This window comes from Dipteris shenzhenensis, chromosome 8, assembly GCF_047967505.1.
Source record: "Dipteris shenzhenensis isolate YYH24624 ecotype China chromosome 8, Dip_SZ_1.0, whole genome shotgun sequence".
Classification (NCBI taxonomy): domain Eukaryota; kingdom Viridiplantae; phylum Streptophyta; class Polypodiopsida; order Gleicheniales; family Dipteridaceae; genus Dipteris; species Dipteris shenzhenensis.
The window spans coordinates 47626078-47770256 of record NC_141603.1 but is presented as its reverse complement, the minus strand read 5'-3'; the positions used below and the strand labels follow the sequence as shown (position 1 = coordinate 47770256).

General features: G+C 42.4%; 1 protein-coding gene across 1 annotated transcript; it reads right to left on the bottom strand.

The window, feature by feature from the left end:
• Positions 1–54823: 54823 nt before the first annotated feature.
• LOC147899605 (uncharacterized) lies at positions 54824–128117 on the bottom strand. Its single transcript, XM_087378399.1, has 9 exons — positions 127937–128117; positions 110581–110735; positions 72615–72902; positions 72393–72522; positions 72095–72199; positions 71849–71951; positions 71613–71738; positions 55732–55919; positions 54824–55461 (listed from the first exon to the last, which is right to left on the bottom strand). The coding sequence occupies exons 1-9, from the start codon at positions 127999–128001 to the stop codon at positions 55386–55388; spliced, it is 1236 nt and encodes a 411-aa protein (XP_087234525.1). The 5' UTR covers positions 128002–128117; the 3' UTR covers positions 54824–55385.
• Positions 128118–144179: the final 16062 nt, after the last annotated feature.

The window sequence follows — 144179 nt, the reverse complement described above, 5'->3', positions numbered from 1 at the left end:
AAAGAGAAACAATATCCAGAAATTGATTTCTTAGAGTCAACATCTCCAGCCTAATCTGAGTCACAATGACCAGCCAAGGAAGTGCCCGTACCATAGGTGATGCCATAGTCAAGAGTGCCCTTCACATACCTGAGCAGCCACATCCCTATATTCCAATGATTCTCTCGGGGCTTATTGGAGAACCTGATCAAAATGCTAATAGCAAAACTAATGTCCAGTCTGGTGTTACACAAATAGATGAGACTGCTGACCAATTTCCTGTACCTCCTGATGTCTACTAGTGGTGAGGCATCCTCCATAGATAGCCTCGCATTTACCTCCATAGGTGTAGCTATCTCCTTTCACTCGGACATACCAAATGCCTTCAAGATCTCCCTTGCATATTTCTACTGAGAGATGAAGGTCTTGCCTGGCTCTTGCCAGACTTCAATCCCCAAATAGTAGTGCATCAAGCCTAAGTCTATCATCTCAAACTCTGTGCTCAACACCTTTCTAGTCTACTGGATCATGTCATAGTCACCTGTGCAAGAAACCAGAAGCAGAAACACAAAGGAGAGAGAGGGAGGGAGAAGAATATGAAGAGACACGAAGATGGGGCAACCAAAAGCTTAATGGACGGTGTCCAAATACAAAGGTTAGGAGCCTTTAAATAGGCTAGTCAGCCCATGCACAAAAAGGACAGGCTAGTCAGCCCATGCACAGAAAGGACCGACCCTCTACCCAAGAGACTAATCCCGTACTACATCCAATTGCCCCCCCCCTCGCAGGCACACAACCTACTCACACACCTTGGGCGAACACACCCACAACAAGGCCCTCTCTAGATGCACACATGAGATGCCCTATTCTAACACCCTCTCTGCAGCTCAGGTGTGCAGAAAAAACCATAGAAGAATGCTGATGAAGATGCAACCATGAACAGTCCAGCATCGCGAATACTGGATACACCTCGGAAAGAGCACCTATCTACCTTGCATCTCGGAATACACTATCACCACAAACAGAGGAGGATCTGCTTGCCCACTCTAGCTTCCCTGACATGGAACCTTGAGCTATGTACACAACATGCTCTATATCGTCCCCTATCAGTCGACATGAACACATCATGCCTCGAATGATGAGCTCGGAACATATCCCCTCCATATCCACTTCCGTACAATGCAATGACCTCGGAACTCATCCTATTCAAAAGCTGGTATCACACCAAAGTAATTTCAACACAAGCTACTGCTAGCCCATCCTCCCGTCCACAAGCCCTCTCTGGCCATGACAAGTGGGGGGAAACTCACTGCTCAAAAAAGTTCTAGGACATGACAATCCTGAGCAAGGTCTGCTCTCGGATTATCACCCTGTGCCTTTGTCGATGAAGTCAATTCACTCTTTTTACATTTACCCTTGTCTTTAGACCAACAATCTTTTGCCTGATGACCTTTCTTCCCGCATTCAAAGCACTTGCCCTGGAATTTCCTCTTCTCTATCAACATCGTGAGTGCCTGCTCATCATCGTGAGACCCCTTCAGCTTACCCTGGGACACAAGGACAGTTTCCTCCTCCATGAGAAGAGAGCAGAGATCTTCAAAATCCAAGTGATGGCTCGTGACCTAGCACTGCAAGGATCGAGCAACCATGTCATACTACTCTGAAAGCTTTGTGAGGATAAGTGTAGCCAACTGTCCAGATGACAAAGCAGCACCAATTGCCACTAGCTGATCATGAATGATCTTCACCTTGACCAAAAACTGCTGCATCAAGCCACTCTTGGAGAAATCAATATTGTAAAGCTGACCTTGCAATGTGATAGCTCGCATAGATGAATTTCATTCATAGAGATCTGCCAACTTGGACCATACTATAGCGGCACTATCCAATGTTTGCACCACCGGAGAGACCTCCAAATAGTCTGCACCAGTGCCAAGTGTGCCTTTGAGTCGTAGCTTCCCCAATCCTCCAATTCCTGAAGAAACTCGTCCTTCTAAACCTTGGTCCACTGTTTTGGATTCTCGGGTTGTGCCGGCTTCTTCTCATGGCCCTAAACGAGGTTCCACAGACCCTTGTGGATGAACCAAACTCGCATGTTTAGCTTCCAATGCGCGTAGTTCGTGCCATCGAGCTTGTCTTCCTTGCTGGTACACGGGGGAGCCATCGAATTCGAGAGCACCAAAGTCGTTTACAACATCCTTCCTGAACTGCCGTTGCTATCCACGGAGAAGCAGTCGTCCTGCCTTAGCAACTTCTTGCCAATCTTGCAGGATAAAAGCCACAGTGCTACTCTTCAGCTTCTCCAACTCATGGCCTACTGCCAAATCAGCTCTGTCTGTTGGGTCAAATTGCTAACGAGCCGCTCTTTCGTGCTTTTGTCTTTGTACCGCCAAGCTATTGTTGGCTGCTCCAAGCATGCCGCTAATCAACTTATCTCCCATTCAGAAATGATGGAGACCTGTTGCACTTGTTGAAGGTATGCTTGACGTTACACAGGCCACTTGCCATTGTCTAAGAAGATGCCGACAAGCTAGCCTAATCACGCACAGCCCAAATTTGCTGATGCTTTCGCTTGCCTTATCAGCCTTGTGCCCTGCGATTCCACAACCCGCCGATTTTGCAAGAGATAATTGCTTCAAATCCTTGGCACTCTTCAAGCCAATGAAATTATCTTCACCATTATGAACGTTTCCTTTGTCGACATCACGTCTCAATGGATTGCTCACGTTGAGCCACCCTCACAGCGTTACCATGTCAAACTACCCAAGAGCTACGTCAAACTGCTCACAGACATATATAAAATTGGTGAATCGATTTCCTGTACTCCTCTACCACACCGTTTGTACACTGCGCTGCTCATGGCTCCCACACAAAATGCATGTATTTGATGGCTTCGCCCATCGGTTTTGCTTCTATTGTGGCAAGCTGAGCTGCCATCATCTTTTTCGCCTACCCACCTACCTTCAAGCCATGCTCACAAGTTGCTGCTCGATGCTTTGCTTGCCGAAAGTTTTCTGAAGACGCTTAAAATTGCAAATGTTCCGTGCGCCTCCAATTCATCAGTCCATCATAGGAGGAATGGGAAGCGCAATGGAAGGAAGCTTCAGTTCTATGATCAATAGATTTGCGTCGCTTCAGTTTTATGATCCATAGATTAGCTTGGTCTCGACGAGACATCAATCAAAGCAAGTGCTCATAATGGCAAAAACAGCCGGTCTCTTTTATTTGCATTTGTTCCTCTTTGATGCACGATGCTTTGCTTCGACAGCTACTGTCTCGAGCTCATATACTGCTCAGAAATAAGTCGTCAATGATGGCCGAAATGCTTTCCTTCTGCCAATTTGATTTCAACCAACCTTCCCTCGAGGATCTCAGAACCAGTGCTCTGATACCATGTAAGAAACCAAAAGCGAAAACATGAAGGAGAGAGAGGGAGGGAGAAGAATACGAAGAGACACAAAGATGGGGCAACCAAAAGCTTAATGGGTGTCCAAATACAAAGGTTAGGAGCCTTTAAATAGGCTAGTCAGCAGAAAGGACCGACCCTCTACCCAAGAGACTAATCCCGTACTACACCCAATTGCCCCCCCCCTCGCAGGCACACAACCTACTCACACACCCTGGGCAGGCACACCCACAACAAGGCCCTCTCTAGACACACACATGAGATGCCCTATTCTAACAACCTGTAATAAGGAGATCATCCACATATAGAACAATAATAGCAGATTTTCCACCTTTCCTGTACACATACAAGTTAGCGTCTGAGGCACATCTTTTGAAATTTAATTTATGAAAGAATTTGTCTATCTGTTGGTACCATGCTCTTGGGGCCTATTTTAGCCCGTATAGAGCCTTCTTCAACTTACATACCTTATTCTCAAAATGGGGGGCATCAAACCCAGGTGGCTGAGCCATGTACACCTCCTCCTTGAGGTCACCATTCAAGAATGTTGATTTAACATCCATTTGATAAATTGGCCACTTTTTATGAGCAGCCACCGATAGTATTGTGCGAATAGTGGTCATTCTGGTAGTCAAAGCGAAAGATTCCTAAAAATCAAACCCTTCAACCTACAAAAATCCTTGTGCAACCAATCTGGCTTTGTACTTCTCCAAAGTCCCATCGGCCTTGTACTTTACCTTCCAAACCCACTTGGTGCCAATAACCTTTCTGTTAGGTGGTCGATCTACCAGCTCCCAAGTTTCATTCTTCATGATGCTGTCATATTTTACTTGCATAGCATTTTTCTAATCTCGGTTTGCAATTGCTTCCTCCAAACTTGCAAGCTCCTTTACTTCTGCATTATCTTAGCCATCAAGGCCATATTGGCTATGTGAGCAGAAGCCCTCCTTTGCTCCTCGATTCTCTAAGACTGCCTTGGTCCATCTGCATGCTGCTCAATAGACATAGGCATCTGGTTATCATGGTCTTAGAGCTACCTTACCCATCACAGTGGCAATGGCTTTTTCGATGATGTAACAACAGGTTGGTGACTAATACCTTCATCATCTGATATATCCTCCTCCTTTATAGCTCATGGGATAGGTCCATAGTGAATTACCTCTTTGCTTGATGATAAAGTGGAAGAGCTCTTCTCTGCCTCCACTGCATGTGGCTACTCCCTGAACACCACATCGCGGCTTGCTATGATCTTCTTTGCCTCTTGGTTATAGAACTTATAGGCTTTCTTCTCATCACAATAGCCTAAAAAGATACATTTGGTGCTTTTTGGTTGTAGCGTGTTTCTCTCTTTGTTTGGTACATGCGCATAGCATTCAACCCAAACATTCTGAAATGGGAGACAGATGGCTTCTTACCATTGTAAGTCTCATGTGGTGTTTTACCTTTGAGTGCCTTTGTATAGTTGTGATTAAGGATGTAAACCATAGTATTGACAGCCTCAGCCCAAAAGTGGTTTGGCAGTCCAACACCTTTCAACATACACCTCCCCATCTCCACGGTAATTTGCATTTGGCATTCAACAACCAAATTTTGCTGAGGCATATGTGATGTCGTTATTTGTCGCTTGATCCCTTTGCTCTTGTAAAAATCTCCAAACTCTGTAGAAACAAACTCACCACCACCATCCGATCTGATTTTCTTCACTTTTCTCCCTGTTTCATTTTCAACAAGCTGTAGCCATTCTTTCAATTTACCAAAAGCTTGAGCCTTTTTGTGAAGAAAGTACACCCACATCTTCCTACTATATCGTCAACAATCAATAAAGAATAGGAAGATCCCCCCAAGGCCTATGCAGGCATCTTACCGCACAAGTCAACATGCACCAACTCTAGAGGAGCATTTGCTCTATTCTTGCTTTCTTGTGGGAATGCCTTTCTCTGTTGCTTGCCCATCATGCAAGCTTCATACGGTTCTTTGATTTCTGCTACTTCAGGTAAGTGAGCAACCATACCTTGCTTCTGCATCTCCTTCAGCACTGCAAATCCGACGTGGCCGAATCTTTCGTGCCAAAGTCTGCTTGTGCCCACTCCAGCGGTGGCTGTAAGAGCACTTAGCTCATACAGGTTGTTCCTCCTTACTCGTATGCCAACAAGGTTGCATGCACTATCTAGAATTTTTGCTCTTGTCTTGTTGAACCTCATCTCATGGTCCACATTAGTTATGGATGCAACTGATAGAAAATTTCTCTTGATTTGTGGAACATATAGCACATTAGATAGTTTCTTAACATCTCCATTTATAGAAACAAATGAAACCGTATTTGTACCCTCAACAAGGCATTTTGCATTATTCCCAACTGTCACGATGATGGGTTCCTATAGAGGTTGCATGGAATAATATAGACCCTTCTTGCAGGTCATGTGATGGGAGGCACCACTATCCAACACCCATGAATTAGTGGTTGATGCTTCTTGAACTAAGGAACACTCTTCCTCAATGGCTAGAAATAAATCCAACTCTGCTTCTGCTATGTTAGCTGCCTCTTTCCCCTTATCTGTCTTCTTTAGGGTACCATTCTTTTCATCTTCTTTCTTAACGCAGCAATCTACAGTCACATGGCCCTTCTTCTTGCAGTAGAAGCATTCTCCCTGAAATTTCTTCTTGCCGCCCTTCTTCTTTTTGTCACCACTAGTAGAGGACTCACCTTTGGTGGAGGAACCACCTTTTCCTTTCACAGTTGCAAAGAATGCAGCATCCCCATTACTGCCTCCATCTCGAGCTTTAAGCCTCAATTCCTCCTCCATAAGTAAAGCACAGAACTCCTCAAATGACAATGGTTGGGGTCTCACCTGAGTGTTAAGTGCTGTTACCAATCTGTCAAACCTTGGTGGACATGGATTATGAACACCTCTGCTGTCTCTCCTTCATTAAACTTCTCAGTTGCGAGCTGATTCTCCAGGTTTTGGATCCTTGTCTGATTTGCATCTCATACTGACTCTTCAATATGTTCTAGGCCACAGTTGCCGTAGATGTATGCTGAATCAAGGTCAAAACACTATCAGTAGTACTTGTAACCAAGGCACACAGAGCATCTGCATTGCTGCGTTTCCAAGCTCATACAAGGTCAGCATTAGGAGGTATCGTACTCCCCAGATTTGCTAGGTTGGGGGTTCCTTGTGGTTTTGGGTTAGTCCCCACCATTAGTGTCTCCAGAAGCTCATATGAATCCAGAATAGTAGTAATTTTAAACTTCCATAGAGTGTAGTTCGTACCATCTAGCTTGCCTTCAGTGAAGGCTAGTGGGTGAATCCTCAATGCTTGGATTGTTGGTGCAACTTTGTAGCTTTTAAACGCGAGCAGCTTCCTATTGCCATCACTCCATATGCTGTTGAAGCCCTCGCCTCTCTTCTACTCTTTGATACTTAGAGCCGCTTGGGCTCCGATGCCATGTTAAATTACATGGCGCAGCGGAACAAAAACTGAACAAAGAATAGAGAGTACACAGCAAACTGGAGACGAATACAATTTTCCTTCAATACTGATGTAGTACAGATGATGGCTCCATCCACCCATGCGCTCCCATAGTGGAGCTTAGATGGCGATCTAGACAGATACTAGATGAAGAGCTACTAGTTAGAAGATTTGATATGATCTGAACTGATCTGATGCAATGGACTCAGGAGGTCACCTCTTTATAGCTATGAGGGCGGTAGTCGGATCAACGATTACTGTTTGTCATTCTCCAACATCAAGCTAGCCAAATGACCCAAATGTCTGAACTATTTCACTAGCTTGGCCAAGGAAGAATATGAAAGAGAATTGGACAAACAGATTGCAACCAAAATCGAAGACCAATTCTAGGCAATCGCCATAGAGATCAAGCCACTTTGGGTGCAGGTACATGAGAAGGAGTTAAAAGAAGTGCGCATGAACCAAGCTCTCCAAGCTCAAGAGAAGGCAGTGAGGGATGTGACCTCCAACCTCCACCAAAGTCAAACATAGCTGATAGTAGCAGTACAAGCAATAACAATCCTACAGACCTACTATAACTCCTTGACCTCCTCACATGCTCAGCAGATGGAGGTAGTGGCACAAGCTCGAGTCACTCTAATTCACAAAGAAGAAGAGCTTCAGGATCGAAAGACAAGCTTGAAGACATGAAACAATCCTTTGGCAGTACATGCCTTCACCATTGACGAGCTTACAAGAGAATGTAGAATCTTAAAGGACCAACTTGCTACCACTAAAGAGGCCATCACTTCACAAGCACAAGTCTTGTACCAATGGCCCAATACCACTAAAGACATTCCTCAAGAAGCGAAGGTCACCTTGCAAATTAAAAAGCTTAAGGAGGCATATATATCCATCTACAAGAAATACAAAGAAAAAATGGAGGAGATGAACTCCCAAAAGATAATCATCTCCAAGCTTGTTGAACTCCAATTGTTAGTGCATAATAATGAGGCAATGGAAGACAACACCAATGAAGCCCCACTACAATGCACAACGGTGGTGTACCAAGAGCTTGTGGCTGCTCTACAAGTGGAAGATCACCTCAATGCACGCATGCTTATCCAATGGAAGCAACTCCAAATTAGGATCATATCCACTCATCCAACAATCAAATGGGAACGTTCCATAGGGACCAAAACTCTGTGCATAATTTGCCAAAACTTGTTCGAAGATGAGATAAATATCTTCTGCCTGTCTACACATGCCGGGTTTATAGCAATCAGGACGGATGCTTTCATTGCATATGTATGCCTCATGGGTAGTCCTCCCCTCAAGGTTATTGCTGGTTTGTTGCCATTGCTACAAGAACCATCACTATTATTTGCAAGGCATGACATAACCGACATCCCACTGATGCAGCTGATGATCCCATTGCACCAGTAAAAAGAAGTGTTGGAAGATGGCAGGGCCTATCTTACATCTAACTTCCTATATCTAACCACTCTCTCTACCAACCTCATAACCTCACTTACCCTAGCTGCTACCACCCTCTTAACCTTCCCCGAGCTCCATCCTAAAATACATTCCCTCCATCGTCTCTTTGCTCATGCCTCTCACCATTTTCAACTAACCCAACAGTCATAAACTTACGAGCCTCTCACACCTAGCTTCTTCCCTTCCCTTGCTAATCCTACCCTCGAGGATTACCAAGTTGCTCAAACCATTTGCCCAATTCTTCCCCCCCTTCCCTTTGCTCCCCCTTCCATAACTAATACTCTTTTATTTCTCTCCCTTGTCCCGAGATTCTCTCCCTACCCCGGCATCACCTCTGACACTACTTGTGCTTCCATCAGCAGAAAGTAACACAGTGTTTGATTTTGAATATCAGGATCCAGATAATCCAATTCATACTCTGATGCCAAGTTCTAATGATGGGTATGATTTTGATGAGATACCACTTCTGAGTAACCCCTTCAAGGAGTTTTGGAGCAAATATCCCGATATGAAAACTCAAGGTAGATGGTAACTTCCCTACCAACCTTCATCAGCTTTAAATTAGTAAATATTGGATAAGCAGGTTGGATCCACAACCTAATTGGCACCGTCCCAAGCTCTTTGATGTAATCTTCTTGAAAGAGTGCACCTCTTTGTCTCAGAACCCATCCCAAGTTCAATGTAGTTCCACAGCGTAAAAAATGGAAAGCCAACATACACACTTTGGATGAAGGTCGCACCATTAATTGGCCAATGAGCGAACCATACTCTGGTGTAGAATGGAATATCCAAGGCAAAATGTTTCGAGCACTTCAACAGCATGAACAAATAATGCGCGGCAACATTGATCGCTTCCTTTGCCTAAGTGCTATCTTTTGCAAAACATTGGAATACATTCTGGAGGTCCCATGTTACCTCGATGGCCATTTGCCTCCACTCAGTTTCAATCCCAATGAACGGTTCCATTCTCAGATTACAAGAGGACTCTATCAAAGAGTGATGTTCTTAGAAGCACACCACATATGTCTCTTCGAACAAATCGTGGATACAAGCTACCTGGAAACTGAGCAAAAATTGTATGGTGCCAAGGCTTTACATCAGTATCGACTAGCATGACACAAGTTCCACAGCCACTAGACTAAAGGCATGGCAACCCAGCTACGTGCTCGCAATAAGCCATAACCCAAGGACGGGTAATAAAATGGATCTGTCAGTATAGTCTCTATGCAACATGGACTTAGGTAGTACAGAATGTGTGTATAGAGTAGCGCAAAGCTCCACTTGTACTTGCATAAGGCTAGGAATACTCTCTCTTAGGAATCCTCAACATGCTAGTTCTACTTGCGATTCCTACATGCGAGTTCTACATGCAAGTCCTACATGCAAGTCCTATATGCAATTCCTACATACATGTTCTACTTGCAACTTCTACTTGCAACTCCTACATGCAAGTCCTACATGCAATTCCTACATGCATGTTCTTGCAACTTCTACTTGCAACTCCTACATGCAAGTCCTACATGCAAGTCCTACATGCGATTCCTACATGCAAGTCCTACATCCAATTCCTACATGCAAGTCCTACATGCAATTCCTACATGCATGTTCTTGCAACTCCTATATGCAAGTCCTATATGCAAGTCCTACATGCAATTCCTACATGCAAGTCCTACATGCAATTCCTACATGCATGTTCTACATGCGAGTTCTACATGCAAGTCCTACATGCCACATGCAACATGTGAGTTCTACATGCAACTCCTACATGCGACATGCAAAATGCGAGTTCTACATGCAACTTGCAACTCCTACAGGCAACTTCTATATGCAAGTTCTACACGTAGAGAGAGAATGTCTTACAATTCCTACATGTAGAGAGAGAAGCTCTCCAACTTGTATAAATACCCCATAATGGAATGAAGCCCACACTCTTTGCGGCATTGTGTTGAGTTCTACTTTGGTATTCCAAGCAATTGTCTCAAGTGTCCATGCTTCCTTGCACTCCACGTCCAAAAGCATGTCCTAACCTTACAACTCCTCCTCCCCTCTCCTCCTCCCTCCTCCTCCTCCCTTCTCCTCCTCCTCCTCCTCCTCTTTCTCCCTCCTCCTCCATTCTCCTCCTCCCTCCTCCTCCTCCTCCTCCCTCCTCCTTCTTCCTCGTCTCTCTTCTTTTTCCCATGCTCTTACACCTTCTTCCTATGAAGAGAGTGGGAGAGAGGTAAGGAGTCTCACTTGTAGCTTTCTCACATACACTATGGGGTGTGAAGATAGTGGGAGAGAAGGAAGGAGTCTGACTTGCGGATTTCTCACATACACAATGGGGGAATACACACAAAGGTGGAGGCTAAAAACAATTTTCCTCTTCTTAGTTGTGAAAGCCAAAAGAACTCGAGTACAAAGAAATAGGAGAACCCTATATGTGGGTCTCAAACCAAACTCAACTAACTAAGGTGGCATACTAACTGAGCCATGAACTAGAGTACATAAGGATAGATGTCATCCAGCTATTATTCATGGGCGGTGTACCAACCGCATCTGCAGCTAACAAGTCGGTGACATAAATGCACAACGGTCACCCTGGCATATCATGAGTGGAGCTTGATATCTCAACACTCCCCCTCGAGCTCAATCCCAATTCCTGTACACCAAACAGGTCTCTAAACTTGCGCAGCTTCTCTACGCCCCATGCCTTCGTGAATATGTCAGCTACCTGATCCTCTGTGCTGACATAAACTAGATCAATAAGACCTAGTAAAACCTTCTCCCACACATAGTGATAATGCACCTCAATGTGCTTTGCTCTAGCATGATAGACTGGGTTATTTGCCAGGTGTATACAGCTCATGTTGTCACAATAAATGAAAACTGGCCCATCTGTAGACTGATGCATATCATAAAGTAGCTTATGCAACCAAGCTACCTCACATGCAGCCATTGCTGCACCCCTGTACTCAGCCTTTGTGCTCGATAAGGGAACTATAGGCTGTTTCTTGCTACTCCAAGTGACTACAGCACTCCCAAAAGAGAAAACATATCCACTGGTAGATCGTCTATCAGAAATACTACTAGCCCAATCAGCATCAGTGTATCCATGCAACTATATCTCAACCCCAACCCCAGCCTCATAAAATAGTCCATACTGCAATGTGGACTTCACATACTTGAGTATGCATCTAGCCGCATCCAAATGCGGTTTCCTTGGAGCCTGCATAAACTGACTTACCAATCCAACAGCATAGCTCAAATCTGGTTTGGTACTAGTCATATAAATCAAACTTCCTACTATGCGCCTGTACATAGAAGGGTCTTCCAGAAGCTCACCTGCATCTATGCTCAGCTTCACATTCTGCTCCAAAGGAACTGAAATAGGCTTACAACCTGTCATCCCATATTTGGATAGCCTGTCCCATCCATACTGCCTCTGCACGAGCCGTATCCCACTTGGTGATCTAATCACCTCAATGCCCAAGAAATAACGCAGCTCTCCCAAATCCTTCATCTCAAACTTCTGCTTCAATAGCATTTTCACATGAAGGATATCTTCATCACTATCACCTGTGATGATCAAATCATCAACATAAATGACAAGCAGCATAATACCTTTCTCTATTTTTCTCACATAGAGTGAGAAATCTGCCTTGGAAATCTGAAAGCCAATAGTGACAAGATACTGTCCTATCTTGTCAGACCATGCTCTAGGTGCTTGCTTCAAGCCATACAAGGCTTTCTTCAACCTGCAAACAAACTCAGGATGAACAACATGAACATAACCTGGTGGCTGCTCCATAAAGACCTCTTCTTGCAGATCACCATGCAAGAAGGCATTCTTTACATCCATCCAATGTAAAGACCATCCCTTTGATGCAGCCATAGCAATGACTGCTCTTACGATTGCCATCCTTGCAACCAAACTGAATGTTTCTTCATAATCAATGCCATATATCTGTGCATACCCCTTGACAAATAATCTTGTCTTGTATCTGTTCGCAGAACCATCTGCATTGTGCTTCACCTTATAAACCCACTTATAGCCAATTGCATTCTTGTCTTTAGGCAAAGGCACCAATTCCCATGTAGCATTTGCTTCCAAGGCATCCATTTCTTCATCCATGGCTTTCTCCCATTTTTCTTTTCCTGTGTCTTGCTCAAAAGAAGTGGGTTTTGGTTCCTGTATCACTTTGACCATATAAGCATAGTGAGTGGCTATAAATCCATCATATTTCAGCCTATCCACAGGATACCTAGCTCTGGTAGACGTGCGCAAAGTAGGCTCACTTCCAGGTGCTCTCAAAACATCCCTGGTCTTCTTTACTCCAAGTGTAACAATAGAAGGAATACCCAACTCATCATCAATGCTCTGTTCTGAGCCACTGGATTCACTATCCAGATAAGAGTGACATGCATTCACATCAAACATGGGCTGACCTACCTTCTCTTTTCCTTTTCATGATACCTGCATACCACTATCTGCATTGCTTTGAGGAGATTCTCCTGATCTCAATCTGCCTATCCATGGTAAAGTATGTGAACCACTACTAGAGGACACTGCAAGTCCACTAATATTTTGTGTTTGATGCTGTGAATTCTGTGCAGCATTACCATTTTGTGCATCTACATCATCAATCACATTTACTTGTTTATACCAGCTGCTCATCTCATGAAAAACATCTCTGCTCACTATAAACTTATAAGTAGAAGGGTTATAGCATCTATACCCTTTCTGTTGTAGAGAATAACCAATAAAGATACACTTCTCAGCTTTTGGATCCAACTTGGACCTCAACTCATCTGGGACATGAACATAGGCAATGCAACCAAAAACTTTCAAATGATAAATATCTGGTTTCCTACCAGTATACATCTCCTCTGGCGTCATGCCATGTATTGCTGCAGTGGGAGTCCTGTTCATTATGTAAACTCTTGTAGCAACTGCTTCAGCCCAATAATAATCTGGTAGGTCTTTTTCATTTAGCATGGCCCGAGATACCTCTCCAATATGCCTGTTTTTCCTTTCTGCAAGTCCATTTTGCTGTAGGGTATGACTACATGAATATTGCTACTTTATGCCATGCTCCTGCAGGAACCTTGCAAACTCATTTGAGAGGTACTCTCCCCCTCCATCTGACCTTAGGCATTTTATTTGCAGGCCTGTTTCTTTTTCAACCATAGCTTTAAAAGCCTTGAAATGCCCAAACACTTCACTTTTCTTTTTCATAAAATGCACCCAAACTTTTTTGCTGTAGTCATCAATAAAAGTGACAAAATAATGACAGCCTCCAATAGATGCAGCTTTAGTAGTCCACACATCAGAGTGGATTAATTCCAATGGCTTCTTACTCTCTTGAACATGTCTAGGAAATGGTTTCCTTGCCTGTTTTCCAAATTGACAGGCTTCACATACCTTACGCATTTTTGCAACCTTGAATTTAGGCAATTCTGCAACAATATTTTGGGCCTGCATTGATTTAAGTTGATGTACATTAACATGACCAATGCGTTTATGCGAGATATCAATATCTGCAACTACATCGGTCCCATGTGCAAACATTGCTGCACTCAATTCAGGCATGTCCGCATCCAACGTAAACATCCTGCCCTTCTTCTTTCCTTTTGCTATCAAGCGACCATTATTTTTCATATCCTCAACAAAGCATCCATGAGAATTAAATCTGACCTATAAGCCCTGCTCAACCATTTGACCAATAGAAACCAGGTTTTGGTGATATTCGAGACATGAAATACATCAGACAGGTATTTCTTTTTCCCATCCTACATAGACAAAGGAATTTTACCAATCTGCACAATAGGATGTGCGGTATCATCACCAGTCTCCACAAATCCTGGTCTTTCCATTTTCCTTGCATCCTGCATCCATTCTGCATGACCTGTCATGTGGTTTGACGCACCTTAGTCAACATACCACACATCATTACTTTCTTCTGCACTTGTCATAGAATTGGTCATGTGCTGCACCATAAACAAATGCTCATTTCTGTCATCACCCTGTCTACTAGAGGATGCATAATTGCCTTGCTGCAATTTTCCATTCATAATGTCATTCTGCTTTTTGTAGCAGTCTTTAGCCATATGGCCCATTTTACCACAATAGTAGCATTCAACATTGCTATTTGCATTTTGGCCTCTCTACCATCCACCATGACCTCTTTGGCTCCCCCTGCCTCTAGAGTTACCACATCCTCCTCCAAAGAAATGGTTTTCTTGAGTTTGCTGCATATTTTGATTTTTACCACGGCCTCCAGATCGGCCTCCTCTACCTTTGCCTCTACCTCTGCCAGCATTTGAGTAGAAGACAGTTTCTTTTGAAGTTCCTTCAGAAGAAGATGCACCACCATTTCTCTGCTCTTCAGAAATTAGAAGAGCAAACAACTCCTTAAAATCACAAAATTTTTCACGGACGGTAATGGATGTCCAGAACTATGGATAATCCTTTCCTAGACCATTCAAGGTCACAGAAACTAGATCATCATCTTCCACTGGCGACCCAATGGAAGCAAGTGCATCTGCAATTTTCTTCACCTTCGTGTGGTAGTCATTGATGCTCATATTTTCTCTCTACACATTGTGCAAAACTCCTGCTTGAGCTGCATTTTCTTGGCTTGCATATTTGTGCTGTACATTTTTGCCAAAGTATCCCATGCCTCCTTTGGTGTACTTGCATCTTGAATATGCACAATCATAGAATCTGAAATACTGATAGACAGCCAGTACATAACTTTTCTGGCTCTCTCATGCCATCCTTTAAATGCCTGCATTTCCTGTTGATTGGGAACATTAGGAAGAACTGGTTCTTCTTCATTTTCTGTAATGAACTCCCAATAGCCTTTTCCCATAAGGAAATTCGTCATTCTAAACTTCCATGCATGGAAGTTGTTCTTGTCAAGGTTTTCAGTGACAATCTGTGAAAGAGAATCAGATGCCATTACAGAACACTGCAAAATATTGTGTCACTGCAAAAAACACAGCTTCTACCTCATAAGGGCAAATCTGCAAAACTGACGAAAGTGGTATTTGACCACACAGTCACTTCCTAGTGATGATTTTGCATCAACAGGCAATAAGGATGATTCTGTAATCCCAATATCTCTGTGCACAGGCATACGATGCAATTTCTGTGGGAACTTTTCACCGACCTGCGGAGCAGTGGTCGCACAGCAAAAACATGGCCTTTTTCTCAGTGCTTGCGGAGAACTTCCACCTCCAAAACAGGGCCCGAAATGGCCTCGAATTAGAAAAATAAAGTCACCGTAGGCTTTGCCCTCGCCTGCAGCATATATTGCCCTCTTGCCACATCGCGAAGGGCGTCTCAATCTAAGACAATGCACTCTTGCACTTTTCGGCTGTGCTACCTGCAGAGATTTGCTCCCAAACTCGAAAAAGGAAAGCAACACTGGTTCTTACCAGGACACCGCGAACTTGGTTTGCTTTCTCGAGCTCCTTACCACGAACCAGGCTCTGATACCATATGAAGATAGTGGGAGAGAAGGAAGGAGTCTCAATGGCGGCTTTCTCACATACACAATGGGGAAATACACACAAAGGTGGAGGCTGAAAACAGTTTTCCTCTTCTTAGTTGTGAAAGCCAAAAGAACTCTAGTACAAAGAAATAGGAGAACCCTATATGTGGGTCTCAAACCAAACTCAGCTAACTAAGGTGGCATACTAACTGAGCCACGAACTAGAGTACATAAGGATAACTGTCATCCAGCTATTATTCATGGGCAGTGTACCAACCGCATCTGCAGCTAACAAGTCAGTGACATAAATGCACAACGGTCACCCTGGCATATCAGAAGTGGAGCTCGATATCTCAACATGGGGGAATACACACAAAGGTGGAGGCTGAAAACAATTTTCCTCTTCTTAGTTGTGAAAGCGCAAAAAACTCTCTCTTACAAAAAGGAACAGATGAACCCTATATGTGGGTCTCAAACCAAACTCAACTAACCTAGGTTGCATACTAACTGAGCCACTAACTAGAGTACATAAAGATAGCTATTATTCATGGGTGGTGTACCAACCGCATCTGCAGCTAACAAGTCGGTGACATAAATGCACAACGGTCACCCTAGCATATCACAAGTGGAGCTCGATATCTCAACACTCCCCCTCGAGCTAAATCCCAATTCCTGCACACCAAGCAGGTCTCTCAACTTGCGCAGCTTCTCTATGCCCAATACCTTTGTGAATATGTCAGCTACCTGATCCTCTATGCTGACATAAACTAGATCAATAAAACCTACTAGAACCTTCTCCTGCACATAGTGGTAATGTACCTCAATGTGCTTTGTTCTAGCATGATAGATTGGGTTATTTGCCAACTGTATACTGCTCATCAACCACAATAAATGACAACTGGCCCATCTATAGACTGATGCATATCATAAAGCAGCTTATGCAACCAAGCCGCCTCACATGCAGCCATTCCTGCACCCCTGTATTCAGCCTCTGTGCTCGACAAGGCAACTGTAGGCTGTTTCTTGCTGCTCCAAGTGACTGCAGCACTCCCAAAAGAAAACACATATCCACTGGTAGATCGTCTATCAGAAATACTACCAACCCAATCAGCATCAGTGTATCCATGCAACTATATATGAACCCTAGTCTCATAAAATAGTCCATACTGCAATGTGGACTTCACATACCTTAGTATGCGTCTAGCCACATCCAAATGCAGTTTCCTTAGAGCCTGCATAAACTGACTTACCAACCCAATAGCATAGCTCAAATCTAGCCTGGTAATAGTCATATAAATCAAACTTCCTACTATTTGTCTGTACATAGTAGGATCTTCCAGAAGCTCACCTGCATCTGCACTCAGCTTCACATTTTGCTCCAAAGGAACTGAAATAGGCTTACAACCTGTCATCCCATATTTGGACAGCATGTCCAATCCATACTACCTCTACAAGAGCCATATCCCACTTGTGGATCTAATCACCTCAATGCCCAAGTAACGCAGCTCTCCCAAATCCTTCATCTCAAACTTCTGCTTCAATAGTATTTTCACATGAAGGATATCTTCATCTTTATCACCTGTGATGATTAAATCATCAACATAAATGACAAGCAGCATAATACCTTTCTCTGTTTTTCTCACATAAAGTGAGAAATATGCCGTGGAAATCTGAAAGCCAATAGTGACAAGATACTATCCTATCTTGTCCTATCTTGTCAGACCATGCTCTGGGTGCTTGCTTCAAGCCATATAAGGCTTTCTTCAACCTGCAAACAAACTCAGGATGAACAGCATGCACATAACCTGGTGGCTACTCCATATAGACCTCTTCTTGCAAATCACCATGCAAGAATGCATTCTTTACATCCATCTGATGTAAAGACCATCCCTTCGATGCAGCCATAGCAATGATTGCTCTTACAGTTGCCATCCTTGCAACCAGACTGAATGTTTCTTCATAAGCAATGCCATCTGTCTGTGCATACCCCTTGACAACTAATCTTGCCTTGTATCAAATCACCATGCAAGAATGCATTCTTTACATCCATCTGATGTAAAGACCATCCCTTCGATGCAGCCATAGCAATGATTGCTCTTACAGTTGCCATCCTTGCAACCAGACTGAATGTTTCTTCATAAGCAATGCCATCTGCATTGTGCTTCACCTTATAGACCCACCTGCAGCCAATTGCATTCTTGTCTTTAGGCAAAGGCACCAATTCCCATGTAGCATTTTCTTCCAAGGCATCCATTTCTTCATCCATGGCTTTCTCCCATTTTTCTTTTCCCATGGCTTACTCAAAAGAAGTGGGTTCTGGTTCTTCTATCACTTTAACCATATAGGCATAGTGAATGGCTATAAATCCATCATATTTCAGCCTATCCACAGGATACTTGACTCTGGTAGACCTGTGCAAAATAGGCTCACTACCAGGTGCTCTCAAAACATCCGTGGTCTTCCTTACTCTAGGTGTAACAATAGAAGGAATACCAAACTCATCATCACTGCTATGTTCTGAGCCACTGGATTCACCATCCACATAAGAGTGACCTTCATTCACATCAACCATGGCCTGATCTACTTTCTCTTTTCCTCGTCGTGATACTTGCATACCACTATCTGCATTGCTTTGAGGAGATTCTCCTGATCTCAATCTGCCTATCCATGGTGAAGTATGTGAACCACTACTAGAGGACACTACAGGTCCACTAATATTTTGTGATTGCTACTTTGAATTCTGTGCAGCATTACCATTTTGTGCATCTACATCATCAATCACATTTACTAGTTTATACCACCTATTCATCTTATCAAAAACAACATCTCTGCTTACTGTAAACTTACGAGTAGAAGGGTTATAGCATCTATACCCTTTCTGCTACAGAGAATAACCAATAAAGATGCACTTCTCAGCTTTTGGATCCAACTTGGATCTCAACTCATCTGGATCATGAACATAGGCAATGCAACCAAAAACTTTCAAATGAGAAATATCTGGTTTCCTACCAGTATACCTCTCCTCTGGTGTCATGCCATGTATTGCTGCAGTGGGATTCCTGTTCATTATGTAGACTGCTGTAGCAACTGCTTCATCCCAATAAAAATCTGGCAGGTCTTTTTCGTCGTTGAGCATGGCATGAGATACCTCTCCAATATGCCTGGTTTTCCTTTCTGCAAGTCCATTTTGCTGTGGGGTATGACTGCATGAATATTGCTGCTTTATGCCATGCTCCTGCAGGAACCTTGCAAACTCATCTGAGAGGTACTCTCCCCCTCCATCTGACCTTAGGCATTTTATTTGCAAGCCTATTTCTTTTTCAACCATAAGCACTTCACTTTTCTTTTTCATAAAATACACCCAAACTTTTCTGCTGTAGTCATCAATAAAAGTGACAAAATAATGACAGCCTCCAATAGATGCAGCTTTAGTAGTACACACATCAGAGTGGATTAATTCCAATGGCTTCTTACTCTCTTGAACATGTCTAGGAAATGGTTTCCTTGCCTATTTTCCAAATTGACAGGCTTCATATACCTTACGCACTTCTGCAACCTTGAATTTAGGCAATCCTATAACAATATTTTGGGCCTGCATTGATTTAAGTCATTGTACATTAACATGACCAATGCGTTTATGCTAGATATCAATATCTGTAACTACACCGGTCCCATGTGCAAACATTGCTGCACTCAATTCAGGCATGTCCGCATCTAATATAAACATCTTGCCCTTCTTCTTTCCTTTTGCTATCAAGTGACCATTATTTTTCATATCCTCAACAAAGCATCCATGAGGATTAAATCTGACCTGCAAGCCCTACTCAACCATTTGACCAACAGAAACTAGGTTCTTGGTGATGTTTGGAACATGAAATACATCAGACAGGTATTTCTTTTTCCCATCCTACATAGACAAAGGAATTTTATCAATTTGCACAATAGGATGTGCAATATCATCACCAGTCTCCACAAATCCTGCTTTTTTCATTTTCCTTGCATCCTACATCCATTCTACATGACTTGTCATGTGGTTTGATGCACCTGAGTCAACATACCACACATCATTGCTTTCTTCTGCACTTGTCATAGAATTGGTCATGTGCTGTACCATAAATAAATGCTCATTTCTGTCATCACCCTGTCTACTAGAGGATGCATAATTGTCTTACTGCTGCAATTTTCCATTCATAATGTCATTCTACTTTTTGTAGCAGTCTTTAGCCATATGACCCATTTTACCACAATAGTAGCATTCAACATTGCTGTTTGCATTTTGGCCTCTCTTCCATCCACCACAACCTCTGTGGCTCCCCCTGCCTGTAAGGTTACCATGTCCTCCTCCATAGGACTGGTTTTCTTGAATTTGCTGCATATTCTGATTTCTTCCATGGCCTCCAGATCAGCCTACTCTACCTCTACCTCTACCTCTTCTAGCATTTGAGTAGAAGACAGTTTCTTTTGAAGTTCCTCCTGAAGAAGATGCACCACCATTTCTCTGCTCTTCAGAAATTAGAAGAGCAATCAACTCCTCAAAATCAGGAAATTTTTCACGGATGGCAATGGATGTTCGGAATTGTGCATAATCCTTTCCTAGACCATTCAAGGTCATAGAAACCAAATCATCATCTTCCACTGGCGACCTAATGGAAGCAAGTGCATCTGCAATCTTCTTCACCTTCATGTGGTAGTCATTGATGCTTATATTTTCTCTCTGCACATTGTGCAACTCCTGCTTGAGCTGCATTTTCCTGGCTTGTGCATTTGTGCTGCACATTTTTGCCAAAGTATCCCACGCCTCCTTTGGCATGCTTGCATCTTGAATATGCACAATCATAGAATCTGAAATACTGATAGACAGCCAGTACATAACTTTTCTGGCTCTCTCATGCTAGCCTTTAAATGCGTGCATTTCTTGTTGATTGGGAACATTAGGAAGAACTGGTTCTTCTTCATTTCCTGTAATGAACTCCCAATAGCCTTTTCCCATAAGGAAATTTGTCATTCTAAACTTCCATGCTTGGAAGTTGTTCTTGTCAAGCTTTTCAATGATAATCTGTGAAAGAGAGTCAGACGCCATTACAAAACACTACAAAATATTGTGTTACTACAAAAAACACAACTTCTGACTCACAAGGCAAATCTGCAAAACTGATGAAAGTGGTATTTGACCACACAGTCACTCCTAGTGACGATTTTGCATCAACAGGCAATAAGAATGATAATGTCACTCCCAATATCTTTATACATAGGCATACGATGCAATTTCAATGGCAACTTTTCACCGACCTGCAAAACAATGGTCGCACAGCCAAAACAGGCCACTTTTCTGAGTGCCTGTGAAAAAACTTCCACCACTAAAACGAGCCTCGAAATGGCCTCAAATCCTATGGCATATACTACCCTCTCGTTGCACTCTGCGAAGGGCGTCTCAATCTGAGATAGTGCACTCTTGCACTTTCCGGCTGTGCTACCTGCAGAGATTTGCTCCCAAACTCAAAAAAGGAAAGCAACACTGATCCTCTTACCAAGAGATTGCGAACGTGGTTTGCTTCCTTGAGCTCCTTACCATAAACCGAGCTCTGATACCATGTGAAGAGAGTGGGAGAGAGGTAATGAGTCTCACTTGCAGCTTTCTCACATACACAATGGGGGAAACCATAGAAAGGTGGAGGCTGAAAACAGTTTTCCTCTTCTTAGTTGTGAAAGCCAAAAAAACTCTCTCTTACAAAAAGGAATAGCTGAACCCTATATGTGGTTCTCAAACCAAACTCAACTAACCTAGGTGGCATACTAATTGAGCCACTAACTAGAGTACATAAAGATAGCTATCATCCAGCTATTATTCATGGGTGGTGTACCAACCGCATCTGCAGCTAACAAGTCGCTGACATAAATGCACAATGGTCACCTTGGCATTTCACGAGTGGAGCTCGATATCTCAACACTTCCTCTCCCAGTTGTACGCTCCCCCTAAACCCTTAGTTCCTCAACCCTTAATCTCCATGATCTATGAGGGAGACAAGTTTTCCACCATGTACTCTACCCTAAACCTTGGATCCTCCTTCTAACCCTTGAACCTCTTCTAAACTCTGGAACCTCCTTCTAAAGTCTAGAACCTCCATCTAAACCTCGAAATCTCCTTCTAAACCGTGAACCTCCCTCTAAACCTTGAACTACTCCTAAACCCTGCAACATCCAATGAAGGCAAAAGCCTTCATTACCTCAACCATGATGATACATGTTCCTTTTACACATGCATGCTCTATGTTTGCTTACCAAACTTAAGCCTACGTCTCTCATCGGAATACGACTTGAGGTCCTAAGCTACACATATACTACAAATGACAACCATGATATATCTATAGGTGACAAAAAGCCTCAGAACCCTGCATATTGATAAAACCCTGCTCTTCCTATGGAAGCCATGGGAAAGAGCCAACAACGAGTTAGGAAGGTAACATAGCTCAACCACAATGAATTGATTTAGGATTTTGTACTGAGAATGCAAGGTCTTATTAATCAACTTAGCATAACACCAGATGATAGGTCACTTTGTGCATGGTTGATCACAGGTTGCACTCAGATTGATTTTTAGTCTACAAAAATTGTCAACCTAGAAAACACACATGAAGAGTTGCTAAACCTCTGCTGGACAAAACTGTTGCATTGGAGTAAAGAGGGGCTGCTAAGAAGATGCCAAAGAAAAAGTTTGAAGGAAGTGTTGAGGAAGACGCTTCCACAAATCTAGAGAAATTGAATTCTATAATGAAGAAGTCTCTAAAAGAATATGAGTTTTGAAGAGAATCTTAGAATGAAAAATAGTGTAACAAGTGTTCTCAAAAGGGCACATAGAGAATGAATGCAAGACAAAATACTATGGTAGCTGTACCACATTGCGCCTGAATATTGGTATGCAAGATGTGTACAGTGAGACTAAAGTAAAGGATGGATGGCTACCGAGACACAAGCAGGGCAAAGGATAAGGTAAAAATAATAAGGGAAAGAATTAAGGCCCATCACATATTTGATGTTACCTTTCTGGAGAGAACCATACAAAGGTTGAGTGACCATATTCGCAAGAGCACCTTAAATTTCTCAAGAATAATATGGAAAGACAAGGTGATGATCCCATGTGCCAAGCTATACTAGTAGAACTCCTAGACTTGATGGATTCTCATGTGGTTACATGGTCACACGGCTTAGTGGACGGTGATAAAGATACTCCAATAACAATATGAGGCATCAATTGGAAGGCAAAGAAGCAATTGAATCTCGAACATCCTAAGAATTAAAGTGAAAAGCACCGAATTGTGACATACCTTTTGATTAAAATTATCGATATAAATTGATGACCCAACTAAAGCTTCTACAAGCAAATCATAGAATGATCTGAGTTTTGATAAAAGCACCGAATTCTGACATACCTTTTGATTCAAATTATTGACATAAATTGATGACCCAACTAAAGCTTCTACAAGCAAATCATAGAATGATCTGAATTTTGATGAATATGCAAGCCTAGAAATGGCTAAGGCATGGTAATTATTACAAAAAATGAATGTGAGCCTTACATTGGATGAATTGTTAAAGATTTCCCCATATTCATCCTACACCAGCTCTAAACCAAGAAGAAGCTAGTCAAAGAGGTGCATTCTCTGGTGGATGAAGAAGTTTTAGTAAAATCACCATGAACATAAAAAAGTAGAATATACTGAGTGTGATCATCAATGGTGTTCCTATAGTATATATAATCTTAGAATCTTCTATCAAGTAGTTAAAGCTCAAGAATTTGAAGCCTTCTCCATTTCTTGTTTGCATGGTGGATCAACAACCACTGGGTATGCTTTCAAATGTTGTTATTACCATTGGAAAAGTGCATTATACCATTAGTTTTCTCATAAGAGAATGTGTATATCCCATATTAGTAGGAAAAACTTGGTTGAAAAGTGCCAAGTTATTGCATGATTGGGGTTCTAAGTTGATGACCATCAAGATCAAAGAAGTAGAAGTTAAGATTCCAACTAATTCTAGTAAAGTCCCAACAAGTAGTTGCAAACCAAAAGACTTGGTACTCTGAGATCATTTTCCATAGCATGTGGAAACTCGGTTGAGAGAACTTCAAATTTGCCTATTGTTGGAGAGATTGACCTATTTCAGGTAGCTATTGAGCTCAAGCAGATGAAGGCTAGAAAAGTAGTAGAACAATAGAATCTCTATCCTAGTAATGTCACCAAACATTAGGGGAGAAATGGGGTCTCAAAAGGGCCTCATAAGGAATGGGTTAAGAAATGGATTAGGCCTAATGCAAGTCCTCTTGTGGGGTCCAAGGGAGTCCTAACCCCCCTACCTAGGTGGGTTAAGCGATCCCACCTCTTACACCTCTTACACCTAGGAGGGGGCCACCTCTTACACCAAGGAGGGGGCACTTTTCCCAAAGTCAAAAATTTGAATTTTGAATTTGAATTCCCTCTCTCTCCCTCCTCCCCCCATCCTCCAAAGTCAAACTTTTAAATTTTGAATTTTGAATTTGAATTCCCTCCTCCTCCCCCCATCCTCCTCCTTGTCTCCCTCCTTCCTCCTCCTCTTCCACATGTCCCATTCCTCCTCCTCCTCCTCCCTCCCATTGCCTCCCTCCTCCCTCCCCCCCTCCTCCTCCCTTTGTCCACATGCCTCCTCCTCCCTCCTCCCACATGCATCCTCCTCCTCCCCATGTTGCTTTTTCCTCCTCCTCCCTCTGCTGCTTTTTCCTCCTCCTCCCTCCTCCCACATGCGTCCTCCTCCTCCCCCCCTGCTGCCCTTTTTTCCTACTCCTCCTCCCTCATGCTCATCCATTCTCATCTTCCCTCATGCTCATGCCTACTCTTCCTTCCTCCTACTCATGCAAGCTCCTCTTGACTCCTCATTCTCATGCCTGCTCCTGTTGCTTCTACTCCTCCTACTCATGCATATTTGTCTACCTTCATCCTCACACCTAGTCCTCCGCTTGCTTCTCCTCCCTCATAATCATTCATGGTCTTTCTCATCCCTCCTCAAACATCACCTACCTTTTATCATGGCCTATCACAGTCTCTATAAACTCTGCGACTATTGATGGTACCATTTGAGGAGATCTCCCATGTTACCATGTGACCGTACAATTGCAGGATCAATATGTGATCCATGATTGTTTTTTTCAAGAAAAGAAGCATCTTGAACCTCAGTAGGTGCTCTAAAGAGGAGAATATGAGATAAAATGTTAATTTCATAGTGTTTCAGTGTAATTTCTTACTTTGGATTTTGCTAAGGTTCCCTTAGTTGTTCTTTCAGGACCTTCATGGAGGATGATATGAGAATGGTGGGCATGGATGATATGGACTGTTCATATCGAAAGACACAAAGTCATGCATGAGCAAGTTGTTTTGGAGGTGATGCAGGACTTGAAGGGAATGGTGATGCAAACGAGATGCCTGGAGCTTGTGATGATGCTACTATACGTCTTGAAGTCCAAAAGTTTATTGAAGAAAAAGAATTCACATGATGCATTACATCTATTTAAATTTAAATTTCTAAAATGATGTTTCTTCATGTGTGTAGTAGCAAGTAGGAATGGAGAATCTATACATTTGGATCAAGAAGGCATGGAGAATTCACAGTATTGACCCAAGGCAACCTACATGATCCATTCCAATGTGTTGTACATGAGATTATAAGAACTTACGAGTTGAATGTGAGATTCCAAATAGCATAGCAGTCTTTCTAAGGACTTAGTCGAGGATTCAAAGACCCTATTATTGGTGTATTAGAGTTGAAGAAGAAGAGAAATAGGCTATGAAGGCTCCTTGTAATACAATTTGAAATACAAACACCTATTTCTAATAATATTCTTCTATCTAAAGCAAAAAAAAATCATGTATCTATGGCCAAATGGTGAATATTTTGTTATGTCTATTTTAATTATCTATTGTTTTTAATATTGCATCTTTTTTTATAGCAGCTTGCACACAAAAGTTATATCACATTTTGATGTAACTTACAAGTCAATAAAATGTTGTTTGCCAAGTTTGGCCATTCCAATACATATATAGAAGGGATTTGACCATGGCACCACATTGATTAGATGGAGTGTTTAAAAACCTTGCACACAAAATTTATATCACATTTTGATGTAACTTACAAGTCAATAAATTGTTGTTTGCCAAGTTTGGCCATTCCAATACATATATAGAAGGGATTTGACCATGGCACCACATTAATTAGATGGAGTATTTAAAAACAAAAATTTGAGATTTTCCTACATCACCTTGTAAAGGATTGATGCATTTCATGATTTTCTATGAAGAAATATAGACTTTGAAGGGGTAGACGAAGAAATTTGACAACTTTGGCCATTTCAATGTCAATTTTTGGCAAATGTAGGAGGAATTTGACCGTGGCGGAGAAGACAAAGTTGGTCGGGATGTCATGGGGTGTCCAAAAATGCAAAAACCCACCACGGTGTGAATTTGTTTGGACACCGTGGTGGGTTTTTGCATTTTTGGACACCCCATGACATCCCGACCAACTTTGTCTTCAGTGCCATGGTCAAATTCCTTTAAAATTTGCCAAAACTGAACATTGGAATGGCCCAAATTGTCAAATTCCTTCATCTACCTAATTGAAATCCATGTGTCTTTATAGATGCATCAACTTCAACATAGATCAACATGGAAAATAAAATATTTACAAAGTAACTTAGCAAATGACGGTTGGTCAATATGACAACTTATATGCCTTGTAGCACAGCTCTGGTAAGACCCTTAGGCAATATATTCTCTATATAATTTCTTGCACTTTGGAGAAACCTTGTAGGTTGGCTATGTCAATGTAATTTTTAATTTAATCCAGAGGACTTTGATCTTCCACTACATCACCTTGTAAATTTTCATTTTCTTTGTTTATCCTGCCTTTGGAGCCACCTTTTAGGTTAGCTATGTCAATGAAATATTTGATTTCATATCAATAAATCACCTTGAAATAATTTGATGCATTACATGAAAAAATATATATTTTGAAGAGGAATCTAAAAATTTCATTTTCTATGTTTTCTTAGTCATGGAGGTTGGCTATGTCCATGTATCTTTTATTTTAAGGTAGATGAAGGAGTTTGAAAATTTTGGCCATTTTGATGTCCATTTTTGGCAAATAAAGGAAGAATTTAACCACAGCGCAGTTCAAGACAAAGTTGGTCAGGACATCATGGGGTGTCAAAAATGTACAAACCCACCATGGCACAAATTTGGCCATCTAGTCACCCTCTAGATGGCCAAATTTGCGCCATGGTGGGTTTGTACATTTTTGGACACCCCATGATGTTTTGACCAACTTTTCTTCTGCGTTGTGGTCAAAGTCCTCCTATATTTGCCAAAAATGGTCACCAAAATTACCAAACTTGGTCGAGAGTATTATTTTGACTTGGAATATTCATAACATTTTCCTAAATTAATTTTACAAAAATATATATACAAGTAATAGAACTTAATTGCATGGAATATGAAGAGAATAGTAAAATAGCTATAACTTTTGCACTATAACTCCGATTGCAAATTTTTTAAGTTCAAAATCGAGAGCATGAGTAGCTCTATGATATTTGATTGTTTTCCCTGAATGTTCAAATTCAATGTAAAAGACCTTCAAAAATCAGTCACAAGTTGAGGGCATCATAAATTTGTAATTAATTTGGATACAAATGAAGGAAAAAGGACAAGTTTGCATCTAAAAGATTCACCTCTCTACACAACAAACTTGGAAGTGGTGTATTCAATACTCTACGATTCAAGGTGACATTACCTTATATTGAATTAACAACACATTCAAAATTCCAACCATGACTCAATCAAAATTATTGCTTATGACATGGTATCTTGCAAGGAAGAGAATGTGATAAAATGTACATTTTTGTATTATAATCTCTCCATTAAAATACAAAGACTCTTCATAGCCTATACCTCCTCTTTGCTACCTCTAATACATAGAAAAAAGAGCCTTTTGAAATCCCCAAACAAGATCCTAATACTAATACTATTAAGGCTCTTCTCTTAGGGTAGCTGGGCACAAAGTTTTTTACACCATTGCCAATGGGATACAATGCAATAGCAGAAGCCATGTGATGTGGATCCTAATGATCAAGCTATTAATACTTTGATGCACTTCAGTAGTTAAGTAGGCCATTCTAAAAATTGGATGTGGAAGACCACAACGTATCCTCCTAATCGACTAATATAGTGCACCAATGAGAGATCTCAAATGCCTCCTGCATCAGTTCAACAACCATTACATTAGCAAACCTAACAAAGTACATTACATTAAAAGACCATAAAATATAAATCAATACATGGGATGCTTACCATCATGGCATTGTCTCCTTTAATGATGTAAGCAAGGCAAATAGGTATAAATTGTAAACTTTAGACATGAAAACTTTAGGCATGAAAACTTTATACATATTACCTAAAAACTTTGGACACAAAAACACACAATAAAACCATCAAAATAAAATTCATCAATGCTTTTAATGTCCTCCAAGTCATGAAGAAAACCTATGCAAATTCCAAAATGCCCAACCTATAATTTATGGATAGCTTGTACTAGTCAAACACATTGTTTGATGTTGCGTGAGGGATAAAATGGACATTTTCATGCATTTCTCTAGATTCTTGCCTGCTATTTCATCATTTCAAGTAAAGTTGAAGGAATATACATTTTGTTTTCCATGACTAAAAGGTATTCCTACACATAACTTACAGACAGTCCATTGTCAGTTATATCAAAGATTCCACTACTTCCCACTCCTATGTTAAAATAGGATCTTGTAAAGAAGATAGGCGAGGAAGGTACATAGTCTAAGAAATACATCCTTCCTCTTGGGAAGCTTATGTGGAGCCTTGGCAAAACCTTCCATGACTATCTAGTTAGTCAATCTATAAGTTCAAGTCATTCAATGCATTTTTCATGTTCTAGAACACACTAGAGCTTACAATATTGTCAACTTCTATCACTTTCTTCGTGACCATGCCTCTAGAACACACTAGAGCTCACAATATTGCCATCTTTGGCCACTTTGGTCACTTTTTCCTGACCATGCCTCTACAACACACTAGAGCTCACAATATTGCTAGCTTGTGTCACTTTCTTCCTAGCCATGCCTCCAGATAACACTAGAGCTCACAGCATTACCACCTTGTGTCAATGTGTTCTAGACCATGCCTGTTGGGAAAACAATAGCTATAGGAGAGGAAAGAGTAGCTGTAACCTTTATGAGAAGGAAAATAAAGAGGGAAAAAGTTCCTGTAGGAGAGCAAAGAGTTGCTGTAGCAGAATCATAGTGAACTTGCCTATGAATGATTCAACTGGTTCCCACTCCTCGAGGTCCGAAGGGAAAACATTTGCTACCATGAATAAGAGCTCTTAGAAACCAAACACAAAATTTCCAAATGGACTCATTACACTTACATGTGAAAAAGGTACATAGATAGAAAGGCTCATAGTGTGATGGTATCCTAGATTGATTGAATGATGGAGGAAGCCGCATATCTTTTCCCATGTAAACATGTTGCACTTTTGCGAGCCATCCTTTCTTCCCAAACTCGAACTTCAAGTTGCGCCCCTTCCACTCATGCAAGATGTCACCTCTCTTGCTCTTGGGAAGCTTATGTGGACCTTTGGCCGATCCTTTCATCACTATCCAGTCATTTAAGCTGTAGGTGCAAGGGATCCACTCATCCAATGCAGTTTTAGTGTTGTGGAAGTCACAAGAGGTCACAGCATTGCATGGTCTTATAGCCTTTCTCCTCACCATGCTTGTAGAGGTTGAAACAGCAAGAATGGGACTCCTACACAAGGCAATGCAACTCCAAAAGAGGCACAAAAGAGGGAGAAGGAGAGGGACAGAGTAGCAACAACAGAGGCACAGGAGAGGGAGAAGGAGAGGGACAGAGCAGCTCCAATAGAGGCACAAAAGAGGGAGAAGGAGAGGGACAAAGCAACAACAACAAAGGCACAGGGGAGGAAGAAGGAGAGGGACAGAGCAACAACAATAGAGGCACAGGAGAGGAAGAAGGAGAGGGATAGAGCAGCTCCAACAGAGGCACAAGAGAGGGAGAGGGGAGAGAGAGAGAGAGAGAGAGGAGCTGTAGCAAGCAGGCCAGAGCAGGAAGGAGCAAGGAAAGAGGGGGAAGAGGGAAAATGCATGGGATTTGTTTCAAATCTGAATGATTTGGCAGGCTAGACCAGAACAGTGCAGGGAAGAGGCCCTATAAAGAGGGAGGGAAGTAGAAAAATTCGCCAAAAGGACCCTACCATCCCATTGAAGATAGTTTTGGGCTCATCTGGGGGAGGTGCACCTGGTAGGAGGGTCAAACATGGGTTAAGAGGGGGGGGATGGTTTGGGTGGTCCCTAGTGTAAGGGGAGAAACCAATAGGGGCTCTCTGTAGGCCTGCCCACCCTCCATCTCAACATACCATTGCCCCACACCTTCTAGCACTCTCATTGGTATACCTCAAATCACTCTCTAATCCCTTGAAATTAGGAAACACTAATTGGAGACCCTTTTGAGACCCCAATTCTCCCCTAATGGGTGTGGTTGGTGAGAGAGAATTGCACAAGAAAAGTATTACAATTACTCGGCTAGGTTTTGAGTCATTGATTCTAGAGCTAGCACTGGGAATAGATGAGGAACCATGTGCAGTAGTCATCAGTGCACATGTGCTTAGTGATCAACTTCAATAGTGGTGGAAGAGTTGTTTATGTAGTACATAAAGGTCTTTTCCTAGAGTTAGACTGATTTGAGAGGAGTTCCTTTGAAGATCTATTAGCACAAAATTCCACTTCTTTAGATGTAAAATCTATAAGACAAAAGAGCTATAGAATGAAACTCAATCATGCCAAGCAGGTAAAGCTAAGCTTAGTAAGCTCATTAAAGCTGGGTTCTTCTATGCTATTGACAGAAGTGACTTGTTGTTTCCAATTGTGGAGGAACCAAAGAAAAATGGAAAACTAAGTCTATGTAAGGAGTAGTTGTTTGTGATACCAATGGGATACCTAGAAGCATCCATATGTACATGAAAATAACATCCTCCCTCGATTGTATAAGAATGGGTGTTTCAAGTCATCCGAATAAATAGCAATAAACTGGATTAGATAGTTTTTGAAGGTTTTCACCACCATAAACTTTTAAAGCATAGAAGGTGCATTTTAAAGCCCAAATGACATAAACTTTGTATCATAAGCACACCATTCAATATCAAAATTAGTTTTAGATTGATCCTATGGTGCAATAGAAATTTCGTTGTAGCCGTTGTATCCATCGATATACGAGTACATCATTTGTCATACAACTTGGTCAAGGATGCTATCTATGAATGGAATTGGAAATAAATTAGGTACAGTCTCGGCATTCAACTTCCTATACTCCACACGTATCCTCAATTTGCCATTTTTCTTTGGTACCTCAACCCAACCGTATGGAAAGTTGGATTATCTAGTGTATTATGCAATCTAATTGATGTCTCAACCCAAGTGCAATTAAAGCACACTAAGTGTGAAGATCTTGGCATGGTATATAGTGTGCATAAATTTCACCATTATTTTCTTGGAAATCAAATTTTCTTCTATGTGGATCATCGGGCTTTCCTTCATTCCATTAATTAAACAGTGATCCAAGGCCGCTTAGTGAGACATATGATATTCTTACACGAATTCAATTTCCACATTATTCATAAATAAAGGAAATCTCATGCAGGAGTTGACTATCTACCATGATTTCTAGCTTCATATGATAGTAAACGTGTGACTACTATGCTCGAGGGGTGCACTACCAAGAAAACCTAGGTATCATGTGCATTCAATGGGTATTTAAAAATCCCCTCAACTAAAATTTCTCCCCTAATAAAATCACCCCTCTTTACTTATAAACTAATGAATTTTTTTCTAAACTTGGATTTAAAAACCCCTCCTGTTATTGTAATCCTGTTAAATTTTTCCCAAATTTAGTGGAGTTAAAATACCCCTCCTTTTGAATGCATGTGGTACACTAACATTTTGGGAGATGAACCCCTCGAGCTACTATGTTACCAGATGCTCATCTATCACCTATTGACTTTATAGAATTAAGTATAATGAGATGCTAGACTATTTGTCCTAAGGAACTTTTCCCAAGAACATGCCAAAGGACAAGTGTAGGTAGTTGGTCTTGAAAGCTTGCAAGTATAGCCTAATTGGTAATTGTATGGCCACTGTGCTGATCGCATTCTACACATGAGTGGGCCAAGGTACTCAATGGGGAACACATTCACTATAGGAGGCCACTTTGGTGGTGGCTTATTGCCCAAAACGTTTTACAAGCTAGGTTGTGGTGGAGTACTCTCTTTAAGGATGCACATGCTTGGAGTGTTCAGTGTGATGTTACTTGGAAGATTTCTTCCTCCATACCACATGCCGTTCACACCAAGTTAACCATGGGAATCACTAATCCATCTCCCTATCACTCAATGTTGTCTTAGTTCTTTCTGTTGCCTCCACCTCTAAGGATCTTTCTTGATCTCTTCCTTTGCGAGCTCCTCCCTTTCCAAGCATCAATTCTCTAAGCAAGTGTTACAATATCCTATTGCTTATTTCTCATGATTTAGAGCTTGTTGTAGCATCACCCTCCAAAAACACAAACTATTTTAGCGAGCAAGTAGCTTAACTAGGACACAGACAATTAGAGGTAGCATGCATCAAAAGGAGATAGTATTAGAGGTCACATCAAAAGTGAAAGCAAAGTAGAGATAGATATATAGATAGAAAGATGGACAAATAGATAGGCAGAAGAGACATACATACATACATACATACAAGCATACATACATACATACATCATACTATTGTCTCTGTGCCAACATGAACTTAGGTAGTACAAAATGTGTGTGTACAGTAGTGGCAAAGCTCCGCTTGTACTTGCATAAGGCTAGGAATAACCTCTCTTAGGAATCCTCAACATGCAAGTCCTACATGCGATTCCTACATGCATGTTCTACATGCGAGTTCTACATGCAACTCCTACATGCGAGTTCTACATGCAACTCCTACATTCAAGTCTCCCCCATGTCCCCAAATTCTCTCCCTACCCCATCATCACCTTCGACACTACTTGTGCTTCCATCAGCAGAAAATGACATAGTATTTGATTTTGAATATCAGGACCTGGATAATCAAATTCGCACTCCCATGCCAAGTTCCAATCATGGGTATGATTTTGATGAGATACCACTTTCCAGTAACCCCATCAAGGAATTTTGGAGCAAATATCCTGATGTGAAAACTCGAGGTGGATGGACCCTAGATGGCTTTCCTACCAACCTTTGTCAACATCAAATTAGTGAAGGTTGGATAAGCAAGTTGGATCCACAACCTGATTGGCACCGTCCCAAGCTCTTTGATGTAATCTTCTTGAAAAAGTAACTACGTGGACCTCCATGCCTCAGAACCCATCCCAAGTTCTATGTAGTTACACAACGTAAAAATGGGGAAGCCAACATACACACTTTGGATGAAGGTCACACCATTAATTGGCCAATGATTAAACCATACTCTGGTGTAGAATGCAATATCCAAAGCACAATGATCTGAGCACTTCAGTAGCATGAACAAATAATATGCGGCAACATTGATTACTTCCTTCACCTCAATGCTATCTTCTGCAAAACATTGGAATTCATTCTGGAAAGCCCATGTTACCTCGATAGCCATTTGCCTCCACTTAGTTCAATCCCAATGAATGGGTCGATGCTTAGATTACAAGCTAACTCTATCAAAGAGTAATCTTCTTAGAAGCATGCCACATATCTCTGTTTGAACAAATGGTGGATATAGGCTACCTGGAAACTGAGCAAAAATTGTATGGTGCCAAGGCTTTACAGTAGGATTGACTAGCACAACACAAGTTTCATAGCCACTGAACTAAAGACATGGCAACCCAGCTACGTGCTTGCAATAAGCCATAACCTGAGGACAGGTAATAAAATAGATCCGGGAGTATGTTGTCTCTGTGCCAACATGAACTTAGGGAGTACAAAATGTGTGTGTAGAGTAGTAGCAAAGCTCTGCTTATACTTGCATAAGGCTAGGAATAAACCTCTCTTAGGAATCCTCAACATGCAAGTCCTACATGCGATTCCTACATGCATGTTCTACGTGCAAGTTTTACATGCAACTCCTACATGCGAGTTCTACATGCAACTCCTACTTGCAACTCCTACATGCAAGTCTTACATGCAAGTCCTATTAAAGCACATGGACCAAGCTCTCCTATGGACCCTAATCTACTCTAATGACAACACTAATCTAAGGTGGATGAATCCTAAGAGTGATCATGGTCTATAACTCAAGTCAATTAGGTTCCAAGATAGATTAGCTTGGACTCATAAAGAGAATCTTGAGATAGTGCAAAGCGATTGATTGATATTACTTCAAATGAACCTCCCTTTTATAGGTGAGGGTACTTACATCCATATGCTAGCTCACATGTGGGATATCTCCTCCATGCCATGTGGCAGCTTACCCTTTACTCATACCTTTGCTCTACATAGGGATTCACATGCAGAATTCAAACTGTGCTTACAAAGGGACTGTGCTTGGATGGCACTATGCCATGTGGCAGTCTTCTAACTAGGCCTTATTGATCTAGTTTATGTCAGCACAGAGGATCAAGTAGCTGACATATTCACGAGAATTTGCGCAAGTTCAGAGACCTGCTTGGTGTGCAGGAATTGGGATTGAGCTTGAGGGGGAGTGTTGAGATATCGAGCTCCACTCGTGATATGCCAGGGTGACCATTGTGCATTTATGTCACCAACTTGCTAGCTGCAGATGCGGTTGGTACACTGCCCATGAATAATAGCTGGATGACAGCTATCCTTATCTATTCTAGTTCGTGGCTCAGCTAGTATGCCACCTTAGTTAGCTGAGTTTGGTTTGAGACCCACATATAGGGTTCTTCTATTTCTTTGTACTGGAGTTCTTTTGGCTTTCACAACTAAGAAGAGAAAAGCTATTTTCAACCTCCACCTTTATGTGTATTCCCCCATTGTGTATGTGAGAAAGCCGCAAGTGAGACTCCTTCCTTCTCTCCCACTATCTTCACAAGAAGGCCATAGCAAACAAATGGGTATACAAAGTGAAGTACAATCCAGATGGAAGTATTCAGAGATACAAAGCCAGATTAGTTGCAAAAGGATTTGCACAACAATATGGTCAGGACTATGATGAGACTTATGCTCCAGTAGCAAAGATGGATTCCATACGGTTCTTGATATCACTAGTGACACTCAACATGGAATGTGTATTAGCTCGATGTCAACAATGCATTTCTCAATGGTCATCTAGATGAGGAAGTCTACCTGCAACAACTAGCAGGTTATGTTGAACCAGGAAAGGAGAATAAGGTTTGCCATCTCAAGAAAAGCCTCTACGACTTAAAATAAGCACCCAAAAGTTGGTACAACAGAATTGACAAGTATTTTGCTGATCTCGGATACATGAAGTCCAATGCTAATCATACTCTCTACCACAAAGTTCAAGGAGAAGACATTACTATTGCAGTTTTGTACATAGATGATCTGATTGTGGCAGGAAGCAAGGTAAGCTTCATCAGAAAATTGAAACAAGACTTATCTGCAGAGTTTGACATGAAAGATCTTGGACTTATGCACTATTGTCTTGGAATTGAGTTCTGGAGAGATTCAGATAGCACATTCATGAGTCAGCTCAAGTATGTTGACAGTCTCCTGAAGAAGTTTCATATGGTAGATTGCAAGATTGCAACCACTCCCATGGAACAAAGTTTGAAACTTAATAAAGATTCAAAAAAGCCTACAGTCAATGACAGATACTACAGGCAGCTCATCGGATCTCTTATATATCTAACAATCACATGGCCAGATATTTGTTATGCAGTAAGCTCACTAGCATAGTTTATGGCAAATCCAAAACAGTCTCATTGGAATGCAGCCAAAAGAGTCTTGAGATACATCAGAGGTACAAGACAGTTTGGGATAGAATACAAAGGAAGTCATCCACGATTGCATGGATATTGTGACAGTGACTATGATTTTTCATTGGTCAAGGTGCTATATCATGGTTGTCAAACAAACAGCCAACTTTTTTGTTTGTCTTCGACTGAAGCAGAATATAGAGCACTCACTACAGGTGCATGTGAGGCTATATGGCTCTGAAGACTATTGTCAGAAACAGATTACTTTGATGAGTCAAAGCCAACAACAATATACTGTGATAATCAATCGGCTCAAGCATTGGCCAAAAATCTAGTATGTCCCTCCAAGACAAAGCACATTGATGTCAGAGAGCACTTCATCAGAGAAAGAGTGTTACTTGGTGACATCACACTGCAGCATTGTGATAGCAAAGATAATGTTGCAGACATCTTTACCAAACCACTCGGTAAAGAGCTATTCGAGAAACACCGACTAGCTCTTGGTTTGACACAGAGGAAGGACATTCCTATTAAAGGGGTGTGATGGAATGTAATGCTTAGTCCTTCTTCGATTCCCTAGAATCATCATCTTGAGGGAAGGCCTACTTCATGATGTTGATCTTGAGGGAAGGTGTTGAGAGTTCACGCTCAACATCATGTGATCATGTGTGCATAGCACCATCACGTGATCATATGTGCATAGAACTAACCTTATAGAGTGCTATAAAGGAAAGGATTAGATCCCCTAACCCTAACCCTAAATGGGTTTGTATATATTCTATTTTTTCAACTAAATCTAGTGTACAGTTAGTCATTTGTGGTGTGCTCTCTAGCTGTGCCCTCTCTCCTCATCTCCACTCTTCTCCTCTCCCCTCTTCATATTTTGTCATATCATCATGGACTAGACCTATTGCCCGGATGATGCCCGGATGTACGACATTGCCCAACCATGTGGCTTCTTCCAATGCGCTGGCCTTCAATGCATCAACGGACACAGTAACCCTCAGCACCTTACATGCACAAATCTTGTCCCTTTCAAAGGGAGCAACAAGAATATTGCACATGTTGACTGTTCCTTTTGTGTCTGTGCCCACAACTGCACTAGGCATGAATCAGATGTCTCGTCGCGCAAGCAGTATGGGCCGCATGGGTCTTGGCACTTCTACATGATCACGCAAGCCATGTGATGTGCGTGGTGCTTGTGCAAGCAAGAATGAAGGAGATGGGAATGTATCAACTTGTGTAGATAGATTGTGCATTTGTGGTGCAGGCAAAAATACGAGAGATGAAAACTGGTCTGTGCATGCGGTAGGAGGCACAAATGGAGGCATAAAAGATGTGAAATGTGATCGTGCATGTGATGGGAGATGTGAAAAAGGAGGAGGAACTTCTAGGTATGAAAGATCTTGGAAAAAAGGGATACGAGGTTCGACATGTTGTGGTGGATGCACTGGTGCATACGCGTGGCATGGCTACAGTGGTGCTTGCAGCTGCATTGGGTGGAATGCGACATATGACTGGGGACGTGGGTGCATTGGTGCTTGTGGTTGTGGTGGATGTAATGCAGCATCTGACTGGGGGCGTGGGTGCATTGATGCTTATGGTTGCAACTGTGCTTAGGGATGTGGGTGCATTGATGGAAGGGAGGTCGAGGCAGCTCCTTTGCCTTTGTAACCTCGCCACAGATTCTTGATGTACGTGACCCTGGCATCTACAGCAGGACCCTCCCATTTTGTGTCACATGAGTTTATGTCTCGATCTATTTGACCGAGGCATCGTCGGCCCTCCATCGCTAAGTGGTACAAATACTGGTCTATAGACTCTACTATGAAAACATCTGAAAATCGATCACAAAGGTCCTCCCTCCACGCTCTACCATTGTCCTCACCAAATTTTGTACACCACTTTCACCATTTTGGAAAGCTATCTCGATGATGTCCTAATCGACATTCATTAAGAAGTGTACATTCTCGTTTTTGAGCACCTTCCTCTGAGACTTTGTGAGATCAGGTTGTTGACACTTCCTCGTCGCACCTACATGAGCCATCTCATATGCAGTAAGCTGCAACATAGAATTCAAAAAAAACACCTATTTCATTAATTTTGGACTTTTTCTGTTGTTTTTGGATGAAGCCCAAAAATCCTTCCCAAATGAAAAGTTTACTTTGTGAAAATATCCTTCCCAAATCAAAATTTTACTTTCTGAAAATATTCTTCCCAAATCAAAAGTTCACTTTGTGGCACTATCATATTCACATAAAATATTGTTTTTTCAATCTATACTTTTGCACCAACATGCAAGAGTTTGAAATAATCCTATATTAGAAATTCTAGCTATACCTAAGTTATTTGTTAATTTAATTATTTTTAATATTTTTCCTTTAAGACGTGATAAATTTATAAATCCATGAAAGGAGACTTAAATATTTCATGAAAATAACATTGTCACACTCAATATGCACAAAATTTTTAAAACTTTTAATAAATAGAAAAAAGACATGATGCCACAAGACCCAAGTTTTGTATTGAACCAAAGAATTATAATAGCAATTATAGCTATCATTATATGTTTACATTGAGAGACGTTGCTCTCAGCTGGAGTCTTTGTATCCAAAATGATATAGATTGAACATATGTTTACAATTTAAATTGTTGCTCTTAAAGAGCCTCAATTCGTGCCATCTGCATAATTTGACTCCCCATTGTCTTATTGCTCAATGTCACGACAGTCCCTTGCCAGGTGCCATCTGCATTAACTCCCACTTGTCTTTCCAAGCCTTGCCCCTTGGGTGCATTGACTCCCCATTGTCTTATTGCTCAATGTGACAGTCCCTTGCCAGGTGCCATCTGCATTAACTCCCTATTGTCTTGCCAAGCCTTGACCCTTGGGTGACATCCAGTGCATATTTTGACTCTCATTTGACATAGGAGGTGATGACTCTGATTATAATTGTCTTGAATTGGCTTCTTGCCTAGTACCCAAATAAAATCCTTCAATGGACTTCAATACAAAGCTTTAATCATGGACATTCTTCATTTGCACTATCTCCTTCTACTTCCTCCATGGCGAGCATCCTTTAAAATTCGTGTATATGCAAAATACTTTGCTGTGGTATTTTTATTTTTCCTTCTACCTCATATCCCATGCGCATCTTTGATTTCTTTGCCCTTGAATGCCAAGACACTATGATTGTCTCCGTCGAAATTTGAGAGACCGCTTCATCATTTGGGACCCACTCCTTCATTATACAATTAGTATACAATGTGTTGTTATCCATATTCTCCTTCCTGCCCTTTGGCTCATACCATACCGCTGTAAATGTTGTAGCTCTCCCTTGGTCATCTCTTTGCACATCAACTACTTTTGCAACCCAAAACTTCACATTCTCATATTCATCATCCGATGGCCGAACCACAACAAAACAATCGACCTCTATATCTACTTGTGGCATAAACTCTCTCTTCTTCGGTCCACAATATGGACGTGGGGGTAATGATACAAATTCATTTTCAAAGACTGGAGCTCGGCGCAAATCGTTATGAACATTTGGCCAAAACATATTGCATTCTTCCTTGACATCCTTTGAGCCTCGCATTCTCTCAAGGTCCTTTATTAAATTTCGTGTCTTGTTAATTATAGTGGTAGTGTGTTCTCTCCAAGTAGGCTTCGAATCAGGATATCTCCGGAGCATTTCCTCTTTGTATGTAATAAATGCTTTTAATCCTTCTATTTCACAGTTAGACCTCTCATTGAATTCTTGTATAGGAGCCCATGTTGGATACCTTTCCTTGCTGGGAATTGAAGCAACCATTAAAAAACATGTTCCCAGGTGTGTTATTCAAACAAGTACTTATCAGATGGGGGCTCCACTTTGCACGCAAGTATCTTTCAACTAGGTTGAGGTGCGTGCAAAGTATTGTAACCATTGGATATGCTTTGCATGGTCGATCAGGCATTGTACACCGTTTTTCCTGTAGTGATATGCACATCCACAAAAAAACACGCCCTTAGGTATGTTATCTGACCAAGTACTTATCCTATGGGTGTGCCCCTTTGAGAAAATTTCAATACCACCTAGGATAAGGGGTAGGAAAAGTATTATGCCCATCGGATATCCTTTGCATGGTCGATCGAGCATTAAATACCATTTTTGCCTTAGTATCATGCACATCCGTAAAAAAACACGATGCTAGGTGTGTTATCCGATCAAGTACTTATGCGATGGGAAAGCCACTTTCCATGTAAGTCAATTCCACCTAGTTGAAGGTGTGTGCAAAGTATTGTGCCCATTGGATATGCTTTCCATTGTCGATCAAGCATAAAACACCGTTTTTGCCTTAGTGTCATGCACAACCATAAAAAAACACGGTCCTAGATGTGTTAATCAAATAAGTACTTGTCGGATGGGGGCTCCACTTTTCATGCAAGTCCATTTTAACTATGTTGAGATGCGTGCAAAGTATTTTCACCATTGGATATGCTCTGCATGGTCGATTATGCATTATACAACGTTTTTCCGATAGTGATATGCACATCCGCAAAAAAACACGCCCTTAGGTATGTTATCTGACCAAGTACTTATCGGATGGGTGTGCCTCTTTGAGAACATTTCAATACCACCTAGGTTAAGGCTTAGGAAAAGTATTGTGCCCATCGTATATGCTTTGCATGGTCAATCGAGCATTAAATACTATTTTTGCCTATTGTCATGCACATCCGTAAAAAAACACGCTGCTAGGTGTGTTATCTGATCAAGTACTTATGCGATGGGAATGCCACTTTGCATGTAAGTTAACTCCACCTAGTTGAAGGTGTATGCAAAGTATTGTGCCCATCGGATATGCTTTGCATTGTCGATCAAGCATAAAACACCGTTTTTGCCTTAGTGTCATGCACAACCATAAAAAAACACGGTCCTAGGTGTGTTAATCAAACAAGTACTTATCGGATGAGGGCTCCACTTTGCACGCAAGTCCGTTTCAACTAGGTTGAGGTGCATGCAAAGTATTGTCACCATCGGATATGATCTGCATGGTAGATTATGCATTATACAACGTTTCTCCCCTAGTGATATGCACATCCGAAAAAAACACGCCCTTACGTATGTTATCTGACCAAGTACTTATCGGATGGGTATGCCTCTTTGAGAACATTTCAATACCACCTAGGTTAAGGCATAGGAAAAGTATTGTGCCCATCAGATATGCTTTGCATGGTCGATCGAGCATTAAATACCATTTTTGCCTTAGTGTCATGCACATCCGTAAAAAAACACTCATAGGTGTGTTATCCGATCAAGTATTTATGCGATGGGAATGCCACTTTGCATGTAAGTCAATCCCACCTAGTTGAAGGTGTGTGCAAAGTATTGTGCCCATCAAATATGCTTTGCATTGTGGATCAAGCATAAAACACCAATTTTGCCTTAATGTCATGCACAACCATAAACCAACACGGTCCTAGGTGTGTTATTCAAACAAGTACTTATCGGATGGGGGCCCTGCTTTGCATGCAAGTTCATTTCAGCTAGGTTGAGGTGCGTGCAAAGTATTGTCACCATCGAATATGCTTTGCATGGTCGATCACGCATTATACAACGTTTTTTCGCTAGTGATATGCACATCCGCAAAAAAACATGCCTTTACGTATGTTATCTGACCAAGTACTTATCGGATGGGTGTGCCTCTTTGAGAACATTTCAATACCACCTAGGTTAAGGCATAGGAAAAGTATTGTGCCCATCGGATATGCTTTGCATGGTCGATCGAGCATTAAATACCATTTTTGCCTTAGTGTCATGCACTCCATAAAAAAACACGCTACTAGGTGTGTTATCCGATCAAGTACTTATGCGATGGGAATGCCACTTTCCATGTAAGTCAATTCCACATAGTTGAAGGTGTGTGCAAAGTATTGTGCCCATCGGATATGTTTTGCATTGTCGATTAAGCATAAAACTCCGTTTTTGCCTTAGTGTCATCCACAACCATAAAAGAACACGGTCCTAGGTGTGTTAATCAAACAAGTACTTATCGGATGGGGGATCCACTTTGCACGCAAGTCCGTTTCAACTAGGTTGAGATGCGTGCAAAGTATTGTCACCATCGAATATGCTCTGCATGGTCGATTACACATTATACAGCGTTTTTCCAGTAGTGATAGGCACATCCGCAAAAAAACACGACCTTAGGTATGTTATCTGACCAAGTACTTATCACATGGGTGTGCCTCTTTGAGAACATTTCAATACCACCTAGGTTAAGGCTTAGGAAAAGTATTGTATCCATCGGATATGCTTTGCATGATCGATCGAGCATTGAATACCATTTTTGCCTTAGTGTCATGCACATCCGTTAAAAAACACGCTGCTAGGTGTGTTATCCGATCAAGTACTTATGAGATGGGAATGCCACTTTGCATGTAAGTCAATTCCACCTAGTTGAAGGTGTGTGCAAATTATTGTGCCCATTCGATATGCTTGCATTGTCGATCAAGCATAAAACACCGTTTTTGCCTTAGTGTCATGCACAACCATAAAAAAACACGGTCCTAGGTGTGGTAATCAAACAAGTACTTATCGGATGGGGGCTCCACTTTGCACCCAAGTCCCTTTCAACTAGGTTGAGATGTGTGCAAAGTATTGTCACCATCGGATATGCTCTGCATGGTCGATTACGCATCATACAACGTTTTTCTCCTAGTGATATGCACATCCGCAAAAAAACACGCCCTTAGGTATGTTATCTGACCAAGTACTTATCGGATGGGTGTGCCTCTTTGAGAACATTTCAATACCACCTAGGTTAAGGTGTAGGAAAAGTATTGTGCCCATCGGATATGCTTTGCATGGTCGATCGAGCATTAAATACCATTTTTGCCTTAGTGTCATGCACATCCGTAAAAAAACACGCTGCTAGGTGTGTTATCCGATCAAGTACTTATGCGATGGGAATGCCACTTTTCATGTAAGTCAATTCCACCTAGTTGAATGTGTGTGCAAAGTATTGTGCCTATCGGATATGCTTTGCATTGTCGATCAAGCATAAAACACCGTTTTTGCCTTAATGTCATGCACAACCATAAAAGAACACGGTCCTAGGTGTGTTATTCAAACAAGTACTTATAAGATGGGGGCTCCACTTTGCACACAAGTCTAATTCATCTAGGTTGAGGTTCATGCAAAGTAATGTCACCATCGGATATGCTTTGCATGGTCAATCATGCATTATACAATGTTTTTCCCGTAGTGATATGCACATCCGCAAAAAAACACGCCCTTACGTATGTTATCTGACCATGTACTTATCGGATGGGTGTGCCTCTTTGAGAAAATTTCTATACCACCTAGGTTAAGGCGTAGGAAAATTATTGTGCCCATCGGATATGCTTTGCATGGTCGATCGAGCATTAAATACCATTTTTGCCTTAGTGTCATGCACATCCGTAAAAAAACACATTGCTAGGTGTGTTATCCGATCAAGTACTTATGCGATGGGAATGCCACTTTTCTATAACTCAATTCCACCTAGCTGAAGGTGTGTGCAAAGTATTGTGCCCATCAGATATGCTTTGCATTGTGGATCAAGCAGAAAACACTGTTTTTGCCTTAGTGTAATGCACAACCATAAAAAAGCACGGTCCTAGGTGTGTTATTCAAACAAGTACTTATCAGATGGGGCTCCACTTTTCATACAGGTATATTTCAACTAGGTTGAGGTGCGTGCAAAGTATTGTGACCATCGGATATGCTTTGCATGGCCGATCATGCATTATACACCGTTTTTCACCTAGTGATATGCACATTTGCAAAAAAACACACCCTTAGGTGTGTTATCTGACCAAGTACTTATCAGATGGGTGTGCCTCTTTGAGAACATTTCAATACTACCTGGGTTGAGGGTTAGGAAAAGTGTTGTGCCCATCGGATATCCTTTGCATGGTCGATCGAGCATTAAATACTATTTTTGCTCGTGTCATGTACATCCGTAAAAAAACATGCTGCTAGGTGTGTTATCTGATCAAGTACTTATGCGATGGTAATGCCACTTTGCATGTAAGTCAATTCCACCTAGTTGAAGGTGTGTACAAAGTATTGTGCCCATCGGATATGCTTTGCATTGTCGATCAAGCATAAAACACCGTTTTTGCCTTAGTGTAATGCACAACCATAAAAAAACACGGTCCTAGGTGTGTTATTCAAACAAGTACTTATCAGATGGGTACTCCACTTTGCACGCAAGTATCTTTCAACTAGTTTGAGGTGCATGCAAAGTAGTTTCACCATGAGATATGCTTTGCATGGCCGATCACGCATTATACACCGTTTTTCCCCTAGTGATATGCACATCCGCAAAAAAACACGCCCTTAGGTGTGTTATCTGACCAAGTGCTTATCGGATGGGTGTGCCTCTTTGAGAACATTTCAATACCACCTAGGTTGAGGCGTAGGAAAAGTGTTGTGCCCATCGGATATCCTTTGCATGGTCGATTGAGCATTAAATACTATTTTTGCTCTAGTGTCATGCATATCCGTTAAAAAAAGACGCTACTAGGTATGTTATCTGATCGAGCACTTATGGGATGGGCATGCCACTTTGCATGTAAGTCAATTCCACCTATTTCAAGTTGTGTGCAAAGTAATGTGCCCATCGGATATGCTTTGCATTGTCGATCAAGCATAAAACACCATTTTTGCCTTAGTGTCATGCACAACCATAAAGAAACATGCTCCTAGGTGTGTTATTCAAACAAGTACTTATCGGATGGGGGCTCCACTTTGCACACAAGTACATTTCAACTAGGTTGAGATGCGTACAAAGTATTGTCACCATCGGATATGCTCTACATGGTCGATCACGGATTATACAACGTTTTTCCCCTAGTGATATGCACATCCGCAAAAAAACACGCCCTTAGGTATGTTATATGACCAAGTACTTATCAGATGGGTGTGCCTCTATGGGTGTGCCTCTTTGAGAGCATTTCAATACCACCTAGGCTAAGGCATAGGAAAAGTATTGTGCCCATCGGATATGCTTTGCATGGTCGATCGAGCATTAAATACCATTTTTGCCTGAGTGTCACGCACATCTGTAAAAAACAACACTGCTAGGCGTGTTATCTGATCAAGTACTTATGCGATGGTAATGCCACTTTGCATTTTATTCAATTCCACCTAGTTGAAGATGTGTGCAAAGTATTGTGCCCATCAGATATGCTTTGCATTGTGGATCAAGCATAAAACACCGTTTTTGCCCTAGTGTAATGCACAACCATAAAAAAACATGGTCCTAGGTGCGTTATTCAAACAAGTACTTATCAGATGGGGCTCCACTTTACACGCAAGTATCTGTCAACTAGGTTGAGGTGCGTGCAAAGTATTGTGACCATCAGATATGCTTTGCATGGCCGTTCACGCATTATACACCGTTTTTTCCCTAGTGATATGCACATCCGTAAAAAAACACGCCCTTAGGTGAGTTATCTGACCAAGTACTTATCGAATGGGTATGCCTCTTTGATAACATTTCAATACCACCTAGGTTGAGGCATAGGAAAAGTGTTGTGCCCATCGGATATCCTTTGCATGGTCGATCGAGCATTAAATACCATTTTTGCTCTAGTGTCATGCACATACGTAAAAAAACATGCTGCTAGGTATGTTATCCGATCAAGCACTTATGGGATGGGAGTGCCACTTTGCATGTAAGTCAATTCCACCTAGTTTAAGGTGTGTGCAAAGTATTGTGCCCATCGGATATGCTTTGCATTGTCGATCAAGCATAAAACACCGTTTTTGCCTTAGTGTCATGCACAACCATAAAAAAACACAGTCCTAGATGTGTTAATCAAATAAGTACTTATCGGATGGGGGCTCCACTTTTCATGCAAGTCCATTTTAACTATGTTGAGATGCGTGCAAAGTATTTTCACCATCGGATATGCTCTGCATGGTCGATTATGCATTATACAACGTTTTTCCGATAGTGATATGCACATCCACAAAAAAACACGCCCTTAGGTATGTTATCTGACCAAGTACTTATCGGATGGGTGTGCCTCTTTGAGAACATTTCAATACCACCTAGGTTAAGGCTTAGGAAAAGTATGGTGCCCATCGTATATGCTTTGCATGGTCAATCGAGCATTAAATACTATTTTTGCCTATTGTCATGCACATCCGTAAAAAAACACGCTGCTAGGTGTGTTATCTGATCAAGTACTTATGTGATGGGAATGCCACTTTGCATGTAAGTTAACTTCACCTAGTTGAAGGTGTATGCAAAGTATTGTGCCCATCGGATATGCTTTGCATTGTCGATCAAGCATAAAACACCGTTTTTGCCTTAGTGTCATGCACAACCATAAAAAAACACGGTCCTAGGTGTGTTAATCAAACAAGTACTTATCGGATGAGGGCTCCACTTTGCACGCAAGTCCGTTTCAACTAGGTTGAGGTGCATGCAAAGTATTGTCACCATCGGATATGATCTGCATGGTAGATTATGCATTATACAACGTTTCTCCCCTAGTGATATGCACATCCGAAAAAAACACGCCCTTACGTATGTTATCTGACCAAGTACTTATCGGATGGGTATGCCTCTTTGAGAACATTTCAATACCACCTAGGTTAAGGCATAGGAAAAGTATTGTGCCCATCAGATATGCTTTGCATGGTCGATCGAGCATTAAATACTATTTTTGCTCTAGTGTCATGCACATTCGTTAAAAAACACGCTGCTAGGTATGTTATCCGATCAAGCACTTATGGGATGGGTGTGCTACTTTGCATTTAAGTCAATTCCATCTAGTTGAAGGTGTGTGCAAAGTATTGTGCCCATTGGATATGCTTTGCATTGTCGATCAAGCATAAAACACCGTTTTTGCCTTAGTGTTAAGCACATTTGTAAAAAAACACGGTCCTAGGTGTGTTATCAGATCAAGTGCTTATCTAACTAACACGCCACTTTTCATGCAACTCAATAACACCTAGGTTGAGGTGGGTGCAAAGTATTGTTCCGATCGGATGTACTTTGCATGGTATATCACGTATTAAACTCCATTTGTGCCTCAAGGTCATGCACAACCATTAAAAAACACGCTTTTAGGTGTGTTATCCGACCAACTGCTTATCAGATGGGTGTAGCACTTTGCATGCAATGCAATACCACAATTGTTGAGACTCATGCAAAGTATTGTGCCCATCGGATATGCTTTGCATTGTCGAACAAGCATTAAACACTGTTTTGGCCTTAGTGTCATGCACAACCGTCAAAAAATGCGGTCCTAGATGTGATATTCGACTAAGTACTTATGGGATGGGCACACCACTTTGCATGTAAGTCAATAATACCTAGGTTGAGATGTGTGCAAAGTATTGTGACGATCGGATATGCGTTGCATTGTCGATTAAGCATAAAACAACGTTTTTGCCTTAGTGCCATGGACAACAACCAATAAAAATAAAAAGTACTTGTCAGATGGGGGAGCCACTTTGCAAGAAAGTCAATTTCAACTAGGTTGATGTGCGTGCACAATATTGTGTCTATCGGTTATGCTTTGCATGGGGGATCACACATTATACACCGTTTTCCCCCTAGTGTTATGCACATCCGTCAAAGAACACGCTCTTAGGTGTATTATCATACCAAGTACTTATTGAATGGGCGTTCCACTTTGCATGGAACACCATACCACCGCTTTTGAGGCACGTGCAAAGTATTGTGCCCATCGGATATGCTTTACATGGTAGATTGAGTATTAAATATTGTTTTTGCCTTGGTGTCATGTAGAACCGTCAAAAAACACGATCCTAGGTGTATTTTTCAAACAGGTACTTATCGCATGGGGATGCCACTTTGTACACAAGTCAATACTGCCTAGGTTGAAGAACGTGCAAAGTCTTGTGTCCATTGGATATGCCGTGGACAGGTAGTTGAGATCAGGAGAATCTCCTCAAAGCAATGCAGATAGTGGTACGCAGGTATCACGAAAAGGAAAAGAGAAGGTAGATCAGCCCATGTTTGATGTGAATGCAGGTCAATCTTACGTGGATGGTGAATCCAATGGCTCATAACAGAGCATTGATGATGAGTTGGCTATTCCTTCTATTGTTACACGTGGAGTAAGGAAGACCAGGGATGTTTTGAGAGCACTTGGAAGTGAGCCTATTTTCCGCAGGTCTACCAGAGCTAGGTATCCTATGGATAGGCTGAAATATGATGGATTTATAGCCATTCACTATGCCTCTATAGTCAAAGTGATACAGGAACCAGAACCCATTTCTTTTGAGCAAGCCATGGGAAATGAAAAATGGGAGAAAGCCATGGATGAAGAAATCGATGCCTTGGAAGCAAATGCCACATGGTAATTGGTGCCTTTGCCTAAAGACAAGAATGCAATTGCCTGTAAGTGGGTTTATAAGATCAAGCACAATGCAGATGGTTCTGTGAACAGATACAAGGCAAGATTAGTTGTCAAGGGGTATGCACAGACATATGGCATTGATTATGAAGAAACATTCAGTCCGGTTGCAAGAATGGCAACTGTAAGAGCAGTCATTGCGATGGCTGCATCAAAGGGATGGTCTTTACATCAGATGGATGTAAAGAATGCCTTCTTGCAGTTGATTTGCAAGAAGAGGTCTTTATGGAGCAGCCACCAGGTTATGTTCATGCTATTCGTCCTGAGTTTGTTTGTAGGTTGAAGAAAGCCTTGTATGGCTTGAAGCAAGCACCTAGAGCATGGTCTGACAAGATAGGACAGTATCTTGTCACTATTGGCTTTCAGATTTCCAAGGCAGATTTCTCTCTATGTGAGAAAAACAGAGAAAGGTATTATGCTGCTTGTCATTTATGTTGATGATTTGATCATCACAGGTGATAGTGATGAAGATATCCTTCATGTGAAAATGCTATTGAAGCAGAAGTTTGAGATGAAGGATTTGGGAGAGCTATGTTATTTCTTGGGCATTGAGGTGATTAGATCACCAAGTGGGATACAGCTCTTGCAGAGGTAGTATGGATTGGACATGCTGTCCAAATATGGGATGACAAGCTATAAGCCTATTTCAGTTCCTTTGGAGCAGAATGTGAAGCTGAGCATAGATGCAAGTAAGCTTCTGGAACACCCTACTATGTACAGACGCATAGTAGGAAGTTTGATTTATATGACTATTACTAGGCCAGATTTAAGCTATGCTGTTGGATTGGTAATTCAGTTTATGCAGGCTCCAAGGAAACTGCATTTGGATGCGGCTAGATGCATACTCAGGTATGTGAAGTCCACATTGCAGTATGGACTATTTTATGAGGCTGGGGTTCAGATACAGTTGCATGGATACACTGATGCTGATTGGGCTGGTAGTATTTATGATAGATGATCTACCAATGGATATGTGTTCTCTTTTAGGAGTGTTGCAGTCACCTGGAGTAGCAAGAAATAGCCTACAGTTGCCTTGTCAAACACAAAGGCTGAGTACAGGGGTGCAGCAATGGCTGCATGTGAGGTAGCTTGGTTGCATAAGCTACTTTATGATATGCATCAGTCTACAGATGGGCCAGTTGTCATTTATTGTGACAACATGAGCAGTATACACTTGGCAAATAACCCAGTCTATCATGCTAGAACAAAGCACATTGAGATGCATTATCACTATGTGCGGGAGAAGGTTTTACTAGGTCTCATTGATCTAGTTTATGTCAGCACAGAGGATCAGTTAGCTGACATATTCACGAAGGCATTGGGCGTAGAGAAGCTACGCAAGTTCAGAGACCTGCTTAGTGTGCAGGAATTGGGATTGAGCTCGAGGGGGAGTGTTGAGATATCGAGCTTCACTCGCGATATGCCAGGGTAACCGTTGTGCATTTATGTCACCGACTTGTTAGCTGCAGATGCGGTTGGTACACCGCCCACGAATAATAGCTGGATGACAGCTATCCTTATCTACTCTAGTTCGTGGCTCAGTCAGTATGCCACCTTAGTTAGTTGAGTTTGGTTTGAGACCCACATATAGGGTTCTTCTATTTCTTTGTACTAGAGTTCTTTTGGCTTTCACAACTAAGAAGAGGAAAACTGTTTTCAGCCTCCACCTTTGTGTGTATTCCCCCATTGTGTATGTGAGAAAGCGACAAGTGAGACTCCTTCCCTCTCTCCCACTATCTTCACACGTGCACTATATTGTGTCACGTGTGTGTGTGTGTGTGTGTCCTAAACAAATATACTATTGACACCCTTACTGCAAAACAAAATCTATCTCAATATTGAAGATTCCATACACAGTTGAAAACTAGCCCTTGCAGAGAATTAGAAGAGATCAACCACTCATAAATCTCCATCATGCAATAATTTTACATGAATTACTTTCCTTCCACTTTGGCGAACCCACCGTAGTATTGCCAGTGCTATTAGGGTTTAGCCTCGGTTTAGCACTCCATGGGGAAACTCAGATTAAGTGGGTTGTAGTGCAGAGGTTTGACATTTCACAAGATGCTAAGCCCAAAGATGCATGTCCACTGAGGCCCAAGGAAGACAAAGGAGAAGGTAAAATCAAGGACCACCACAACTTAGATGTTACTTTTATGGAGAGCATAGTCACACCAAGGCCGAGCACAATCTATGGTTGGAGCACATCAAGCTACTCAAAAGAAATGTAGGGAGAAGGGAGAATGACCCTGAGTTGCTGAGATATTTTGGTAGAAGTAACAAACTTAATGGACAATAGGTCTCAAGGGCTAGTGGAGGGTCTTGAGAAGGGCCCACCATAAACCAAATAGATTAATTGAAAGGAGGAATAATAGGTTGCAACCAACCTTGCAACAGAATCAAAAGGGAAGGCACCTACCATGGACTTACCACTAGAACTAGAATTGGTCCTACCACAACCGACCAAGCTAGGCAAAGCCTCATTAAGAAAGTCCCACATTAACCTAGGTACCATTGAGTTCCCAAGATTAGATATGATCAAAGCATGGGAAAATTTTTGCAACATGCAAGCCAACCTCACAATGGCTAAATATTACAATTTGCTCTACATTGCTAAGAGTTCTTTTTGCACAACCTAAAGCCAATGAGGAACCACTCCAGATGCCCTTATTACCATACCAATCATTGACACACTAGTGGTGTATGAGAAAGTTCCAGTCATCACTATCAAGGTCAAAAGAAGTGTGTTTTTGATGTGATCATGGATGGTGGCTCAAGAGTCAATGTTAATGTGGCCAAGTAGTGAAAGGTCAAGAACTTGAAACCTCTCCCTTTTGAGTATGCATGGTAGATTAACAATGCTTTTACATTATGTGATCATCATTAGAGACTGCAATACATAGTAGCTTTGATTGTCATCTTGATGGGAATGCATGCTTATCCAATTCTATATGGGTAGACCTTGGTTGAAAAGTGTAAAGGTATTGGATGATTGTGGTTTTGATAGTATGATAGTCAAAGCTGGGGATACAAAGGTGAAAATCCCCACAAACCTAAGTAAGGTAAAGAGAAAATTTTGAGTCTTTGTTGGAATTCAAATATCAATCTCCACAAGATGTCGTTTCTCGACCATTGAAAAGCAAATCTTGCCTATGGGGTAGATTGACACATTCAAGGTGGCTACCAAACTTAAGCAAAAGATGAAGGATGAAAAGCTGGCATAATAATAGAATATATATGTTAATCACTTCATTGAAGACGTGACTAGTAGACGAGAGCTAGCGAAGCCTATCACTTGGCTTGGTCCTAAAAAATTGGTCCTACAAATAAATTAGGAATTCAATTTGGCTATGACACGAACCACATACAGTTCTAGTAAGTGCGCTTTTATTTGATGATCAACTTCAAGAATTCAAAAGTCATTTCCTAAAATATGGAGATGTGTTTGTGTGGAGCTATATTAATTTGTGAGGAGTCCCTCTAGAAATTTTATAGCATGGGATTCTATTGATACTCAATGCTAAGCTATTTTGTTAGCAATGATACATGATGAACTTGAACTATGCCAAGCAAGTCAAATCAATTGTTGACTTAATGCTTAGACAGATCCTTTTTTTATCCCTTTCAGTTATGGTATTCTTGACCAAGTTTTAGGACACGAGATGCACTCATTTATTGGTGGCTTCTACAATGCTGCAATTATATTTCTTTGGCACCCAAAGATCAATAGAAGACTTGATTTATCATAGAATGGGGTGCATATGCTTGCAAATTCATGCCATTTGGTCTGTGTAATGCACCTTCAGACCTTTTAGTGGTTCATGGTTGATACTTAACTACTTGTTGCCATCTACTTGGACAATTTCTGTGTATACTTGGCAATATCCATGCATTTGTCTTGTCTTGAAAAAGTTTTATCCTGGCCAAGTGTGCATTTTGTGTGTAAATTGGTGTATTTCTTGGTCATGAAATTTCCAAGGAAGGCATTGGAACCAAGCTAAGTAAGACCCAAGCAATCAAGCAAATACCTAGGCTACAAAATTTGAGAAAACATAGCGCCCTTGTTGGATTTATCAGCTTCTACAAGAGGTTTGTAAAGCTAAAATTGTAGCACCTCTATATAAAATGGATAACAACTTCAAATGAACCAAGGAGTTTTGTATAGCATTTCATGAACTCAAGAATGAGTAACTAAGATACCCATTCTGCAACAACCCAAGTTGGGTGTAATTTTTCTTATCGATGTGGATGCATCGAGCTATGCGATTGGTATTATTTTGGCACAATTGGATGGAAGGTTGGACTACTTGGTCTATTATATTAGTTGTTTAATGACACCATCCATGTGCAATTACATCACTATTAAGATGAAGCCCTTGGGATGGTCTACAAGATATTACCTACTTGGCAACCCTTCTATTTTCTATGTTGATCACGAGGCACTGTTGTATTTGATCAGCAAATTAGTTATGTAGGGGCTCTTGGTACGATGGATGCTATTGTTACAAGAGTTCAATTTTAATATCATCCACAAGCTACGAGATGTCCCACATAGGTGCAGATTACTGGCCATGCCTACTACCTCATATAAAATTAGGGCGTCACAACTGAGCATGGATGTTTTTATCGAAGCTATACTTATATAATAATATAAAATCTTGGCGAAAGTTTATTGTGGTGGTTTTTTTAGTTTCACAGTATTTATAGGATATGGTATAATTTTATATATTTTCTTCATAATTTTGAAGCAAAAGATAAAAATCCTAGTGAAGCTTTAATTTTTTTTGCATAAAAGTTTCAAATCTTTGCGAATGTTTCAAAGATGTATTTTTATCATAGCATACAAACTTTTGATACCAATATAAAAGTTTCGCTTCTTAACGAAACTAACATGAAAAAATCATCCATGCAACTGAGCTCCTAAGATGCACAATTGTTTATTGTTTATTTTTTTGAGACCGAGTACAATGAGATTCTCTAGTACTCATGATAAGACATATTTCTTGAGTAGATGCCCCAAGACAACTGCAAGTAGTTGTCTGTGAAAGCCTAGAAGTATAGCTTGATTGGTGGCTAGCTATATTGGTAAGAAGCTGATGAAACCTTGCATTAGTGCATTCTACCATATGAATGAGCAACAAAAGTACTCATCGAGGAACATACTAGGCCTATTGGAGGTCACTTCAATAGTGAGTTGGAAGCCCAAATTTTTTTATAGGTAGGCATGTACTTTGTTTGGTGATGTGCATACTCAGTGTGTCAAACATGATGTCTGTCTCAAAGAACAAGATGCTTGTTGGGTTAGAACACCACATGCCACTTCAACCAAGTTAGCCACGAAAAGCATTCTACAGATGGGGTTTGGATTACATTGGACCTTTCAAAAATGTGGCTCAATACACACATAATAATTACATCATTATGGCCATGGATTATGCTACCAAGTGGGTAGAGACTAAGGCACTATGAGACAACTTGGCTTGTAGTATAACCAAGTTTATCTTTGAGAACATCATATGGTTGCCAAGTTTAATTTTCCAATGACCAGGATACACACACACACTTCATGCATGAAGTTTTCCAATACTTTACAATCGATCTCTTCTTTCTTCAACATTTTCCAATATGCACGTTGATTGTATGTATCAACAATTCTTTCTAAAAATATAATAGACCTAACATCTATCATGTAGTGTCTCTCCAAATCACAAGTTACAAACTCAACTTCTCAAATATAATTTTGCACATATTTCAAGTTTAAGCTATCCAAGGCTCTAGCTTTTAATATAGAAAAAAAAAAACAGAGTTATGGAGAAGGTAGTGATTTAATTTCAATTTAGCTGCTTTTGAGCAGTTCAGAAGCATACAAAAGCAAAAGCTTTGCCAAACGTTCTTGTTCAAAGATGGGGAAAAAAGTTCCCAAATTTTGTCAAGCTCTACTGCAATTTTGTGTAGAGAGATTATGAATGTTGGGCTCTCTTCTTTCTTCAACATTTTCCAGTGTGCACGTTGATTGTATGTATCCATAATTCTTCCTAAAAATATCATAGACCTAACATCTATCGTGTAGTGTCTCTCAAAATCACACTTTACAAACTCAACTCGTCAAAATAATTTACACATATTGCACGTTTAAGCTATCCAAGGCTCTAGTTTTTAATATATATAAAAAAACAGAGTTATGGAGAAGGTAGTGATCTATTTTCAATTTAGCTTCTTTTGAGCAGTTCAGAAGCATACAAAAGCAAAAGCTTTGCGAAAAGTTCACTTGTTCAAAGATAGGGGAAAAAGTTGCCAAATATTGTCAAGCTCTACTACAATTTTGTGTAGAGGGGTTATGAATGTTGGGTTCTCTTCTTTCTTCAACATTTTCCACATTTCAAATGTGCACGTTGATTGTATGTATCCATAATTCTTTCTAAAACTATCATAGACCTAGCATATATCATGTAGTGTCTTTCCAAATCAAGTTACAAACTCAACTTCTCAAATATTATTTGCACATATTGCAAGTTTAAGCTATCCAAGGCTCTAGCTTTTAATATAGAAAAAAAAAACAAAGTTATGGAGAAGGTAGTGATCTATTTTCAATTTAGCTGATTTTGAGCAGTTCAGAAGCATACAAAAGCAAAAGCTTTGCCAAAAGTTCACTTGTTCAAAGATGGAAAAATAAAGTTGCAAAAGATTGCACAACACATCATCAGGATATCCTTTGGAGCATAATGATTCATACATCAATAGACTTTGCACTTTCTTTCTGTCCTCACCTGCAAAATTTGGAGCCTTCTGATAAACTCATATACTCACCTAGTATGCAGTCACCGTTGATTTATATAATTTCATGTACAGACTCGGGGATGATATCAGTTTCCGTATAAAACTTGGTGAATATAAAATATCTGATAGCAGTTCATGTGATATTTTTTACTAAAGCTTTTCAATTGGGTAAAATGTATCCTGAATTTGGGGCCACTTTTGTCATCGTCAGAGTATGGAGGACATCTTTGTAAATGATGTACATATGTTTGGTTATACAAAGATGGAATTTTGCAGTGTCCCCATTCATCCAAAGATTGGTTGGCTTACTAACTCTCATAATATCAAATTATTCAGGTATAAAAGATTAATTTCCCTGCAGCAAAGGAACGGAATGCATACGAGGCTCATTGAAGAACATAGTCCTCGGGGCTGTAATACTCTGCTACTAGCCTGTAGACATAAGATGGATTATGTCCACCGCTGGAGAAACAATGACAAGATATGAAATTAGAAATCCCATCTTGCTTACATTCTTAAGTGTTATAATGCATGCCTAACCAATGACATAGACATACATTCACAGTCTCGTTTCTTATATGTTGTTCTCTGTACCAAAGAACCATGGGAGAGAATCAAACCGGCTTAGATATCAGAGCAGAATAGTACTGATGTTCAAGGCGGAACAGGACAATATAGAAAGAAGAGAAACAAATATAACCCAGACAAACAGCAAAAAGCAAGTAGACTTACGTGTCTGTGATAAACAAGCTAACAAGCTCTGGAGGTATGTAATCAAAATTTGGATTTACTGCATGCAGTGGAGGTCCATCTAATGCCTGATCGACACAGTCTGAGATCTCCCCAAAGTCTAAGATCTGTGAGGGTGATTTCATCTCATTGACCAACACATAAGGATTGTGAGGATACAGAGGGCACAGCTGCATCCATAACAGAAAAAGAGTTACAAAATAAAAGCACGCTTGATATCGTAGTCTTGCTCATATATGCAAGAAGGTTATTGAACCAGAAGCCTATGAGGAGTGACTAAACACACTATCCCAGCTATAGCCTATTGGTCTATTAATATAATCACCCTGAATATGTTTGAACTTTATATGGAGGAGCAAATCTCCTAGATAAGTTGATGACACAACATTAATTTTCCTGAAATTTTGCAGAGATAACACACTAAAATTGAACACCACAGGCATGCAGAGTGAAAGAATGCAGAAGAAAATGGTAGGAAAACAGTTGTTTGAAACACGGACTTCCTTTCTGTTAACACAAAAGCCTGCAGTTAATTACAAAAAGCTTCAGTCACCCTACATGTCCCAAAGTTTCTGGCCTTGGCCAACTCCTAGATCTAGTTATCCATATGGATGCCCTCAACCTGCTGAGTTTCTAACACTTCTCTGGAGATGAAAGGCATATTTACTGAAAATGTCTTCATCCAGTTCCATTCTCAAACGACAGATTTTTTTAGATTATTCGCAAAAAATCCAATTAAAAAGAAGACTTGCATATCAATGAGAACATGATATTGCTCAAATGTCCAGTTTTTTATGCCACAGGCATTACAAAATGCATGTGGTCTTCATTTCATGGGCGCACATCAGTTTCAAGCTGCCATAGCAGCAAGACAGCAGCACAATACACCCGCAAGACTGTACAGAAGGTAGGTACTGGTTGGCAAAGGCTGGAGCAGACTGCCAGGCAGCAGTGCTGGTCGGCAGTAAACAGAGAACTGGTCAACTGCTATTGCAGGTCCATGTGGACTCCGTAAAGGACAGGACTGGCAGCAAGGCGCCTGCAGCAAAGGCCTTAAATAGGCCAGAAAGCTGACCTCGAACCCTACAAACTTGGTCTACTGACAGCATAGTCGGCCCGAAACACGTTTTGGGCAGCCCTGAAACGTACCAAACATTTCAGAAACATTTCGAAACCCAAACTCCAGTTTCGGAGCACCCGAAAAACCCCCAAATCGTTAAAATCATAGGACTTTGATAAAAACGCCTCCGTGCATCGTCTCATCAGCATCGGAGTCATTTCAGCTTTGAATATTGAACCTCTTGTCATGTGACATGAAAAATGATTCATGTATCTTTTTCAATTCTAAAATATTACCATTGACTATTGAAACATCAAGGATGAGTTGTTAATTTTCTGAATTAGAAATTAGTAATACGTTTCAAATTTCAAGTTCCAAGTGACATATCAAATGTCTATGCACTATGTTTCTTAAGTTTTTTCAAGTATTGGAGTTCTGGTAGCAATAATCCAAAATGTTTTAATTCTTTTGGGAAAATTTTATATATTTAAATACCCTATTATGCACGAAACGTTTTTACGGATGTTTCGGGATGGCCTTGAAACATTTCCCAAACTCCGAAACCTGTTTCGAAACTCCTTGACCACAATGACTGATAGACTGCCAAGTGAACAGTCTATGGGTGCTAGTAGGCCAGTATGCGGGCTTCAAAGCCCTCCAAATAGATCGGATAATTCGAACCATCCAATTTTCCAGCCTCACCAAAGTTAGGTATCCGTGGGCTGCCCAACATGGTGAGGAAGCAGATGACATGAAGTAGCTACCCTGAACTATCTGCAAGACAAACAAACACACTTGCATGTGGAGGCTCCCTCCTCTCAGCAAAAACACCGCCCTTCAGTACGGAGGAGGTCCCAGCCTTGTATCCCCTCGGTTCTGAATCAAGAGCAAGGCTATCCCCGGAAGGCAACCTTGGGCTCTCACACCATGTAGAAAAACACGTGGATGTTGCTTGCTATAGGCCAACTCCCTTCGCAGCAAAGTTTTACCCCGAGAACGCAAGACACGGATATGAAAGATATAATTCAATGTGTGTGCTTGCTTAATAGTGAAAGAGAAGACAGATGTACAACCAAACTAGAAAAGATATAATGGTGTTAGCCAAGTACAAAAACTACCAAGGCATGTAACAACACCTTAAGCAAAAAACACAAGAGGTAAGGTATCAAAAGATTGCTCTGTTTGCTGCACCCTCTGAGGGAGACTCTTCCTCTTGTGCCATGGATGTAGGCTTCAGTAGCTGCTGAAGATAGAGCACTCCTGCAAAAGCTATGCTCTGAACCTACAAATACACCCTATTCCGCATTCTAGGGCATCAGGGAGGTCAAGAATAAGTTCGCATTGGAGCAGACATCCAACAGATCAAAAGAAAACCTACATCCAGTAAAGAAGTATTGAGGAGCTGCATAGGAAGCATCAGTATAGAAAGCCCCTTGGTCTCCATCCCCCTCCCTGCTCCATTCCAAGCTTGGAATCTCAATCCTGCACACTTATGTCATGAAGAACTGCAATTCTATCACGAGAACCCCTGCTGTCCAGCATCAATTTGTGCAGCCGCCAACTGCTACGACACCTCTAGACCTAGGCGATGAGTTCCGGAGCCTTTTCTGCAAAAGGCGCTGCTGTTTGGAGCCATTTATGCAGCAAGCATTGCTGTTTTTGCAGATTTGCTGCTTTGCACTGGTGAAGCAGTCGCCTCACTTCTGGATGAGTTTTGCTGCAGCCCACCTCTCTTCTGGAGGATTTCAAACTGTTTTTAAGTGGTTGACCCACTTTCTGCAGGTGAGGTTTCTTTGCTGATTTGAAGCTGCAGCAACAGTTCCATGACAGGTCTGCCTCAGTTTGTGTCATTCTAGAACAGTTTTGAGGTCATTTTCAGTTCTGTTTTGATCTCTACTTGCTGGTCGATCCTGTTGGTGACTGTTTCTATGCTTCTGGAGCTGTCAACTTGCTATTCTAGACCTCTTTCAGTCAGCATTTCAGTTGGGAAGCTCAATTTTAGCGACTCCTGGGAGCATTTTCAACTCCTGTAGTTCAGAATTTTACTGTTTTGACCAAAACAGGTTTGAAAAACAGTCATTTACTGTTTGACCAGTCTGAGGGGATCAAGTGTCCTTCGTTTTGAGCAATTTTCAGTCACTTTTGGACTGTTTTCAATGTGTTTTTCTGCCCTACATCAGGGATATTCACCAGGTGCACACAGATTTCAGTGGGGTTGTGTTCTGCTTGAGCCAAGCATTGGCTCCTTTGGGGCAAATTTGATTCTCTTCGGTTCTGTTCAAACAGTCCATTTTAGCAGTTTAGAACTGATATATTCAGGCTGCATTTGTCTAGCCAAGTATTGGCTTGTGGAATAGTGTTCTTTTGTTGTTGCCGTATATTTCATACCACATGAATTTTGGGATGGCTTAGAATCAGAACCAAAATCCGGGAGATGTTTTTGGAGTTTTAGCCCAAGAGGATAAATTGGGTGGCACCAATGGTTCCATGTGGAGCGTTATGGTAAAGAATATTTTGGTTGCACAGGGTCTATGGATTTTGTTACAAGTGAACATGCCCATCCAAGAGATGTAGCCATTGCTCCTGGTACACCTCAGTAAGGAAGTAATCGTCGTGATAGACAATAGGCACAGGTGAGCCTTGTTGTACCAGCTGCACCTGTTGCCCCTACTCAAGATCAGAGGAGATGGGATTTCAAAGATGCTTACGCTTTGTTACTCATTGCCTTGTCTGTTATGAGGTTCCTCGTACCTCATATCTGCTCCTCCAGGACTTCCAAGAAAGCTTGAAATACCTTGGCGAATATGTATCAAGTACGGAATGAGGCTAGAGAAAGAGAGCTTGATAATGTCTAGATGCTCAAGGGTGACTCAATTTGACTAAGATCCAAGATCTTAAAGAACAGATGTTGAATATTGATGAAGTCATACCTAATAGATCTACAACTCTCAATTCTTTGCCAAAAACTTATTTGACTTTCATACTTCTATGAATTTGTCCATGAGGGCTAGTACAGTTCCACTTAGGTTTCAAGGACTTGTGGGGCTATTGTTGCAGGAAGAACAAACAAGGAGAAACATGTTTATTAAGATGCATGATGATGATCAAGCCTTGTTGGTTAGGACTGATTCAGCTCAGACATCACAAAAATGCACGTCAGTCCAAGAAAAAGGCAAAATGCCATTTTTGCAAGAAGCCTACACACCACATCAATGGATGCAGGAGAGGTTGGAGAAAGAAAGGAAAAAGAGGGAAGCTGGAACGACAATTTCGAACTCAAATGCATCAAATGTGAACAAGGGTAGTACTTCAGCAAACCTCGTCACTGAAGATTGGTCTTTTTTATTATGATACCAGCTATGATGCCAACCATGAGGTTGCCTCAAGTACTCTGAGAGACGTTATATGGTACTTTGATAGTGGTGCCTCCAGGCACATTACTTCCAAGAAGAATTTATTTGCAAACTTGCATAAACCTAGATGCCACATCAATGAATGCAAGAAACGGTTGGAGAAACAAAGGAAAAGAGGGAAGCTGGAATGAGTTTCAGATTCAAATGCATCAGATGCAAACAAGGGTAGTGCTTTAGCAAACCCTGTTGCAGAAGAGTGGTCCTTTTTGGTTTGCAATTATCATGCCAGCTGTAATGCCAACCATTAGGTTGTTGGAATAGTCACCTCCCCATCTGTAAGCCCCCATATGAGGACAGCATGGGGGAGGTAGACCTGGAGATAATGGGGCTGTCACATGGGCAGCACATGAGCTGCCATGTGGGCAGCTGTCAAAGCAAAAGACAGGCGTACGGCCTGCAACAGGGCCCTGTGAAGGGCGCGCTGATGTCAGCTGATGTACAGACCTGTGCGGGTGCACACAGCAGGGTGTACGGAGCAGGGGCAGGTGACTCTAGGGCCAGAAGGAGGCTGAACGGAGGCAGAACCAGAAGAGGCAAAAGGTGCAACAGATGGACAGGTTTTGGGCAGCAAAAGAGGACCATTGCAGGTTGGGATATAGGGCTGCATTGCCTGGACCAATGGCTGAAAGCCATGTGGCTAGGCGGGGTCCACAAGGGCCCTAAAAGGGGCTGCCTACATCATGTATTCCTGCAGACCAGGGTCGGCCCAAACAGACCCTGAAGTCGGCCAGTTTGGGTCGGCTATTTTGTGTAGGGCTTTGCCCTATAAAAAGGGGCCCTTAGGGGCCTCCATGATTATCACTTGGAGCAGCCCTCAGGACAGCAGACAGGAGCAGCAAAGGGGGAGCCTTAGGCCTACATTCAGGAGGACAAGGTGACCTAGGAGAAGCTGCAGACTGAGCTAGAGTGGCAGCCCACGTAGGCTGGCTTCCGGACAGCAAGGTGGAAGGGATCTAGATAGAGAGTCTACATATGCTCGAGGTGGAGCACGTGGGCTCAGAGATCTAGAAGTGCCAGGCTTGTAGTAGAAGGACCTTTTGGTATTGTATCCTGTCCTAGTTCCTGGACGGACGGAAATATGAAGTGTTGCTTCTATATTTGCCTCTAAGCATTGTCTATTTACTGGCTTGCACATCTATGCACATAAGTTTAAGAAGTTTGTGATTCCACAACCCACACGCACACTGTGTGAGCTCCTGCAGTCTTCCGCTGTGCGTACCCTCTGTTGGGTCATTTCTGACAGAGGTTGCCTCATTTTGTGTGAGTGATGCCTCAAATCCTATATGGTACTTTGATAGTGGTGCTTCCAGGCACATTACTTCCAAGAAGAATTTATTTACAAATTTGCAGCCTGCTCCTGTTGGTGGCAAACGAGTGTCTTGTGCCAACAGTTCTTCATATCCTATGAAAGGAGTTGGGACAATTTTGTTGTCATCGGTTGATGGGATGGATTTATGCCTTCTAGATGTCTTGTATGTGCTAAGGATAAAGATGAATTTACATTTTGTGTCCTCTTTTCAGAAAAGAGGCTTGGCTGTCATTTTTGACGATGATAAGTGCATCATCAAAGATACAAAAAAAGACTATCAAAGAGTCAATACGAGCATTTTGAATCAGGGTTTGTACCATCTGGATAAACATGACAACATTCTGTCTATGTTTGTATGGCACCACTGACTCAAGAAATGAAAAATGTAGAATTATGGCATGCAAGACTTGGCCATGCTAGCTATTGCAGTTTGCAATTGTTGCACAGATATGGAATGGTACATGATATACCTAGATGAATCCAGGAACATTCCCAAACTCATCCTCTAAAAACACAACATAGTGCAGTTTCAATCTCACGATAGTCACTCACAAGGTTGAAAACCATAAACTCCATCACACATAGCAGGGACTAGCTACTATAACGTCATCAACGCCCACAGTGGGGTTAGACCATAGTATAAAAACATGCTCTCACACATACAAATCCACACACCCACACATACTTGAGCATCCATTTATACAAAGTCTTCGTACTGAGTTTCTGTCGGCACTCCGGAGGTGAAGGGTAGACTCAGCCATGATGAAGGCTAGCACTAAAGGAGAAGGCTAATCAAAAAGTAGTCCAAAATCTCTTCATTCAAGCTACAACTGCTTGTGAAGTCTAAACGATTTCATTTTAGTCTCTCCCAAACGAGCATCTAAATCTAGCTGATAGGGCAACACACCATTTAAGATAGAAAGAATTATCGCAATACTAGTAGGCCGCAACATGGACGAAAACTTCACACGGTGAAATTTGCATGGGATGGTACATGATATGCCATCTTTGGAGACTCCTCCTAGACATGTCTGTGAAGGGGTATTGGAAAACTATGCACAGGAATGCGTGTCCCAGAGATGAATCTGTTAGAGGTAAGAGAAAATTCCAGCCCATATACAGTGATGTATGTGATCCCATGAAGACACCATCTTTGGGATAGCATCTATATTTGTTGCCTTCATAGATGATTTTTCTAGATTTTCATGGATGTCTCCTTTGAAAGAAAAATATGATGTCTTCCAGTACTTCAAGCAGTTTGTTGCTATGGCTAAGAATGAGTCAGCGTGCAAAGTGCATGCTTTGAGAACATACAGAGGAGGCATGTCAAATACCTTGAAGAATTCTTGAAAGAAAAAGGGATTATGCATCAATATACAGGCCCCTATAGACCTCAGCAAAATGGTGTTGCTGAGAGGAAGAATAGGTATTCGATGGAGATGGCCAAATGCATGATCAAAGGGAAGAGGTTTTGGTCGCAGGAAATAATGTGTGCACCACATGGCCTTGAAAACTGTGACTCCCATTGAGGCTTGGTACATTAGAAAAACCCAAGGTGCACTACCTCAGGGAGCTCGGCTGTGTAGCTTATGCACATACGCCTAGTCACTTGAAAAGCAAACTGGATGACAAATGCATTTTTGCTGGCTACAACCGTGAGAGCAAGGCTTACCGTCTCTATGATCCTTGGACAAAAAGGATTTTCGTCAATCAAGGTGTGATTTTTGCAAAAAACTCATATTAGTCCATGACTGAGTTTAATAGACAAAGGAAGTAAGCCAGTCTACAGGGTTTCCTTGTTGGAATAGGATCGGTGACCTCCCCACCTGTGAGCCCCCATATGAGGAGTGCATCAGGGGGGTTGCGCATAGAGTAGTAATAGGCATGAGTTTGCCACATGGGCAGCACATGAGCTGTCATCTGGGCAGCAAAGAGAGAGGACTGGTACTTGGCATGGAAGACCCCCCATGGAGGGCATGGCAAAGGAACATCCAGATGCTGTCCACACATGGAGAGGACAGAAATGCACAGGTCAGCAAGCTATGGAAGACCCAAGGGCATACAAAACAGGCTGAAACATGAGCAGGCCTGGCTGGGCCAGTGGCAGCCTGCAACGTGGCCAAGCAGGACCTGAGCCATGAGGGGCTGTTTATGGCTTTCCCAAGCGAAACGGCTGGTAGGGGTAGACTGAGTCGGCCAGAAAGAGGCTCTTGGGCCCGTCCATTTGGCTAGGCCTTGAGCCCTATAAAAGGAGGCCATTTGGGCCTCATAACACATCACTTGGAGCGGCCATCCACAGCAGACAGGAGCAGTAGAAGGGGCAGCCTTGGGCCTATACTCAGGAGGTAAAGGTGACCCTAAAGGAGCTGCAGAATGAGCTAGAGAGCTGCCCACCTAGGCTGAGTTTAGGTCAGAGATCTAGAGGTTCCAGGCATATAGTAGGAGAACCTTTTGGTATTGTAAGGGAGAGGAGAGAAGGGGTAGGGAGAGGGAATAGGTAGGAGGGGGCAGAGGTAGGGTTACGTAGAGGAGGGGAACCTTGGCAGCCATGAAGGAGTAGGATAGGGAGAAGGAGAGGAGAGGAGAGGGAGTAGGGGTGGGGAGAGGAGGGGGGACGTGAGCCTTGGGCCTATACTTAGGTTGTGAAGGTGACCCTCAAGGAGCTGCAGACTGAGCTAGAGAGCTGCCCACCAGGGCTGAGTTTCCGGACAGCAAGCTGGAAGAGATCCTTTGGATAGAGAGTCTACATACGCTCAATGGAGCACGCGGACTCAGAGATCTAGAGGTGCTAGGCATATAGTAGGAGAACCTTTTAGTATTGTATCTAGTCCAATTGTGGATGGATGGAAATATATAAGAGCTGCTTCTATATTGCCTTTGAGCACAGTCTATTTGCTAGTCTGCACACACATGAATGGTTATAAAGTACACACATGTTACGAAGCTTGATTCCAAAGTGAAACACTTCCACGTGTAATTCCTGGGCTATCTATCGGTCTTCCGCTGTGGGATACCCCCAGGTGGGATTTCATTTTCTAACATTCCTACCTCCATAAAGGCCCCATTGTGGGGACCGTTCACGGGTTCAGTCTTTGGGCATTCCACCCTACTCCAATGTGCAGGTCAACAATCTACTAGGAGTGGATGAGTGCAGCAGCATAGGTTCTCACACATAGTTCATACTGGAAGCAGCCCTTACATCTTGGAGCTTGGAGCAGAATACCTACAGCCAATAGGAGAGCACATGTCTGCAGGAGAGTGCTGTCCAAGGAACTTGCACTACGAAAGGTCACTAAAGCTCATTGAGTTGCATGCAACCAAAGGAGTGCATGGACAGAAGTAGGACCAGATTTTGGGCTCGGCATAGAGCATCCAGGGCAGCGGACTACTGCATGTTTTGGGATCTCTGGTTAAGCCTTTTGTAAGAGTTCTTGGCTCAGATTTGTGCAATATATTCTGAGGCATTTTTGAACTGTTCTAATACTGTCTATCTCCTAAGTTTGGTGCTTGTGAGTTGTATCTTGTGGACACAAAGTTGAAGTTTTCAACTATAGTGTTCCCTTCTCCTCTCTAAGATTCTTGCATTGCACACACCTCATCCATTTACAATTTCCGCATAAAATAATAGATGCAAAAGGATACTGATACATTGGCAATGATCATCAGGAAGACTGCAAATTCAGTGCTTTCGCACATTCAATTAGCATGGACGATCCTGGAAGATTTGTACGGGACAGCATTCACCGGTCACATTGTAATGCTCCAAAATCAGCTGTTCATATTAGATATGGAAGAAGGTGACCATGTGAGTGATTGTAACATGCGGAGACTTACTGTGCAGAAAATAGATGAATGTAAAAGGCTAACTCGAGCATGAGAGACACATGAGATTCACCTAACTATAGTACACTGGTTTATTTCTACATGTGCCAAATCGGCATACAAAAAGGTGTTGAGACCACTCCCCTAACTACGACATGTGGGAGATGGATCTATGCTGCGGAAATAGGACACCCAAAACTCGCACCTATGCTGGTTAGAAGTGCGGCTGGAAGCTGGGAGCTGAGTCCTCAACTGAGGAAGCTGAGTGAGTGAAAAGGGGGCTGAAGGCCCTTTATATAGGGCTGGGAACCAGCCAACCTTGGGCCAGCACAACTGACTGTCTGGTCGGTTTTGGCCAGCCAGGTTGCTGGCCGTTGCCTATAAAACCAGGCCCTTTTGGACCATTTCACGCAGTCTAGACAGCCAGTTTTCACTGCCACCAGGACTTGACCCTAGTGCCTCTAACATCCCCCTCTTCTACACTTCTTGCTAGGTGGATACCTCGCAACACTTTGCCTTGGCGACCCAAACTACTCCACTGTGGCTTGCGACTTTGGGAACTGGGAATGGACCCCCGTAGCTCGTGCCTGACTCATCCCTAGACCAGGGCTCACAACGGGGTCACGGCATCCAACAAATGGGTTGGACTATGTGTCACCATGCTCCCTAGTGTAGGGGTGCATGTGACATTCCCTCCTGCTTAAATTCTGGATGATGATAGCTGCTGAGGAAGACTGGAAGCCGAACTGCTGTTGAGGCCAATCATCCCACCACGCTACTACTGCAAACTCTTGATCCTTGGGTGGTATGGCACTTTGATAGGCTCCTAGACATAGGAACTGCCTCCTTTCCTAATGACTTGCTAAAAACTGATTGGGTTATTGATGTGGGGCATTGCACTCCGGAAGTCCAATGGCATGAAACTGGCTACCAACTGTTGGCATGCCTTCTCCCCACTACGGAAGATACACCGACATAGAAATGCTAGTGCTATTCCAGGAACTGTTGGGGTGATGAGAAAGCCATTGAAGCTAGGCAACCAAAACTGAAAACCTGGGAACTCCAGAATACCCACATCCACTCCTAGAAACTATGGTGCTGTTCTGCATGACTGCAGTGAGGGAAAGCTGGAATGAACTTGCCTCCTCTGTTGGCGTGATAATTGCCGAGGGTAAAACTCTGCCACCCACCTGGAATCTGGAACTGTGGATGAAAATGTCTCCCGAAGAACTTGCGTGATGCCCATTAGCACTACAGATAACCCCTCCAAGGAGGAGACTGTACTGGATGCTCTCCGAAAGAACGGAGGAGTTGCTGGGCACCCCTCTAATGACTCAACAAATAGGATGCTACCTGAAAGAAATGTGAGATGTCCACAACTACTGAGAACACCTCGTCTACCATGAATGACTGGTATGCCTCTCAAAAGAACTGAGAGATGGCTAGCATAGCTTCTTCCTGATGGGATACAGGGACTAAGCATGTCCCCCTCAAGTGCTGAGGAAGTACTAAGGCTGCTGGTGAGCACACCTCTGATGAATCGACCGAGCTGTTGTCATCACCAAGGGAACTGCCGGGGTAGACACTGGTCACTGCTACTTCTGCTGACTCGCGATCTGATGGAGAGGACATTGTATGACTAACCTCTCGGAGTGCAAGACACAATAATGGGAAGGCCTGGTCAACCTCTCTGATCACTAATACTGCAGCCGCTGCTTCCCTAAACTACTGAGGAAGGGGAACTGCATGACTATCCTCTCGAATTGCCGAGGAAAAATCAAACTCCGTACTTACCTGCGACTCCAATTATGAGGGTACTCCCTCGTGCGAGTCTTAGCACTGGTCTAGCAAACTCCTAAGACGCCCGCTCCTCCTGAGCATCACGACCAATGGGACTGGAAACTGAGCCCCCTAGTCTTGAACACTCCTGACGAGAAGGTAAAATGTGAGTCATGCCGACTAAAACTGATGTGGCCAACTGAGCTGCAAGGGCGGAAGCCCCAATGGACCAGAGCTGATGAAGAGGCCTGATGGGTGAAATACCCATCACACCTATCTGTTGCATATGGGGTGTCCCCTCGGGTGGAATGCCCAAGAGAACTAACTGTGGGGGATAGACAACTCCTTTGAGAAATGGACCGAAGAGGCTCATCTATGGCAAATGCTGATGGGTCTAAGATATCTCCAACAGTGGAAGACCCATCCCTCATAGTTGTGAAACCATCTGTTCCCCTACTAAAGTTGATCCAGCTGACTTAGTTCCCGGAGTGGAAGACCCTAAAGAGTTAATTGGACGTGATAAAGCTGTTGGACGAGTAAAAGACCCATCCAACGTAACTGCATGAACTGACTGATCCTCTCGAGTGGAAACTCCAAGAGAAGAGGCTGCCGAAGCTCGACGATCCCCATGGGTGGTAGAACAAGAGTCTCATCATCTGGGTGTGCGGACTGAGCTAAGCTCGCCCCATGGATGGAAGACCCCTGAGAGCACGCAGTGGAAATGGTTACACTACCCCCATGGGTGGAAAACCCTAAGGCACTGCATGTAGCGCCTATGTAAACTGAATGATCCCCTGGATTGGTAGACCCAAGGGAAACCACTGTTTGAGCTGCAGCAAAATAGTCCACTAAACTATGCTCGGAGATGGAAAACTCCAGCGCAGATAAAGGACTTTCTGCTGATGCGCAGTTCGTGGGTACTGCGGATGAGGAGAGGAACTGTGGGCAGCCCATGAGAAACTGTTGGTGCTTTACAAGCATCTGCTCTCAGTCTCTAGCCTGCATTGGACCTCATATGCTGCCAACTCGGCACGACGTCTGGATCGTTGCGCAGCCGCTTCAAGGATTTCATGTTCAAACAGAAGCCGGAAATGGTCCAATGTCATTCCATCCTCCTTTGTCTTCTTGTCCTGCTCAGGCTGCTCAGAAAAGAGCATATTCTGCTCAAGGAGATGATCTTGCTCCCTGAACGCATGCCTTAGAGCTGCTCTACTGGACGGGTCCATGATGGAAGGCTGGAAGACCCATCAACTGCTGCAATAATGACTACCAGAGGACCCCCTAACCTTGCCCCGCAAGGTGTAAATGCATACGGGTGAAGATGGGAGCCGGCCCAATCCGCGATGAAGGTTGGGAGGGAGAGGCTAATGGAGTATGGTACTACCATAAGTCCGGGGTAGGGACAACATACAAAATTTGATAATATCCAAAGAATGCTCCCTCCTCTTCTAACTGAGTCCCCATAACTAAGCTTTGCTGCCAGGACTACCTCCAACCTAACTCAAATCAAAAGGAACCATATTGCTCTGATACCAATGTAACATGCGGACACTTGCTCTACGGAAAATAGATGAATATAAAACGCTAACTCAAGCATGAGAGACACATGAGATTTACCTAACTATAGTACATTGCTTTATTTATACATGGTTGCCAAATCGGCATACAAAACTGTGCTGAGACCACTCCCCCAACTACGACATGCGGGAGATGGATCTATGCTGCGGAAATAGGACACCCAAACCATGCTCCCTAGTGTAGGGGTGCATGTGACAGTGATCATCTAGTCAAGGTAAAAGTCTTGAAGGATCAACTGACCACCATAGGTCAAAAGGTGGACAGCAATTCTCATGTTGAGTAAACTGCCAAGAAGCTTCAACGGGTTAGTGGCAACCCTAACAATTAGAAAGGCATCAAGCCGTGACCTTCAAGGATTTCCTTGTTGCTCCAAGAGGAAGAAAGCAAAGGCTGTGTGAGGATGATGGCAGCGAGAAAGCGCTCAATGCCATTACCAAAGGACACTTTCAAGGGCGGAGACTCTTCTGAAGGAGACAAGAAGAAGAAAAGAAAGTGCTACTATTGTGATATGCCTAGACATATGGCAAAAGATTGCCGGAAGACAAAGAGACTGAAGCAAGACGAAAAGTCGAAGGGAGAAGAACCTAAAAAAGATTCAGCTCATGTGGTACAAGGTAAGACACGATCCGTAGATCCAGGTGTGACAGTGTCCAGGTCCAGTATAGAGCAATAGTCAGAGAACCTAGGTTCCCCACAAGAAGAAGATGACAATCTATGTCGCAGAGCATGCTAAGGACAAGGTTATAGCCGTCATAGAACATAAAGAATATGAGACCAGTCTGACATGGATGGTGGATTGGAAACTTGCATTGACTGGAGTATTGGCTCCAAAACTCACAGATGTGCTGATGGGAGTACTTAATTGACGTGCTTGGCTTGTTCTAACAGCAAGCAACAAACTAAAGACCGAGGTGTGTAACATCCTCGTATTTATATGATGATTAAAGTAGTACAATGGCACTCAATGCTTGTTAGGTTGGAGGGTGAAAAGCTTTCAGAAAGGTACCGGAAAGAGCTTCCTTAACAGAGGCACTTGGAGCTCTGTTGGTTGCTGGACCTAGTTGCTATGGGTAGCTCTACATATTTGGTACTTACAATTGATACTGACAATGAAGACTTCTCAAGGAGGAACAAAGGCATCTACAGACAAGGGTAAAAATGTAACTTGGTGGGCTCAAGGCTTGAACGTTTGGAGACAGTCTTGAATAATTTCAGGGTTTCTTGACGTATGTTGTGGATCATGCAGGTAGGAGAACGGGTTGAAGCAGACCCAGGGGACTTGGTGCTTTTCAGGCTCTGGATGGTCCCAAATTTGTAGGGGGACAACCAGAAGTACCCAGAGATTCCACCCAAGTTGTATGGTAAGCCAGGCATGTTTGTGATGGCATACAACAGTGGCCATCGGAGGATGGTGCTGTGGTTGGACATATGTATTGGCTTGGTTCTTGAGTTGCAACGATAAAGCGGAGCTGGAAACGGTATGTTAGTATTGGGACTGGGTTTCAACAAATTGCTCGAGCAGGCATGAGAGACTACTCTGTGAGCATCACATGGGTAGACCTAGATGGAGGGGAACATCCACAATACAGCCACGTGGGCAGCATTGTGGGCTGCCACATGGTCCACTGTCAGAGGTGGGCAGGAGTTCTGAAAAAGGGCCAATCTATAGGCTTGTACAGCAGACAGTACAGCTACAGTACGAAGGATCTGCAGGGCCTGGAAGACAGAAGAACATGTGCCGCTGCTATAGGACTGTGCAGGATCTGCCAGAGAAAGACATGGTGGTAGGCAGACATGGTGGTAGGCTGTCAGAGGCAGCACACAAAGGAGGTGCAGGAGAAGTACAGGCCGCTAGAAAATGCAGCGGGTGGACCAGCAGACATCTTATAGGCCAGCAGACAGAGCCAACAACTGGTCAGCAGATCCACACACCAGGTTGGCTGGTCTATGGCAGTTTGGTTGGCTGGAGCAGGTTGGTTAGGTCAGCAATCTATTGGAAAGCAGAGGAGTGGATGAGTGCAGCAGCAGAGATTCTCACAGACAGTTCAGACTGGAAGCAACCCTTACATCTTGGAGCAGTTCTTGGTGCATACCTACAGCCAGTAGAATAGTACACGTCTGCAGGAGGGTGCTGTGCAAGGAACTCAGATTACGAAAGTTCACCAAAGCTCGCTTAGGAGCGCACAACCAAAGGAGTGCAAGGACACAAGTAGGAGCAGTGCTTGTGCTCACCATAGAGCATCCAGGGCAGTGGACTGCTGCATGTTTTGGGATCTCTGGTGACACCTTCTATAAGAGTGTTTGGCTCAGATTTGTGCAATATATTCTTGGACTGTTCTACTGTTATCTATCTCCTGATTTTGGTGCTTCTGAGTTCTATCTTATGGACACATAACGTTGAGGTTTTCAATTATAGCATCCCTTCTCCTCTTTAAGATTCTTCCGTTGAACACACCTCATCCATTTACTATTTCCGCTGCGTGGAGAAACTAGCCAAGGGTTAAGGAATTACAAAACAATCCGTGGAAGGCAGACTATGGAGGATAGTAATCTAGCAAAAGGTAAGGCACCTCTATCATAGTACCTAGAAATATCAAAAGTTAGTGATTGATCTAGATCATCTTGATCGCCAGATGTCCACTTAATGAAATTTGGTGTCACAATTTGGTTGAATGATAGAGAATACTAAATCTGGCCAAGGTCTAAAGATACAAAACTATGCTAATACAGTGCATTGGGAAAGTATAATAAGCACTTAATGTTGTTGGAATCTAATGTAAAATGAACTTCGGTTCAAGAACCAGCAATTAAGGAATGGCATTTCAAATAAGAAACAACGCCTTGCAAAAGTCTGTTGTACACAATCTATCAAAGGACCTTCTCCAATGTTGAACTTTCTTACCTTATGCAGCCCTGCTAAAACGACAAAGGGGACAGCATGGCGTCTTGCTGCAAGGGCAACCATGTGCAAGCCAATTGGGGCTATCACACCACCATTAGCCATTACTGCATGAGCACCCACAATTACCTTCACATAGCAACAGATGCAATATGAGGAGCCTTACATGTAAAAGAGCTTTGTCTAGATGTGACTGCACCAAAGCTAGATTCAGAGAAGAAAACTGCCACATTACCAACCATGTCAACTCGAGATATCATGGCAAAAACAGCTGAGTCTGTTATCACAGTTGTTCGAAGGTCCACAGCAGCTAACTCTTTTGCCAGGGTGTGACCCTGATACCTGATTTTCGCCGAGTGCACCTCACTTAAAGTTAAGTGAATTAAAGAACCTTCAAGACTTTCTTTGCATATGTGGCTTGTTAGAAAAAAAAATCATTGTTAGGTTTCACATAAAACCAGCAGAAGCAGAGCACGAAGTCTTACCTTGGAGCACCTTCAGCAATAAAAACTTGGAATGATCTCTTTTTTTTTGCTTCGAGCAGAAATTGTAGCAGTGTTCGTGAGCGACCTAGTGTAAGTATCACTTCACTGAAGAAAGCCAACATATGCATATTAAGTGGGAAGAAAGAAAGATTTCATCAATGTAACAGAAGCCATTCACATTAAAGGCAGACAGTTTGTATACTTTCCAAGCCCTAGGACTTGTAAAGGCATACAAGCTTTAATAGAATGATTATTGAGAACAAGTAATGGAGTCAGCAGCTCAGAGCATTATTCTTACTTTTGGTGGATATGCTCAAGCGCCTGCTCTGCCACTTGTGAGTGGTAGTTGTCAATATCTTCAAGTAGTTCATTTATTGCCTCGATAACTTGATGCTTCAGCTTCCAGCCTTTTGAGTTCTTGTCACAAGCTGCCATAAAAGGATTAAAAAGCACATCATTATTGAGACGGTAAACAAAGTCTGAACATGCTGAGTATCTATGTAGAAATTAAATGCCTTACATCTACTTTTCCCTTCAGAATCCCCGCCTGAAGAGGATCCGACCACAGCTGCAGATGGTGCCGGCACTGACTCCAGCAGATTATGCAACGATGGTGCACGTAAAGCACTTCTACTGGCTGCTGCAAGGGCTGCTGCCGATAAGCCAGGTTGACCAGTATGATCACTTTCGTCTTTATCATCGCTGTCGGAGCCAGCCCCAGCTTCATCAATTGTACTAGTTGCAATTGAAACTTCCTCTTCCCGTATAATATGTAAGACTCGTCTCACAATATTTCCAATAGCCAATTCTGTAAGATTCCAGTTCAAAAAGGATAGAATTACCTATAAAATAGATTTTTATATCATCACAAATGCACAGGCTTTACGCTGCCCCCGGGCACAGACATAACAGCATCATTATGAATGCAAGCACTTTGCAGCACATATATGCATGCATGAAAACCACCCACGCACCCCCGCCACTTCCCCAAAAAAAAGGAAAGAAAGATGAAAACACTCCCAAAAGCCCACCACACACACACACACACACTCATACACACCCACACACACACACACACGTGCGCAGGTATTTTCAGAAGAGATGGATAAGAAGTAGTGAAGCACAAGGCAGGCCAATACTAAGCAGGAGAAGAAAACCCTCAGGATCATATTTGTAAATCTCATGGTCTCTCATCTAAACATTTCGTAGAAAACACCAGCAAAATGTTGAAAGTATTTAAGGTGGGAAGAGGAGACATACCACGCAACATTTGATGTAGAAAATTAGAGAAAAGGTGAAATATTCTTAATAATAGGGAGAACAGAGTATGACGAAAGGAATTTTGAACAGCATTATGAGGGGAAAGCTGTGAGCTTTGCATTAAGAAAAAGCATGCTGACACCGTGGATTCTCAACCCAAAAGAATGGCAATCAAGTAAAAATACTAGGCTTTTAAGGGTGTAGCTGCAAGACATTTTTTGTACTTTTGTTAGCTTCAAAATATTCTTGCAAATTGGATTAACAAAAAGATGTGGACAAGACAAATAAAATTACAATTACTCTAAGGACTAAGGATGGCAATCCTCAATCTATTTCAGCCCATCCATCGTTGCACCTAGACAAGGAAGAATATGTGCCTATACAATCGCACTGTTTCCCCTAGCCATTCACAGTTGTTTTTCTTCCACTAATGTTCAAAGCTTACCCCATCCCATTAGCCCTTGAAACTGCATTCAGCAGATATCCAAGAAGTAGCATCCTGCTTAAGGAAGAGACACGAGACAAAAGATTGACCCAAATATACCGATTGTTAGGCTCAACAAAGAAGGAAAAGAGCATGCAAATGCACGCGATTGTGGATAATTAAGAAATACCAAGAATACAAAAAGGGTATGGACATTCTTGGCATACCATGCCCGTGGTGCCTGCTTCAAACCAAAGAGGGCCTTTTTCAGCCGGCATACCTCAGTTTCAAAACCTACAACCTCAAATCCTAGAGGCTGGCTGACATAGACCTCTTCCAATAAATCCCCATGAAGGAAAGCAGTCTTAATGTCCAACTGATGGACCTCCCAATGTGTGTGTGTGTGTGTGTGTGTGTGTGTGTGTGATGAAAAGCCATAACACAACAAGGGTCGTAATGCGTGTAGTGGGAGCAACTGTCTCCTCAAAGTCAATGCCACATTGTTGGGCATAGCCTTTCGCAAATAGCGGTCAACAATGCCATTAGCTTTCCGCTTCAATTTGTAGACCCACTTAGTTGTTGGAATATGAAAGGTCACCTTCCCGTCTATAAAGCCCCCATATGAGGAGAGCATTGGGGGGGTGGACCTAGGGTTTGAGGGAATGCGACATGGGCAGCATCCTGGTTGCCATGTGGGCACCATTCAGACAACAAGAGAGAGAAGGGTGGGGCTACCACATAAGCAGCAAACAGGCTGCCATGTGGGCAGCACACCTCACACCATACCTGGCTGGGAAGGGAGGCCTGAGGGTGTACGGAATGACCATGCAAGGAGTACGGAAGCTGCAGCATAGATCTGGTGGCTGCAGGACAGTGCTGGCGCAATTGTACGGCTACGTGGTGGGACCCTTGCAGCAGGTGTTGGAGCAGTATTTGGGCCTGACATATGACCTGCATAAAGGAGGGACCAGCAGGGTACAGGAGGCCAGAAACAAAGGGCTGAAGGGGGCAGACCCTTGCCCTTATATAGGGCCTGGTTGGGCTGGTGCGGGCCAGCCAACCAGGTCGGCTGATAGACCTGCAGAAGTTAGCCAGGGGGGCTGCATGAGTCGGCTATTCCCTCCCGTCCTGGTCAGTCCACTTGGAGGGCCCTGTGCCCTATAAAAGGGAGGCCTCAAGCCCTCACAAATCATCATCTGGAGAAGCCCTCCGAGAGCAGATAGGAGCAACAAGAAGGGGACCCTCGGGCCTATCCACAGGAGGTGAAGGTGAACCTGAAGGAGCTGCATACTGAGCTTGAGTGGCAGCCCACCTAGGCTGAGGTTCCAAACAGCAAGGTGGAGAGATCCTTTGGACAAAGAGTCTACATAGCTCAGTGGAGCACGCGGGCTTAGAGATCTAGAGGTGCTAGGCATTTAGTAGGAGAACCTTTTGGTGTTGTTTCTTGTCCAGTTTGTGAACGGACAGAAATAGTGCTTCTATATTTGTCTCTGAGCATAGTCTATTTGCTAGTCTGCACGTACACATGAATGTTGTGAAGTACACACACTTGAAGAAGCATCCATATTGAAACACTTCCGCGTGTAACTCCTATGTTTCCACTACGGGATACCCTCTGTGTGAGATTTCACTTTTCTAACATTAGTGCCTATGGCACGCTTGCCTATTGGCAAGTCACACAACTCCCATGTGCCATTTGCATGAATGGAATCAAGTCCGGCTTTCATGGCATCCATCCATTCTCAACTATCAAATGCATCCTTAAGACAGAGACCTTCATCATTACAAGCGGTAGCAATCAAAGCAACATGCAGCAAATTGCCTTGCATTTGTTTTTGTACACCTATGGTGCAAGCAGCAAAGGGCTCAGCTTGCTTGTTGTCCCTTAGAGTATCCAAGAGCCACCTTGGAACTCTTTTCTGTTGTCTACTAACAACATGGTATTATCAACTGCCTTATCAATGGCATGATCAAGTGGCTGCAAATCAGGCTGAACATGGGCAACAAGAGGAGGATATGAACTACTAGAAGTATTTGGAGTCATATCCTACAAAGTGTCATCTGAATTTGTGAAGGGCGATATGGAATCAAATACATCAGAGGCTTCTACTAATGGAAGTATTTACAGTCCAGCCAAGGTAAAGCTGCATGCTCAGATGAAACAATGTCTCTATTGTAGGCCATTCTATGGGCTATCCATAGGTGCCACTTATTCCTTGGTATGTGCCTTGTAGGCCTAGTTACACTCAGTTAGGACTGTTGGTACAGTTAGTTCATGTACCACCTAGTTCAGTAAGGACACTTCGTCCAGTTAGGGCATTTAGCCCTAGAGTCTTGACATATTGGCTCCCTCTTGACCTCCATTCCTTGTAGCAGCATTTTCAATACAGCAGCTAGGTTTTTGGCTTCTCCACTCATATTCTGAGCTTCCATTGCCTGCCCTAGTCAACATTGTATCAGAGCAGGTCAGGGTTTTACCCTACAGCCATTTCCAACCACCCTGGTGTTGGTGGAGGCCTATCTTCTTCCATTTCAGGGCAGCTTCTTGCTGGTCTGCCCATTCTTCAAGGCTCTGCCGCTACCCAGGGCATTTTCCAGCCATTTCATCAGGGGAAACATCCATTTATACAAAGTCTTCGTACTGAGTTTCTGTCAGCACTCCGGACGTGAAGGGCAGACTCAGCCGTGATGAAGGCTAGCACTAAAGGAGAAGGCTAATCAAAAAGTAGTCCAAAATCTCTTCATTCAAGCTACAACTGCTTGTGAAGTCTAAACGATTTCATTTTAGTCTCTCCCAAACGAGCATCTAAATCTAGCTGATAGGGCAACGCACCATTTAAGATAGAAAGAATTATCGCAATACCAGCAGGCCGCAACTTGGACGAAAACTTCATAAGGTGAAATTCGCATGTCCGCTAATACGGCAGAAGCATATACCTAGATGAATCCAGGAACATTCCCAAACTCATCCTCTAAAAACACAACATAGTGCAGTTTCAATCTCACGATAGTCACTCGTAAGATTGAAAACATAGCAAGGACTAGCTACTATGACATCCCCATTGACGTCATCAACACCCAACAGTGGGGGTAGACCATAGCATAAAAATTTGCAAAAATTTGCTTGTGCAGAAATATGCTCTTGGTTTTGGGAGAGTGCCCTTCTCTCATTTGCTTTGTCAGATTGGTCCTTTTGCCTTGCATTTTTGGCACTATGGCTAGCAGCAAAAAAGATCTTTTTGAGATGCTTGGGGCTGATGACAAGCTTGATGGCACCAATTACCCCATGTGGTCATACATGATGGGGCATGTTTTGGTTGCCAAGAATCTATGACACATTGTTTCAAGTTCTGAGGCCAGACCTACAAGTAATGCAGCTGCTAGTGCTCCACCTTCTACATTTGGTACTACTTCAGGTGATGGGTCTTTAGGTGACGAGAGCAACTGCATCTACTACTACAGGTGTAGGCCATCATCTCCCAATCATATTGATGCCCTTTAGGCCCTGGTATGTGCCATGTAGCTTTAGTTATTGGCACATACGTCACCTAGTACTTTTGGTGTCTTATGACACCTAGTACTAGTGGTACCACTAGGACACTGTCCTAGGGTTCCCCTTTATTTTGTATATACCTAGATGAATCCAGGAACATTCCCAAACTCATCCTCTAAAAACACAACATAGTGCGGTTTCAATCTCACGAGAGTCACTCATAAGATTGAAAACCATAAACTCCATCACGCATAGCAGGGACTAGCTACTATGACATCCCCACTGACGTCATCAACGCCCAACAGTGGGTGTAGACCATAGTATAAAAGTATGCTCTCACACATACAAATCCATACACCCACACATACTTGAGCATCCATTTATACAAAGTCTTCGTACTGAGTTTCTGTCGGCACTCCGGAGGTGAAGGGCAAACTCAGCCATGACGAACGCTAGCACTAAAGGAGAAGGCTAATCAAAAATTAGTCCAAATCTCTTCATTCAAGCTACAACTGCTTGTGAAGTCTAAACGATTTCATTTTAGTCTCTCCCAAACGAGCATCTAAATCTAAATCTAGCTGATAGGGCAACGCACCATTTAAGATAGAAAGAATTAACGCAATACCAGTAGGCCACAACTTGGACGAAAACTTCACAAGGTGAAATTTGCATGTCCGCTAGTACGGCAGAAGCATATACCTAGATGAATCCAGGAACATTCCCAAACTCATCCTCTAAAAACACAACATAGTGTGGTTTCAATCTCACGAGAGTCACTCATAAGATTGAAAACCATAAACTCCATCACGCATAGCAGGGATTAGCTACTATGACATCCCCACTGACGTCATCAGCGCCCAACAGTGGGTGTAGACCATAGTATAAAAGTATGCTCTCACACATACAAATCCACACACCCACACATACTTGAGCATCCATTTATACAAAGTCTTCGTACTGAGTTTCTATCGACACTCCGGAGGTGAAGGGCAAACTCAACCATGACGAAGGCTAGCACTAAAGGAGAAGGCTAATCAAAAAGTAGCCCAAATCTCTTCATTCAAGCTACAACTGCTTGTGAAGTCTAAATGATTTCGTTTTAGTCTCTCCTTGGAAGAATCCACGTCCCAGAAGTCGAATATCCCTGAGGTGTGGGACGAGATCTCCTCGTAACGCCGCCAACATCCAGTCTCTAGCCTGTGATCTGGAAGGATGTGACCCAAAGATGCGGGTGAAAAGTGATGTGGAGCCCTCTAATTCCACATCTTTCTTCAGCTACTGCAACTCGTCTTCTAAAAAAATGACGGTTCTCGCGGCCGATAGAAGTGAAGGAGATTGGTTGAATGGGGATCCATTCGCCAATCGAAGTGAAAAGGCCGATTCCAACACTGTTACAGTTCCGTCCATGAAACTACTGCCTAGGACGCCCTGAATCGGGCGTAGGAAGGAGGAGAAAAGGAGAGGGTAGGAGAGAGGGGAAGGGACGGAGAGGAGAAGCGGAGGGGAGCTGAGATAGGATAGAAGGGAGAGGGTTGACGGGGAAGGAGAAGGTAGGCGACGGAGAGGAAAAGAGGGGGGGGTTAAGAGGGAGGGAGGGGGCGGGTTAGGAGGGAGGAAGAGAGCTGAAGGCGGGGAGGGAGTAGGTGGGCGGATAAGAGGAAGGGAAGGGGCAGGGGGGTTAGAGGAAGGGTGGGGGAAGGGGCGGAGGAGGGAGGGGGCGGGGGAGGGGAGGGAGGAGGGGGGGGGAAAGAGGGGGCGAGGGGGAAAGGGGGGGGGGGGGCGGGGGAGGAGAAGGGGGAAAGGGGGAGGCAGGCGGGGGGGGGGAGAGGGAGGGCGGGAGAGCGGGAAGGTGAGGAAAGGGGCGAGGGAGGAGGAGGGGGCAGGGGGCAGCGGGAGAGGGAGGGTGGGGGAGAAAGGGGGCAGGGGAGGGAGGGGGGAGAAGCAAGGGGAGGGAGAAGGCGGGCAACGAGGGTGAGGGAGAGGGAGAGAGAGGGAGAGGAGGCTGGCTGAGAGAGGGAGAAGGGGGGGGGGGCAGCAGCTCACGGGGAGAGGAGCAGCTCAAAATCCGATTTTGTCTGTTTGCCCTCTTTTGTTGCAATTTGCCTTTAAGAAATTGGAGCTTTTCATATTGGGCTTCAGTTTTGCAAAGGACAAGGCCTTTCGCAGATTTGCAGGACATTTGGTCACATTTGCAGAGTTGCAGCTTAATTTGGGGCTTTTCCACACTTTCCCTCCTTTTGACCATTTTGCCCTTTCAGATTGTGGGGCTTTTGCCTTAGCTTCTATTTGCAGTGATCTTCCTTTGATTCAGCTCTCATTTGGTCACATTTGCAGTTGAAAGCCTTGAGGCTATTTTTGCATCACTTGGTCAGTGCACTTTTACTTGTGCTATTTACAATGGCTGGCAACAACAATGATTTGTTTGGCGTTCTCTGTGAAGATGGTAAGTTGGATGGCACCAACTATCCTATGTAGTCCTACCTTATGAAGCACATTCTAGTTGCAAGAAACTTTTGGAATATTGTTTCAGGTATTGATTTGAGGCCAACCAATGCTCAAGTGGCTACCCCTACTGCTAGCACTCCTACAGGGGGTAATCTTCCTGACTCTTCTTCCTCTAGTACTCCTGTCACTACTACTCCTACTCGGGATCATATTAGATGGGACTCCAGAGATGCAAATGAACACTCATGTATTGCCTTATCATGCAAGAGAATCGTTATTCCACACATCCCATCATGCAAGACTGAAGGATAGAGAGAATAAGTGAGAGCAAGAGAGATTGAGAGAGTAGGAAGCTTTGAAGCTGAAGACGTAGTTGCAATAGAATAGAGTAAGAGAGTACAACTCAAAGTGAGAAAGATAAAGTTTTGTCCTAGTGACAAAACCTTAGTAGTCACTAACCATAGTTAGTGAACTAACTGCGGTTAGGGGGAAAAACCTCTTAAAGAGGGAAAAGTGCCCCTAACTAGCTTATTATATTACATTGGTCACTGCTGAATTATATCTATAATTCTAACACCCCCCTGCAGTGCCAATGTCATGTACAAGGCTGATCAATCACCAAATGGATATAAGTTCAGGGCACTGCGAAATGCCTCAAACTTCTCACGTGGTAGTGCTTTGGTGAAAATATCTGCAACGTTGTCATGTGTGGACACAAAGATCATACTGATCTCTCCTGCATGCAACTTCTCTCTGACGTAGTGATAGTGAACCTCAATGTGCTTCGTGCGAGCATGAAACACTGGATTCTTTGCCACTGCAATGGCACTCTGACTATCAGTGAGAATTGGAGAAGGACCCTCCAAAGACAGATGAAGATCAGCAAATAAACGTCTCAGCCAGACACATTCAAATGTTGCTGTGAAAGCTGCCCTGTACTCAGCTTCACATGATGAGGTAGCCACTGTAGATTGTTTCTTGCTCAGCCATGAAATGCAAGATTTACCCAAAAAGAAACAATTGCCACTAGTGGACTGCCTAGTGTCATAATCACCAGCCCAATCTGAATCACTGTAGGCATGCATCTGCAACTCACCCCCCCTGGGAAATAGTAAGCCAAAAGACTTGGTGCCCTGCAAATAACGGAAGATGCACTTAACTGCCTGCCAATGCATAGTTTTGGGGCTGTGCATGTACCTGCTCACCTGAGATACTGCAAACTGAATATCAGGCCTAGTATTGCAGAGATATATGAGGCATCCAACAGCTTGACTGTAAAGTGTGGCATCAACTGATTCTCCTGCATCATGCATTGTGAGTTTCAGCCCCGGTTCCATAGGAGTGGATATGGGCTTACACTCTTGCATGTTAAATCTGTCCAAGAGTTTTTGAACATACTTGGACTGAGACATAACAGTGCCACGTCTCTCATGAGAGAACTGGATCCCCAAATAAAAGTGAAGCAGCCCCAAATCTGACATGTCAAAGTTGGTCTGCAAATCAACTTTGAAATCTGCAATTTTTTCTTCATTGGACCCTGTGAGCAGTAAGTCATCAACATAAAGAAGGATGACTAAGATTTCCCCCCCATCCATCTTGATGTAGAGGGTGCTCTCAGTAGGACTATTGTGCAGCCCCTTGCTGGTCAAAAAGGCATGTATCTTGGCATACCATGCACGAGGGGCCTGTTTCAGCCCATATACAGCTTTATTGAGCTTACATACTTGAAGTGCATTTGCTGTAATTTCAAAGCCTGGAGGCGGTTGGACATACACCTCTTCCAGCAAGTCCCCATTTAAGAAGGCTGTTTTTATGTCCAACTGATGAACATTCCACTCAAAATGTGCAGCCATTGCAATTACTGATCGGATGGTGGTCATCCGGGATGTAGGAGCAAATGTCTCCTCATAATCTATGCCCTTTTTCTGAGCATAGCCCTTAGCAACCAGCCTGGCTTTATATCTGTCAATGGAGCCATCGGGCTTCCGTTTGACTTTAAATACCCATCGTGTGCCAATAGCATGTTTACCTTGTGGCAAGTCCACAACATCCCAAGTCTGATTTTTAGCAATGGACTGCAACTCATCGTGCATGGCATTCATCCAATGCACATTACCTTTTGCCTCTTCAAATGTGGCAGGCTCCTCGTCATCAAGGAGAGTACCTGCATATGCTGATTCCACTGAATTAGCACCTTCCATGTGCCTTGCTGCACTGCGAGTCCTGCCAGGTAACGGAGCATCAAGTTTACTCTCCCTGAGAGTCTGTAACAGCCAGTTTGGGACTGTTTTTGCTGCATGTATGTCTGCAATTTCTTGCTGCACCACCTGTTCCACTGCCTGTGGAGGAGGCAAGACATCCTGTGGCGGAACTGAAGCATTTGAAGGTTGCTGTAAATTCTGATTTGGATCAGAAAAATCAGCAGAGGAACCCAAAGCAATGGGTAGCAACCCTTGAAAGACATCCTCTGCGTGTAGCAGGATTGTAGAGACGATACCCCTTGCTTTCTGCACTGTATCCAATAAATATGCATTTGATGGCTTTATCTGACAATTTGTGCCTAAATTCAACTGGCACATGTGCATAGGCAAGGCATCCAAAGACTCGAAAGTGATCCACTGAAGGCTTCCTGTCATTCCAGACCTCAAAAGGAGTTTTAGTTTTTAAAGCCTTAGTGGGAGCCCTGTTCAAAATGTAATTGGCACACATTAAACCCTCTAGCCAGAATTTATGAGGCATGTGTTTGCTTTTCAGCATACATCTGTCCATCTCCATGAGAGTTCTATTTTTCCTCTCAGCTTTGCCATTTTGCTGAGGGGTCAGCCTGACTGTGAGCTGATGCACAATACCCTTTTGCTTGAGAAAAGCATCAAATTCTGCTGATAGGTATTCCCCACCTCTATCCGTGCGTAATGTCTGTATCTTGAGTCCGGTTTCATTTTCAACCATGGCTGAAAAGTGTTTAAACACTGTGAACACTTCAGATTTCTTTTTCAGCCCATAAACCCAAGTAAAATTGGAGTAGTCATCAATAAATGTGACAAAGTAGAGATGACCACCCAATGACGGAGTCCTCATGGGACCACAGACATCACTGTGTATAAGCTGCAATTTGCAAACAGCTTTAACTGAACCATCCTTTTTGAAGGGGAATCTATGCATTTTACCTAAAATGCACCCTTCACAGGCATGTGGAGGAGGTATCTCAAGAGGTGGCAATGCATCAACCATTGAAAATTTCTGAAGTGTCATTAAGCTGTTATAATACATGTGGCCATATCTGGCATGCCATAGTGCTGCATTTTGCATGGCAGTTGTAGGGGTAGAAACTGCCAGAGCATGGGCTGCTCTTTTCTCAAAAATATCAAGCTGAAAAAGCCCACGCAGCAAAGTACCAGATAACTTTAAGGCATAGTTAGCTTCCCTGTCTCGGACAGCACATTTGTCATCCTCAAAGATGACCTGAAATCCCCCTCTGTTAAGAGTGGACACTGAAAGGAGATTTCTGGTTATGCCAGGCACATATAAGACATCTGAAAGTCTGAAAATTGAGCCATCAATTGCAGTGAGCTCAACTTCTCCTGTGCCACGTACTGAATATGAGGAATTGTTGGCACAAGTGACTTTCTTACCAACAGGAGGTGGATGCAAGGAAGCAAAAAGACACTTCCTAGAAGTGATGTGCTTGGATGTACCGCTGTCAAAATACCATGTGTTCAGTGTTTCATTAACACTGAAAGCAGATGCATCTGTAGAAGAGTCAAAGCTGCAAGTCAAAAATGCATATGTATCATCACTGCAAGAAGCTGTACTATCCCGAGCGTCTGGAACAACCAACCTAGAATCTGAAATGCAAGACAAAAAGGCATAATCTTGACCAACAAAGTTGGCTGTAGCCTCCCCACTGTCAGATACACAAGGGGCTGAATCTGAAACAGCCATTCCTGTGCTGTTTTTATTTTCTTTTGCAATCCTTTTCCTGCATTCTGCTATGTGATGACCTGGCTTTTTGCAGTAGTGACAAAAACCCTTCTTTTTTAGCTTACTTGCATCACTTTTAGCCTTTTGTGAAGGCTGTCCTGACCCACTGGAAGGCTGATTTACTGCTGTCTTTGCCTGTCCCTTTGTTTTTTATTTAAATTTTGAGAGCATGGCTTGTTCACCTGCACGTGAAGCCAAATTTTTCCTGGTCTGCTCTTCCTGAAGCAGAAGTCCTATCAACTCATGAAAAGTGAGAGGATTTGCACCCCCCCTCAATGATAAATTCAGCGAAGTGTGAAAGCTGAGATAAGACTCAGGAAGAGAATTCAGAGTGGTTGTGATCATCTCTAAATCAGGAATAATTTCATCTATGTTTAACAATTGCTCTCTGAGATCCTGTAGCTTTGTGAGGTGGACTGACATGGAGTCACCCTCCTACATATGTGTATTGCTCAACTCTCTTTTTAAGAAAGATACCCTGGCATCATTCCGTGCTGCATACATGCTTTCCAAAATATCCCACGCTGCCCTGGAGGTCTTACACGACCGGATATGCGGAATGATTGATCTTTTCACTGAAAGAGAGATGCATGACAAGGCTAAGGCATCTCGTGAATCCCATCTCTTCTGCTCTGGAGTATTGACTGTAGCTGCACCAACAACTTGTCCTGCAGCTGCACCCTGTGCACGACCTCTTCCACCTCCTTGCTGAGGAGGGGTAGCAGGTGCAATATCTGCTGGTCGGATTTCATCCCCATTGACATAATCCCATAAATTGCGAGAAATCAGAATATTACGTACCATGAAACTCCAGAGGGAGTAGTTGGTACCATCCAACTTGTCTTCCTGTGAAAGACCACCGAACTGGAACTCATTCTGATTTTGATGGGCCATATCAGAGAAAGAGATTGAAGCAGATATAAAGCTGAATTCCCTTACTGGGAATAAAATGCACAACTCCCAAAAACACAGCCAAGCACGGGCTGTATATGCAACTTAGATTTCTGTACTTGAGCTGTCAGAAATCTGTCCAAGCATCTAAAACTCTCCAAAATCTGCCAAAAGTGTTCCAAACACTCCAAGAAAGGCAGTATGTACTGAATACTCCAAAAAAATGCTCTCTCAACACAAAAGCCCCAATTTGTGGCTAGAAATTGCAGCCAGAAAGAGGCAAAAATGCTAAAAGCCCCAAATCTGCAATTTTTAAACAAAAGCCCCAAATTTCAGACTAGATCTGCAATTTTGCTCCAGATGTAGCTCCAAACGTGCACAATGATTGCAATGTCTGCAATATACAAAATGCCCCAAATGTACTCGCAGAATACTGAGCCAAACAATGGCTGTCTGCACAATTTGTCTGTCAAAAACACCTGCTGGTTCTTTTCGAAACAAAGCAGCTACCTGTTGTACTGAAGCGGATTTAGTTCGGACAGTGAGAACAGTACGGAAATGCCGTACAGTTTGTACGGCACTGTACGGCTGGTACTGTACGATGACAGGTACGGATACTGTACGACAGGTACTGTACGGCTGCGATGTACGAAACTTGACGGAACTGTACGGCGGCGATGTACGGCAATCGATGTAAGGTGAGCAGGTACAGTACGGGATTCCTGCGCTGGTACGGCTAGCAGGTACAGTACAGGACTGTACAGTAAACCGTACATCGGCGATGTGATGTACGGAACTGTACGGAAGTAGACGGCGACACGTACGAAGGCAGACGGCGAATACTGTACGGACAAGTTGGAGCAGGGGGAGTACATTGAGGGAGCAGGGAGCCAGAGACTCTTGAACCTGCTCTGATACCAAATGAAGGATAGAGAGAATGAGTGAGAGCAAGAGAGATTGAGAGAGTAGGAAGCTTTGAAGCTGAAGACGTAGTTGCAATAGAATAGAGTAAGAGAGTACAACTCAAAGTGAGAAAGATAAGGTTTTGTCCTAGTGACAAAACCTTAGTAGTCACTAACCATAGTTAGTGAACTAACTGCGGTTAGGGGAAAAAACCTCTTAAAGAGGGAAAAGTGCCCCTAACTAGCTTATTATATTACATTGGTCACTGCTGAATTATATCTATAATTCTAACAAAGACAGCAAAGGATGATTGGGATAAGCTAGCTTCTCTTTATCAAGTTCGCAATGAGGCACGGGTTGCATATTTGAGAAGACAATTGCAGGAACTCAGCATGCAGGAAAGTGACTCAATGGAAACATATTTAACAAAGGTCAAGGACCTCATGGAGCAACTTGCAAATATTGATGAAGTGGATGGCACATTTGGACCTCGCGCTGCGCGCAGATCCTCGGTGGCACCTCTCTTTCGACTGCCCAGGTCATGACCGACATCTGGAGTGAGATTATACACACACTCAGAGGCTAGTGGGACCAGATACAGGGAGATTCCCGGGCTGGCCGGGAGAAGCCGAGACGTTTCCACCGTGATTGGGATACGCAGGGCCTCTTCCTCGAGCATACTTCTCAGGGCCTTCAGTGGCGCTATTCACCACCTCTCTGGCTGTTCATTCACACTCGCCTGATCCCTCCGTGAGAGAGAGCTTTCTGTTTCCTTTTAGGGCTGCGTCCGATTTGTGAACGCAGCCCCGTCAACTGCAAAACTGACCTCATGTATCTTGTTTTCGAAGTAATATAATCAGCACTGTTTTTTTTTTCGGAAAAAAAATTTAACAAAGGTCAAGGACCTCATGGAGCAACTTGCAAATATTGATGAAGTGGTGCCTAATTCTCAGCTTGTTAGCACTACATTGAATGGACTACCAGACACATATCAAGGGTTTGCTACAACCCTTAGACTTGTAGCCAATGGAAATCCTGATCACTACTCATTTGATCAGTTAGTCACTTTGCTTTTGCAGGAAGAGCAAAGTCGTGCTAATAGGCAAGCTACTATTCCTGATCATGCATTTGCTTCACAGCAGAAAGGAAAAGGCAAGCCTTCCAAGCCTATGGGCAAGCCTAAATATGTGCCTAACAATGGCAATTCCTCCAACGTATCTCAGAATACAGCAGATAAGTCCAAGAAGAAAAGATGCAACTATTGTCGCTAACCAGGGCATGAAATTTCAGAATGCGGGAAGCGCATTGCTTCGGAGAAGAAGAAAGCAGGATTGACAGTAAATGCCTCACATACAATTGAATCCCATGAGCCAGCAGATGCCTCTCATGCACATGCTCTCCAGGATGATTGGGCATGGGCTGTCCATTTCTCTTTTGATCCATCCAAAGTTGATGCATTCTTTTCTGCTAATGATGCTCAGTCTTGGTATTTTGATAGTGGTGCTTCCAAGCACGTAACCTGTTGCAAACAGTTGTTTCATTCCTTGGATAATGCACCTCGAGGGGGGACTGTCACATGTGCTAATAATGCTTCCTATGCTGTAAAAGGCATTGGAGATGTGCAGCTCACATCCATCTCAAGCCATCCTGTCACTTTGACAAATGTTCTTTTTGTGCCTGAAATTGAAGTCAACTTGATTTCAATTTCAGCAATTGCCACTTCAGGTTTCAGAGTGATATTTGATGGATACAGATGCCTAGTATATGATCTTCGTGATGGCAATGCCATAGTTCTCACTGGCACTTTGCAAAAGGGGCTTTATCACCTTGATTATCACTCAGCTGCACTTTCTATTGAAGCATTTGCTATTTCAGATTCACAGCTTGCTGAAACTCATCTTTGGCATGAGAGAATGGGTCATCTTAATTTTAGAGCTATTGCCAAGTTACATTCACAAGGCATGGCAAATGATGTCCCTCAAACTCACATGGTTTCCAAACATGTGTGTGAGGGTTGTCTTTTGGGTAAGATGCATCCATTTCCTTTTCAAAAAGATTGTCCAAAATTCTCACAAAGGAAATTGTAGCTAGTGATGTCTGTGGCCCAATGAGGACAAATGCCATTGGAGGGTACAAATTTTTCATGACTCTAATCGATGACTTCACAAGATATTGCTGGGTATATGCTTTAAAAGCCAAATCTGAAGTGTTCTCATGCTTTCAGAGTGGCTGAATATGGTTGAGAATGAATCAGGATAAAACTTGTCACCCTCAACACAAATAGGGGGGGAGAGTATATGTCAAAGGAGTTGGATGCATTTTTGTCTTCACGGGGCATTGTTCACTCATGCACTACTCCTTACACTCCTCAGCATAATCCTGTTCCTGAAAGAAAGAACAGGTCCACTATGGAGATGGCCAGATGCATGCTTAAGGCCAAGTCCTTGCCCAATAAATTTTGGCTTGATGCAGTAATATGTGCTAACTATGTGCTAAATAGATCACCTACAATGACATTGAGGACTGTTACACCTTATGAAGCATGGAAAGGCAGGAAGCCTTCACTTTCACACATGAGAGTTTTTGGGTCTCTTGCATATGTCCATGTACCATCTCAGCTGAGACATAAGCTTGATGATAAGAGATGTAATCTTTGCTGAACATTCAGCTTCTCCTCTTGTGGACTGCAAAGCTAAGCCAGAAGTTGACATGTTTGATGCCTTTGACTCCTGGTTACATCTTCTTCCCTCAGGGGGGGACTTTGACCAAGAACATAAGCCTCCTGAAAGGCCCTCCCACATGCAATGATCAGCCAGCAACCCATGCTGATTTGCAGGTTCCTCTTCCAGCACAAAATGATCCCAATATTCATGATGCAATGATTGAAGAAAGAGCTGTCAATAGACAGCAAAGGCAAGTTCCCAGATGGCTTCTTGACACATTGAGGGACAGCAAACAAGATCAACCTCTTGCTGCCCGGACAAGATCAGGGAATAGACAGATGCATGGTCACTTTCTTGAGATTGCACTCCTTGCTACAGCTTGCAATGAAGAGCCTTTGTGCCATAAGATGCTTTTGACAGCAAAGAGGGGATGGATGCACAATGAGAGCTGAGCTAGAATCTATTGCCAAAAATGACACATGGGGAATTAGTAGATCCACTCTACGGTCCACCTAGGAGCGCGGGACTCCAGGCTCAAGGGCGACTATCGAGAGGCGTGCTCGTTTCTGCAAGGCTTGGCCTGCAGGTGTTTTCTACATCTTCACTCCGTGAGGGATTCGTTGGCTGTATAGTCCCCCCACTTGGCTGTTAGCCCCAGTTCCAGAGATCCCCTAGGCAGTGAGCTGGGTTTCTCTGGAACAAGCCGGTTTTTCTTTCAGCCTTTTCCTGTTTTTTCCATACTCAGCACCTTCGGGGCTGCTGTCTTGTATGAAAATCTTTCAAGCATTAATAGAAGGTTCCTTTCTTTGAAAAAAAAAATGAATTAGTAGATCTACCTCTTGGCAAGCATGCCATTGGTACTCGGTGGATCTACAAATTAAAAAGAAAATCTGATGGCAGCATAGATCGACACAAAGCCCGTCTTGTTGCAAAAGGGTATGCCCAACAACAAGGCATTGACATTGAGGAGACCTTTGCTCCCACTTCCACGATTACTACTATCAGATGTGTTATTGCCATTGCAGCCCATCACCATTGGCAAGTGCACCAGCTCGACATCAAGACTGCCTTTCTTCATGGGGATCTGCAGGAAGAAGTTTATGTGACACAACCTCCTAGCTTTGAGGTTGTTGGCTCTGAAAACAAGGTATGCCGGCTGAGAAAAGCCCTTTATGGTTTGAAGCAGGCACCCAGGGCATAGTAATGCACACTTACTGTCCCTTGGTTTTCAGAATAGCCAAATAGAGCCCACTCTTTATGTCCGTGGGAGTGGCTCTGATTTTTTAGTGCTGATTTTATATGTGGATGACATGCTGATCACGGGCCCTGATACTCAGCATATTGCAGCTTTCAAGGCCTGATTTGCAACAAGCTTTTGAAATGTCAGACATAGGACAGCTGCACTACTATTTGGGCATTCATTTTGCTCATGTTGAGGGGGGGTATTATGATGACACAGTCCAAGTATATTGGACAGCTCCTTGATCGTTTTCAGTTTAAGAATTGCAAGCCAATCTCTACTCCTGTGGACCCTGGCTTCAAATTTTCAGCTCACAATGGGAGCCCACCATGTGATCTCACTCTTTACCAGCAGCTGTTGGATGTCTCATTTACTTGTTCCACACCAAACCTGACTTTCCATATGTAGTAACCCAGCTCAACAAGTTCATGCACATGCCCAATTCACAACATTGGCAGGCAATGAAGAGAGTCTTCAGATATCTCAGAGGCACTCATGATTTATCCCTCTTCTATGGTAATCAGGGTTCAATTATCATGCATTCTTACACGGATAGTGACTGGGCAGGTTGTTCCAACACCAGAGTGTCACATACCGGCAACTGTTTTTTGCTTGGCAATTCATGTATCTCTTGGCTCAGCAAGAAGCAACCAACAGTTGCCACATCCAGCTGTGAGGCTGAGTACAGGGCAGCCTTCACCGCTACAGTAGAGTGTGTCTGGCTTCAACAGTTACTTGCAGATCTTGGTATCCGCTAGACATCCTCCACTATGGTCTACACTGACAACCAGAGTGCTTTGGCCATTGCACGTAATCCAGTGTTTCATGCGTGTACCAAGCACATTGAGGTTCACTATCATTATGTTCGAGAGCGGTTGTCAACAGGAGACATAGAGTTGTCCTACCTTCCCATAGAGGACAACATAGCAGATCTATTTACAAAGGCACTTCCTCGTTCCAAGTTTGAAGTCTTTCGACAGGCTTTACACTTGGCTCCCTTTGTTACATGATCTCGCTACCTTGTACATTCATAGATGGCTATATCCCTTGGGATGAACATGCGCCACCATGACCAAAAAATACGAGGTATTCTGAGACGTTTCTAGAATACTTCAGCCCATACCATGGAGGGGGGTTTGTAGGCCATCATCTCCTGATCGTATTGATGCCCTCTGGGCCTTGGTATGTGCCATGTAGCTTTAGTTATTGGCACTTAGGTCACCTAGTACTTTTAGTGTCTTATGACACCTAATACTAGTGGTACCACTAGGACACTGTCCTAGGGTTCCCCTTTATTTTACTTTCATTTAATAGTTGTTCATGTGACGGCTTTCAATGTTCTGCTCCACGTTTGTACCTCCTTCCGCTTCCTTGAGCCTACAACAGATACTTTGTCTCCTAAACAGGAGCAGATTCAGTGGGATGGTTGTGATGCCAAAGCACATGCCTTGATTGCTCTTTCAGCCAAAAGGGTTATTATCCCTCATATTTGGTCTTGCAAGACAGCTAAGTAAGCATGGGATCAACGTGCATCCTTATATCAGGTGCGGAATGAGGCAAGGGTTTCTTATCTCCGCAAGCAGTTGGAGGACTTGAAGCTTGAAGAGGTGGTAACATGGATGCCTATCTTACTAATGTGAAGGATTTGAAAGAGAAATTGGCCAATATTGATGAGGTGATGCCTGATTCTCAGCTTGTTTCTAATACCCTTGATGGGTTGCCTAATTCTTATCAGGGCTTTGCTACTACATTGAGGTTGGTTGAAAGTGGCAATGCCAACCATTATACTACCAGCTGGTTGCTCTTCTCCTTCAAGAGGAGCAAAGTCGTGCAAATCCCAATGCTTCTATGGCTAGTGATCAAGCCTTTGATGCCCAGCATAAAAACAAAGGCAAAGGCAAGGTTTGAGCTGGTAAACCCCCTCATTCAACTGCTGGTCATTCTAATGGTGCCTCTTCTTCACGGGATAACAAAAAGAAGAATAGATGTAACTATTGCAAGAAACCTAGGCATGATATCTCTGAAAGCAGGAAGAGAATTGCATCTGAAAAGAAGAAGAAAGAGTCTAGTCTTGCAGTATCCGGTTCTCCTAGTGCAAAAGATCTGTGAGAGAATGGAGAGTGAGAGAGAGCAAGAGAGTGAGAGCTGAAAGCTTGGAAGTTGAAAGCTTAGTTGCAATAGAAGAGTGTGTAGAGTACAACTCAAAAGAGAGAGATAAGGTTTTGTCCTAGTGACAAAATGAAACCGGCCTCTAATCACTCAGAGGGCAGTGGAACTAATCCTTTAATCACTTCAGCACTTATTTACAGCTCACAAAGCATATATCACAACCATTAACCATTGCATGATCACCATTTGGCATTTATCCATTTGTTCACAAACAAAACCACTGAAAAAGGGATGGAGGCTAAAATGCCCCTACTCAACAGAAATAGACAAATGCACCCGATTGGCCCCAAACACCGTGGCGCCCCTTTCGGTATTTCTTTATATTTCACAGTGAAATGATTACAAGTTGCATCTGGGAGACCTTCCCTGCAACTGAGCACGCAGCCCCAATTCACTAAGCCTTCGCAAGGCTTTCAAGCATAGAACACCATCACATAAGTGCACTTAACCCATCGGCTCAACCCAAAGGCATTCTCTTTTCCGAGTGCAATTCCATTGGCTGTCCAGATGCAATCACACTGCACCCCGGCTGCACTCTCTTTGAGTGGTTTCCAGATTGCATAGCTCCAAAATAAAATCAGCAAAGTACCCAACCAAAGAATGACTCATGTAGCACTGCCTGGGCACCTGTGAGCCAAGAAAGAGGCGGCACACGAGGCCAACCAATAGCTTATGGCAAAAAGAAATTGCAGTAGCAAAATCACAACTCACCAAGCCCTGAAAACTCGAACCAAGTCCTCAATCGCCAAGAGGACTTAGTAGCCAATGCCCAATTGCATTCTCAGCCAAAGAGGAGTGCAAAGGCATGAAGAAAGAGCATTTACAAGAGCCCACCAGCAAGAATTCCACTGAAAAATGCGAAAAGAAGCACTTCTGTCGCGAAGAAGTGGGAGTTCTTGGGCTCAAAAGAAGCGTGCTTCAGAGAGGAATGCATTGAGAAGGTTTTGGAGAAGTTTCATCACCGGAAAGTCCTCCAAAACTGAGAAAAACCAGTCAACCAACGCGTCGGACCACCCGAAATTCAACAGAAAGCTGTAGCTTTGCAAGAGGAGAGGCCCAGGAGGCGGTAGAAGAAAAAAGGTCCAGAAAAAGCCACTTTTGCAAATTCGACCAGCAAAAGAAGTGCTCATCTCTGCCCGTTCTACCAAACGCACGGAGGGAAAAGCATATCACTACGAAGGGGAGGCAGAGGGGAAGCCATCGGGCCAAACGGAAGTCGAGGAATCCAAACGGGTGAGGAGTTATGAAGAAAAACGGAATTCAGCTGAAGGAGGCTGAAAAACCAGTCCAAAATCTCAATAAAGGGAGATGATGAGAGAGAAAACCACACATGTGAAGTTTAGAAGGCCCAGGAAGGTCCAGGAATGGCAAAGGAGCATGTAGAAGGCACTAGAGCCACCTGGAACTCTAGGGGGGCCACTGAAGGTACATGGCCCTCTAGGGGGCCCATTAAAAATGCCACATCATCATCTCCCAACAACCACTCTTTTAATTCCTTGGAATGCCTTTGGGCCTAGGGATTAATTACGCTTATGTGCTAGGCACCATGCCGCGTTTAATTACACATTATTAAGCCCACACTTGGACTTTTAAAACCAAAGTTGTCACGGTCTTGTAGTATATTAAAGTACTTAGAATTTCACGCCCCCGTGACATACCCCTCTCTTGAAACAACAAACCACAGTTTGCTGCCCCAAAACACAGGAGCGAGCATGAAATATAGCATAAAAGAGTATACAAGAAAGCCGCAGCTATAGTATACAGAGACAGTGAAAATACGGCTAGGAGAGGCATGCATCCATCCATATATACTGCTCAAAATCTATGTGATCCTTGGCGATCAATAGTCAAGATGCATCAATATCATGAAGTCTCACAGCAGAAATACTGTCAGCTCAGTATCTCGGATGAAACATACAGTGTCATCAAGCGACCTCATGAAATCACAGTGAGTCCGTCTGTACTGAGGGAGTGGAGGTGCTACCCCCCTCTCGAACATCAGGTAATGCTCCAGAAGCTCACTCTGCTGAACTACCTGCTGTAGGAGCCCGGACCGCAGTCGGCTCTAATTGGAAAGCATCAAGGTAAAGCTGCAATATCCCAGGTGAATCTACCAGTTCACCTTCCTCCATCCATTTCGCATCAAGTGATGGGTAATTTTGAAATTTTACCAAGTAGCGCATTTAACTTTACCCTTGAGCTTTCTATTTCTGTGTGCCAGAATCTGCTCTGGGACCAGAAGTTCATCCTGTTCTTCCACTTCAGGCTGCACCTCTTCAGGTACATCCTCGGGAATATCTCCATGATATTGCTTTAATAAGCTCACATGAAAGGCATTATGTATCTTCCAATGCGGAGGCAACTTCAGCCTGTAAGCTACCTCGTTTATCTTTTCAGAAACCTGGAAAGGACCATAGTAACGCATGTTCAGCTTTGTGTACAACCTTTCCTTGCCTTTCTTATTTTTCAGCCTTGCCTTTTGAAAATGCAGCAAAACCCAATCACCTTCTATGAATACCAATTCCCTGCGGTGCTTATCTGCTGCTCTTTTCTGCTTGTCTTGACTTCTTTGCAAGGCATATTTGATCTTCTTGTAAGCCTCTTCAAGGCTTTCCACAAAACGATCAGCTTCGAAGATTTTCTCTTTTGTATGCAAAATGGGAGGTATCTTCCTGGCACCTTCCACTATTTCAAAAGGTGCTTTACCTGTGGATGTGTGCACCGTATTATTGTAAGCATATTCCAGCAAAGGCAAATAATGCTCCCATTTGCTTTTGTGGTCTGAGACATAGCATTTAAACATATCCAAGATGGTAGAGTTTTCCTGCTCCGATTGTCCATCAGACTGAGGGTGAAAAGATGACGAAAAATTCAGCGTAGTGCCCATATTTTCAAACAGTCCTCTCCAAAAGAGGCTGGTCATCCTCGGATCTCTATCACTGATTATGGATTCACGCATCCCATGATACTTGATCACTGATTATGGATTCAGGCATCCCATGATACTTGAAGACATGCTGCAAAAACAATTTGGCCATTTGATCTGCTGTAATTTTCTTTCTTACTGGCACAAAGTGGGCTTGTTTGCTAAACCTGCAAATTATTGTCCACAATCCATCATGTCCAGTAGGAGTACGTGGAAGATCAAACACAAAATCCATAGCTATGCTTTGCCATGGTCTATCCGGAATTGGCAAAGGGTGTAACAACCCAGGTGCCTTCTGCCTGTCAAACTTTACTTTTTGACAAACCATGCATGTTCTCACATATTCTTCCACATCTTTCCTCAAAGATGGCCAATAAAAGTATTGCTCCACTGCTGTAATTGTTGCTGTAATTCCCCTATGTCCTGCATATGGAGGAGCATGACTTTCCATTATGACTTTCTGTCGCATCTGATCAGTGACATAGAGTCATCCATGCATCAAAATGAAACCCTCTTTCAACATATAGTGATCATGCCTTTGACCATCAGAAAGCTGTTCATAAATAGTTGAAAAATCAGCATCATTAACATACTGATCTTTCATCACATCTAACACATTGTTGTAAGCAATGCTCACTACTGAAACACTGGGTTTCTTGGAGACTGCTTCAAGGCTATGGTTTGCTGGAAAGTGCATCAGCCACGACATTTTTATTACCCGGCACATGTACAATTTGAAAATGAAACATTGAGAGAAAGTTAGCCCATCTCATGTGCTTTTCAAATAATTTTCTCTGCGTGAGAAAATATCTAAGTGACTGATGATCAGTTTGCACATAAAAATCAGCTCCAAGAAGGTAATGTTTCCATGTGGTCAAAGCATGTATCACCGCTAACATTTCCTTCTCGTATGTCTGCAAGTACAATTCAGCATCTTTGAGAACTCTACTCTCATATGCAACCACTCTGCCATCCTGGAATTGGAAAACGGTTCTTAATTGAGACTTTATTCAAAGCCCTATAATCAATACACATTCTCCAACTGCCATCCTTCTTTTGCACAAGCAACACAGGGGAACAGTAAGGAGAATTACTTGGCTGTATTAATTCCTTTTCCAAGAGTTCCTTCACTTGTGACATTATCTCTTCCTGTTGTGCCTTACTGACACGATAGGGAGGTATATTAGGCGGTGAGCTTCCTGGAATTATATCAATTTGATGATCCTCGGGCCTCTTGGGAGGTAATTCTTGAGGAAGTGCATCTGAGAAACAATCCTGAAAATCTGAAATAAAAGCAGCCCTTTCTCTATCTAAAGCAGAAAGAGTAGAGCCTTCCTGAACTGGTTGGCTGTCCTCTTTGACAAAAATCAAGTACGCTGAAATATGACGCTTTATTACATTGGAAATACAAGAAGCTGAAACTACAGGGATGGACTCCCCTTTCAACTTTACATCAAGTACATGATTTTTGCCTCTATGAGTTAAAGAAATCTTCTTGTTTCTCATCTGCACATCAGCCCCCACCCTGTACATCCAAGGCATCCCAAGCAAAGCATCACACTCTGGCAAAGGCATAATGTAGAAGTCCTCTGCATCCTGATATCCCTGGATATGTATCCTCAACTTGCCAATGATAGGAGTGACAGGTGTGTTGAGCTCAAGGTTAGCCATATCACACATGCCGGATGGCCCCATTTCCTCAGGCTCGATGCCAAGCCTTCCTGCCATATCAGGAGTTATGAAATTTGCCTTTGCCCCAGAATCAAAGAAAAACAAACAATTCTGATTTCTGATTTTTCCCCATGCTCTGCACATCTCAATCTTTTTCATTTCCTCTTCATCATGTGCATGTGGCAAACTCCCAATCACATCTGGAAGAAGTCCTGCAGAAGGTTTAGGCTTTTTGCCCTTCCGAGCAGCCTGTTTATCACCATTCTTATCATCATCTGACCTGTCTCTTTTCTTGAATGGGCAATCATAAGAGCGGTGTGTTGGAGATAAGTGCACACTAAGTGTACTATTTCCTAGTCTACATTTGTCTAAGTCTAAGTCTAAGTCTAAGTCTAGTCTTTATGTCTTGAGTCTGTGCCATGTGGCACTTCTACAATTATCCCATAAGCACTCTTGCTTTATGTCTTGTACTTTGGCCCATATATTCAATGGGTCACATCATTCTAATCTATCTGTCTAGCTTGTGTCTTGTCTACACTCTTCTCAAGGTATTTCTTATCTTTCAGTCTTGTCATCTCATTTCCATTTCCAGTTTCTAGTTCTAGTTCTTTTTCCATATTCCAACATGGTATCAGAGCATGTAGATCTCCTTTCCTCCCCTCTCACTCTGCTGCAGCCATAGCCTCGTCTTCTCCTTTCAGTTTATCTCTCCCTCCAGCATTTTTTTTTTTCAGCCTCTCGTGGCCGCCTCTTCTTCGAGATCTGCACCGCCATTTCTTGCGCCAGATCTGCGCTTCAGATCTGTGCAGCTCAGCGCCAGATCTGACCGCCAGATCTGCTGTCACAACAGATCTGCGCATCAGATCTGCGCCTCTGCTCTTCTTCGAGATCTGCGCGTCAGATCTGCGCCTCTGCTCTTCCGTCGTACTTCGTTGGTCCTCCGCCGTACATACTCTGCGCCGTACGCCGCCGTACGCCGTCGTACTTCGTTCGTCCTCCGCCGTACATACTCTACGCCAGCGTCCGTACATCCGTACAGTCCGTACGACTGTACGGAATCTGTACCTGCACCTGTTGTCTCAGTTCAGGTGGCCTCTACTGCTGCAGATCTGTCTGCCATTTCTGCCCTGATTTCTGAGCTAAAGGAGCTGCCCACGACTTTTTGAAGCTGCTGCCCGTACCTTTTCCGTTCGAAATAAAGGAGGAGCTAAAGTTTTTTTTTTATCTCTGCCCAACCTGCATTCAGTTCTGCATTCAGTTCTTACTAAGGTACTGTACATTGTCTCTTTCAGTTTGCTGAGCAGTCTTTGTTAATCCTCATATCTGCAAACTGCTGGTTCCTCCTGCTTCGATGGGCTGTCATATGCTATGGCCCTGACAAAGTGGTGAGAGAACTGGCTTCTAGGATCTCTTCTTCTCATTGTAAGGGAATAGACACTGCCCTTGCATCCTAGCAAGAGGTAAGACCTTCCCACATGGCATCCTCCTCTCATTCTCTCATGTCTATCGACAAATTCAATGGGTCCAATTTTCATACTTGGCAGATCAAACTCAAGTGCCATCTTATGAAAGAAGGCCTTTGGGACATTGTTCACCGTGATGCCCCCGAAGGTCCATCTGAGCAAATTGTTACTGCCAAGAACGACAAAGCCTATGCTATCATATTGCTTGGCCTTGGAGATGATTACATTCATCACATCTCCGACATACAGTCAGCTCCTCAAGCATGGATCACTCTGGATACTCTTTTTGGAGCCCGATCTAAAAACTCTAAAATTGCACTTATGATCTCACTCTTTGATCTACATATGCAGGAAGGAGCTACTATAGCCTCTCATGTTAATTATCTTCGCAGTCTTATGGTTCAGCTTGCGTCAGTCAAGTCTCCCATCTCCGAAGATATTGCTATTGCCGTGCTTCTCAAAAGCTTACCTGACTCCTATGCTACTCTTGTCACTACCTTCAAGTATCATAATAATCCTTCTCTTGAGGGTATCATCAATGCCCTCCAAGAGGAAGAAAGAACTCAACAACGCAAGGTAACTGACACTGCCTTTTTAGCAAAGAAAGGCAGTTCTAAGGTAAGAAAGCCTTGCACCCATTGTGGGAAGACTAATCATCTGGAGAAGGACTGTTTCAAGGCTCATCCATGCACCATTTGTGGCCGTGATAATCACCGGGAGAGGGATTGCTACTCCAAAACCTCTACATCAGCTCCTGGATCTACCTCAGCCCATGTTGCTGCAACATCTCCATCAGCTGATCCTGCTGTTCCTTCCTTACATGATGAAAAATGGGCTTTCTGATGTCTACCACCTTGACCACCGATGATGTAGGTCAAGGGGTTCTAGTGTCTTGGTCTTTCTATTTGTCTACAGTCAGTCTTCTGTCTATCTAGTCTTGTCTGTCTGTCTATTTGTCTATCAATCTGACTATGTTTTAAGATCCATCTTGTCCCTACCCTTGTGGACCCATATGAGGATATCACTTGAGGAGGGGTGTCTCAGGATCTTTTGTCTGTCAGTCTATCAGTCTTTATGTCTGTCTTCTAGTCTTGTCTTTCTGTCTTACTCCTAGTGTTCACTTAAGGAGGGTGTTGGAGATAAGTGCACACTAAGTGTACTATTTCCTAGTCTACATTTGTCTAAGTCTAAGTCTAAGTCTAAGTCTAGTCTTTATGTCTTGAGTCTGTGCCATGTGGCACTTCTACAATTATCCCATAAGCACTCTTGCTTTATGTCTTGTACTTTGGCCCATATATTCAATGGGTCACATCATTCTAATCTATCTGTCTAGCTTGTGTCTTGTCTACACTCTTCTCAAGGTATTTCTTATCTTTCAGTCTTGTCATCTCATTTCCATTTCCAGTTTCTAGTTCTAGTTCTTTTTCCATATTCCAACACGGTGTCCCTCTCCTTTGCATATAAAACATTTGTTTTGCTCCATGAGTGACTTTTTCTCTTCATCAGATAACTTGGTACGGGGCTGTTTATTAGGCTGTCCACGCCTTTGACCAGCTTTGAATTGGGCTTTTCCTCCCTTTTGAAATGGTCGTTTGCCATAATTTTTATTTTCAGATTTGATGTCCTTATCCTGGTGTTTGGCAGCCCGTTTGTTGTCTTCTTTCTTGCTGTCCATAAAGCCCAAATTCTTCTCCTGCATCCATGCATATGCTGTCCTTGCATTCTCAATTAATTGAGTCATAGAACCCACCTTGGTTTTGATGCAATAATCACGTAACTCACTAGGCAATCCACAACAGTACCTCTCTATTTGCTCTTTCAAAGAAACATGCCTGTAAGAGCTCAATGGCAGCAAAACATCCCAAAACCTCTGGGTGTAATCATCAAGATTCTTGCAAAGTTTGTATGACAAGTCATGCCAGTGTGAAGTACTTCAACTTCAAAAGTTGGAGTAAGCCAAGTAGAAGAGAACACTTGCTTAAATTCCAACCAAGTAGTAGGTGCATCTCCATGAAGCATAAGGTTGGTGTACCACTTAAGTGCATTGCCTTTCAAAAATGTGGCAACCTTCCTCATTTTGGATGCTTCTGTAAACAAACCCCCAATAAATGCAGCATCAAACTATTGAAGGAATGTGAGGGCTTTGTACCTGTCCTGTACTCCATTATATGTATCAAACTTGACATGAGAACCACCATCCTTAAATCCTTTATATACATTTGATATTGGTTGTCCCAAAGATGGCTGTATATTTGCAGCATTCCCTTCACTAGGGAGAGCCATGCTTGGCTGAACATTAGGCATGGGAGCATATGCTGTGGCTTGCATGCCTGGCTGCATTCCCACCTTGTCATACATGGCTTGTTTTCTATGCCCAATTGGTGGTGAAATCAACATAGCATCAAAGATAGAATCTGTACCAAAATATTCAGGTTGCTGCCTCAAATATGGCTGAGGTGGTTGAACCACATTTATGGACTGCACATTATTATTTTGAGGAGTAGAAATACCCAAACCAAGGCCTTGTGCTGGCTGCTCATACTGTTGTACTTGATGTACTTTTTGTACCTCTTTCTCAAGTGCTCTTTTGGGCGATTCCTCTCTCTTGGAAGTCACTTTCTGAGTCATTTTTGATGGCTGTCCCTCATGGGAAACTGATGCATGAATGTGCGGTCCGCCATGAGAAGCTGATGCATGTGTGTACTCACTCTTTCCGTGCTTGTGCTTTCTTGATTTCTTCTTCTTCTTGGCATTTGTTTGCACAATCTGAGCCAAATTTTGAGCCAGCTGAGTCAAAGCAGTCACTGCACTTGCAAGCTGTGCATTCAACATAGTAGCATCATCTGACTCACTGCTAGAACTAGTATCACCGTTCAGCTCAGTTGTAGCTTCATGTGTGGCCTGCTCAAAAGGCATTTGTTGTGCTCCCTGCAGCTGTACACTAGCTGGATCATTAAGGCTTTCCTGCCTTCTCCTTTGAGGAGTTGTGGAGCTCTCTTGCTCATGGGTACTCACCATGTTTATGGTTGTAATATTCAGCTGTCAAAAAGTGCAGCAAAGATATCCTTCCACCAAACTACCGAGGCCCACCTCTTGAGAAAGAGTGTGTGGTATCCCGGCAATGGAACCAATGAAACCGGCCTCTAATCACTCAGAGGACAGTGGAACTAATCCTTTAATCACTTCAGCACTTATTAACAGCTCACAAAGCATATATCACAACCATTAACCATTGCATGATCACCATTTGGCATTTACCCATTTGTTCACAAACAAAACCACTGAAAAAGGGATGGAGGCTAGAATGCCCCTGCTCAACAGAAATAGACAAATGCACCCGATTGGCCCCAAACACCGTGGCGCCCCTTTCGGTATTTCTTTCACAGTGAAATGATTACAAGTTGCATCTGGGAGACCTTCCCTGCAACTGAGCACGTAGCCCCAATTCACTAAGCCTTCGCAAGGCTTTCAAGCATAGAACACCATCACATAAGTGCACTTAACCCATCGGCTCAACCCAAAGGCATTCTCTTTTCCGAGTGCAATTCCATTGGCTGTCCAGATGCAATCACACTGCACCCCGGCTGCACTCTCTTTGAGTGGTTTCCAGATCGCATAGCTCCAAAATAAAATCAGCAAAGTACCCAACCAAAGAATGACTCATGTAGCACTGCCTCGGCACCTGTGAGCCAAGAAAGAGGCGGCACACGAGGCCAACCAATAGCTTATGGCAAAAAGAAATTGCAGTAGCAAAATCACAACTCACCAAGCCCTGAAAACTCGAACCAAGTCCTCAATCGCCAAGAGGACTTAGTAGCCAATGCCCAATTGCATTCTCAGCCAAAGAGGAGTGCAAAGGCATGAAGAAAGAGCATTTACAAGAGCCCACCAGCAAGAATTCCACTGAAAAATGCGAAAAGAAGCACTTCTGTCGCGAAGAAGTGGGAGTTCTTGGGCTCAAAAGAAGCGTGCTTCAGAGAGGAATGCATTGAGAAGGTTTTGGAGAAGTTTCATCGCCGGAAAGTCCTCCAAAACCGAGAAAAACCAGTCAACCAGCGCGTCGGACCACCCGAAATTCAACAGAAAGCTGTAGCTTTGCAAGAGGAGAGGCCCAGGAGGCGGTAGAAGAAAAAAGGTCCAGAAAAAGCCACTTTTGCAAATTCGACCAGCAAAAGAAGTGCTCAGCTCTGCCCGTTCTACCAAACGCACGGAGGGAAAAGCATATCACTACGAAGGGGAGGCAGAAGGGAAGCCATCGGGCCAAACGGAAGTCGAGGAATACAAACGGGTGAGGAGTTATGAAGAAAAACGGAATTCAGCCGAAGGAGGCTGAAAAACCAGTCCAAAATCTCAATAAAGGGAGAAGATGAGAGAGAAAACCACACATGTGAAGTTTAGAAGGCCCAGGAAGGTCCAGGAATGGCAAAGGAGCATGTAGAAGGCACTAGAGCCACCTGGAACTCTAGGGGGGCCACTGAAGGTACATGGCCCTCTAGGGGGCCCATTAAAAATGCCACATCATCATCTCCTAACAACCACACTTTTAATTCCTTGGAATGCCTTTGGGCCTAGGGATTAATTACGCTTATGTGCTAGGCACCATGCCGCGTTTAATTACACATTATTAAGCCCACGCTTGGACTTTTAAAACCAAAGTTCACGGTCTTGTAGTACATTAAAGTACTTAGAATTTCACGCCCCCGTGACACAAAACCTTAGTAGTCACTAACCATAGTTAGTGAACTAACTGCGGTTAGGGGGAAAAACCTCTTAAAGAGGGAAAAGTGCCCCTAACTAGCTTATTAAATTACATTGGTCACTGCTGAATTATATCTATAATTCTAACACCCCCCTAAAGTGCCAATGTCATGTACAAGGCTGATCAATCACCAAACAGATATAAGTTCAGGGCACTGCGAAATGCCTCAAACTTTTCACGTGGTAGTGCTTTGGTGAAAATATCTAACGTTGTCATGTGTGGACACAAAGATCATACTGATCTCTCCTGCATGCAACTTCTCTCTGACGTAGTGATAGTGAACCTCAATGTGCTTCGTGCGAGCATGAAACACTGGATTCTTTGCCACTGCAATGGCACTCTGACTATCACTGAGAATTGGAGAAGGACTCTCCAAAGACAAATGAAGATCAGCAAATAGACGTCGCAGCCAGACACATTCAACTGTTGCTGTGAAAGCTGCCCTGTACTCAGCTTCACATGATGAGGTAGCCACTGTAGATTGTTTCTTGCTCAGCCAGGAAATGCAAGATTTACCCAAAAAGAAACAATTGCCACTAGTAGACTGCCTAGTATCATAATCACCAGCCCAATCTGAATCACTGTAGGCATGCATCTGCCAGTCACCCCCCCTGGGAAATAGCAAGCCAAAAGACTTCGTACCCTGCAAATAACGGAAGATGCGCTTAACTGCCTGCCAATGCATAGTTTTTGGGCTGTGCATGTACCTGCTCACCTGAGATACTGCAAACTAAATATCAGGTCTAGTGTTGCAGAGATATATGAGGCATCCAACAGCCTGACTGTAAAGTGTGGCATCAACTAATTCTCTTACATCATGCATTGTGAGTTTCAGTCCCGGCTCCATGGGAGTGGCTATGGGCTTACAATCATGCATGTTAAATCTGTCCAAGAGTTTCTGAACATACTTGGACTGAGACATAACAGTGCCACGTCTCTCATGAGAGAACTGGATCCCCAAATAAAAGTGAAGCAGCCCCAAATCTGACATGTCAAAGTTGGTCTGCAAATCAGCTTTGAAATCTGCAATTTTGTCTTCATTGGACCCTGTGAGCAGTAAGTCATCGACATAAAGAAGGATGACTAAAATTTCCCCCCCATCCATCTTGATGTAGAGGGTGCTCTCAGTAGGACTATTGTGCAGCCCCTTGTTGGTCAAAAAGGCATGGATCTTGGCATACCATGCACGAGGGGCCTATTTCAGCCCATATAAAGCTTTGTTGAGTTTGCATACTTGAAGTGCATTTGCTGTAATTTCAAAGCCCGGAGGTTGTTTGACATACACCTCTTCCAGCAAGTCCCCATTTAAGAAGGCTGTTTTTATGTCCAACTGATGAACATTCCACTCAAAATGTGCAGCCATTGCAATAACTCATCGGATGGTGGTCATCCGGGATGTAGGAACGAATGTCTCCTCATAATCTATGCCCTTTTTCTGAGCATAGCCTTTAGCAACCAGCCTTGCCTTATATCTGTCAATGGAGCCATCTGGCTTCCGTTTGCCCTTGAAAACCCATCGTGTGCCAATGGCATGTTTACCCGGGGGCAAGTCTACAACATCCCAAGTCTGATTTTTTACAATGGGCTGCAACTCATCGTGCATGGCATTCATCCAATGCACATTGTCCTTGGCCTCTTCGAATGTGGCAGGCTCCTCCTCATCAAGAAAAGTACCTGCATATGCTGATTCCACGGAATTAGCACCTTCCATGTGCCTTGCTGCACTGCGAGTCCTACCAGGTAACGGAGCATCAATTTTACTCTCCCTGAGAGTCTGTAACAGCCAGTTTGGGACTGTTTTTGCTGCATGTATGTCTGCAATCTCTTGCTGCACCACCTGTTCCACTGCTTGTGGAGGGGCAAGACATCTTGTGGCGGAACTAAAGCATCTGGAGGTTGCTGTAAATTCTGATTTGCATCAGAAAAATCAGCAGGGGAACCCAAGGCAATGGGTAGCAACCCCTCAAAGACATCCTCTGAAGAAGAAGGCATTTGAAATTCAGCCTGAGTGTGAGCTGAATTTTCAGAAAATATCACATCTCTACTGACTATGATCTTGCGTGTAGCAAGATTGTAGAGACGGTACCCCTTGCTTTCTGCACTGTACCCAACAAATATGCACTTAATGGCTTTATCTGACAATTTGTGCCTAAATTTAACTGGCACATGAGCATAAGCAAGGCATCCAAAGACTAGGAAGTGATCCACTGAAGGCTTCCTATCATTCCAGACCTCATAAGGAGTTTTTGTTTTTAAAGCCTTAGTGGGGGGACGAGCATTTTCTGAGCGAAATCTTCCGAGCGTCCGAGCGAAGGAAAAAAAAAGCTTCCAACTATGCATAAATATGGCAAAAATCGATCAGAAGAAAACATAGTTTCACTTAGAAATATGCAAAGTATTATAGCAATGCCTATTTTATACAAAAATCTTTAGGTGAATCTGTAGGAATAATGAGAGCATAATGGGATGGCTTTTGAAGAAACCCACATGTAGAGTAGACTTCTCTATGAAAATTCCCTTATGATCCTTCTTACAACTTTTACTTAATAGGGAGTGACATTGAAAACCCTCTCTCAACCTATCTTCATGAAAGAGTTTCTTCAAAGAAAACTCATTGAAGCAAGCCATCCAGGTAGTTTCACCAGCGAAACTACCTTGGACAGCACTTTTAAAAGTGACATAACTTTCATATCCAATGTCCAAATATAGTCATTCAACCACTCAAATTGATCGGAACACCCCATTTGAGCACATCTATGGAGTTATATTTTGGAAAATCTTCCATATATAGTATTAAATATTACATGTATTTTATGAGAGTGATATATAAGCCCAAGTTAATACTTATTTATAGTAATTTAAACTTCTTTAGAAACATGTCCATAAATATGCTATAAAAACACTAAAAAGATATTGCCATATGATATAAATGTGTTAATAAGTAATTATATATGCATAGTATTATTACATTGAGAGTGATTATGAGAAATGTTTCTTAAAGGAATCAACACTTTTTTAAGGTAATAACAGGGGTACAAAGGGATGTCTCTATATAAGAAAATTATGTTGTGTAAAAATGAATGAGTGACTAGTCTGTATATTTTTATGATAAAGGGATCTAGTTCTAGTGAAAATAAAAGTGTAAAAACCATGTTTCCTAAAGAAAAACATTTTTAAAAATCTCTTGAAAAACACGCTCGGATAAACCTGCTCATAGGTTTTTGCTCGTAAAATTGACGCATCCCCTTAGTAGGAGCCCGATTCAGAATGTAATTGGCACACATCAAACCCTCAAGCCAGAATTTGTGAGGCATGTGTTTGCTTTTCAGCATACATCTGTCCATCCCCATGAGAGTTCTATTTTTCCTCTCAGCTTTGCCATTTTGCTGAGGGGTCAGCCTAACTGTGAGCTGATGCACAATACCCTTGCCTTTCAGAAAAGCATCAAATTCTGCAGACAAGTATTCCCCACCTCTATCTGTGCACAATGTCTGTATCTTGAGTCCGGTTTCATTTTCAACCATGGCTGAAAAGTGTTTAAACACCGTGAACACTTCTGATTTGCGTTTCAACCCAAAAACCCAAGTGAAATTAGAGTAATCATCAATAAATGTAACGAAGTAGAGATGACCACCCAACAATGAAGTCCTCATGGGACCACAGACATCACTATGTATAAGCTGTAATTTGCGGACAGCTTTAACTGAACCATCCTTCTTGAAGGGAAATCGATGCATCTTGCCCAAAATGCACCCTTCACAAGCAAGTGGAGGAGGTATCTCAAGAGGTGGCAATGCATCAACCATGGAATACTTCTGAAGTGTCAACAAGCTGTTGTAATGCATGTGGCCATATCGGGCATGCCATAATTCTGCATTCTGCATGGCAACTATAGGGGTAGAAACTGCAAGAGCATGGGCTGCTCTTTTCTCAAAAAGATCAAGCTGAAAAAGCCCATGCAGCAGAGTACCAGATAACCTTAAGGCATAGTCATCTTCCCTGTCTCAGACAGCACATTTGTCATCCTCAAAGATGACCTGAAATCTAGCTCTGTTAAGAGTGGACACTGAAAGAAGATTTTTGGTTATACCAGGCACATATAAGACATCTGAAAGTCTGAAAATTGAGCCATCAATGGCAGTGAGCTCAACATCTCCTGTGCCACGTACTGAATATGATGAGTTGTTGGCACAAGTGACTTTCTTACCAACGGGAGGTGGATGCAAGGAAGTAAAAAGACATTTCCTAGAAGTGATGTGCTTGGATGCACCGCTGTCAAAATACCAAGTGTTCAGTGTTTCATTGACACTGAAAGCAGATGCATCCGTAGAAGAGTCATAACTGCAAGTCAAAAATGCATATGTATCATCACTGCAAGTGGCTGTACTATCCCGAGCATTTGGAACAGCCAGCCTAGAATCTGAAATGCAAGATAAAAAGGCATAATCCTGTCCAACAAAGTTGGCTGCAGCATCCCCACTGTCAGATGCATGAGGAGCTGAATCTGAAACAGCCATTCCGGAGCTGTTTTTCTTCTCTTTTGCAAGCCTTTTCCTGCATTCTGCAATGTGATGACCTGGCTTTTTGCAGTAGTGACAAATACCCTTCTTCTTGGGCTTACTTGCATCATTTTTAACCTTTTGTGAAGGCTGTCCTGACCCACTGGAAGGCTGATTTACTGATGTCTTTGCCTGTCCCTTTGTTTTTTATTTAAACTCTGAGAGCATGGCTTGTTCACCTGCACGTGAAGCCAAGTTTTTCCTGGTCTGCTCTTCCTGAAGCAGAAGTCCTATCAACTCATGAAAAGTGAGAGGATTTGCACCCCCCCTCAATGATAAGTTCAGCGAGGTAAGAAAGCAGAGATAAGACTCAGGAAGAGAATTCAGAGTGGTTGTAATCATCTCTGAATCAGGAATAATTTCATCTATATTTAACAATTGCTCTCTGAGATCCTGTAGCTTTGTGAGGTGGACTGACATGGAGTCACCCTCTTCCATATGTGTATTACTTAACTCTCTTTTCAAGAAAGATACCCTTGCATCATTCCGAGCTGCGTACATGCTTTCTAAAATATCCCACGCTGCCTTCGAGGTCTTACATGATCGGATATGCGGAATGATAAATCTTTTCACTGAAAGAGAGATGCATGACAAAGCTAAGGCATCCCGTGAATCCCATCTCTTCTGATCTGGAGTAGTGGCTATGGCTGCACCACCAACTTGTTCTGCAGCTGCCCCTTGTGCACGACCTCTTCCACCTCCTTGCTGAGGAGGGGTATTAGGTGCCATACCCGCTGGTCGGATCTCAACCCCATTCACATAATCCCATAAATTGCGAGAAATCAGAATATTGCGTACCATAAAACTCCAGAGGGAGTAATTGGTACCATCCAACTTGTCTTCCTGTGAAAGACCACCGAACTGGAAGTCATTCTGATTTTGTTGGGCCATATCTGAGAAAGAGATTTAAGCAGATACAAAACTGAATTCCCTTACTGAGAATGAAATGCACAACTCCCAAAAAACACAGCCAAGCACCGGCTGTAAATGCAACTCAGATTTCTGTACTTGCACTGTCAGAAATCTGTCCAAGCATCAAAAACTCTCCAGAATCTGCCAAAAGTGCTGCAAAACACTCCAAGAAAGGCAGTATGAACTGAAAATTCCAGAAATTGCTCTCCCGAGTCCCAACACAAAAGCCCCAAAATAGGCCTAAAATTGCAACCGGAAAGGGGCAAATTGATCAAAAGCCCCAAATGTTGCAAGAATTGCGCTCTGTCTGCAAAAGCCCCAAATTTCACTGCAAGATTGCAGTGTAATTACAAAATCCCCAAATTTCTTCAAGAAATTGTACTGCAGAACTAAAAGCCCCAAATTTCGAGCTTGAAATTGCAACCAGAAAGGGGCAGAAGTACTAAAAGTCCCAAATTTTGCAATTTCAGCAGAAAGCCCCAAATTTCAGACCAAATCTGCAATGTTTGCTCCAAGTGTAGCTCCGAAACTACAAAATGATTGCAATGTCTGCAACAAACAAAATGCCCCAAATGTACTCCCAGAAAACTGAGCCAAACAATGGCTATCTGCAAAATTTGCCTGCCAAAGATCACCTGCTTGTTCTCTTGTACGAAATCAAAGGACTACCTGCTGTACGGAAGCAGGTCCAGTACGCAAGTACTGTACGGAAATATTGTACGACTGACAGTATGAAAGTACTGTACGGAGAACGTACGTGCTGTACGAAAGTACTGTGCGGAGAACGTACTTGCTGTACGGAAGTACGAAAGACAACGAGCTATACGACTGCTGGTACGACACTGTACGACGAATAAGTACGGTACGAGATGTACATCGAGCAGGTACGGTACGCGATGTACGGCGAGCAAGTACGATACACACTGTACGGACTAGTAGGTACGGTACGCGTTGTACGGCAGGTAAGTACGACAGGTACGGAAGTGCATGGACCAAGTACAAATTCCGTACAGTCGTACGGACTGTACGCCTTTATCATGGCCTTGACTAGCACATGACTAGATGACTCTATAGACTTGATGCTTATGATAGATGTTTGGATGATGCTGCACTTGCAGATGCACATGCCTTTGCTCTTGATTCTTCTACCACGGCAGATACTCATTTGTGGCATGAGAGGTTTGGACACCTCAACTTTGGGGCTTTGGTGAAGTTATATACGGATGGTACGAATGTTCCCAAAATGCATATGCCTTCAAAGCATGTTTGTGAACCTTGCTTGCTTGGTAAGATGCACCGTTTTGCATTTCCCAAGGATGGGAACCCCTAGGAGTCAGGGAGTCCATCAAGTGTAGTGGATTGTAAGTCTAGGACAATCTCATCAACATTGATGAGCTGCTCTCTATAATCCTTAATCTGTGTGAGGTAGGCATTCATGTTATCCACTTCGTTCATCTTAACACCATCCAACTGCCTATGCAAATAGACAACCCCTAGCCTCATTGCCAAAGTGTCCTATGCAACCTTGGCTGCTACTTCTTCCCGTTAGCAGGAGAACAGGATGATGAGGTGCCAGGAAACACCCATAGCATCCATGTGTAGCCCCTATACTGCCATCATTAGTATCCCTGTAACTTTGATCCCTAAAGTCTCCCCAATTGGCGTTAGCTTTATTCTCAAAACAATGTTCTAAGCAAACATTGCTGTCCTCCACCTTCACAAAGGCCTTTTAGCTCATCAGACCATATAAGACACTTTGCCCGCTTCTCCAATGTTTGGAAATGCCACCACAAGAAGCAATCCCTCTATAAAGCACAATTATCTGACTCTTGGTCCCTTCCTTCTCACAAAGGACTTGAGCTGAGATCTCCTTCCAGGTTCTCAGCTCCTTGCACTAGTGGTTTTTTTGTAGAGGTTGCTTGTTGTAGCCAACACTCCCACAAAGCCGAAGCTTGTATAAACGTAACCAAGAAAGACATTGCTCAATTCAAATCTAACTCCTTTTCTTTTGTGCACACAAGTGAATGTAGATAGAGATCGTAGCAGACACAATTAATCAACAATGCATGGTAGAGTAGATACAGTAAAATAGACTGCTCCAATATATGGACCAAATCTCATGCAAAGGACCATGAGTTCTTGCTTGTGGACTTGAATTGTTATAAAGTGCCATCCAATCTCTCATCAGTTCCACGTATCTTAATGTACATCTTTTTTTATAATTTAATGTACCTCTTTTTTTATAATTTAATTTGGCATATTCTCCCCCATCATAAATGTTGATGAAAGGAAAGAAGACCACACTGAAGACTCTAGATCAGATAATTGGTTCTTGGTGATATTAAAACAGATCTACATATGGCCTAGATTCAAGACTCTAGATCAGATAATTGGTTCTTAGTGATATTAAAACAGATTCAAGACTCTGTCAGATAATTGGTTCTTAGTGACATTAAAACATGTCTACTTATGGCCTAAACAGGTTACTGTATTCCCAAATGTCAATCTTGTATGGCTCTAGCATTGCCCAACCAATTCCATCTTATTCATGTTATGTTAAAGATCCCGTGTACAGTAAGCCCAAATAAGGTCAAAGCACACAAAGAAAGGGTAGACGTCCTCCTTTGAGATAGAATTTGCAGGGGGGAAAAGCATGCCGTATCTGAAGCTAACAAACGATATGCAGAAAAACAAGCCTCTATTCTTGGCAAGGAATAAAACACTAACCAATTGGATTAGCAGCAATCAGATTGGTACCAACAGACTTCACTGCTTCAATAAGAGCAGACGCTTGGCCAGAATGAGGGGTACGCTGTTGAGAAACTACTTGTCTAAGTAGAACAGTTGTAAGCCTTGCTGAATCCAAAGATCCCTCCACTTGTCTGATCCCTTCAAAAAAAAAGGTGTCACTCTCATCAAACCTATTAAAAAAATTTAACCCCCACAGACAAGGTGTGCCATAATCAGAAAAGCTATGTCACAAGGAACATCTCACCTCTCAATATGGCTTTCTCTTGAATGCTTTCAGAGAAATGAAGACCAGACTTTCAAACTTTTTCACTGCTGTTTCCATGTTTTAAAAAAATCCCAAAGAGGCACTTAATATTATCCCTAATATCAATTATTGTACTAATATATACCTTTGTAAGACTAGAATATGTCCAATCATACAAATTTATATTTTGTTGTTCTAAAGTCCAAAAATCTACACAGAAAATAAAAGAGAAAACAAAAGAGAAGAAAAAAGAGGTAATAAAAACTTTTTGAAAAACACAAGGAAGACATACTTAGCAAGCAAGCAACACTTTCGTCGTCATCAGTGCCCAAGCATAATGGTCTTGTAGTTTTTCGGCTCATGAGATTGCTAATCGTTTTGGAAAATATTTGCATTCCAATAGCAGTGAATTTTCCAAAGATGTATTTTTTGAAGAAGGGCTGAGATTCACAAGGTTCAGAGAATCTGTTTTAAAAGCAAGGAATTCCAACATGTATACCTCTATAGGTAAAATGCATACAAGCTTACAATTTCAGATCCGGCTGTAATAATCAGAAGAAATACAAAACTCTAAAGATAAGGGACAATAAATGATTACGATGATTGCCAAAATTTGAAAGGGAGGAACGGATGTTAGAATCTCTGTAAATTCACTAAATAATGCCCACTTGTATGCCAACACAGCATTAAAACAGTAGAAACATGTGCTCCACGTGAGGAACAATTTAAATTAGCATAAATAATACTCTTGGCCAGCACAATGACAATACAAATGCGCAGTGACCGTACTTAAAAACTACCTTACATGGAGATAGTAAAATCCTTCTACCAAATAGGTCGTTCACAAGGGGGAGTTACATCAATGATAATATGATGTGTATTACCTTGGGAGGGAGGTGCCGGGGGGGGGGGGGGGGGGGGGGGGGGGGGTATATGTTTAGAAGACACCTTGGGTTAGGAAGAAAGGAGTAAGGTAGTGGTCATTGGGGTTAGTAGGGTTAAATTGACCCTAAGGTCGAGGTGTGGCAACAATTGGTACATCTAAGAGTTCCCAGTCATGGACTCCTTCCTGAACTAGGAGGCAAATATCTTGTCAAGTAGTTGAGTGTAGCATAGCTACAGACAATCTAATATTTCCCCTTAAGAAGAGTAGACGTCCTCGACACCAATGTTAGGAAACCGCTTTTAGAGTCTACTTACACTTCCCCATATATCATTTTCTTCTAAAACATATGTCCATTTTACTAAATATTCTTGAATAATTGTATGATGTATACACTTTTCCACATTCCAGCCGGGCATACATCTACTGCTACCATGTGCACATGTTTATCTGCAATTCAGAGTACTCTCTTTACATGGCTGATCACCATGCATCCTATCTTCACTATAGCTGTGACCATTATCTTTTGGCATCTTCAGTGTGTCCACGTCACCTTCAGTGTGACCATTATTTATTGGCACCTTCACTATGTCCATGTCACCTTTAGCATGGCCATGTCACTTTCAGTATGACCAGTCATCTTCAGTATGACTCATTTCTTTCACCATCTCCAGTATGGTGTTGGATCTTCAGTATCCGTCACATCCAATGATAGGATGTTGGAGGCTAGTGCATGATTTCTTTACCAGATCACCACCACATAATTTCTCATCATGCCGTACGAGAATGATGATCCCTCGCACATCCACAAGGGTTTTCCATACCCGACATTTCTAACACCTTCAAGGCCTTGGGGGTGAGCCTTGGTGTGCTAGGAATTGTGATGCTTAGTTTTATAAGGGCAGAAATAAGGTCACATAGGTTCTTGTGAGGTGGAAGTAACCTTCAATACCAAAGCCTTGAGTGTCAGATCAAAGAGCTCTTCAAGATCTAAAGGATGGTTTCAGTTTGGATCAAATCTGAGTAGTCTAGGTCTAGGTATAATCAAAGGAGCGATTGTGCAAAGTCAATTGATTTAATTAATTAGAGTGTAGGCAGAGTGGTCTAAAATAAAAATAAAATCATTAAATTATTAAAACTAGTTTTTTGCTAAAAAGCAAGTTTAGCTTTTTTTCCCTTGTTCCTTCTAACTTTAGCTTTTCTACTTTAACACTTTTATTTTTAGAAGAGTCTTTTTACGGCATGCTTTTTGGAAAGGTACTCCTAGCTTTTTGTGCTTTCTTCCTTCCAAGATCTCTATAAAACCAGGCGCCCATATCTCTTTCATGGGAATGGTCACTTGAGCGCCAAATTGCTTTCCTACTGCTGCCCTCCTGCTGCCATATCCTCCTCTGCTCGCCCTCTTCCTGCTGCTCGTTCCTCATGCTATCCATCGCCCTATTTCCAGCCTATCCTTGCTGAATTTTCCTGCAGATTTGAGTGCCATATTTCTACCTCTTTGCTGCGCGTAAATCGTCAAATAGGGTACACACAAAGAATTAAAGCTTCGATCGTGGTCTACTTCTCTTGTATTCTACCAAGAGCTGCCAGCGCTAACTTACTTGGGTAAACTTGTATCTGAGATTAGTCTTGTAGTCTAGGGGCCTAAAGTCAACAAGGGTTTTGTCTAGAGATCTGTATCAAAGTTTTTGATTGAACTAAGCATCAATACCAAAAATACAACTGGGCTTACCCAATTGGGGGTTGCACCTTATTCACACCCAATCGGTTGTCGATGTACTCTTTATTTCTCTTTCTTGTTCTTTGAGCATATGGATCCATGGATGATTTTAAATTGTGGAAATCGAATAAATTTCAAGTTGATTAAGTTATTCAATTGAAATTCACGCTTCCGCATAAGCACGACTCTCAGGCCTGGCAGCCCAAAAGCCCGTGGCCATGAAGCGGAAGGCCATGAGGTAAGACGACCCTCCTATGACGCAGAAAAAAGCAAATGCCGACACGATTCAAGAAATTCAACAGTTAGTTATCTCGTTCAAGGCGGACATGGAAGCTGACCTTCAAATAAAGTTTTCAGCCATGACCAAGACCTTGCAAGGTTCTGCGAGCAAAGATCAAGGATGCAACAAGGAACCAAGGAAACCTTCCTAAAAGAAAGTACACAAGCAAGGTACCTTGACTTTCACAGGGGTTGAAAATATGCTGCAAGATTATGAAGATGAAGAGGAGGATGGTACACATCAAGACGACGATGATACAGACGAAGAGGAACACCATGGTCTGAGTGGTCAGCACGGCAGTCTATGCTGCGAAATCAAATGTTTCAATCCAAAGACACTGAAAGAGATTATACCCTTAGCCAAAAAGATTAAAGAATGGTAACAGATTTGGCGCAAGAAGAGATCGGCACCGCGAGACTATCACCAAGTACAGGAAGGAAGGATTGTGCATTATGTGTGATGACGCTCACAAGTTCCTGGATCGCCCTTTCAAGAAAGGAAAAGAACAAAGGCCTAATCAGCCCACAGTCCATAAAGGGACAGCAAAAGTCAAAGCAGTTATAGAAGACATGAAAGACAAAGACGAGCCCCAACATTAACTTCTAAAAGCTTGGGGTCATGTTGGTGACAAACCAGCTCTGTTTTTATTTGACCCAGGTCCTACCATAACATTACCTCACCAGAGATCGCTTCTTCTTGGGCATTGCTCCAAACTCCAAAGGTGGAACAAGGGCTTTTGTGCCTTCAAGAATGCTTCAGTAAGCATGCTCACACCTGTAGGAAGCAAGTTGAGGATTCATATGCAGATTTATGTTGGTCGTCTAGATTTCCAGGTGGGAGACATAGCAGATGTGGACGTGATTTTAGGGCAGCCTTGGCCCTACAAGATGCAGCTCAGCTTTGATTTCAGGAAAAAGACTGTTACAAGTCAACATAGGGATCACAAGATCGCTATTTCTGCTGGAGTATCAGGTGGATTAATTCCTATGGTCAACCACATACAAGCCCGAAATCTTTGCAGAAATCCTTCGTGGTGCAAGCTGATGCTAGTGGTGATTGCATCAGTACACGATGAACATACTATTGCTTATGAGAGCCAGAGACTCCGTGATGCAGAATTGAGGTATGATGTGTACGAGAAAGAGCTCCTTGTAGTCATAAATGCTCTAAAGATTTGGAAGCACTCTCTCCTTGGAGTCGGCTTCTTGATTCAAACAGTGTCCAGCCACAAGTTTACGCAATCACAACCACTCATCATGACTCAGCCATGAAGGAGCAATACAAGGATGATCCTAAATTTTTCAGCATATGGACTGAATTGACTCAAGGAGGAGGTCACAAAGATTATTACCTCAGTGAAGGGTATCTATGAATCCACGCTTCCGCATAAGGAGACATCTGATAAAATTGGAATCAACAATATGTTGCTGATTATCCTCATCTCATCCAGTAGTATGAGGAAGCTTTGCAATTGAGTACCCTTGCCTAGTTGTTGTCAATTGAGGACAATTGTTTTGGCGACGAAGGGAATCTAACACCACGGTTCTTTTCTTTTGGCTACATTGTTTTTATTTCATTTAATGAGATCTCATGTTATTACTCACATGTGTGCATTCTTTTATATGAGTTCCATTTGCATGACTCCACATTCCGACCGGGCATACATCTTCTGCTACCATGTGCACATGTTTATCTGAAATTCAAAGTACTATCTTTTCATGGTTGATCACCATGCATGCTATCTTCAGTATAGCTTGTGGCACCTTCAGTGTCTCCACGTCACCTTCAATGTAACCATTATCTTTTGGCACCTTTAGTGTGTCCACGTCACCTTCAGTGTGACCATTATCTACTGGCACTCTCAGTGTGTCCATGTCACCTTCAGTGTGTCCATGTCACCTTCAGCGTGACCATGTCACTTTCAATGTGACCAATCACCTTCACTATGAATCATTTCTTTTACCCTCTCTAGTAAGGTGTTGGATCTTTATATCCGTCACATCCAGTGATAGGATGTTTGAGGCTAGTGCATAATTTCTTTACCGGATCACCCCCACATAATTTCTCATCATGCCGTACAAGAATGATGATGCCTCGCACATCCACAAGAGCATTTCTAGCACCTTCATTGGCCTTGGGGGTGAGCCTTGGTGTGCTGGAAATTGTGATGCTTGGTTTTATAAGGGCAAACCAGGGTCACATAGTTTCTCATGAGGTGGAAGGGACCTTCAAAACCAAAGCCTAAGTGTCAGATCGAAGAGCTCTTCAAGATCTAAAGGACGGTTTCAGTTTGGGTCAAATCCGAGTAGTCTAGGTCTAGTTATGGTCAAAGGAGCGATAGTGCAAAGTCAATTGATTTAATTAATTAGAGTATAGGGGCAGAGTGGTCTAAAATAAAAATAAAATTATGAAATCATTAAGTTTAGCTTCTTTTTTTGCTTTTTGCTCCTAACTTCAGCTTTTCTGTTTTTACACTTTTATTTTTAGAAGAGTCTTTCTATGGCATGCTTTCTGGAAAGCTACTCCTACATTTTTGTGCTTTCTTCCAGGATCTCTATAACTGGTCACTAGAGCGCCAAATTGCTGTCCTGCTGCCCTCCTGCTACTCACTACACCCTCCTGCTGCCATATCCTGCTGTTGCTCGCCCTCTTCCTGCTGGTCGCCATATCCCCTTGCTGCTCGCCCTCTCCTGCTGGTCGCCATACTCTCCTGCTGCCAGATTGTGCCATCTTTTCCAGCTTGTTCCTCTTGCTGTCCAGCCCTACTTCCAGCCAATTCTTGCTGAATTTCCTGCCCTATTGTTGTGGATTTGAGTGCACTATTTCTACCCCTTTGCTGCGCATAAATCGTCAAATAGGGTACAGGCAAAGAATTAAAACTTCGATCGTGGCCTACTTCTCTTGGATTCTACCGGGCTTACTTGAAAAAATCAGAGATATTCTTGTATCTGAGATTAGATTTGCAGTCTAGGGGCCTAGAGTCAACAAGGGTTTTGTCCAGAGATCTGTATCAAAGTTTTTGATTGAACTAAAGCATCAATACAAGAAATACAATTGGGTTTACCCACTTGGAGGGTGCACCTTATTCAACCCAATCGGTTGTCGGTGTACTCTTTATTTCTCTTTCTTGTTCTCTGAGCATATGGATCCATGGATGATTGGTGTTTTATTTGAAATTGTGAAATAAATTTCAAGTTTATTAAGTTATTCAATTGCAATCCACGCTTCCGCATAAGCACGACTCTAACATTCTACATCCTTCTAGCAAGGCCAACTTATAAGCAAGCTCACCAATCCTCTAAAGCATTGTGAATGGACAACAATTTTCTCGAGTTGGAATAAAATGAGCTATCTTTGTCAATCAATCAAGTATTATCCACACAAAAGTCATGACTTCTATGTATTCTTGGTAAATCAATAATAAATTCCAGAGACATACTTTCCCATTTGCAAGATGGAACCTCTAACGAATGCAGCAAACCACCTGACTTAAGACATTCTGCCATATTAACTTAGCAATTTTGGCACTTAACAGCATAGTCTTGGACGTCCATATTCATACTAGGCCTAAAGAATTGTCATTCCAAAAGAGCAATAAGTCTTTTGTATCCCCAGATATCCCACACTCGGACAATTGGCACCAAGTGCCTTTATTATCCAAGATACAAATTCTACTCTTATAGAGTAAGTAACCATCTACTAAAGGCATATTTACGTATGTGGACTATCATATTGCCAAGGTATAAGCAAGCATATTCTTCATATGCAGATCTGTACACTACGAACTTGCTTCATTTACCTAGATGAATCCAGGAACATTCCCAAAAACACAACATAGTGCAGTTTCAATCTCACGATAGTCACTCATAAGATTGAAAACCATAAACTCCATCACGCATAGCAAGGACTAGCTACTATGACATCCCCACTGACGTCATCAGCGCCCAACAGTGGGTGTAAACCATAGTATAAAAGTATGCTCTCACACATACAAATCCACACACCCACACATACTTGAGCATCCATTTATACAAAGTCTTCGTACTGAGTTTCCGTCGGCACTCCGGAGGTGAAGGGAAAACTCAGCCATGACGAAGGCTAGCACTAAAGGAAACGATTTCATTTTAGTCTCTCCCAAACGAGCTTGCTTCATTAGTTGTAAACAATTATCAAAAGGGTTTTTATTCCCCCCATCGTTAGGGCAATTTCTGACTATGTGATCTTTATTAAAACATTTATGGCTCATTTAAAAAGCAGCAGAAACACTTGGAGGTCCCATCCGAAACAGAACTGAAGATAGTGGTTTCCCTGGCTGCTACGGTGTTTTCCCTGGTTTTGGTGTTTCTTTGATTCATGGTTTCCTGTGACTATACTGGTGTTTTACTTCAGGTTACACAGTGCTGGTTATATCTGGTTTTTTGTTCATCTGGAAATTTCAGAATGTGATTATATGATCTTTACTGAAACATTAAAACGTAGCCGATCCTTCATTGCCTTCTAAACCAGTCAGGAGATAATATAAACCTTCTGCCCACAGAGTTCTTTTGTAGTTTTTGAGGACCAGAAGTTTTTCATCTTGATGAACTTGAAAGACATTACTTTCAGCTGAAGCTTTAGAGTTTGCTACAGAATCATCGAACTGACCAGACATAATAACCTCATCCAAATTTTGGGGGAAATTCTACCAAGTTCTACCTTGTAGTCATCTTTAAGACGCCGTAAAAATCTCCTAAGTATAGGAAAGAGCACCAGAACACGCCACGTGAAGGGAAGCGCCGGTGCAAGGGTCCACCCCAGCACCATAGCCGTGGAAGCCTCCCGAATATCCCAAATGTGACTGCGAGATAGTGAGGAGGGTCTCAAACCTTGAATATATTATACCACCACACACCTTTGCATGTGGGACTAAGCCCCCAATTGTACATGTGACAGCACATTGATGAGCAAAAGAGCCAGCAGGATAACTGAGGAGGGTCTCAAACCTCGAACATATTCAAGGTATACCACAACGCACCTTTGCATATGGGACTAAGTCCCCAATTGTATACGTGGTAGCACGCGGACGAGGAAGCTCATTCCTAACACTAATTTTAAGAAACTCACTGAAGTCATCTAACTCAAGAATGGCCTCATAATACCCTAGGATTCAATGGGAGCTTTCCCAACCTCCTAGAACTATTCTTATCCATTCCCTGGAAGGAATTCATTAAGAAAAACTTTTTCAAACTCCGATCAGATACTAGGAACTTGCTTGTTATCATGCAAGTTCATCCACCACTTATGAGCTTTGCTGCCAAGAGAGAACTTGCCTCAGTGACTTGCAGCTCTGGAGAAGTAGATTTCAATTTATGGAAATCTTGCCACTTTCGAAGAAATATATGAAGGATATATTTATTCCTGTCTTTCTCATCTCCATGAAAATGGATGGTTTGACTGACTTTTTGTACGCACTACAATGAGTACTCAACACAGGAGTGCCCTCGCCATGCAGTACTATTGGCACAGTACCTTGTGCAGATGAGGTAAGAGTCATCCTTTGAATATCCTGCTTATCATGAGCTTCAAATAATTATTCAATAGGGTAGTTAAAGTAGTAACCGAGTCAAAAAGATGGGTAATCTTTTCAAGAGACTCTTTTTTCAGCTCAAGCTGCTGATTCTGTCTTCTACTTCGGGGTCAGAGTTTGCATTCCTTAGGATGAAAATTACATTTGCAATATATTTGTACTCTTACCTTGTCATTCCTAAACTACATACCTTTAAAGCAATCCCTATGTGGCTATATTAGCTAGCATTTGTATTTGCAGATAAATACACATGCCACAACCCTGAAGTTGTCATCTATGATGAAGAGGAGGTCACAGAAAAAGAGTGCATGCCCATCCCTCAAATAATTTGCAAAACATCATTCTAGACATTAGAAATTGATCTCTCTTGCCATACTAGCAGATCTTACACTTCACGAAGGCAAATAGTGAAAAGCTATGTAGGCATCAATAATGCATACACACAAGCCTTTGCAGGTGCTTCTGAACTCCGTATTTTCTTTTAGTTCTTAGATTTGTTCTATTTTGGAGTTCATCTACTCTTAGGTACCTGTTTAGTTTCGTTCTGCTATGTGGGGCTCACATGTGCAGGTACGAAACGAAGAGAGAGAGAGAGTGCAGGTACAAGACGAGTCGATAGATCAGTCACGTCAAAACTTAGATAAGATGAAAATACACAAGTACAAAGTACTTGTACCTAGACCTAGGTACAAGTACAAAGTACTTGTACCTAGACCTAAGTGTCCTAGGTGTCACATAGGACTAAGTGTCCTAGGTGTCACATAGGACTAAGTGTCCTAGGTGTCACATAGGACTAAGTGTCCTATGTGGCCTAGAAGGCACTAACACTATAAGTGCCTCCACTTATGCCAACAGGGCACATACCATGCCCTATAGGGCGTCACTAGAACCACCAGAAGATGGCCTACAAATCTGAAGGTACGGAACGAAGAGAGAGAGAGAGTGCAGGTACAAGACGAGTCGATAGATCAGTCACGTCAAAACTTAGATAAGATGAAAATACACAAGTACAAAGTACTTGTACCTAGACCTAGGACTAAGTGTCCTAGGTGTCACATAGGACTAAGTGTCCTATGTGGCCTAGAAGGCACTAACACTATAAGTGCCTACACTTATGCCTACAGGGCACATACCATGGCCTATAGGGCATCACTAGAACCACCAGAAGATGGCCTACAAACCCCCCTCCATGGGATGGGCTGAAGTACTCTGGAAACGTCTCAGAATACCTGGTAGTTTCTGGTCATGGTGGCACGCGTTCATCCAAAAGGATATAGCCACCTATGAATGTACAAGGAATGTCAGATCATGTAACAAAGGGAACCAAGTGTAAAGCCTGTCGGAAGACTTCGAACTTGGGACGAGGAAGTGCCTTTGTAAACATATCTGCGACGTCCTCCTCTGTGGGAAGATAGGACAACTCTATGTCTCCTGCTGACAACCGCTCCCGAACATAATGATAGTGAACTTCAATATGCTTGGTACGCGCATGAAACACTGAGTTACGCGCAATGGCCAAAGCACTCTGGCTGTCAATGTAGACAATAGTGGAGGATGTCTGGCAAATACCAAGATCTATAAGTAACTGTCGAAGCCAAACACACTCTACTGTAGCGGTGAAAGCTGCCCTGTACTCAGCCTCACAACTAGACGTGGCAACTGTCAGTTGCTTCTTGCTGAGCCAAGAAATACATGAATTGCCAAGCAAAAAACAATTGCCAGTATGTGACACTCTGGTGGTCACTATCCGTGTAAGCATGCATGGTAAGTGAACCCTGATCACCATAGAAGAGGGCTAAATCCTGAGTGCCTCTGAGATATATGAAGACTCTCTTCACTGCCTGCCAATGCTGTGAACTGGGCATGTGCATGAATCTGCTGAGCTGAGATACTGCATACTGCAAGTCAGGTCTGGTGTGACATAAATAAATAAGGCATCCAACAGCCTGCTGATAAAGAGTGATATCATATGGTGGGCTCCCATCATGAGCTGAGAATTTGAAGCCAGGGTCCACTGGAGTAGAGATTGGCTTGCAATCCTCAAACTGAAAACGATGAAGGAGCTGTCCAATATACTTGGACTGAGACATCATGATACCCCCCTCAACATGAGCAAACTGAATGCCTAAATAATAATGAAGTCGTCCCATGTCTGACATGTCAAAAATCTGCTGCAAATCAGCCTTGAAAGCTGCAATTTGCTGGGTATCTGGGCCCGTGATAAGCATATCATCCACATATAAAATCAGCACTAAAAAATCAGATCCACTTCCACGGACATAAAGAGTGGGTTTTGTGGGACTATTCTGAAAACCAAGGGATAGTAAGTGTGCATGAATTTTGGCATACCATGCCCTGAATGCCTGCTTCAAACCATAAAGGGCTTTTCTAAGCCGGCATACCTTATTTTCAGAATTAACAACCTCAAAGCCAAGAGGTTGTGTGACATAGACTTCTTCCTGCAGATCCCCATGAAGAAAAGCGGTCTTGATGTCAAGTTGGTGCACTTGCCAATGATGATGGGCTGCAATGGCAATGACACATCGAATGGTAGTAATCCTGGATGTGGGAGCAAATGTCTCCTCAAAGTCAATGCCTTGTTGTTGGGCATACCCTTTTGCAACAAGACGGGCTTTGTATCGATCTATGCTGCCATCAGATTTCCTTTTTAATTTGTAGACCCACCGAGTTCCAATGGCATGCTTGCCAGGTGGGAGATCTACTAATTCCCATGTGTCATTTTTGGCAATAGATTGTAACTCAGCTTTCATTGCATCCATCCACTCTTTGCTGTCAAAAGCATGTTTATGGCACAAAGGCTCTTCATTGCAAGCTGTAGCAAGGAGTGCAAACTCAAGAAAGTAACCATGCTGTCTACTCCCTGATCTTGTCCGGGCAGCAAAGGCTGATCTTGTTTGCTGTCCCTCAAGGTATCAAGAAGCCATCTGGGAATGGATGTGAGCTGCACATCTCCAACACCTTTTACAGCATACGAAGCATTATTGGCACATGTAACAGTCCCCCCTCGAGGTGCATCAGCTAGAGAATGAAACAACTGTCTGCAAGATGTGACATGCTTGGAAGCACCACTATCAAAGTTACCAGGACTGAGCATCATTAGCAATAAAGAGTGCATCAGCTTTGGAGGGATCAAATGAGCAATGGACAGCCCATGCCCAATCATCCTGAAGAGCATGTGCATGTGAAGCATCTACTGGCTCATGGGATTCAATGGCATGTGAGGCATTAACAGTCAATCCTGCTTTCTTTTTCTCCGAAGCAATGCGCTTCCTGCATTCTGAAATGTCATGTCCAGGCTTGCGACAGTAGTTGCATCTTTTCTTCTTTCCCTTATCTGCTGTATTTTTAGATGCATGCTGCTATGTGTAGAGGAATTGCAGCTGCTGTGCGCAGATTTTGGCTTGCCCATAGGCTTGGAAGCCTTGCCTCTTCCTGTCTACTATGAAGCAAATGCATGATCAAGAATAATGGCTTGTCTGTTAGCTCTACTTTGCTCTTCCTGCAAAAGCAAAGTAACTAGCTGGTCAAAAGAATAGTGGTCTGGATTACCCATGGCCACTAATCGAAGGGTTGTAGCAAACCCTTGATATGTATCTAGCAGTCCATTCAATGTGGTACTTGACAAGCTGTGAATTTGGCACCACCTCATCAATGTTGGCAAGCTGTTCCATGAGGTCCTTGACCTTTGTCAAATATGCATCCATTGACTCACCTTCATTCATATTCACTTCCTGTAATTACCTTCTCAAATATGCAACACGAGCTTCATTGCATATCTGATAGAGAGAAGCCAATTTATCCCAAGCATCCTTTGCTGTCCTGCAAGACCGGATGTGTGGAATAATGATTCTCTTGCATGATAAAGCAATGCATGAATGTGCATTTGCATCTCTTGCATCCCATCTTGACTGTTCTTGAGTTGAAAGAGCAGCAGCATGAGTGCTAGAGGAAGAGGCATCAGGAGGAGTACCCCCTGCAGAAGAACCAGCAATAGAAACAACCACTGTAGCATTGGCTGGCCTCGGATCAGCCCCAGAAACAATATTCCACAAATGCTTTGCAACAAGAATATGTTTCATGAGATAAGACCACATCGGATAGTTGGTGCCATCCAACTTATGATCTTCACAAAGAACTCCAAATAAATCTTGATTGTTCCCAGCCATAGCAAATGTGATACCCTGAAAAAAACCTGAAAACCCAAAAGCCTCAAGGCTATCACTGCAAAAAGCTGGCTGTCCCAAAAATGACAGCAAATATCTGCAAATTTCTGACCCAAATCAAAGGGCAAATGCAGATCTGACCCAAATGTGACTGTGACAGGCAATGTTCACTGCAAAAACAGCAAATTTGGCAAAAGCCCCAAATTTATTGAGGGCAAATAGGCCAAAAAGAGGGCAAATGTAGAAAAGCCCCAAATTTTGCTGAAATTTTGCAAATGTGACCCAATGTATGATAATCTGACCCAATGTCCTGCAAATGTAACTGAATGTCCTGCAATCTGACCCAATGTACTGCAATTTAAACAAGAAATTGCAGACTAAATCCCAAAACTCCAATATTCTTGCAAGAAATTGCAATCAAAGGAGGTGAAAGGAAATGAAAGCCCCAAATTTGCCAATGTCCAGCAAAAGCCCCAAAACTGCAAATGTTTGTAGATGACTGCAGTGAGACCAAGAACCTAATTCAAGCCAATGCCAAAACAGGTACGGAACCTGTGGTGAAACTGTACGGAATACCCAGATCAAGTACAAGTTGTACGACTCAAGGTACGTGTGTACGGGAAGCTAGTACACGCTGCTGACGACCGATCTGTAGGTACGGTGCAAGTACCTTGTACGGAGTTCCTATGCACATACAGTTGTACGACGTAGGTGCCTTGTACGGAGTTCCTACGCAGGTACAAGTGTACGGTGAAAGTACCTTGTACTCCTACGTAGGTACAATTATACGACGTAGGTACCTTGTACAGCGAACTAAAGGTATAGGTACCTTGTACGGCGAACTGAAGGTACAGACGTGCAGTACGGCAAAGCGATGCACTGGTACGGACGTGCACAGACATGCAATACGGCAAAGCGACGCACAGGTACGGACATGTAGTATGAACGCAAATACCAGGCCTTTCGTACGACTGTACGGAAGGGAATGCAATTACACCTTTTGTTTGGGAAGCTGGACGCCTGGATCTTGGACAGCAACTGAAGAGCCGCGAATAGGCTGGGAATGTGTCGACCAGCAGGGCAAAAAACTCCCAATAAGCAATGGAGGACTCCGGGGCTGAGGAGAGCTGGAAGACTAGAGCAATACCTGCTCTGATACCACTGAAGGTACGGAACGAAGAGAGAGAGAGAGAGAGTGCAGGTACAAGACGAGTCGATAGATCAGTCACGTCAAAACTTAGATAAGATGAAAGTACACAAGTATAAAGTACTTGTACCTAGACCTAGGACTAAGTGTCCTAGGTGTCACATAGGACTAAGTGTCCTATGTGGCCTAGAAGGCACTAACACTATAAGTGCCTACACTTATGCCTACAAGGCACATACCATGGCCTATAGGGCATCCTAGAACCACCAGAAGATGGCCTACAACATGTGGGAAGGTGACTGCTAAATCCCAACTCCCCTCCCCCTGACTCAATCTGGGCCTACCCACTCATCGATGTCAATGCTCCATTAGCTTCCATGGAGAAGCTCTAAGGAACAAGTTGAAGGGGCCATTGATCTTCAGTCCTTTGAACCGACAACTCTATTCGTCCAGGTGCAGCACTGCACATGTAAGCCATCCCGGAACACAAGTACCATCCCAGTAGCACCAAGCATCCATGTCACCACTCTTCTCGATTACAAACACGCCAACAACCTTGAGCAATACAAGCACCTCCATCATGTACATCTAGCTGCCCGTCCTTGTAAGCCAAGGACAGCATGGCTCCACCCATGGACCATACCCTTAGGGCCTGTTTCAACACATCCAGCAATCTCCAAACGCAAGCTCTAAGTGAGTTTCTCCTAAGTAACCCAGCGTTAATAGTACATCCTCCTGATCTGATGATGTTCCGTTTCCACCATGAAGGCTTCAACAGGTTCACCTATTCCTTTTTCCAGCAACCTGCAATTGCACCATGGAGAAGCCTGGAACACTGTCCATGTCAGCAACTCAAGCTTCTCCAAGCCATCATCACCAACTGTGACAGAAGTTATTTAGCAGGCAATGATAGCTCCCACAATAAGACTTCTGTCTCTGTCTGCCAGGAAGGCCTTCACCCTCACCCTCCAATGTCTCAATATCTGATTAAAAAGAGGGAAACACTCTACCCCTAAACAAGCTACTGAAGTCAGAATGAATACTAAGAATCTTGTTGTCAAGTTCATGGGTTTTGTGGGTCTTCTAATGTAAGTTTCGCTAAATTGATGTAGGAGGCATTTGACGTTGATGAGTTACTCCTCGGTGGGCCAATGTTCATAGTACATTTGGTCGATGTCACTCATTGGTGCACTACATCACTCACACAGGAGGACATGTTATGGTCTTCCAAATACAAATTTCAGAAGGGCTAACTTAACTACTGAAGTGCATCAAAATATTGACAAGATCATTTTCATCCATTGCATGGCTTCCCTTAATGCATTTGCCTCTAATACTCATAGCATGGCAATGATGGAAATAAACCCCTCCCCCCCCCCGGGGGGGGGCCTAAGCAATATGTAACATAGCACGTGCAATCAAGCTCCCCACTTTGGATTTTGATTCTACGTTCAAGGATCCTAAACATACCCAAAGCCGAAATTCCAAAGATATAACGACTACAATGAAGGACAGAGCGGAGTTTCTTCATGACATTTCTTTCTTATGCAAAGACGAGAGAACCTATAGAATTGGGAAGTAATCACTCCATATTTAGCCATATCAAAGACGTTTGAGTCAATGTGAGGCATTCGTATGATATTTAACATAGCATACTCATGTTGTTGTTTTTTATAAATTATCATAGATATCTACGTCTAAATCTTAAGAAGATTGAGTAATTCTAAGATCCAAGAAACTACAATAGCTTCCATTATCTATACAATTAAGTTCACAAAACTCTCAAGGAAAGAGTTTTCAACTCTTAAAACTTTGCATCTATCTTGTGCATATCTATAGATGAAAACTTGTGAAACAAGCTTTCCTATTCGTAACTTCAAATCTTCCAAGTCTATCTTAGTATATTGTGTCGTAAAATCAAATGTTTCGAGCAAGAAACTATTTTCATAAATATAAGTTTTAGGTTAAGCCCATCCATGTGTGAAGGCCTTTATCCCATGTATCCATTCTAGATTGTGGGGCACTTGGGTCAAACATATACCTTTGTAAGACTAGAATACATACCAATCATACAAATTTAGATTTTTTGTTGTTCTAAATTCCAAAAATCTGCACAGAAAATAAAAGAGAAGACGAAAGAGAAGAAATAAGAGGTAACAAAAACTTTTTGAAAAACAAAAGGAAGACATACTTAGCAAGCAAAGCAACACTTATGTCGTCATCAGTGCCCAAGCATAAGCAGCTATACTGGGTTTCTAAAGACCCGCGGAGTCTCTTGGGCAAACATGTTCAACCTATCCATTTTCAGCATGTCCCAAGTCTTCCACAGCCTTTCTTGACATTGCCATGCACTTCTCATTCCATCTATGCATTGATTTGATTACAAGCTCTCATACAGCCTCATTTGGCCAACATCACTTAAAACTAGACTCAGACATTTGATGTGAATGTACCACTCTTTGCTTTCCACCTGACACCATGCACGATCTCTTCCCATTCACTCGACATTGACCTCCACAATGCTGACCTTGTCTCCTTGAGTAGAGTCTTTGCTTGTTGCAACTTCCCTGCAAACTTGGCCGCCATAGCATACGGCCACACACAAATGCAAGACAGACAGGAGCAATAGGACTTTGAGGCACACCCCGGTGCACTGCCATTGCTCACTTCTGCACTTGCATTTATTAAGTGGGAAGAGAAGCAGTTCTCAAAGAGAGCCCCTCTGAAACGCAGGGGTTAGCTTTGTACGGCTAGTGTTCTTCGAGGTAACGCAACGCAGTGTCTTGATAACCTTATGCAGGACCACTATCGCAAGTAAACCTAGCTATAAGAGTGCTGTCACGCGTGGGCCTGGACACTATCTCTGATAGCCTCCTCTTCATACGTTTCCCTACTTTTGGTCCATGCGTCATAATTTCGTCGACGAACGGTAGAATTTGTTCGTCATCCCTCGAAAATAAAAGGTATCTCCCACTGATTGAAGCCATCTCTTCCGTAATGACCATAGCAATCTTGATATTGTCTTGAAGATTCGTTGGGAGCCAAAAAAATGCAGACAAACGTAAGATAAAACACCAATAAGATTATAGCGGTCAAGTAAAGTCCGACTCCTGAAAAGCTAGAAGTCGAAACTTCAAGGGAAGGTTCCCCGTAACAATTGTGAGTACAGTTTTCTACAGTACATGGAGCTGCGTACCGATGATCACAAGATCCAAAAAAGAGCAACAAGCAAGATAAGTTTAAAGGGAAGTAAAAATGAGCCTGAAGCGTCGAGGTAGAAAGGATGGCAGGAAGGTGGGAAAAGGTACCTGCGCTGGAATTTGGTAAGGAAATCGTTAACAGCAGCTTGAAGATCAGGCATGGCGGGCATCATTCTCCGCCCTGCCCCCTCCTCTCCTCCAAAAGTGAAATCAGCAGCACCAAAATGAAGAAGATGAACAAAAATGAAGAAGATGAAGATGAAGATGAAGATGAAGATGAAAATGAAAATGAAAATGAAGACCAAGACCAAGCCGAAGATGAAGATGAAGATGAAAGATAAATAATTGCAAAAAATACCATATTTAAACAGTAAATAGACAAGAGCTTTCCCTTCTTCTAAAAAGGTACATGGCTTGGCCCTTTGGGGCTACGATGGGTTTTTGCATGCGGCGGCACGGCGATGCACACGTCAAGATCCCCTGCTGTATAAGTCCTGGCAAGCATTCTTTTTATTGAAGAGGGGAGTTTGCCTACCGGCCACCATCCAACAAGAAAAACATGGTGAGAAGCGTCGCTTGAAGCTTAGTTGGGAAGACAAGTGTCATAAACACCCCTCCCTTGTTATCGGGATCATAATAAAATTAACACTTAACCACAAACTTATCAAGCGTGTTTTAATTTAAAGAGTGTCGAACCGTATGTGAATTTTCCATTGTAGAGATAATAGAGGATGAACTTTGTATTTCATAGAAAGAAAGGATAAGTAACAAATGAGAAGAATTATGAGAGGAACTTTTAAGAATATAGAGGACAGAGGATTATTATGAACTATGAAAACAAAGGGAGCTAGTAAATAAGAATTTGGAAATGTTAGCAAAGGTGATAGCAAATCTATGGAAGGAAAAGTTAAATGGTAGGGATATATAGGAGAAATGAAAAAAGGACATAAGAAGATAAATAAATCGAAGGAAGGAAGGAGAAAATAATAAAGGAAATGGGAAAGGAATATATAATTATATAGAAAACTTAAAAAACCAATACTATGAAAGGGTAAGGGGTAGAGGGGAGAAAAGAGGTTTAGAAAAGTACACTAGAAAATGATAAAAAAAGAGAGAAAGGAAAGAACGAAGGGGAAATATACCAGGTGATGATTATAAGAGACACTCTGGAACGGCAGTATATCTGCTGACTTGGTTGACAGAGAGAAAGGGAAAGATATCCCCAATGAAAGGGTTTAAATTAAAAGTTTAAGGAAAATAAAGAAAAGATTAAGGAAATAAAAAATAAAGGAAATTAAGAAAAGAATTAAGGAAATTTAAGGAATATGAATAAATAGGGAAGTAACAAAATAGAAAGGGGGGAAGAGGGGCAGGGGAGAGGGGGGGGGGGGGTGAGCTAGAGGGAAAATGGAGGGGGGGATAGAAAGTGTGTGTGAATTAGAGGGAGTGTAGTTAAGCTAGAGAATGAGAAGGAGAAAATTGGACTATGAAAAATTAAGAGAAAACTATGACAATTAAGAAAAAATTAAGGGGAATATAATGAGTTAGAGTAGGGGAAGAGAGGGAGGATGAGTTGGGAAAGGGAGAGGGTACTTTGGGGGGAAATTAGGTAAAAGAGGAGGAAGAGGGGTAGAGAGAGAGTGGGGGGAAATTTTGAAAGAGGGAGAGGGAAGAGGTAGTTTAAATTGGGTTTTCAAAGGATTTTAAAGGGAAAAAAGGTGATTCGCAAGTAGAAAAGAGAAAATGAGGATTGTGTGTGTGTGTGTGTGTGTGTGTGTGTGTGTGTGTGTGTGTGTGTGTGTGTGTGAGAAGATGGGTTTAGTCATAATTAAACTTTAGCAATTTGAAGGTACTCCAGGTGCAGCCATTCCATGTGAATATTGATCTCGACATCACATGGCATACTTGCGATTGAAAAACTAGCCATATTTTCTTTCATCCTAGACCATGGCCTCAAGACATTGGGAAGTAGAATGGGGTTCCCTATTGTAGAAATTGGAACACATGGAATGATGACATGTGTCCTTGTCCCCACCTCCTAAACACACGAAAGTATGCCATGTGTCCTCTCCCATATAATGGGTACCCAAGTCCCTAGCTTTTTGATTGTTAGCACATGGTGGGATGGTAGAAATACATTTGAATATGGACTTTCCCATTCCCTTCTTATTTCCTCACGTTTTATGGGAAATTTTAATTCCCTATGTTAAATATCATGATGTTTGGTAAAATATGTTATTTTCTACCCTCAAATACAAAACCATTGGCCTCAAGGAAGGCCTTATGATAGGGTGGGTGTCCCTAAACAGATGTCTCAGTGGGTGTGAGGGTTTTTTTTCTTTTTTTTAGAAAGGCCTTATGACATTGTGGTACTTATGTGGGAAATGGAGAATTTCATGTCAAGGTTGCACGTGGTCCCCTATCTTTTTATCCCTTTTTCTTCCGCACAAAATTAGTTAGCACCTTAGGTCAATGGTTTTGTGGGAAAGAAGCATTTGAGGGTTGACACCCACATTTTCACCAATCATTATTATATTTAGCATACACAAAAAACCCTTTTCACTGGTTTTGTGTGAAAAAAATGGAGGAAAATAGTGGCGGTTCACATGCTGGCATTAGACTTTCCCATTTCCAAGAAAACCACCACAATGTTATAAGGCCGAACCTACCCAATTTTTGTAAGTGTAAGCCACCCAAAGAGAGCAAGCATGCCTATCCTAGGTGCAAGAGGGTCCTACCCCCCTCATAGTGTTTCCCAAAAGCAACCATTGGCCTTTGCTAAGCAGATGCCTCCCATATTTGAACCCACGACCTAAGCATTGGAAATCTAGTGCCCAAATCATTAGGCCAAATTTTTGCCCATAGGCAATAGCTCCTTCATATGCTCAACAAGACTTGTTCTTTCCTAATAAATTCTTTGATTTACTTAAAAAGAATCACAAGGTTTCACACTAACTAAGTTGCAAGATAATGCTGCTCCCATATCAGTAGTCGAAGGAGCACCAACAAAGGGATAATGATTCTAATGATCATAATTAAAACAAACCACAAACTCGTAGGCAAAAACTCCACACCACAGTCCCAGCGAGGGTAAAAGTCTCCCAATCACCTAGGATTTGGGTGGGATCTACCACTCAAAAAAAGGGGAACATGAAAAAGGTGCTTACTAAGCCAAAGTTAGATTAATGACATCGACTAGTGTGCCAAGGAAATCCTTAAGTAAGAGTTTTAATATTAAACTGCTAATATGTTTCTACTTGAAACCCTTAGTTTCATAAGATGAGCTTCTTGATATCTAATCTTCAAAGTTGTGGTTGTAAATCTCAAAGTTGCTAGCAACTACAATCACATTTGAACAATGAGGGACTTTAATAGTCATTTTAAGGCAGTTGGCTTATTACAGTTAGTCTATACAGATTTTGTTGTTTCCTTAATTTCTAAGAAGTGCAAATGGTACTCAAATGATAGATCTGCTCATGGATATCAGGGACACAAGGGGCAAATGGGTTGAAAAAGTCCTTGGCATTCTTGAGGCTTATAATCAAGATCTCATTGATGTCTCTAAAGGAATGCTTAAACTAAGAGAGGGTACTAAGGGCTCGCACCTTCCAAAGTCTTTCAATCAACTTATACTCGAACCAAAATAGGTATAGAGGGCAAATTTTAAAAAAAACATGGGGATAGTTGTAGCTGACTCAAAAATAGTGCTCCTAAGCAGCACATGCATGTTGGATAAAAGTTGAACATTCATTACAATCAAAATTCTTTGACAAATATGTCAAAATTGGTTTTCTTTCTTCATAATGTAGTGCCAAAGGAAGTAATGTTTCCTCGCATAACAAAGGCTAACTTTGACCATTTTGGTCACTATTTCCACAACTCCAAACTGTCTATCTAACAAGATATTCTCATAGCAATTGTCATTATCCAATGTGAAAATAAGAAAAATGTTTTAAGGCAAGTTGAGGGTGACATGATTCAATTGACACTACAAAAGGCATTTGTGTGAATACTAACGAGACTAAAAATATTTTCCTATAATTTCCTGGTAGCTGCCAATACTAAGCTTGGATGTCTCATGAAGGACACAAGAGTGGTTGTTCAGTAAGGTTGAAAAAAAGAGTTTTTGTGGGTATTGAAAGCGCCCATCAAATAGGGGAGTGTACGAGTTTCAATAAGAGAAGGAGGTTCACATGAAGAATATCCTAGACACTTTGATCAAGAACATTTGGGGTTATATATGGGTAAATTCCTTGCTATTAAGTTCGTCCTGGGCTAGCTAAAAGATCAACCCTCTACATACAAACACTAATGTGGTAGAAGGCTTGTCAATTCAAGTAATCAACAAGCTTTATGTTAACTATGCAATCTCTTGTCCTACTTCTAGACAGTCCTTATTTGATACAAAGGCTTTCATAATTGAAGTTAAATGAAGGAGGAACACTACTACAAAAAGATGACAATTTTGACACTAAATGTTTATGCTTCTTTCTTAGAAATTGTAAAACATCAAAATGATTTGAGAGTTTGACACGCTTCAAAATAAGCATCAATATTCTTAGCATAAGCATTGATATAGGCATTGAAATAAATGTCAAAACAAGGATGGAGCAAGCATTCAATAGTGTCAAATTTTTTAAAATAAAAGTGTCGATACAAGGGCTAGAATTGACAAACATGACTTTTGGAATAAAAATTGTGGCTCATGTGTATAATATAGGTCATTTGGAAATATGTGGATGCAATTCACCATTTAGTCCAAAGTAGTGTCAAATGACTCTTTAAAGTCCCCCGTGCATCTTGTGAATTCAAATGTAGATCTCCCAAGTTATAGTCGTCTGAGAAACCTTTGATGAGGTCAAAGTATCCTCATTCAAAAAAATGTGTAGATTTTGCTCCAGAAAAAATAAAATAAAATGTGTAGGAGACATACTAGAAGTACTAGCTTCCATGTCCTCTATTTCCCCTTCTTGCATGGAGTGCTCAACTTCCACATCTTCAAATACATAGTGCTTTTGAGGTGCAGCTTGAATCACATATACTAGTCATTGATGCAATTGTGTTGAAAAACAACCTGAGAGTTAATGAGAACAATCCATGATAAGTTCACGTCTCACATGGTCACAATGCTTGCATAGAAGAAATGCATTTGAATGATAGAAAGTGCTTACTTACTCACAATGCACAGGTAGAACGGATGTGCTTGTAAGATTGTCCCAAAATTTTGTTGAGTCAGTGGCAAAAAAACCACTCAAATCTTTCCTCAATGTAGCATGAGCCCCTCTACACATGACCTTGAACCATTTGACATCAAACATGAATTATTTTAATTCTTTAAAATTCACTTGGAGAATGTATTGTATGATTCCAATATAATCCATCTCACTTGAATTCTCTAAAATTCACTTAGAAAATGTCTTGTATGATTCCATATATCTTGCTTGAAATGAGATGTGTATCCTTGGCACTAGCTCTGCTATCTTGTGAAAAATTTTCCTTGACTCCACAATCGAATGTATTGTACTTACATCAATCTTCTCTACTTGGAAGTGATTGCCATGTGACCACATTGCATCGAATGAATGATACTAATGATAAAACAAGCTAGTGATTCATTCATAATGAATACTTTTAAGTAATGAAGAAAATAAATATGTTAAAGCAAGGCCCATAAAAGTAGTATTATGTTTACAAACTTGGAGATTACAACCCCGTGCAAATTCTCTTCTCTATCTATTACTTCCACCTCATTTTGCATGGCCTCCATGAGAGCTTCTTCCAATGGTAGTGCATTTAGTAGGCATTGGAGACAACTAGGGGTAAGGCCATCTTTCAAAAAATCCTCCCGTCGTCCTCTCATTGTCTTTTTGCCTCCTCATATGTTCCAATCCATTTCTCCATTTCTCAACAAGTTTAGGTCTTGACTTTTATTCCAAGGACATGCTCATCTTTCTTTGCTTCCCCTTCCCTTATGCAATCCTCTCCCTCTACCCTTGGATCATCTCTAGCATCCCAAATTTGAGACATGGATGGATTCAATTGCACTTAAAACTCAACATAAAGCCTAGGCTCTTGCAACATTCATTCTTCCACCATGCTACCCTGTGGTTTGGAATTTTACCTTATATACCTTTTTATTACCTTCACGAATCCTTACAAAAGAAACATTAATTGACTATGCATGGTCCTTGTGTTAGCAAATTAATCCACTAAGTGTACAACTAAATGCAATTGGATACCCATAATAAGTGCCGACGTTAGATCTCCCTTCTTTATATTGAGCCATGGAGGAATATTGTAGTTCACCACTAGCATTAGCCAAGTAGACCAGGATGTGGACTGATCACCAAATGGATTCGCACCATCCATTGCCAATCCAAGCCAAGATAATGAGGCTCATCCTTGAATTGTGACCAATTTTTCTCCACATGTCTCCATGTCTTTCTATCAACTGGCATTCTTAATGTTCCATCCATGGAATGTTTTTGGGCATGCTAGTCCATAATCAAAACATACGTGTTATGCATGCTAGGATGGGCATGTGTCATAATACCTTTTTAGGTACCTCAAAACCTTGCATATCTTCCTTGTAGCATGATTCACCACATTTGAATAAACTCTACCATACGGTATGTACCCTAAAAAAGGATGCAATCATTAGAACATGCATGAATTGAGTTATACTCCATTCCCAATGCACTTCAAATTTTGTTTGCATCATTTTTGGACAATGGGATGGTATTTCCTTTTGGAAGCAATGTTTGAAGTAGCCTGCATATTTTTTTTTGATAATAACATATGAAGAAGCCTTGGTAGTCAGTCATGCAAGCAAAGCAAATATGATAAAATAATACTAAACGAGGGTGGTCATGCTTGTATCTAAGTATCCATAGCTTGCTTGCAAATTTAGAATTGATAGAATGGCTACAAAATGAGATTGGCTTGCCCCTTTGAAGAGCATTGTGGTTGCCTCTGCTTGTAAACTCATGGAACTTTTCCCTCATCGACTAGTTAGCTCATCCTCATGTGGATCTTCTTCATGTGCCTCTATAGAAGGTGGGTCAAAGCAAGCATGAATAAAATCTTGCATGACTGCATCATGTCATCTTTATTCAATGCATGTTCCTCTTCATTGCATCCATGCAAGGGATCACCTCCTTTTGATGGCATGATCCTCCCTTAGAATATATCTATGATTCACTAGTAGTTGGGATTCATCAGGACAATATTGCATGGCATGCTCATGCATAGCACCTTGAACTATTTCCTTCCCAAATGATGACAGTTGGTGGGTGAAAAGATTTATACAACCATAATTTATAGTAGAGAAAGGAGCATGAAAAAACCTTTTGTACCTCCTCATTCAAAGCAAAAAGAGTTAGAGTTTGAAAGCAACCATAATCTCGAATATGTGCCATGTTGAGTTGGCACCCACGCACATGTAAACATACATCTGCTAGTCCTTGCTCTCCCGATCGAAACTAGAGGCAACCCGCAGGCTCCTTGTCAGAGGCTCTATCAAGGCCATCATGCTAGAATCAACATGAGAGTCAATGTCAGCAAAAAAATGTTGGTTGTTCATTGGCCTTTGGCTACTGCACCTCTTCACACTTCCATTTCATGACTCTAACTTGTCACACAAGTACCTAGCCTACCTACAACTCGAGGATCCTCAATTGAACCTCCATGGCAAAAAGACAAGGAGAGCACTCACAACTTCTTCCATGACAACCTTCAAATTTTCCCGCAGAACATGCTAAGACTTGGACGTCTATCTTGTTGTTAGCTTTGTTCCTCCGGTAAAGCTTTATGGTTATGTGAGTATAGCTAATGGTCCGAAAATTTTCCAAAGCAATGGCTTAATCGCTGTACTAATTGCTTGTAATTCCCTAACTTTGTAAGTCTTTTTACCTTTACAAATTCATTCAAACAAAATGGTAGCTTAAAGCAAAAAACAATAGCAATTTGCAAGGAACTCTTACGAGTTTTTTTTGTCTCATAAAAGCACATTTGAGGTCTTTTATCTTTTGCAAGATTCTCACCTCCAAGCTCTTGCTCAACAATTTGTTATTTGCACAAAGGGTAGAGAACTATTAATAGGGTGAGAAGAAAGGGAGAGAAATGTAAAAATAGGAGAGGGAGAGAAGTAAGGAAATGAGAGAGAGATAAAGTACTAATAGGGAGAGAAGTAAGGATGTATTTTTTATGGAAATTGGAATCCATTGCAAACAAAAGGGAGGGAGGAAACGTTAATATGAATAAGGAATTTGAATGTGAATAAAAATTTTGAACTTGGCTAGTAAACAAAGCTCGGCAAAATGAAACTAAAATTTGAATTTCAAATTTTAGATTTGTCGCGCCCTTGAAATTTGAAATATGAAGGATGGTCAAATCTTTATGAGACAAAGTGAGAATGGAGAGTCCATATAGTCACTAAGCTTGGAATAGATTTGACCATGAGGTCGAATCTTTATGAGGGCAAGATGGTGTCTAAAGTTTTAGCCCTTGTGGCCAAATCCCTATAGACTTTTATAATCACACATCCTAGAGAAGATTTGATTATGTGGCAAAATATTTAATGGATCAAACAATCACCAATATTGGAGAAGATTTGACCATGTTGTCAAATCTTTTGTAAGGGCAACACGGTGTCCACAAAATCACAAAGCTCATAGAAGATTTGACCTATGGCCAAATCTTTATGAGGGCAAGATAGGGTCTAAATCAAAGAGTTTTAGGAATGTTGGATGTTTAGACCTTGTGGTCAAAACCCCAGTAGGGTAACACTCACCACATGTTAGAGAAGATTTGACCATGTGGCCAAATCTTTATAAGGGCAAGATGGTGTTTAACCATACCTTTATGGGAGTGTGGGGAAGTTTTTGACCTCCTGGCCAAATATCTATGAGGAAAACTCTCCTCTTAAGATCATGTCTTGGAGAAAATTTGACCATTGGTCAAATCTTTATGAGAAGAAGATGGTGTCCATAATATAACAAAGCTAGAGAAGATTTGACCATGTGCCAAATCTTTATGAGGGCAAGTGGTATTTAAACCAAAGTTGGTGGCATTTTAGGAAATTTTTGACTTTGTGGCTAAATCTTATGAGGGAAATACTCTCCTCACACAATCACACATTTTAGAGAGAATTGAGCCATGTGATCAAATATTTGTGAGGGTAAGATGGTGTCCACAAAATCACAAAGCCAAGATAAAATTTGACCATGTGGCCAAATATTTAGGAGGGAAACATGCTCCTCACAAAATCACACATCCTATAGAAGATTTGAGCATATGGCTAAATGTTGAGATATCGAGCTCCACTCGCAATATGCCAGGGTGACCGTTGTGTATTTATGTCACCGACTTGTTAGCTGGAGATGCGGTTGGTACACCGCCCACGAATAATAGCTGGATGACAGCTATCCTTATCTACTCTAGTTTGTGGCTCAATTAGTATGCCACCTTAGTTAGTTGAGTTTGGTTTGAGACCCACATATAGGGTTCTTCTATTTTCTTTGTACTAGAGTTCTTTTGGCTTTCACAACTAAGAAGAGGAAAACTGTTTTCAGCCTCCACCTTTGTGTGTATTCCCCCATTGTGATTGTGAGAAAGCTTTAAGTGAGACTCCTTCCCTCTCTCCCACTATCTTCACATGGTATCAGAGCCTTGTTCGTGGTAAGGAGCTCAAGAAAGCAAGCCAAGTTCCTGGTAAGAGGACCAGTGTTGCTTTCCTATTTCGAGTTTGGGAGCAAATCTCTACAGGTAGCACAGCCAGAAGTGCAGGAGTGCACTGTTTCAGATTGAGGCGCCCTTCGCGGTGTGGCGAGAGCGCAGTAGTGATGTTCTATTAAGCACTTTTTTCTACTCAGTTTTTTCCCATTCAAGTTTCTTTTCCTCATCCCACGCCCTCCCATGTTCTTCTTCCCTTCCCTCTCTCATGTATTAAATTATATATAATATATCATATCTCTCCCTCTCTCTCACACACCCTGGCCCTTCAGTTTACTTTCAAATCCCTCCACCATGATGCGCAAACATTAGTCCTTTGTTAGCTAAAAAGTTTTTGAATATGTGCAACCAATATAGAATCTTCCCTTTGATCGAAGCCCTTAGTGACTTTATTTTTCTGATTTGAGGCCGTTTCGGGGCCCGTTTTGAAGGCGGAAGTTCTTCGCAAGCACTCAGAAAAAGGCCCTGTTTTTTGTTGTGCGACCACTGCGCGGCTAGTCGGTGGAAAGGTGCCACAGAAATTGCATCGTATGCCTGTGTGCAGAGATATTGGGAGTTGCAGATTCATGCTTGTTGCCTGTTGATGCAAAATCATCACTAGGAAGTGACTGTGTGGTGAAATACCACTTTCGTCAGTTTTGCAGTTCTGCCCGTGTGAGGCAAAAGCTGTGTTTTTTGTAGTGACAGAATATTTTGCAGTGTTCTGTAATGGCATCTGATTCTCTTTCACAGATTATCACTGAAAAGTTTGACAAGAACAACTTCCAGGCATGGAAGTTTAGAATGACGAATTTCTTGATGGGAAAAGGCTATTGGGAGTTCATTACAGGAAATGAAGAAGAACCTGTTCTTCCTAATGTTCCCAGTCAACAGGAAATGCAGGCATTCAAAGGATGGCATGAGAGAGCCAGGAAAGTTATGTACTAGCTGTCTATCAGTATTTCGGACTCCATGATTGTGCATATTCAGGATGCAAGTACGCCAAAGGTGGCATGGGATACTTTGGCTAAAATGTACAGCACAAATACGCAGGCCAGGAAAATGCAGCTCAAGCAGGAGCTACACAATGTGCAGAGAGAAAATATGAGCATCAATGACTACCACATGAAGGTGAAGAAAATTGCGGATGCACTTGCTTCCATTGGGTCGCCAGTGGATGATGACGATTTAGTTTTTGTGACCTTGAATGGTCTAGGAAAGGATTATGCACAGTTCCGGACATCCATTGCCATCCGTGAAAAATTTCCTGATTTTGAGGAGTTGATTGCTCTTCTAATTTCTGAAGAGCAGAGAAATGGTAGTGCATCTTCTTCTGCAGGAACTTCAAAAGAAGCTGCCTTCTACTCAAATGCTGGCAGAGGTAGAGGCAGAGGTAGAGGAGGCCGATCTGCAGGCCGTGGTAGAAATCAGAATATGCAGCAAATGCAAGAAAACCAGTCCTATGCAGGAGGACGTGGTAACTCTAGAGGCAGGGGGAGCCAAAGAGGTCGTGGTGGATGGCAGAGAGGCCAAAATGCAAACAGCAATGTTGAATGCTACTACTGTGGCAAAATGGGGCATATGGCTAAAGACTGCTACAAAAAGCAGAATGACATTATGAATGGAAAATTGCAGCAAGGCAATTATGCATCCTCTAGTAGACAGGGTGATGACAGAAATGAGCACTTGTTTATGGTGCAGCATATGACAAATTCTGTGACAAGTGCAGAAGAAAGCAATGATGTGTGGTATGTTGACTCAGGTGCATCAAACCACGTGACAGGTCATGCGGAATGGATGCAGGATGCAAGGAAAATGGAAAAACCAGGATTTGTGGAGACTGGTGATGATACTGCACATCCTATTGTGCAGATTGGCAAAATTCCTTTGTCTATGCAGGATGGGAAAAAGAAATACTTGTCTGATGTATTTCATGTCCCGAACATCACCAAGAACCTGGTTTCTATTGGTCAGATGGTTGAGCAGGGCTTGCAGGTCAGATTTAATCCTCATGGATGCTTTGTTGAGGATATGAAAAATAATGGTCGCTTGATAGCAAAAGGAAAGAAGAAGGGCAGGATGTTTACGTTGGATGCGGACATGCCTGAATTGAGTGCAGCAATGTTTGCACATGGGACCGGTGTAGTTGCAGATATTGATATCTGGCACAAACGCATTGGTCATGTTAATATACAGCGACTTAAATCAATGCAAGCCCAAAATATTATTGTAGGATTGCCTAAATTCAAGGTTGCAGAAATGCACAAGGTTTGTGAAGCCTGTCAATTTGGGAAACAGGCAAGGAAACCTTTTCCTAGGCATGCTCAAGAGAGTAAAAAGCCATTGGAATTAATCCACTCTGATGTGTGGAGTACTAAAGCTGCATCTATTGGTGGCTGTCACTATTTTGTCACATTTATTGATGACTTCAGTAGAAAACTTTGGGTGTATTTTATGAAAAAGAAAAGTGAAGTGTTTGGGCACTTCAAAGCTTTCAAAGCTATGGTTGAAAAAGAAACAAGCCTGCAAATAAAATACCTAAGGTCAGATGGAGGGGGAGAGTACCTCTCAAATGAGTTTGCAAGGTTCTTGCAGGAGCATGGTATAAAGCAGCAATATTCATGCAGTCATACCCCACAGCAAAATGGAATTGCAGAAAGGAAAAACAGGCATATTGGAGAGGTATCTCGGGCTATGCTAAATGAAAAAGATCTATCAGATTATTATTGGGCTGAAGCAGTTGCTACAGCAGTATATATAATGAACAGGACTCCCACTGCAGCAATACATGGCATGACGCCAGAAGAGATGTATACTGGTAGGAAACCAGATATTTCTCATTTGAAAATTTTTGGTTGCATTGCCTATGTCCATGTGCCAGATGAGTTGAGGTCCAAGTTGGATCCAAAAGCTGAGAAGTGCATCTTTATTGGTTATTCTCTGCAGCAGAAAGGGTATAGATGCTATAACCCTTCTACTCGTAAGTTTACAGTGAGCAGAGATGTTGTGTTTGATGAGATGAGCAACTGGTATAAACCAGTAAATGTGATGATTGATGTAGATGCACAAAATGGTAATGCTGCACATAATTCACAGCAGCAATCACAAAATATCAGTGGACCTGTAGTGTCGTCTAGCAGTGGTTCACATACTTCGCCATGGACAGGCAGATTGAGATCAGGAGAATCTCCTCAAAGCAATGCAGATAGTGGTACGCAGGTATCACGAAAAGGAAAAGAGAAGGTAGATCAGCCCATGTTTGATGTGAATGCAGGTCACTCTTATGTGGATGGTGAATCCAGTGGCTCAGAGCAGAGCATTGATGATGAGTTGGGTATTCCTTCTGTTGTTACACCTGGAGTAAGGAAGACCAGGGATGTTTTGAGAGCACCTGGAAGTGAGCCTATTTTGCGCAGGTCTACCAGGGTTAGGTATCCTGTGGATAGGCTGAAATATGATGGATTTACAGCCATTCACTATGCCTATATGGTCAAAGTGATACAGGAACCAGAACCCACTTCTTTTGAGCAAGCCATGGGAAATGAAAAATGGGAGAAAGCCATGGATGAAGAAATGGATGCCTTGGATGCTAATGCTACATGGGAATTGGTGCCTTTGCCTAAAGGCAAGAATGCAATTGGCTGTAAGTGGGTTTATAAGATCAAGCACAATGCAGATGGTTCTGTGAATAGATACAAGGCAAGATTAGTTGTCAAGGGGTATGCACAAACATATGGCATTGATTATGAAGAAACTTTCAGCCCGGTTGCAAGGATGGCAACCGTAAGAGCAGTCATTGCTATGGTTGCATCAAAGGGATGGTCTTTACATCAGATGGATGTAAAGAATGCCTTCTTGCATGGTGATTTGCAAGAAGAGGTCTTTATGGAGCAGCCAGCAGGTTATGTTCATGCTATTCATCCTGAGTTTGTTTGCAGGTTGAAGAAAGCCTTGTATGGCTTGAAGCAAGCACCTAGAGCATGGTCTGACAAGATAGGACAATATCTTGTCACTATTGGCTTTCAGATTTCCATGGTAGATTTCTCACTATATGTGAGAAAAACAGAGAAAGGGATTATGCTGCTTGTCATTTATGTTGATGATTTGATCATCACAGGTGACAGTGATGAAGATATCCTTCATGTGAAAATGCTATTGAAGCAGAAGTTTGAGATGAAAGATTTGGGAGAGCTGCGTTATTTCTTGGGCATTGAGGTGATTAGATCACCAAGTGGGATACAGCTCTTGCAGAGGCAGTATGGATTGGACATGCTGTCCAAATATGGGATGACAGGCTGTAAGCCTATTTCAGTTCCTTTGGAGCAGAATGTGAAGCTGAGCGCAGATGCAGGTGACCTTCTAGAAGACCCTACTATGTACAGACGCATAGTAGGAAGTTTGATTTACATGACTATTACCAGGCCAGATTTGAGCTATGCTGTTGGGTTGGTAAGTCAGTTTATGCAGGCTCCAAGGAAACCGCATTTGGATGCGGCTAGACACATACTCAGGTATGTGAAGTCCACATTGCAGTATGGACTATTTTATGAGGCTGGGGTTCAGATACAGTTGCATGGATACACTGATGCTGATTGGGCTAGTAGTATTTCTGATAGACGATCTACCAGTGGATATGTGTTCTCTTTTGGGAGTGCTGCAGTCACTTGGAGCAACAAGAAACAGCCTATAGTTGCCTTCTTGTCGAGCACAGAGGCTGAGTACAGGGGTGCAGCAATGGCTGCATGTGAGGTAGCATGGTTGCATAAGCTACTCTATGATATGCATCAGTCTACAGATGGGCCAGTTGTCATTTATTGTGACAACATGAGCAACATACACTTGGCAAATAACCCAGTCTTTCATGCTAGAACAAAGCACATTGAGGTGCATTATCACTATGTGCGGGAGAAGGTTTTACTAGGTCTTATTGATCTAGTTTATGTCAGCACAGAGGATCAGGTAGCTGACATATTCACGAAAGCATTGGGCGTAGAGAAGCTGCACAAGTTCAGAGACCTGCTTGGTGTGCAGGAATTGGGATTGAGCTCGAGGGGGAGTGTTGAGATATCGAGCTCCACTCGCGATATGCCAGGGTGACCGTTGTGTATTTAAGTCACCGACTTGTTAGCTGGAGATGCGGTTGGTACACCACCCACAAATAATAGCTGGATGATAGCTATCCTTATCTACTCTAGTTTGTGGCTCAGTTAGTATGCCACCTTAGTTAGTTCAATTTGGTTTGAGACCCACATATAGGGTTCTTCTATTTTCTTTGTACTAGAGTTCTTTTGGCTTTCACAACTAAGAAGAGGAAAACTATTTTCAGCCTCCACCTTTGTGTGTATTCCCCCATTGTGATTGTGAGAAAGCTTCAAGTGAGACTCCTTCCCTCTCTCCCACTATCTTCACACTAAATCTTCCTTAGGGCAAGATGGTGTCCACAAAATCACAAAGCCCATAGAATATTTGATTGTTTGGCCAAATCTTAATGAGGGCAAGATGTTGTCCAAACTAAACTTGAATGGGGGTATAGGGAAGTTTAAAACTTATGGACCAATCATTATGATATAAATATTCTCCTCACAAAGTCACACATCCTCAAAAAGATTTCACCATATGGACAAATATTTATAGGGGCAAGATGGTGCCCACAAAATCACAAAGCCTAGACATGGTATCTAAACTAAACCTTGATGGGAGTGTGGGAAAGTTTTGACCTTGTGGCCAAATATTTATAAGGTAAACACTCTTCTCACACAACCACATACATTAGAGAAGATTTGACCATGTGGCCAAATCTTTATGAGGGCAAGATGGTGTCTATAAAGTTGCAAAGGTCATAGAGACTTTTCACTATGGCCAAATCTTTATGAGGGTAAATGGTGTTTTAAACCAAACCTTTATGGAAATCTAGGGTGAACTGTCTGTAAGGTTGGAAGATACTATCCATCATCCTATTGAAGGTAGCTGGGGCATTAGTCAATCCAAAAGACATCACTAGATACTCATACAACCCAAAAGTAGCATGGAACGCTATCTTATGCACATCCTGAGGCTGTATTTTCACTTAGTGATAGCCACTCTTTAAGACTACCCTGCTGAAAACTAAAGCCCCATTTAACTGATCCAGCACATCATGAATGCGCGGAATAGGGAATCTATTCTTGATGGCCATTTTATTTAGTGCATGATAATAATCAACACACATATGGAATGAACCATATTTCTTCTATACTAGTAGTACATGGGAATAAAAAGGAGAAGAGCTGGGCTAAATCAGCCCCTCGGACACCAAGTCTTGTACTTGGTCCATAATCTCTTCTCCCTGAGTTGCACTAACTCTGTATGGGAGCCTCTTTGGTAGCTCACTGCTAGAGGAATGAGCTGTATGCCATGATCTTCAGGTCTCTCAGGGGGTAACTCCCTTGGCAAAGCGTCAGAAAAGCAATCTTTAAAATTTTCAAGAGATTGAAATTTATTTTGATCTGCCTCACTTATTTCAGCATGCATTTCAACATCTCTCTCTTTTATAAAAACCATGTAAGTTGAAACTACAGACTTTATTTATTTTCCAACAGAACTATTTGATACAATGGGAATAGTTTCCCCTCTATTCCTAGCAACCACACGCTGTACTTTG

What these genes read in the sequence shown, in the direction of transcription:
- LOC147899605 (XM_087378399.1), bottom strand. Translation starts at nt 128,001, where the DNA reads ATGATGCCCGCCATGCCTGATCTTCAAGCTGCTGTTAACGATTTCCTT. An exon ending in TGATATCTCGAGTTGACATG is followed by an intron (nt 71,739 to 71,848) that starts GTTGGTAATGTG and finishes TGCTATGTGAAG; the next exon opens with GTAATTGTGGGTGCTCATGC. An exon ending in AGCTTGTTTATCACAGACAC is followed by an intron (nt 55,462 to 55,731) that starts GTAAGTCTACTT and finishes TTGTTTCTCCAG; the next exon opens with CGGTGGACATAATCCATCTT.